Source organism: Scyliorhinus torazame, chromosome 18 (assembly GCF_047496885.1).
Source record: "Scyliorhinus torazame isolate Kashiwa2021f chromosome 18, sScyTor2.1, whole genome shotgun sequence".
Classification (NCBI taxonomy): Eukaryota; Metazoa; Chordata; class Chondrichthyes; order Carcharhiniformes; family Scyliorhinidae; genus Scyliorhinus; species Scyliorhinus torazame.
In genome coordinates, this window is record NC_092724.1 from 13123998 (window position 1) to 13259934 (window position 135937).

Here is a 135937-nt window from a genome sequence, read left to right on the forward strand (position 1 = left end):
ATAATGTTCCCATGAAGTGCCTTGGGATGTTTCATTACGCTAAGGATGCTATATAACTTGTTGCACTGAGTTTTGGGACATCCTGATGCCATGAGAGAAACGTCTTCAATGATCGTTCTGATGTAAGGTCATCTCGACCTGGAAAGTTAACTCTGTTTCTCTCCACAGATGCTGCCTGACTTGCTAATAGCATTGCCAGGCTTGGCCTGGGGTCTCCAGCAATTGAAGTTCAATCTCCAGGACGCACACGTGTGCAGCCAAGGAGAAAATTCATAGGGACATGAAAAAAGATGGTCCTTAAAAAGAAAAAATTGTTTGTACATTTCTCTTTATCACATTTAAAAATAAAACATGGTGGGTTATGAGTCTCTTTCCTTATCAATTGTCGCAGGAAGGCAGTCCGCCACAAGGATGGATGTGTTCATTGACTAATGGATGGTGGTGGAGGGGGACAATTCATTTGATGGAATCTTCAGGAATACATTTAATCACAGTTGGCAACCTTACCTGCCGAGTATTTCCAGCATTTTTGTTTCTTTATCTCCCATTTCCAGCAACCCATTTATATTTCAATGCAAGTTTCTTTTCCACCTTTACATAAATACAAAGCCCTGCCTGATTTTAAATATTGACAGAAACAGAAAATCCTGGATAAACTCAGCAAGTCTTGCAGCATCTGCGAAGAGAAAAACATAGTTAATACATTCATTACGTTAAGGGTGCTATATAAATATAACTTGTTGCACTGCGTTTTGGGTTAAAAACATAGGGGCTAATTTAGCACAGTGGACTAAATAGCTGGCTTGTCATGCTGAACAAGCAGCAGCGCAGGTTCAATTCCTGTGCTGGCCTCCCTGAACAGGTGCCGAAATGTGGCGACGAGGGGCTTTTCACAGTAACTTCATTGAAGCCTACTTGTGACAATAAGCTATTATTATTAACGTTTTGAGTTCGCCTGGCTCTTCTTCAGAACTGAAGTGGGGGTAGAAATGAAAGTCGGAGTAGGAATTCTTCAGTTCTGTCGAAGAGTCATACTGGACTCAGAATGTTAACCCCCGTTTCTCTCTCCACGGATGCTGCTGGACCTGCTGAGTTTTTCCAAAACATTTTCTTTTCTTATTTCAGATTTTCTGCAGTATTTTGCTTTGATTTATCGGCCTGGATTTCCAACGCCTCTGCTCAAATCTTGCCTTAACCTGCTCTGCTGTCTGGAGAATCCAGCTAGCTCCCATCTCCCCAATAAGAACTTGGAAGTCCCTCATCCCCAGAGGCGAGCCAGGCTACTTTGATGAGTTGGGCATGGAGAGATGGGCAATGTGGACTACAATTCCCGGCGTGCCGGGCGCCCCCTCCCCCGCGTCTGCGCACTGCCGCTTCCCGTCCCCGCCAGCCCCCGGGGTTCTGGGTGGCTTTTTTTTCTGCGCTAGCAAAAATGAATGCGTGAGGGCAGCGTCAGAAACTGCAGGTAAAAATAAATTGCAATTCTCTCCCTTCCATTTCACACTTTCTTCCTCATCTTTGCACGTTGTTGAATGCACCGAGACCATTCGACTGGTGAAAACAAAAATTGCAAACCTCTTAAGGTTGAGAAAAAAAAACATTTGAGGGGGGGGGGGGGGGTTGTGTGTGTGTGTGTGTGTGTGTGTGTGTGAGTGAAAGATGTTAACTTCCAAAATGTCTGGCCTTTGTGGCTGCTTCCTTCATGTCAATGTTCCGCCCCCCCCCCTCTCTCGCTCCTCCGAGCTTCATGTTGTTGAGAGGGGGGGGGACACAAAAATATGAAGATTTTTCATGAAAATAAAAGGGATTGTCGCAAATCCTGAGGAGGAGAACGTCGGGGAAACATTGTTGCTCTTTTCGGTAACAATTTTAGTTCGTGTTCGAAATGGTGAATGGAAAAGAAACATTGTGTCGGATTGTGACTAGTTTCTCCTTGGCTTCCCTCTTTCCCCCCCCCCCCCCCAGATACAGTTGCTATCTGGTGCCAGCGTGTATTTGCGGACGCCTCTTGGTGCAGTGCTCTCTCTCCTTTTTTTTCCCTTTCACGTGATTTTCTTGCGTCTGGCCTTCTTTTCTGTGTCTTTAACTAAAAATAAGTGTTATAAATGTGTCCCGTCCCTTCACCCTGTAAAAGGCGGCCTTATTGTTTGAGGAAATGCGTCGTGTAATGGAAGTCGGGCCAAACCCACGTCTCTGTCTGTGGGCCAGTCCCCCTGACTCATGTTCACAAAAGCCACAATTGCTGCTGATGGAATGCCATGTGTGTCCTCCCTCCCCATTCACTTGGGGCCTCTGTGTCTCAGTATTGTTGTGAAGGTGGGGAGGGGACAATGCAATATGTGTGGACTTGGTCAGGAGTGTTGCTCCTTTTTTAAAATAAATGGATGGGCTGAATGCAGTTGCATCATGGAGATAGGCCTGTTTTTGTAGCTGCACAGTGGCTTTTGTTACAAGGCGGAGACTCCTGCAACGCACGGTGGGGGAAGGAAAAAACAGCTAAAGTTGGTGCTTCTTTTGCAAGAGGGCGTCTTGTGCAGAATTTTCCAATCGTGCATGTGTGTCCTTGCCCCCTTTTATTGGGGGATGTGTGGGGGAGGGAGGGGTGCATTCGTTACAGTCTGTACCCTGTAATGCTGCTTTTCCACTGGCGTCGTTGGGGTTGGAAAAAGTAATCTCTGGCGGAATCCTTGGCTCCCTTCACCATGGTGACGGTGACGCTGAGTGGACGCATTTCAAATGGATTATTAGCACCAGTTTCACACTTTGCAGGTCTGCACTGTATTTGATCACCCATTCCTCCCCCCCCCCCCCCCCCCCCGTCATTACTTTCTATGTCAAACATTAGGATTGGGGAATAATATAAAGGCATAAAAGTTTTTAAAAAATTTTTGGAGTACCCAATTAAACGTCATTTAGTGTGGCCAATCCATCCATCTTTTGGTTAGAATCATAGAATTTACAGTGCAGAAGGAGGCCATTCGGCCCATCGAGTCTGCACCTGCTCTTGGAAAGAGCACCCTACCCAAGGTCAACACCTCCACCCTATCCCCATAACCCAGTAACCCCACCCAACATTAAGGGCAATTTTGGACACTAAGGGCAATTTATCATGGCCAATCCACCTAACCTGCACATCTTTGGACTGTGGGAGGAAAGCGGAGCACCCGGAGGAAACCCACGCACCACACGGGGAGGATATGCAGACTCCGCACAGACAGTGACCCAAGCCAGAATCAAACCTGGGACCCTGGAGCTGTGAAGCAGTTGTGCTATCCACAATGCTACCGTGCAGGCCACGTGGGGGTGAGACCCAAGCAGGCACAGGTAGAATGTGCAAACTCGACACGGACAGTGGCCCTGGGCCGGGATCAAACCCGGGTCCTCGGTGCCATGAGGCATCAGTGCTAACCACTGTGCCGCTCTTTATAAAGGCATAAAGCTAAACTGTTGCACCGTAGTCCAAAGCGAATGGGAGTATTGGAGGTAGCACGGTATCATAGTGGTTAGCACAGTTGCTTCACATCTCCAGGGTCCCAGGTTCGATTCCCGGCTTGGGTCAGTGTCTGTGTGGCGCCTGCACGGTCTCCCCGTGTGTGCGTGGGTTTCCTCCGGGTGCTCTGGTTTCCTCCCACAGTCCAAAGATGTGTGTGTTAGGTGGTTTGGTCATGCTAAATTGCCCTTAAATGAAATGAAATGAAAATCGCATATTGTCACGAGTAGGCTTCAAATGAAGTTACTGTGAAAAGCCGCTAGTCGCCACATTCCGGCGCCTGTTCGGGGAGGCTGTTACGGGAATTGAACCGTGCTGCTGGCCTGCCTTGGTCTGCTTTCAAAGCCAGCGATTTATCCCTGTGCTAAACAGCCTTGCCAAAAAGGTTAATTGGGGTTACTGGGTTAAGGTGATGGGGGTGGAGGAGGTGTGTGCTTGAGCAGGATGCTCTTTCCAAGGGTCGGTGCAGACTTGATGAGCCGAATGGCCTCCGTCTGCACTGTAAATTCTATGATTCTATTTTTGTTTCCATCGTTATTTTGTATGTCCGGTGCAGTATTGGAAGTTTAAAAAAAATAAATTTAGAGTACCCAATTCATTTTTTCCAATTAGGGGCAATATAGCATGTTCAATCCACCTGCCTTGCACATCTTTGGGTTGTGGGGGCGAAACCCACACAAACACGAGGAGAATGTGCAAACTCCACACGGACAGTGACCCAAAGCCGGGATCGCACCTGGGACCTCGGTGCCGTGAGACTGCAGTGCTAACCACTGAGCCACCGTGCTGCCCTGCAGCATTGGAAGTTAATCATATATTAGAGTTATTGCTAGAGGTGCAGCTATGCACTGCAGGATAAATGATTCAGTGGTGTAAATAATACTGGGAATGGGGAATCATAGAATCAGTACAACACAGAAGGAGGTTATTTGGCCCATCCAGTCTGCAACGACCCTCCGAAAGAGCACACTACTGTCGTGTTGGGTGTTCTGATACGCAAATGAACCAACACGGTTGTAGATGGTACAACTCTGTTTTATTGTCTTGTACAATAATAACTAATAACTGCTGGCTGAGGTTTGTGCTTCACCAGCTAACCTGTGGACTCAGCCCTTTCACTATCTTGGTGAGGCACTCGGCACATGGTGTCTGTCTGAGTGGCGCGCTGTGAGCTCTGTGCTCTGAGCTATCTCCTGGTAGAATGAGCGGGAACTGTGGTGTTCCCTGTTTTATAGTGCGTGTGCTCTCACTGGTGATTGGCTGCGATGTTTGTGTGTTGGTTGGTCCAACTACCTGATATGCTAATATGGATATCATGACAACTACCTAGGCCCATGCCCCATTCTATCCCAGTAACCCCACCTGGCCTTTTGGACACCAAGCGGCAATTTAGCGTGGCCAATCCAACTAACCTGCACATCTTTGGATTGTGGGAGGTAACCCACCGAGACATAGGGAAAACGTGGAATCTCCGCAAGTCACCCAAGGTTGGAATTGAACCTGGGGCCCTGGCATGGTGAGGCAGCAGTGCTAGGCACCATGCTGCGCCAAACTTAAAAAATATATATGGGGCAGCACGGTAGCACAGTGGTTAGCATTGTTGCTTCACAGCTCCAGGCTCCCAGGTTTTATTCCCGGCTTGGGTCACTGTGTCTATGTGGAGTCTGCACGTTCTCCGTGGGTTTCCTCTGTGTGGTGAAACCACTGTGTTGTATTGTGCTGCCACAGCATTACGTGTTGTACAGTATTGCCACTATATTACATGTACGGTTTTGGCTCGCCCCGTGGCTCCTCCCCCTCGGGCCTGGGTATATAAGCTGCCAACCTCTCTCACTGCCTCATCCTGGGGCATGCTGCCAGCTCTGTTGTAAGTCAATGAAAGCCATAGTTTAATTCACTCTGTGTTCTCCGTCTTAATTGATGGCATATCAATTTAATTGACTTACATTAAATTAAAGAGCTGTTTAACATGGATCAGGGCCTCAAACCGGACCTCCTGCAGATAGACCCCCAATCAGCCGACGCCGATGTCATCTTCGCACACTGGCTACGCTGTCTAGAATCTTTCATCAATTCTGTCTCCGTCACCGAGGAGCACAAGCTGCGAGTCCTCATCTCCCGAGTGAGTCCGCAAATTTTTCTCATCTTCCGGGATGCGGCCTCGTTTGATGAAACCATTAACCTCTTGAAAGGACGGTATGTGAAACGGGTTAATGGACTGTTTGCCAGGCACCTCCTCGCCACGCGGTGTCAGCGCCCTGGAGAGTCGCGGGCAGAATTTCTGCCTGTTTTCCGGGTGCTCGGCGGGGCCTGCAACTGCGAGGCCGTGTCGGCTACTAAGCACACCGAACTTCTGATCCGGGGCACCTATGTTGCTGGCATTGACTCACTGCGTTCGCCAGCACCTGCTAGAGAGGGTGACACTCAACCTCCGGGAAACGGTGCAGCTTGCTGAATCGCTGGAGCTGGCCTTCCGTAACATGGGTGCCTATGCCTCTGACCATGCAGCACCTTCGTGGGCATCATCTTCAACGCCATTTTTGAAGTCCGCCGCCGCATCTCCAACGCCATTTTTGAAGTCCGCCGCCGCATCTCCGACGCCATTTTTGGAGTCCACCGCCGCATCTCCAGCGCCATTTTTGGAGTCCACCGCCGCATCTCCAGCGCCATTTTTGAAGTCCACCACCGCATCTCCGCCATTTTTTGAAGTCCACCGCTGCATCTCCGACGCCATTTTCGAAGTCCACCTGGACCACCTCCTGGATCCCCGGCTCGCCTTTCCGTCAGCTGGCCTCTGCTACTCTCGACCGGCCCTCTCGCTGCCCGAAGTCAGCCCGCTGCCCCATGGCCGCCTCAATCACCCTAGACCAGTCTCGGACTCATCACCTCGCAAAATCTATGATGGCGGTCTGGATCAACGGCCGCGAGACGGCCTGCCTTTTTGACTCCTGGAGCACAGACATCTTCATACACCCAGACACGGTACGGCGCTACTCCCTTCCCGTTTTACCCGCAGCCCAGAGAATCTGCCTGGCATCTGGGTCGCATACCTTGCAAATCCGTGGGTACTGTGTCGTGACTCTCACGACACGGGGCGTAGATTTCAAAAATTTTAGGCTCGACGTCCTCCCACACCTCTGCGCGGAAGTTCTTCTGGGTCTCGACTTCCAGTGCAACCTCCAGAGTATCACCCTGAAGTTCGATGGACCCCTGCCCCACTCACCGTCTGTAGCCTCTTTAGCCTCTCAACCCTTAAGGTCGCCCCTCCCTCGCTCTTCGCCAACCTCACCCCAGACTGTAAGCCCGTCGCCACTAAGAGCAGACGATACACGGTGTTCGGGACATGACCTTCATCAGGTCGGAGGTTCAGTGGCTCCTGCGGGAAGGGATCATAGAGGCCAGTAACGGCCCCTGGAGAGCTCAAGTGGTGGTCGTCAAGACTTGGGAGAAGCATCGGATGGTCATCGACTACAGTCAGACGATCAACCGGCACACGCAGCACGATGCGTACCTCCTCCCACGCATATCTGACATGGTCAATCAGATTGCGCAGTACTGGGTCTTCTCCACCGTGGACCTGGAGTCCGCATACCACCACTCCCACTTCGAGGCAGCTGGCCGCCTCTACCACTTTCCCCGGGTTCCCTTCGGCGTCACCAATGGGGTCTCGGTCTTCCAGTGAGCGATGTGAAAAAATTGAGTTCTTTCTGTCCAGTATGGTCTCAATCAAAAGCTGAGTTCGGATTTAGAAATTCCTTTAGTTTATTTCAAATATCTTGCAAGCTTACACTCCCTCTGATGAAGGCAGGAGACCCATGTCTCTTGAAGCTCCCTAAGCGAGTGAGGCAAAGGGAGGCAACACATGTGGCCTCATATACATTCATGCAGTATCAAGTTCCAGATACACTAATACAAGATTTCAATAGGCCCTTTCCTTGACCTGGTCATATAATCTAACTGCCACTGATTCTGATAGGCTCATTGCACATTCCTTTCCTTCCTCTGGGCCTCTGCCTCCCAGCATTCTTTGTAGCATCCTTTGTGCAAAGAGCCAGTCCTGATAGCCACCCCTCCCCCTCTCGCCATGCTTTGCCCATCTCTTTGTTCATTCCTTGCAACCCGAATTAATGTCCACAATGCACTATTCTAACTGGTCATCCCAGTCTAATGCTCTTTCCTTTAGTTCAATTCCTCAGATGGACCGAATGGTTGACCAGTACGGGCTGCGGGCCACGCTCCCGTATCTAGATAATGTCACCATCTGCAGCCGTAATCAGCAGGACCACGACGCTAAACTCAAGAAATTCCTCCAAGCTGCCCAGCTCCTTAATCTGACATACAATAAGGAGAAATGCGTTTTCCGCACAACCCGACTAGCCATTCTTGGCTACGTCGTGGAAAACGGCGTCCAAGGGCCTGACCCCGACCACATGCTCCCCCCCACTGCCCCAAGGTCCTGAATAGATGCCTGGGGTTCTTTTCGTACTATGCCCAGTGGGTCCCCAATTATGCGGACAAGGCCCGCCCACTCATCAAATCCACCGTTTTTCCCCTAACGGCTGAGGCTCGCCTGGCCTACGACTGCATCAAGGCGAATATTGCCACGGCCACGATGCACGCTGTGGATGAATCCATCCCGTTCCAGGTAGAATGCGATGTGTCTGACTTTGCCCTGGCCGCTACCCTCAACCAGGCAGGAAGGCTTGTGGCTTTCTTCTCCCGTACCCTCCAGGCTTCAGAAATTCGGCACTCCTCCGTCGAAAAGGAAGCCCAAGCCATTGTCGAAGCTGTGGGATATTGGAGGCATTACCTGTCCGGCAGGCGATTTACTCTCCTCACTGACCAACGGTCAGTTGCCTTCATGTTCGGTGACACTCAGCAGGGCAAGATCAAGAACGATAAGATATTGAGGTGGAGGATCAAACTCTCCACCTACAACTATGATATCCAGTATCGTCCTGGGAAGCTTAATGAGCCCCCAGATGCCATTTCCCGCGGTGCTTGTGCTAGCGCACAAGTAGACCAACTGTGGGCCCTCCACAATGACCTCTGTCACCCGGGGGTCACCCGGCTTTTCCATTATATCAAGGTCCGCAACCTGCCTTACTCCATCGAGGAGGTCAGGACCATGACCAGGGACTGCCAGGTCTGAGCGGAGTGCAAACCACACTTGTATCGGTTAGACAGAGCACGCCTGGTAAAGGCCTCACGCCCCTTTGAACGCCTCAGCATTGATTTCAAAGGGCACCTCCCCTCCACTGACCGTAACGTGTACTTCCTCAACATCCTTGACGAGTAATCACGTTTCCCTTTCGCCATCCCATTCCCAGACATGACCTCTGCCACAGTCATCAAGGCCCTGAGCAGTGTCTTCACCTTGTTAGGTTTCCCCACTTACGTCCACGGTGATCGGGGTTCCTCCTTCATGAGTGATGAGCTGCGTCAGTTCCTGCTTAGCAAGGGCATCGCCTCAAGCAGGACTACCAGCTACAATCCCCGGGGGAACGGACAGGTGGAGAGGGAGAACCCGACGGTCTGGAAGGCCGTCCTTCTTGCCCTACGGTCTAGAGGTCTCCCGCTGGCAGGAGGTCCTTCCCAGTGTGCTCCAATCCATCCGGTCGCTTCTCTGCACCGCTACTAATGTGACCCCCCACGAGAGGATGTTTGCCTTCCCCAGAAGGTCTACCTCAGGGGTCTTGCTCCCGACCTGGCTGACGTTTCCAGGGCCCGTCCTCCTCCGACGACATGTGAAGACTCATAAGTCGGGTCCTCTGGTAGAGAGGGTCCTTCTCCATGCTAATCCCCAGTACGCCTACGTGGCTCACCATGACTGGCGTGAGGACGCAGATTCCCTTCGGGATTTGGCACCCGCAGGTTCCCCAGCGACTGTCACCGGCACTCCCAACTCTATTCCTCCTCCTCTACTACTACTCGACCCGACCCTATACCTCCTTCCCCCATTGCTGCCCACCCGCCTGAGAACACAGAAGCTGTCTTGCTCCCGGACACGCAGGCCTCAACGCTTCAGCCGACTACGATACCCACACCACAGCCGGAACTGAGGCGGTCACGGCGGACAATCAAAGCCCCCGTCAGACTCAATCTCTGATGCAACTTGTTCACTTTACCCCCGCCGGACTTTATTTTTTAAACAGGGGGTGAATGTGGTGAAACCACTGTGTTGTATTGTGCTGCCACAGTATTACGTGTTGTACAGTATTGCCACTATATTACATGTTGTACGGTTTTGGCTCTGCCCGTAGCTCCTCCCCCTAGGGCCTGGGTATATAAGCTGCCGACCTCTCACGCTGCCTCATTCTGGGGCACGCTGCCAGCTCTGTTGTAAGTCAGTTAAAGCCATAGTTAACTCTCTCTGCGTTCTCCGTTTTAATTGATGGCATATCACTCTGGGTGCTCCGGTTTCTTCCCACAGTCCAAATGTGCAGGTTAGGTGGATTAGCTATGCTAAATTGCCCTTAGTGTCCCCCAAAAAAAGGTTAGGTGGGGTTACGGGTATAGGGTAGAGGTGTGGGGATAGGGTGGAGGTGTGGGCTTAGGTAGCGTGTTCTTTCCAAGAACCGGGGCAAACTCGATGGGCCAAATGGCCTCCTACTGCACTGTAAATGCTGTGAATACTATGAATTAGTTTTTTAAAAACATTTTATACAAAATATTTGAAATATAAATCAAAACAACAAACACTGTATCAACACCCTCAACAGACTCCAACTGGCCAAAAACAGACCCCCCCTCCCCCAACCCTTACAACATTCCCACCTCAATAGATCTCCCCCCCCCAAACTAACAGTGAGCAGATCCTTAAAATGCAACATAAACGGATACCATCTCCAATATAACTCCTCAGTTGCTCCTCTCACTGTGAACTTAACCCTCACCGAGATACAGGAGTGCCATTAAATCACCTAGCCATGTCGCGGCACTGGGCGATGTCGACTGTCCCCAAACCAGCAGAAGCCATCGCCAAGCCAGCAATGAAGCAAAAGCCATCACCCCAGTCCTCAGTTCCAGCTGGTCTGACGCCCCAAACATCGCTACCATTGGGCAGGACTCCAAATCCACATTTAGAATTGCCGAGATGGTGTTTTTAAAAAGAAAAAGGCCCCCAAATCCCGCCAACTTGGGGCTGGACCTGAACGTGTACGTATGGTTTGCAGGCCCCCTCGAGTACCTCTTCTCAACCCCCTCCCAAAAAAAAGACTAATTCTGACCTTGGTGAGATGCGCTCTGAGCACCACTTTGAGTTGCACCAACCTTAACCTTGCGTCGGGTGATGTCGCATTCACTCTCCGGAGAGACTCACTCCACACCGCCTCCTGCGAAATGGGCCGCCCCAAGCGTGATGCTTGAATTATTAGTTTGACCAACTTTTGAATTCAGAGGACACAAGGTACAGAGCGGGCAAGGAAACTAAATTCCAGTTCAACAGTAACCGTAAAACCAAATCATTCTTTTTCATGAACTATTTACACAAAGACAAGTGTTTCAGTGTACCATTTAGCCCCTCGAGGCTGATCTGTCATTTCAGTGAGATTGTTTTTTTAAATTAAGGGGCAATTTAGCGTGGCTAGTCCACCTACCAGGCACATCTTTGGGTTGTGGGCAGACACGGGGAGAATGTGCAAACTCCACAAGGACAGTGGGTCGGGATCGAACCCGGGTCCTTGCCGCTGTCGGGCAGTAGTGTAACCACTGCACCACCCTGCTGCCATGTTTCAGTGAAAGTTTGGCTAATCTATCACCAAATTCCACATACCTTCTTTTGTCCATATCCCTTAATACCTCTAGTTAACAAAACCTACATGTCTCAAATCTAAATTTATAACCATAATCTTTATTAGCGTCTCAAGTAGGCTTACATTAACACTGCAATGGAGTTACTGTGAAAATCCCCTGGTCGCCACACTCTGGCGCCTGTTCGGGTACACTGAGGGAGAATTTAGAATGTCCAATTCACCAAACAAGCACGTCTTTCGGGACTTGTGGGAGGAAACCGGAGCACCCGGAGGAAACCTACGCAGACATGGGAAGAACTTGCAGACTCCAAATGGTGGCAAATGGAGTTTAATGTAGAGAAGTGTGAGGTGATTCACTTTGGAAGGAAAAACAGGAATGTGGAATATTTGGCTAATGGAAAAGTTATTGAAAGTGTGGATGAGCAGAAGGATCTAGGTGTCCATGTACATAGATCCCTGAAAGTTGCCACCCAGGTTGATAGGGTGGTGAAGAAGGCCTATGGAGTGTTGGCCTTTATTGGGAGAGGGATTGAGTTCCGGAGTCAGGAGGTCATGTTGCAGCTGTACAGAACTCTGGTACGGCCGCATTTGGAGTATTGCGTACAGTTCTGGTCACCGCATTATAGGAAGGACGTGGAGGCTTTGGAACGGGTGCAGAGGAGATTTACCAGGATGTTGCCTGGTATGGAGGGAAAATCTTATGAGGAAAGGCTGATGGACTTGAGGTTGTTTTCGTTAGAGAGAAGAAGGTTAAGAGGAGACTTAATAGAGGCATACAAAATGATCAGAGGGTTAGATAGGGTGGACAGTGAGAGCCTTCTCCCGCGGATGGAAATGGCTAGCACGAGGGGACATAGCCTTAAACTGAGGGGTAATAGATATAGGACAGAGGTCAGGGGTAGGTTCTTTACGCAAAGAGTAGTGAGGTCGTGGAATGCCCTACCTGCTACAGTGGTGAACTCGCCAACATTGAGGGCATTTAAAAGTTTATTGGATAAACATATGGATGATAATGGTATAGTGTAGGTTAGATGGCTTTTGTTTCGGTGCAACATCGTGGGCCGAAGGGCCTGTACTGCGCTGTATTGTTCTATGTTCTATGTTCCACACAGACAGTGACCCAAGCCGGGAATCGAACCCAGGTCCCTAGGGCTGTGAAGCAACAGTGCTGCCCATGGCATGGCAGTATCCGTATCTAGTACAATTGCTGTTCGTGAAAGAGTTCCAAACTTCTATCAGCCTTTACGTGTTTCACTCCGAAAAGGTCTGGCTCTAATTTTTAGACTCTGACCCTTTGACTTCTCAACCGGCAGAAATAGTTTCTTTCTTATCTACCCTGTTTGTTCCCCTTAATGTCTTGAAGACTTCAATCAAGAAATTGGTTCTTCTTAACCTTAACCTTCTAAATTCCTGGCAATTTTAGGATTAAAGGCATTTGCACCAGTATGCGGTTTGAGTAAAATGTGCATTCTTTACCTTTTGAAGTTGAGAACATGTATCTTGTGGAGTTTAATGCTGGTATTTCAGTGGGGTTTTTAAACCACCTTTCTTTCCTGTCTACTTGAAGAAGAACAGGGCAATTGTCTCTGTATCATGGCCAATATATCCCTCAACCAACAAAATTTAAACAGCTTGTCTGGTCATTTATCCCATTGCTGTCTATCCTGTGTGAAATGTGGCTTCCTGAAATTGCAACTTTTTGACTGCACTTCAAAAGAAAATTATTAATTGAGTCACTTTGGATGTCTCGTGCTTTATTTCTGGGATGTTTAGTACTTCACCAAACTGATTGGTTTTCATCCTCTCACTTGCCTTTTAAAAAAATAAATTTAGAGTACCCAATTCTTTTTGTTTTCCAATTAAGGGGCAATTTGGCGTAGCCAATCCACCTACCCTGCACATCTTTTTGGGAAGTGTGGGGCGAGACCCACGCAGACAGGGGGAGAATGGAAATTCAAGTGGACAGGGGCCGGGATCGAGCCAGGGCCTCGGCGCCGTGAGGCAGCAGTGCTAACCACTGTGCCACCGTGATGTCCTCATCTCACATTCCTACTGTTGTCAAGATGCTAATTGCTGCTGGGATTTAGTTTCACCGGTCCTGGCGACTCTTGGATACTGTGCAGCGGAGTTGTACCTCGTAAGCACTGGCAATGGGGTACAGCAGGCATAATCGTGGCCTCAGTTGATGTGTGCATGCATCTTCTTGTAGCTGTCAGGATGGAAATGCTTTCTTATCCCCCCTCCCACCCCAAGCCGTTCCCTTACCCACCTCCAGGCACAAGCGTCGAGTTCAATATACCGACTCATTTATTGTCTTGTCTGATGTTTTTTGTTTGTCGCTCGAGGCGAGGATGACCATGCTCATCATCTTGGATGTTTGGTAGGGTTCCAATGGTATGAAGGGATTGCTAAGGCTGATTTGCACCTTGAAGGTTTTGCTACAAATGGGACAGAATGCTGCAGGCTTTTGAGTTTTGGTTGAGTTGCTGGATGGGGATTCTCTCTCCTTGCATTTTCTCTTTGCCTTGCTTTCGAAGGAGGTCACGCTGTATTTTATATTTTTTTATTAATTTAGAGTACCCAATTCCTTTTTTCCAATTAAGGGGCAATTTAGCGTGGCCAATCCACCTACCCTGTACATCTTTGGATTGTGGGGGCGAAACCCACGCAAACACGGGGAGAATGTGCAAACTCCACACGGGCAGTAATCCAGAGCCGGGGCCGAACCTGGGACCTCAGCGCCGTGAGGCAGCAGTGCTAACCACTGTGCCACCGTGCCCGCACTGAATTTTATTTTGACATGTCGGGTGTCGTGGTCCTGGGCGAGCTACTGCCAGGACACTCAAATGAACATCAAAGAACCCAAGTAAAACCTTCAGGATGCCCTCGTAGCATTTCCATTGACTGCCTTGACACTGCACCTCAGACTCAAGTCCTCCGTAGAAGATTCGCTTTGGTAAGTGAGTGTCAGGCATCACGTGACCAGCCCAACTCAGTTGCAATGGTTTCAGTGCGGGGTGAGCACTTGCCATATCAGCTCGGGTGAGCACCTCACTGTCTGTATATCGTCCTGACGTCTGATCTTCAGAAGTTGCCAAAGGCAGCACAAGCTAAAGTGGTTGAGCATCTTGGCATGGTACAAGTGCACACAGTATTGCATGTGTTGAGCAAAGTGGGCAAGTGGGCGCCATAGATTTTCAGTTTGGTATGCAGACTGGCGTGTGTTCATGTTTCCTGGTTGAAACAAGTTCACAAGAGTCCCATCACGTGATGTATTGTGACATCATCAGCCATTTGCGCGGGTTAACGGGCAGCTTATTCTAACAGCCTGTGCAGCAAACACCTTTCCACTAAAGCTCTTGTTTCTTTGTACCATCGTGGTCGACAAACCTACCTGAAAAAATACCAGAAAGAAAACTGGCGGCGAGTTGGTCGTAGCCACGCTGGTACAAACCTGGAGAAGTAAACCAAAATATTGATAAAAACGTCACTGCACCAAGGCTGGCAGCAGAGGGGGGCCAAATATTGGTAGCAGACATCGGATGAACCAAAATTTAAATGTAGATTTTGGAGGATACAACATCAGCCATGTGCTCTGCCCAGAATGATCTGGGACAGTACAGGGAGCACTGTGATTAGCAAAGAGCCTGCAACAATAGTTTAGAGCTGGGGGTGTTTCAAAACGCAGAAGGCAACAGGCTGAACTCGGGTGGGTGGGGGGGGTACTATGTTTGAAAAAATAAGCAAGGTGGTGCTGGAAGAGTTCATGGTGCATCGTGCTTATGCAAGCCCTTTCCACAGTAAAAGTGGTGGGAACGTTTGATGCTGTGGAACTGTATGATGAGCACGCTGAGCAGTGGAGGTCATAGACTGAAAGATTTGATTATTTTGTCCAAGCAAATAAAATTGTGGCAGATATTGTTGTCCCCGCTTTCCTGAATACATTGTGGCAGCACGGTAGCACAGTTGAGGGCTGCACAGTAGCACAGTGGAGGGCGGCACAGTGGTTAGCACAGTTGCTTCACAGCTCCAGGGTCCCAGATTCGATTACCGGCTTGGGTCACTTTCTGTATGGAGTCTACACGTTCTCCCCGTGTCTGCGTGGGTTTTCCCCGGGTGCTCTGGTTGCCTCCCACAGTAGGTGGATTGGCCATGCTAAATTGTCCTTGGTGTCCAAAAAGGTTAGGTGGGGTTACGGGGATGGGTGGAGGTGTGGGCGTAGGCGTGTTCTTCCCAAGGGCCTTTGCAGACTCGATAGGCAACTTGGCCTCCTTCTGCACTGTAAATTCTATGATTGTGTGAGGTGGTGGGAGAATTCAACCTCTTGCAAAGTCTGGTGCAGACAGTCTAAACAGGTTCAAAAATTGATGATGAGATTGTGACGATATTGCTGTGCCACTTCTCACCTAACTTGTTGGTCATCGCTGAGAGGTTCCAATTCCATAAATGTAACCAACAAGAAGGTGAATCAGCCACACAGTTTGTAGCTACTTTGAAGAAATTAGCTGAATACTGTGAATTTGGAGATGTCTTGAACGACACCATTAGAGACCGACTAGTATTCGGGTTAAGAAGCGAAGCTATCCAAAAAATGCTGTCAACAGAAAGTAGCTTAAACCTAAAGAAAGCCTTAGAAATCCTGATCGCCAAGGAATTACCAATTAAGGAAGCCCAATAATTAAGTTCGAGCACGCGAATCCATAAAATGTCGGCTGAGTTTGGAATAAGTTTGGAATTTGCCATCGATGTGCAAAAGCAACTGATGCAAAGATGTAAAAGGCAGGAATTGAGGCAACTATCATTTGCACATCTATCATTACGAAGTGCTTCGAGAGGTTGTTCATGAGATACATCAACTCCAAACTTTCAGATTGCCTTGATTCCACTGCAATTCGCATACCGCCACAACCGGTCCACAGCAGATGCCATCTCCCTGGCCCTACACCCATCCCTGGAGCATCTCGCCACAAGGACTCCTACGTCATACTCATTCATTGACTACAGCTCCGCCTTCAACACCCGAATCCCAGCCAAGCTCATATCAAAACTCCAAAACATAGTTCTTGGCTCCTCCTGGTCCACCCACGTCGACACTACAACCAAGAAAGCACAACAGCGCCTATATTCTTTGGCATGCTCACATTGACTCTTACCAATTTTTATAATTGCATAGAAACTATCACAGCCTGGTATGGCAATGCACAAGACCGTGAGAAACTATAGAGAGTCATTAACATAGCCCAGTCCATCACTCAAACCCGCCTTCCATTCATTGACTGTCTACACCTCCCGCTGCCTTGGGAAAGCAGGCAACATAATCAAAGACCCCTCCTACCCGGGTTATTTTCTCTTCCATTGGGCAGGAGATGCAAAAATCTGCGAACACGCACCAACAGGTTCAAAAACAGCTTCTTCCCCGCTGTTACCAGACTCTTGAATGACCGACCCTCTTATGGGCTGAACTGATCTCTCCACGCATGTTTGCGACTGAGTAGTACTGCATTCTGTAGCTCACCCGATACCTGTGTCTGTGTATTTACATGGCGTATTTATGTACATCCTATGTTTTTTTCCATGAATGGAACGCTCTGTATGGACTGTACGCAGAACAATACTTTTCACTGTACCTTGGGACACGTGACAATATATCAAATCAATCAATAAATCGTGGTCATCAGGAGCACATCAAACATGCGTGTTGGGGAGAGAAACAACAAGTTCCAAACGAAAAGTATAAAGAGCAAGAACCAAATGTATCAAATGGAAAACTGAACGGAGGAAAGAGGATCGACGTGATGCAAAAAGGGCATGAGAAAGGACCAGAGTCACATGAACTGTCATTGAACCCACTGGCCATGGCAGGCACAGCCAACCATTACTGGCTCACTCCTTTACTGGACAAAGAACTGGTGAAAATGGAAGTGGACACTGGAGCAGCAGTTTAGTTGATACCAGAAACTATTTACCAAGAGAAGTTGTATACGACGTATCACCGTAAAACCCTCAAAAGGTAACACTAAACATCCTACGCGTGGTTCCGATAATGGGCCGTGTCGATGTAAATGTGCAGCTAAAGCGTACAGACTGCAGGCTTGTGTTTATAACAAAAAAAAATTCCAAATAAGGTGCAATTTAGCGTGGCCAATCCACCTACCCTGCATATCTTATGGGCGGCACGTGGCACAGTGGTTAGCACTGCTGCCTATGGCGTTGAGGACCCGGGTTCAAATCCCGGCCCTGGGTCACTGTCCGTGTGGTGGTATGCTAATTGCAGTGGATCAAGGCAGTGTGGAAGCTTGGATTGCTATGTCACATTCTCCTGGTGTCTGCGTGGGTTTCGGCCCCACAACCCAAAGGTGTGCAGGTTGGGTGGATTGGCCACGCTACATTGCCCCCTAAATTGGGGAAAAAAATAATAATTGGGTGCTCTAAATTAAAAAAAAAAAAAATACTCTGCACATCTGATGAGATGCATGCAAACACGGGGAGAATATGCAAACTCTACATGGACAATGACCAGGGGCTGGGATCGAACCCGGGTCCTCGCCGCCGTGAGGCAGCAGCGCCACTTGCTGCCCCGTCCCTGCACATTGTTTTTAAAATAAATTTAGAGTACCCAATTCATTTTTTCCAATTAAGGGGCCATTTTAGCATGTTCAATCCACCTACCTGCACATCTTTGGGTTGTGGGGGCGAAACCCACGCAAACACGGGGAGAATGTGCAAACTCCACACGGACAATGACCCGGAGCCGGGATAGAACCTGGGACCACGGTGCCGTGAGACTGCAGTGCTACCACTGCGCCACCGTGCTGCCCAATCCCTGCACATTGTTAATGGTAACCATCCATCCCTAATGGGGAGAACGTGGCTGAGGAGATTAAAGCTAAACCGGGTCGAGGGGAATCTCCTGTCGAAGTTCGAAGCTCGTTTACCAAATTGTTTAAAGAAACATGCCATGGTCTTTAATGGAGAGCTAGGAAGCATGGCAAAGATCTCCAATGAAGTCTGGAAGAGATCTCCAATCAAGCTAAAGATTAAGGACGAAAGCCAAACAAGACGCTTAAAGGCAAAATCAATGCCATATGCCATCAGTCCTAGGGTCAAGACAGAATTGGAGAGGCTGGTCAAGACGGTGGTCCTCAAATCCATTAATGTAAGTGATATAAGAGGAAGGAGATGGGAAAATAGAGGAGAAGGCAGGCATGTGTTCAGCTTGTGCAAAGGTCCTCAATTGTCATTATAACCATTGGAATGGTCAGAAGGACCAATGCAAAGAGTTTGTATGGATTATGCCGGACCATTCGAAGGACAAATGTTTTTCATTGTGGTAGATGTGCATTCGAATGGCCTGAAGTCGCCATTATAATGATGAGCCTACTTGTGAAACTTTATTATTATTATTGCATCCTCTGAGAATAGTAAAAAGACTGGGTGAGATTTTTGCAAGATTCGGTTACTCTGAACGACTTGTTAGCGACAATGGGCCATAGTTAATTTTGCAAGAATTTACCAATTACCGAAAGGAGAGCGAAATCCAACACGTCCAAGCCACTCCTTATCATCCTGCGTCAAATGGGTTGGCTGGAACGTTTGTTCAGACAATGAAGCATTCATTTGAAAGTAACTTGTGAGCGAGGATCATTGTCTTCAATGAGAAAGCTAATTTCTTTGTAAAATTTAAAAAAAATGAATAAATCTAGAGTGCCCAATATCTTTTTTTTTGCCAATTAAGGGGCGACGTAGCGTGGCCAATCCACCTACCCTGCACATTCTTTTTTGGATTGTGGGGTTGAGACCCACGCAGACATGGGGAGAATGTGCAAACTCCACACGGCCTGCGGCCCGGGGACGAGTTATCGACGCCGTGAGGTAGTAGTACCTAACCACTGCGCCGCCATGCTGTCCCTGACAAAGCTAACTCCTGAAGACATACAGGAATACAACACATTTGGCAACAGAAAGTTCTGCTGGCGTTACTCGTGGTAAAATGTCAGTTGCGCTGAAACCCTCCAAGATAAGAGAAATAGTTGAGAGGAAATATCAAAGTGAGGTTTTTGTGAGAACAGGGCTAAACGCCCTGTTTCCCCCCCTACCACCAGTGATACCTGCCACTGTCTCAGCACAGACGGGACTGATCTTCTAGACTTCAAACTCGGGGCAATGGCAAGTAGAGGAGGCACACTTCGATCAACTTTCAGCAACTAGAACTAGTTTGCCAGAGGCACTGTCAACCAAGGGTCCGCAACGAACTGAACCAAGTGACGACCTAGACATTCCTGAGAACCTGACAATACCGGAAACAACCGTGGAAGACGGTGCCGCAGTTGAGGACACTTCAACGGCGAGTCAACCTCCGAACACTGCGATGACCGCGGTTGAGACAACGTCCAAATTAAACCAAAAATGCCAGAGGTTGTGTAGTCAACACGAAAAAGCCGACAACCACAGAGCAATCAGCTCCTCTGAAACGCCCACTTCTTGATTGTTAATTGTTGATGTTTTATTGTTTCATTACAGGAACCTTGAATGTAAAGGGGAGGAATGTGTTGTGTATTTATGTTTGTACCTCGCTGGAACAAGGTCACTTTAAGTTCAATCACATGATGTATTGACATCATCGACCAATAGTGCGGGCAAATGGACTTGTAAACACCTTTGCAATTGCGGGCCTATTCTTAAAAATACCACTCCTACTGGTGGTATTTTGTACCACTACTCTTCTTTCACAAGAGTGATGCCTGAAGTCTGTCAAAGGTTACACTTCTTTTGGCAATTCTTGCCTATGTCTCATCTGTCAATGCAAACAGCTCGCGAGAGGGAGAGAGAGAGAATGCTGCTGAGATAAGGGAACTTCTCCACTGCTGACACATCCTGGTCGCGGACTGAAACCTTGGGCTCGAGACGGGGCTTTCCTGGAGAGGGATGGTATGGTACATCAGTTTAGCTCATGCTGATTGTAAGACTGAAGTTATCGCATGCGTCGGAGAACAGACCATGCCACATTGCACGGTCATCAGCAAACAGGAAATTGCGAAGTGTATCACTGCAGACCTTGGTCTTTACCTGGAGACGTGTCAGATAGAGCAGCTTGTCTGATCAGTTGCCTGATATCAGTTTGCGGAACACAGGCAGTTGAACAGAGAATATTTTTTAAAAATAATACATTTAAAGTACCCAATTAAGTTTTCTCCAATTAAGGGGCAATTTAGCGTGGCCAATCCTCCTAACCTGCACATCTTTGGGTTGTGGGGGTGAAACCCACGCAGACATGGGGAGAATATGCAAACTCCACGCGGACAGTGACCCAGGGCTGGGATTCAAACCCGGGTCCTCAGCGCTGCAGTCCCAGTGCTAGCCACTGTGCCACATGCCGCCCTGAACAAAGAATATTGACGTACATTTACACAGCGCCTTCATTGTTGCAAACATCCCAATGTGCTTCACAGGAGTGTTATCTGGTGTATTAGACAAAGAGCTGCAAGAGATATTAGGCCGTGACCAAAAGGGGTAGGTTTTCAGGAGAGCATTGAATAAGAATTAGGGAAAGAATTTCAGGGTTTGGGAGCTGAAGGCTTGGTTGCCAGTTATGGAGCGATGGAAGTCAGGGTTGTGCAAGAGGCTAGAATTGGAGCACTGCAGAGATCTTGTAAAGTTGGAGGAGACTATCGCAGCAAAAAATGAGGCAGTGGGGAAATTTGAAAACAAGAATTCCAATTTTGACAGCAGTTTGCTGGACTGGAAACCGGTGCAAACTCCGTAGAGGTGATGGATGAATGGGAGTTGACATGAGCAAGGATTCAGGCAGCAGCATTTTAGCTGTACCTGGGACCTCAATAATATTGGCTGGTGCTTTTTCCAAGTGTTAAGGTGGTAATGTTCCCACAGGTTTCAAGATGGTTAGTAACAAGAGCTGTTTAAACATGTCATAGGCCAGTCCTGTCACTGTCTAAGATTTGGATATTAATGATTTCTACCCGGGGTCACGAGGCATTTGTTTTGAATTTTCACTGTGTGCATTGAATTTACTCTTGCTTGCAGAGGACATTTTTTAAGTACTTGCACAAATTGCACATCAGCATTCAGCTTCCTGCTTCACAAATTAAAGTTGAGAATGAACTTCCATAAATAATTGTGAAAGCAGCAATTGGACAATTAAGCGGGCCAGGCACTAATCAAAAAAGAGCAAAGGAGTTAGTGATGTTCGGCCCAACATGATCTGGTCATCGACCTCATCTTCTTCTTAAAGTGGAAGCCATGCTGTCTTACATTGCTGCATGACTGGATGCTCTAAGGATGTGAAAAAGGCGATTCATTGATAGAAGGGGTGGAGCAAGCTTGCAACAGAATTTTAGAACTGAAAATAATAACAAGGTCAAGCACTTCAATTTTTGTAACTCCCCAGTGGCTTATCAGGCAAATAGACCACCCATACAGGATCCCAGGTTACCTTACAGTTCACTGTATCACTCCTGGACTAGAGGGATTAGATTGGTTTATTGTAACGTGACGAGGTACAGTGAAAAGTATTTTTCTGCGAGCAGCTCAACAGATCATTAAGTACATGAGAAGTAAAGGGAATAAAAGAAAATACATAATAGGGCAACACAACATATACAATGTAACTACATAAGCACCGGCATCGGATGAAGCATACAGGGTGTAGTGTTAACGAGGTCAGTCCATAAGAGGGTCATTTAGGAGTCTGGTAACAGCGGGGAAGAAGCTGTTTTTTGAGTCTGTTCCTGCATGTTCTCAGAGTTCTGTATCTCCTGCCCGATGGAAGAAGTTGGAAGAGTGAGTAAGCCGGGTGGGAGGGATCTTTGATTATGCTGCCCGCTTTCCCCAGGCAGCGGGAGGTGTAGATCGAGTCAATGGATGGGAGGCAGGTTTGTGTGATGGACTGGGCGGTGTTCACGACCCTCTGAAGATTCTTGCGGTCCTGGGCCGAGCAGTTGCCATACCAGGCTGTGATGCAGCCCAATAGGATGCTTTCTATGGTTCATCTGTAAAAGTTGGCAAGGGTTATGTGGACATGCCAAATTTCCTTAGTTTCCTGCGGAAGTATAGGTGCTGTTGTGCTTTCTTGGTGGTAGTGGGTGGACTAGGACAGATTTTTGGAGATGTGCACCCCTAGGAATTTGAAACTGCTAACCATCTCCACCTCGGCCCCGTTGATGCTGACGGGTGTGTACAGTACTTTGCTTCCTGAAGTCAATTACCAGCTCTTTAGTTTTGCTGGCATTGAGGGCGAGATTGTTGTCGCTGCACCATTCCACTAGATTCTCTATCTCACTCCTGTATTCGGACTCGTTGTTATTCAAGATCTGGCCCACTATCGTCGTATCGTCAACAAACTTGTAGATGGAGTTGGAACCAAGTTTTGCCACGCAGTCGTGTGTGTACAGGGAGTAGAGTAGGGGGCTAAGTACGCAGCCTTGCGGGGCGCCGGTGTTGAGGACTATTGTGGAGGAGGTGTTGTTGTTCATTCTTACTGATTGTGGTCTGTTGGTCAGAAAATCGAGGATCCAGTTGCAGAGTGGGGAGCCAAGTCCTAGGTTTTGGAGCTTTGATATGAGCTTGGCTGGGATTATGGTGTTGAAGGCGGAGCTGTAGTCAATAAATAGGAGTCTGATGTAGGCGTCCTTGTTTTCGAGATGCTCTAGGGAAGAGTGTAGGGCCAGGGAAATGGTGTCTGATGTGGACCGGTTGCAGCGGTATGCGAATTGCAGTGGATCAAGGCATTCTGGGAGCATGGAGGTGATGCGCTTCATGATCAACCTCTCGAAGCACTTCATTATGACTGGAGTCAGGGCCACTGGTGGGTAGTCATTGAGGCACGTTGCCTGGTTCTTCGTTGGTACCGGTATGATGGTGGTCTTCTTGAAGCAGGTGGGGACCTCGGAGTGGAGTAGGGATAGGTTAAAGATGTCCGCGAATACCTCTGCCAGCTGGTGCGCGCAGGCTCTGAGTGCACGACCAGGGATCCCGTCCAGGCCCGTCGCCTTCCGAGGGTCCACTTTCAGGAAGGCCAATCTGACTTCGGAAGCTGTGATGGTGGGTATGGGTGAATTATGGGCTGCTGGGGCACTCGACAGTGGATTGTTGGTTACCTGCTCGAACCGAGCATGGAATGCATTGAGTTCATCGGGGAGGGGTGCGCTGCTGCCAGAGATACTGTTCGGCTTTGCTTTGTAGCCCGTTATGTTATTTAGTCCTTGCCACAACCGCCGAGAGTCTGTCTGTGACTCTAGCTTGGTTTGATATTCTCTCTTGGCAGCTCTGATGGCTTTGAACCGTGCTGCTGGCCTGCCTTGGTCTGCTTTCAAAGCCAGCGATTTAGCCCTGTGCTAAGTAAAGAGATCAGATCAGTCCATAAGAGGGTCGTTTTGGAGTCTGGTAACAGCGGGGAAGAAGCTGTTTTTGAATCTTTTAGTGCGTGTTCACGGACTTTTGTATCTCCTGTCTGATGGAAGAAGTTGGAAGAGTGAGTAAGCCGGGTGGGAGGGGTCTTTGATTATGCTGCCCGCTTTCCCAAGGTAGCGGGAGGGGTAGACAGAGTCAATGGATGGGAGGCGGGTTCGTGTGATGGACTGGGTTGTGTTCACGACTCTCTGTAGTTTCTTGCGGTCTTGGGCCGAGCAGCTGCCATACCAGGCTGTGTTGCAGCCAGCTAGGATGCTTTCTATGGTGCACTAGTAAAAGTTGGTAAAATTGGTGATGGGGTTAGATTCTCCGACCCACCGTGCTGGAATTGCGCCCAGCGCGGGGCCGGAGAATAGCCGTTCACGACGGAAATCCGGCGCTTCCGCGATTCTCCGTTGACCCGCCAGTCCCGCACGCAGTCGACGCGGCGCCGATCGGAGACCGTTGGAACAGGCCCCCACGGCTATTCTCTGCGGTCGACCAGCCGAACTTCCGCCGGCGTGGTTTACTCGTGGTACCACCCGGCGGGAGCTGGGACCCGCGGTCGCGGTGGCTGTCCTGGTGGGGTGGCGGGGGTATCTGACTCCGGGGGGACCTCAGTGGTGGCCAGGCCCGCGATCGGGGGCCATTGATTGGTGGGCCATCGTGATCTGGGAGGGACCTACCTTCCTCCGCACGGGCTCTGCCATGGCAGCGCCCGCGCCGAGGTGGGCCGCCGCCGCACGCATGCGTGGACCAGCTTGCGGCCGCCATGCGCATGAGCGCATCTGGCGCGGTCTGGCGAGCAGGGCCCCGCCGGCAGCCAGAACTGCGGGATGCATGCTGGGGCTCTGCTAGCCCCCTGGAAAACGGAGAATCACCCCAGACCTTCAAGGAAGAAGTCTGGAGTGATCCTCGCCAGTTTTCCGGCCCACGGTGCTCAGTGCGAGGGATAATACTTACTGGGGAATGGGCGACTTGCTTTTTGCCTCCAACCCAATCACAAACTGCACTGGTGGGATGGGCTAGTGTAAATTGAGATGACTAGAAGACTTGAGGAATGTTTGATTCTAAGTATTGGGCAATTTATGGGTTAAAAGCAGGGCCTGGATGCTTTTAACAGCCAGAAGGTGCAATTGACAACGGAATGTGTTTTTCAGTCTGGGCTAATGGACTGTTGTTTGACTGGGTTAGTCCCTGGGGAGTTGATGTGCTTTGCAACCTGCAGAGATAATTTGTTTTTTTAGCTTGGAGAGGTGAGATCATTGCAGACATTCTGACGAGACTCTTGGCCATGGCCGACTAAGCGATGCCTTGGACACCTTCATACGTGACGCCGTGCACCAAGCTCTCCACTGCAATCGCCACCCTAGCAGTGTTGGCCTCGGTGCCACTCATTGCCGGCACCATCTCCTGCGCTTATAGCCTGTGGGACTCCTCCAATCGGCTATGGATCTGCTGGAGTGATGCTGATATCTCCCTCTGAATGTTCCGGCCGCCCCCTATTGTTATGGGCCAGGGTTTAGAGAACCCCAAAATGTAGCATGGAGTTCACCTGACCCACAACTTTTGATAGATTGTGGTATGGGGAGCACACGGCCCACTCTGCAGGTGTGGTAGAGCAGAAATGGAAAAGTATTTTTTAAAGCAGAACAATGTTTATTCTATGAACTCAAGTTAACCTTTTTGAAACATACAGTGAACATCTTAGCAACCATCAATTCAAATACAACCCCCAAAGAACACAACACTAAGTAATCCTTATTAACTTCCCAAACAACATCCAGAAGAAACATCTTTTAACAGAAGCACATCAGGTTTGCATTCACTACTGAAAACACTTATAATTCTGAGTTCACCAAATGTTCAAGAGATAGCCTTTTGGACTTCCGGTGGCGGCTATGAGGGAGTAAGTCGCACATTTGGTGGCTCTCGCTCTGGTCGGACTTTTGGACCTTATTCCCCGACTTTTTTGTACTTTTGAGCGCTGGATTTGAAGACATAGGCACTCAGGCACTGACTTCAGTTATAGGTGTATGGAATTAAGAAGCAGAAAGAATCGTAAACATTTGAAGAAGTGGGCAAACAAGGGCAGTGTAGAAGCTGCGGAGGAGGACAATATGGCCGATGTCCGGACCCCGGTGCAGACAGCCCAGCCAACGATGGAGCGTCTGCTGAAGGTCATCCAAGAGGCCTTCACCGCGCTGAAACGGGACAGTTTAGACCTGATCCAGAAATCAATCGAGCGCCTGGAGGACAGGTTGGATGCCCAGGATCGGACGATCCAGACGCTGGAGGAGCAGGAGGATCACCAAACGGTGGTGGAGGTGGAGATGGGGAGGCTGAAAGACCAACAAGAAAGGCTTCTGGAAAAGGTGGAAGACCTGGAAAATAGGTCCCGTCGGCAGAATTTAAGAATTGTTGGTCTCCCGGAGGGAACTGAGGGAGAGGATGCCGCCGCGTATGTGGCAGGCATGTTCCAGAAGCTGTTGGGGAATGATGTCTTCCCTCGCCGGCGGGAGGTGGGCCAAGCTCCTGGCTGCTAGGATTGCCACAGTGTGCTGGTGAGGCAGCCGCGAACCCCCCCCCCCCCCCCCCCCCCCGAGCGGTGGTGGTCAGGTTCCTGGACAAGGAGCGGGTGCTACAGTGGGCCAAGTGCACATGGAGCTGCAATTGGAGCAATAGTGTCTTGCTCATCTACCAGGACCTGAGCGTGGAGGTGGCCAGAAGGAGGGCAGGCTACAGGCAAGTCAAAGAGATTTTGTTTAAGAAGCAGGTGAAGTTTGGGCTGCTGTACCCGGCGAGCCTTTGGGTCACGCATGAGGGACAGCACCATTATTTTGAGGAGCTCAAGGATGCGATGGACTTCGCCAAGAGAGAAGAGCTGGTGCCGAACTGAGGACTTTTGGACTTCAGTTAAAAAGTTACTAAGCGATGTTTACATGTTTTTCTTGTTTCTTGTTTTTTTCTTCTGTATTCGAGTTTTCATTGGAAAAGAGGGAAGTTAAGGTATTTGGTGCTGGGAGCTTTTTGTGTTCTGATCGGGGTGGTTGGAAGTGTCTATTACTTATTTTGTATTACTTGATTTGCACTAGCATCGGGGTTTTCTTTGTTCCTGTTTTTTTTTTTCAGAGCAATTGCTCGAGGATGGCTGGTTTGGGGAAGAGGTGTCGATGGGCGGGCGGGGGGGGGGGAGGAATGGGTCAGAGGGAACAATAGGTGGGAGACTTGTTAGCGCCGGAGTCGAGAGTCACCAGGCTAGCTGGGTGAGCTGGTCTACGGAAGCCAGGTGGGGAGTGTGTATATAGCTAGTTTATGGCGGGGGTTAGGTTACAGGGTGTTGTTAGGGGGGGGAAGGGGGTTCGTTGATCTGCTGACGAGGGAGGGACTTGGGTTTGGTAACATGGAGGAGGTCGGAGGTGGGGGCTGCCAGGAGGAGGGCCGGGGAAGCACGACACGGGGCTGGGGCGGCCCCAAGAAAGGAAATGGCTGATCAGCGAGGGGGGGAGGGCACCGTGCTCCTAAAACCAGGGGGGGGTCGCGATTTGGGTTAACAAACGGGTGCAATTCGAGGTGGGTAGCACAATCTCGGATGGGGGAGGCAGATTTGTCATGGTGAGTGGCAAGCTCGAGGGGATGAGGGTAGTTCTGGTCAATGTATATGCCCAAATTGGGATGATACAAAGAAAGAACAAAGAAATGTACAGCACAGGAACAGGCCCTTCGGCCCTCCAAGCCCGTGCTGACCATGCTGCCCGACTAAATTACAATCTTCTACACTTCCTGGGTCCGTATCCCTCTATTCCCATCCTATTCATGTATTTGTCAAGATGCCCCTTAAATGTCACTATCGTCCCTGCTTCCACCACCTCCTCCGGTAGCGAGTTCCAGGCACCCACTACCCTCTGCGTAAAAAAAACTTGCCTCGTACATCTACTCTAAACCTTGCCCCTCTCACCTTAAACCTATGCCCCCTAGTAATTGACCCCTCTACCCTGGGGAAAAGCCTCTGACTATCCACTCTGTCTATGCCCCTCATAATTTTGTATACCTCTATCAGGTCTCCCCTCAACCTCCTTCGTTCCAGTGAGAACAAACCGAGTTTATTCAACCGCTCCTCATAGCTAATGCCCTCCATACCAGGCAACATTCTGGTAAATCTCTTCTGCACCCTCTCTAAAGCCTCCACATCCTTCTGGTAGTGTGGCGACCAGAATTGAACACGATACTCCAAGTGTGGCCTAACTAAGGTTCTATACAGCTGCAACATGACTTGCCAATTCTTATACTCAATGCCCCGGCCAATGAAGGCAAGCATGCCGTATGCCTTCTTGACTACCTTCTCCACCTGTGTTGCCCCTTTCAATGACCTGTGGACCTGTACTCCTAGATCTCTTTGACTTTCAATACTCTTGAGGGTTCTACCATTCACTGTATATTCCCTACCTGCATTAGACCTTCCAAAATGCATTACCTCACATTTGTCCGGATTAAACTCCATCTGCCATCTCTCCGCCCAAGTCTCCAAACAATCTAAATCCTGCTGTATCCTCCGACAGTCCTCATCGCTATCCGCGATTCCACCAACCTTTGTGTCGTCTGCAAACTTACTAATCAGACCAGGTCTGATGTGGATTTTATTAAGAGACTGCTGGGGAAGATACCTGGCCTGGACTCGCACAGACTGATTATTGGAGGTGATTTTAACACAGTCCTTGACCCCGGCCTGGACGGTCGTGTTCAAAAACGGGTAGGGTGCAGGCAATGGCAAAGGAATGAGGGGGTTCATGGAGCAAATGGGGGGAGCTGACCGAGGGCTAGTCGGCTGACGGGGAAGGAGTTTTTGTTCTATTCACATGTTCATAAGGTGTATTCCCGAATTGATTTTTTTATCATGAGCAGGGATTTGCTGGCGGGGGTGACGGACGTAGAATATTCGGCGATTGTGTGTGAGAGGGTGAGGAAATGTATGCAAAACTAACTGCAGGTCAATGACACACGGGAAGTCTCAGCTGCAGTGCTCTGGGAGGCGCTGAAGGCAGTGGTGAGAGGGGAGCTGATCTCGATTCGAGCACATAGGGACAGGACGAACAGGGCAGAAACGGACCGACTGGTGAAGGAGATTTTACAGATAGACAGGAGATATGCGGAGACCCCGAGGGCAGAGCTTTTAAGGGAACGACGAAGGCTACAGACGGAGTTTGGGGAGTTGTCCACAGGTAAGGCAGTCGAGCAGCTTAGGAAGGCAAGGGGCGCGATCTACGAGCATGGGGAGAAAGTCAGTAGAATGCTGGCACAGCAATTGAGGAAGAGGGGAGGTGGCTTGGGAAATAGGGAAGGTAGTCGACGGGGGGGGGGGGCACTTGGTAGGAGATCCGGCAGGGCTGAACAAGGTGTTCAGGGACTTCTACGGTAAGCTTTATACCTCAGATCCCCCCGCGGGGCCGGAGGGGATGTGGATTGACCTCCTCAAAAGTGGGTAGAGGGTTGGTAGACTGGCGGGGACCCCGATTAGGAGCGAAGAAATCGTGGTGGGCTTGAGGACCATGCAATCGGGTAAAGCCCCGGGGCCGGATGGGTATCTGGTGGATTTCTATAAAAAGTTCTCTGAGATAGGGGGGCCGGTGCTGGTTAGGGTTTTTAATGAGGCAAGAGATGGGGGGTTTTACCCCCGACGATGTCACAGACCACCATCTCCCTGATATTGAAACGGGGCAAAGACCCGGAGGCATGTGGATCCTATAGACCAATCTCTCTGCTCAATGTAGATGAAAAATTACTGGCCAAGTGCCTGGCTGCTAGGATTGAGGACTGTGTGCCGGACGTTATTATGGAAGATCAAACCGGGTTCGTCAAGGGCAGGGAGTTGGTGGCCAACCTAAGAAGGCTGCTGAATGTGATCATGATGTCCCCGGGGAGTAGGGAGGCAGAGGTAGTTGTGCAATGGATGCCGAGAAGGCTTTCGACCGGGTTGAGTGGGACAACTTATGGGAGGTGCTGGGACGATTTGGGTTCAGGGAGGGCTTTATCGACTGGGTTAGGCTGCTGTACCAGGCTCCGGAGGCTAGTGTAAGGACGAATCGGGCGACGTCTGACTATTTTAGACTATACCGAGGGACAAGGCAGGGGTGCCCCCTCTCCCCACTGTGTTTACGCTAGCAAAAGAACCACTGGCAATTGCCCTGAGAGCTTCTAGGGGTTGGAGGGGGCTGGTACGGCGGGGCGGGGGGTGGGGTGGAACATAGAGTTTCGTTATACGCCGACGATCTGCTCTTATACATCACGGATCCAGTGGCTGGGATGAATAAAATGATGGGAATCCTGAGGGAATTCAGCCGGTTCTCAGGGTATAAACTGAACATGGCAAAAAGTGAGTTGTTTGTAGTCCAGGCGAGGGGCCAGGAGGGTCAGATGAGGGGGCTGCAGTTCAAGCTAGTAGGGGACAGTTTTAGATACTTAGGGATACAGGTGGCGTGGGACTGGGGCCGGTTACACAAGTTGAACTTATCTCGGTTGGTGGAGCAAATGAGGGTCGAGTTCCGGAGGTGGGATGCACTCCCATTGACACTAGCGGGGAGAGTGCAAACGGTTAAAATGACGATCCTCCCGAGATTCCTGTTCGTATTCCAGTGTCTCCCCATTTTCATTCCACGGTCCTTTTTTAAGAAGGTCAATAAAATTATTATGGGATTTGTGTGGGCGGGAAAGTCCCCGCGGGTGAGGAAATTGATGCTCGAGAGGAACCGAGGGGAAGGGGGGCTGGCGCTGCCAAACTTTCCTAATTACTACTGGGCGGCCAACATAGCTATGATAAGGAAGTAGATGGTGGGTGCGGGGTCGGTTTGGGGGTGAATGGAGGCCGCTTCGTGCAGGGGCACCAGTTTGGCAGCCCTTGTTCCGGCGCCCCTGCCGCTCCCGCGGCACGGTACTCCACCAGCCCTCTACTGGTGGCAACCTTGCGGAGCTGGGGCCAATGGAGAAAGCATGTGGGGGAAGTGAGAGCATCAGTTTGGTCCCCAATTTGCGACAATTACCGGTTCGGAGAATGGACATGTGGTCAGTGAGAGGGATGGGTCAGTCAGTAAGGCAATAATAACTCGCGTTTAGCACGTCCTCCAGGTGGAGCCTGGTGGCTCCTCAGCTCTGTGACATCAGCCAGCGATTACGTGGGTGGCTGCCCAGTCCTCAGCCACCCCCCGGTCTCTCTCCCGCCGATTATGGGAGAGCTTTTCCTCAGGGGAGACAGAGAGCATTGTTAGCCACACATGTGGTTCGCCGGGTTGGGGGAAGTGGGGGCGTTGGTGTCTACTCACTCGTGCTGCCCGGTGTAGGTCATTTACCTTCTTACGGCACTGGAGGCCAGTCCTCCTGGTCACACTCCCCCGAGCTGACAGCTGCCGCCACCTCATCCCAGGTAGCCTTGTGGCTGCCTTGTGGCTCACTCTCTCCCGGAACCCCCCGGGGAACAGGACATCCTTCCTGGTCTCCACCATGTCCAGGAGCCTCCCCAGGTCAGCATCCCTGAATCTTGGGGCCGGTCTCCTGGGCGCCATTCTTGCGAGCTGGCTGGGGTTGGCCCAGCAAGTGCAGCTTAAGTGCTCCTCAACCTTGTTAGTGGGGGGCTGGCGAGCGCGGTGTTGGTGAGCCGTTACTTGGGGCGAGAAGCCCGTGAGGCCTCGTTAAGTGGACCAATCAACGTTGAATAGCATTGCCGGCCTCGCTGGGCCGAGTATCGGGAAACTCGCGGCAATTCCTGCTCGCTAGCGCACAAGTTTTTCTGGAAAATCGCGCCAATGAATTTGAGTGAGAGGAGAGGGAGGTTTGCAGGCTAGAATGTGGGAATGAGCCACATTGGAGAGTAGTGCGTAGGCTGGACTAAATTGTGGGGAGGGAAATGTGTGGGTTGAGTAAACCATGGGCTGGAATTTAAAAAAAACCTTCATCCTCTGCTTGCGGATATCACTGGCAAGGCTAACAATTATTGCCCATCCCTAGTAACTCTTGAGAAGATTTTGGGGAGCTGTCTTCTTGAACTGTTGCAGTCCGCTTCAAAGTTTTTTCCACTGTAAATAGCAATGTTCTTTGCAGTATTTTGATGCGATTGATGATTGATGGGTTTGCTAGGCCACGAAGAGTTCCAGTTGAAGGTCAACAATGCTGTTCTGGGACTAAAATAAAACTTCAAAAAAACTCTCTCATGGAACGTGGATACCACTGGCAAGGCAAGCATCTGTTGCACAATTCTAATTGTCTTTGCAAAGATGGTGAGATGCCGCCTTGAACCACTGAGCCCCTCTGGTATCCGTAGCAATTTGGTCCAACTACGTGGCTTGCTAGGCCATTTCAGAGGACTGATGAGCGTCAAACTATTTGCTGTGGGTTTGGAGTCACCTAGAGGCCAGACCAGGTAAGGATGGCAGATTTCCTTCCCTAAGAGGCGTTAGTGAGCCGGATGGGTTTTTACAGCTAGCAGATAGTTTCATGGCAACATTACAGAGACTAGCTTTCAATTCCAGATTTAGTATTTAAATAAATTTAAGAGACTAGCTGACGGTGGGATTTGAACCTGTGTCCTCGAGCATTAGCCTGGGCCCCTGGCTTACTAGTCCTGTGACCGTGCCACTACACAACCCTCTCCCCATTTACAGTAAATGCTTTTGCAGTCTCAGAGCGTCCTAAAGCTCTTTACGGTCAACAACGTATTTTAGAAATGCCCTTCTTGTGATGTGGCAGACTACTTGTACAGAGCAAAACCAATACACAGCAGTGAGTTGATGACCCAATATATTTGGACAATCATACCCATTCACGAATGACCGCCCAAGAAGATAGCGATATTAGTTGAAGGGGAAATGTTGGCTTGTACCCTCACAGCTGCAATGAAGTGTCAGCTTGGGTTATGTACACCAGAATCTGGATTCGGATGCGAATAGGATAGGTTTTGTGACAATACAGAAGTGGGTAAGAACCTTTTTTTTTAATGGTACCCAATTATTATTTTTCCAATTAAGGGGCAATTTAGCGTGGCCAATCCACTTACTCCGCACATGGTGGGGTGAGACCCACGCAGACACGGGGAGAATCTGCAAACTCCACGTGGACAGTGATCCGGGGCCGGGATCAAACCCAGGTCCTCAGCGCCATGGGGCAGCAGTGCTAACCACTGCGCCACCATGCCACCCCATGGGTATAACCTTAAGGCCATCAGTAAACCAGTTGGATATTTATGACAATCCGCCACTTTCACTATGTAAGATTTTTATTTAAACCAAATTCATATTCTCAAACAATGCTGGTGGAATTCAAACTCATATTTTTTTGGTTATCCTTCCTGACCTTTGGTTTTTGGAAACCTTTGGTTTCCAAAAACCTCTGCCATTGTACCCCATAAATGACAGGACAGGGTGACGATAATCGGAAAACATGAGCTGCAGGATTGAAGCGTTATTGCCTCATCAATCCAATCTGCTGTCTATCAGTGTGTATTCTTCACACCATGGGGCAATTTCAGTTCAATTTTCTGTGCATTGTATATATGGAGTTGGCTGGAAAGGTGTCTCCAGGGTGAAACTAAATGATTTGAATGGACTGCCGTAGTTCTGACATTCTGTTGTTGTGCTTTACAAAGGAAGTGCATTGATTTTTGTTTATATACTTTACTGATATCAGTACAGTTCCGTTTCCCGCTAATTTTCTTTCCTCGTTGACTCTTGACTGAAGTCCAGTTCCATTAAATACCAGTCACCATCCGATCCTCTCCTGGGTGTTGCTGTTTTATTATTGGTCAAGAGGTAGAAACTACCGGCACCCAAATGTATATTTACCCCCCCCCCCCCCCCACCACCACCACCACCACACACGCAAACAGTCACCTACTTATGTGTTGTAAATAATTTTTGCCAGTTGTACAAAGTTGCTGCTGTTGAGCTGGTGCACAATACCCTACCAGTTATTCTATTTTATTTTTTATTATTACATTTTTTTTTGGTATGTTTGGGTATGCCCTTCTCTATATATGTATGTGTATATATATATATATATATATATATATATTTCTTATTCTGTGTACATAACAGTAAATATACTTTGTTCAAAAACCCAATAAAAACATTTATTTAAAAAAAAGAGGTAGAAACTAATTATGAGAATGTAAAGCCCAAGATGCCACATTTCACTGTCGCGCTGCAGTCATGTGCTAGATAACAATGTATTAGTCCAGAAACCACATGGGGAACTATGAGATCTGAGGCCCCATCGCTGCCAACACCAAATGTGAAGCATTAAAATGAGGTCACAGCGGGAAAAGGAGTGAGATTATTTCATACTTATGGAAGCAAGAAGACACAGCAGTCGGTGTTTCATGAGCGACTGCGGACAAGGGTGTCTTAGTTGGTTATTTGGCTGGGTGGGGCATCCCTGCCAAGTCCAATTCTTTCATCTGCCCACCCTGACCTCTGGTGAGGATAACAAGTTTATGACCAGGTTTGTGATCAGGAGTCAGTTTACCAGCCTACCGGAGGTATTGGGGGGGCGGGGGCGGGATAATTTGGGACACACGGGACATTGAATCTGGGAACTTCGGGGTCTGCATGACTTGGCTGCATGCTGCTTTAGCTTTGTTTGGCCTCCCTGAAATGTAGACTAATCATGGGGACTGTGTGCTCTATGCTCAGTGACCATAACCTTTCAGTTTACCAAATGTAAGATCCGTGTACAATGACTATTCGTAACAAATCTGGGGTGAAGGAAGAAGTTGCATTTGTCTAGTGTCTTTCACAACCTCGGGATATCTCAGAAAGTACTCCAGAACCAGTGAAGCATTTCTGAATTGTAGGAACAATGAAACCACTCAAACAGCAATGTGATACTGACCAGATGGTCCGTGGCAATGTTGGCTGTGAGATAAATGTTGCCGGGGCCACTGGAGGAACCTAATTTACTTTCCATAACAGCATGACAGCAACTGTAAAAATCATAGATTTAGAATCCAAAGTTTAAAGTGCAGACATGGGTGAGTCGAAAGCTGATAACAGCATAGCACTAGGGCAACAGGAAATTATAATCTTTCCAAACACAGACATTTTTCTACATTTTTCTTTGATAGCACATCATTTTACCTCTTCTGTAAGAATGCTTTTCACCAAATAACCTTATGTTTTACATAAATACAGCGACAAAAAGCCCCGACGCATTTTTGGGAGAATGATAAAATGCGTATTTTTTGAACCAACTGTAATTATAAATCTTTCTGCAGTCTATAGGCACCGCGCCTCGAGGAGAACATGTAGTGTGTAGCTATACATAAACAGACTCAGTAAACCACATCCTTCAGAAAGGTCATTGTACTGTAATAATAAGCCATTCTTCACAAGGCCAACTGCAGTAGGAATGGAGAATATTTCACTGCTCACCAGCGCTTATCTTCTATTTGAAAACAAATTAAAGTGCACATCTTGTGAGCAAGAAGCTTTTAACGAATTTTAGTTCACTGATTTGATAAAGAGCAGAAGATGTTCGAGTGCCGGAATTGTAGTGAGATGATACTGATGCATGTGCAGCCACATTCTGGGTGATTGTTTCCCCTGCTTAGATATTATCAATGCCTCGAGGTGCTTCATAGTTAGATGCAACAGGCAAGGAAGGAGGGAGTGACTAGAAGAGGTGCCTCCAGCAGTTTGGGTTTTGGGTAGGCTTTTCAAGGGATGACTGGAAGGACAGTGTTCCTGAGAATTGGACGGAACAGCTGAAGAACGGACGATCACGTCAGTATGGGCAGGGGGATGAAGGGCGAAGGACAAGTCCCTCTGTCACTGTGACAATAGTGTCAACATAAATTTGGCAATCCGGTTTAGTAATAAAGTGGAGCAGTAAACGTTTATGTGCCAATACACAGGACGATCACATCTTCACTGCACCAATCCAAAGGGTCAGTACATGTCTACAAGTGGCCATTAGGAAGAATAGTATATATCCAAAGAAGTCCATAATTTCGGCAAAGGAAGGAGGTTAAATCCTTCCAAATCGAGCCATATCATTCTAGGTGATGGGATATTGGTATAACTCCCAACTTATTGGTCTGACAAGTTCCACGCCACGTTAGTGTCTCATCTCGCACCCCCACCCCTTCCTTTTAGGCATAAACCTTGCCGAGGTGCCAGTTTGCTTGGGCAGCAGAACAGCCTGGATGCTGGGCAGGACACCGCCCTGGGCTATGGTGACTACTCCAGGCAGCTTGTTGAGTTCATTGTCATTGCGGGTGGCGAGCTGCAGATGGCAGGGGATGATGCCACAGTCTTGTTGTCCCGGACTGTGTTGCCGGCCAGGGCGGCAGACTGGTGGGTGGGATGCCAACAAGTTTGGCATATTGTCCCTTGCGCAGCAGAAGGTCGACAGGGAGCAGAAGACCCGCTGTGGAGGAGCGGAATTGACCTTGGCGCACCCTTGGATCCAGTTTTACTGCAACCGGATATGTTGCTGTTGAAAACCTTCACTGACCTTCAATAAAAAACACTCGGTTAGTATCAGCGTCAGGATTGGGATTTGAACGCATAGCACCAGGATAATGGTGCTTTCTATTGAGCTACAGTTGACCCTGTAAGTAAACAAACACAGCAGGATGTGAATTAAACAACTTTTCCACATAGTTGAACAGGTTTCGATGACATTTCTGCGAGAGAGGTTACGATACAGAGACTTTTTGGGTGTATAGCAAATGCAATACCCACTATACTACAGAAACAACTGGTTAAATAGTGAAGAATTCCTTCCTGGGTGTTCTTGAATGACCAACCTTTGGGTTAATAGCCAAAGGCGCTGACCAATTGTACCATAGAGACTGAAACACTCTATAGCTTGAGTACAGTTACGCATTACCACCCTGTATCGAGGCTGACTGGCCTACTTTTGTTAGGTTTTCAAGTTGTCAAGTGTGATCGAAAACTACTCAACAAATTAATGGTAAATGGGTGCAAAGGTGATAATTGAATCATGTATGGCTAGACTTGCTGGGAAGGAAATTGACGCTTAGATTACCATGACAGTCAGTTAAAAGATGTGCAAGTTCATGACTGCATCAAGAAGATGAAGAACAGAACATTGGCTGGCTTATAGAACATAGAACATACAGTGCAGAAGGAGGCCATTTGGCCCATCGAGTCTGCACTGACCCACTTAAGCCCTCACTTCCACCCTATCCCTGTAACCGACCCACTTAAGCCCTCACTTCCACCGTAACCCAATAACCCCTCCCCTTTTTGGTCACTAAGGGCAATTTATCATGGCCAATCCACCTAACCTACACGTCTTACGGGGAGAACGTGCAGACTCCTCACAGACAGTGACCCAGCAGGGAATCGAACCTGGGGCCCTGGCCCTGGCGCTGCCACAGTGCTAGACACACATGCTACCGTGCTGCCCAATCTTAAACTAGTTATCTTAAACTATGAAATGTTACATCCACCTCAGGAAGGGCTTCGGTTTAAAAGATCCCATGGCCCTAATCGAGGAAGAGTAAGCAAATTCTTGCATTGTGCCAGCATCAACTTGACTCAGTTGGTGACGTTCTAGTCTCCGAATAAAAAGCTGTTGGTTCAGAGAAGGATTACGGAATTGGAGGCTGTTCAGCCCATTGTCTCCATGCTGCAGAAATTCTGTTTCCATACCTCTTCCCCCGTAGCTCAGCAACTTATTTTCTTCTCTAGTGCTTGTTCAATCCACTTTTGAAAGCCACGATTGCTCCTGCCTCCACCGCATTCTCAGGAAGAGCATTCTTGACCTTAACCCCATGCCGCACAATCTTTTTCCCACATGCTTCAAATCCTAATGCAGGACTTGCGACTTGAGGCTGATTGCCAAATGTAATGCTGAGAGAATGCTACCTGGTTAGAGGGGGTTATCCTTTGGCTACAATAGTGACTAGATTGAATCCTTGTCTCTTCCTGTAATGTAGGTGGACATTCAAAAGAATCCATGGTGTTGGAGAAAATTGGGGGAGTTCTCCGTTCTCTTGGTGGCCTGACCAAATATTCCTCCCTCGGGCAACAAATTAATTGGACATGTCCCCAACTGCTCGTCTTTGAGATTGCATTATGCTCAAATTGACTCGTGTTTGTTTACATAACAGCAGTAACTGCACTTGGAAGGTGATTCATTGTAGTTAGCACATTGGGTTCTTCTTTCAGAATTTGATACAGGTCTCTATAAATGCAAGTCTTTTTCAATTGCTCCCAAAATGTCACCATGATGACCTTAATCCACCTCTTGTCAGTACTTGTGAAGCGGTGGTGTAAAATCATTTCACGTTAACCTTTTTAAAGGATTGTTTTCTCCTAATTAATTCCAACAAAATCTGCAATTGTCCTAGCCAAATCAAAGGACACAAAGCTAGGATGCTAGATGGACCAATGCCAGTCCCCAGAAAAGTCTGTCTCTGTTCTCTTTACACCGTCCATCCGTCTCTCTCTCTCTCTCTCTCTCTCTCTCTCTCTCATTTCCAACTCTATTGAATCACAATGCTGCTGGGATATAAATGTGCCAACATAAATCATCTTACCATCTTTTTTAAATAAAACCTTAAAGATTGGCCTCCAAGTATTTTAATTTTGGCTTGTGCCAAGTGCATTTGAGTGGCATGTTGCCAACCTGTGCTGTATTATTTAATATAATAGAAGAGAAAATAAAGACTTGCTTTTATATACCACTTTTCACGTCTTCAGGGCACTCCAGCTAATGATAGATTTGTGATGCATAATCGCTGTTTTGATGGTTTGGGGGGAAAAAAAGCAACTGCTTGGGGCATTCCGCGCCAACCGTTTATCGCGGAAAATAAAAGTTTATGGTGCTGGGGTGACATATATCCTGGATAGAAGATTGGTTGGCTAACATTAAATGAAGAATATGCTTAAATGGGTGGCCAGTGGAATCCTGTCGGGGTCTAAACCAAATGCAGGGTTTAGTTGTATGGAAAATTAGAAAATCAAAGTTAAAGGAGAAGGTGAGAGGGCAGGTTAATGATGAGGACTTTAAACAAGTTAAAGGGGCCGGGAGCTCAGGAGATGTTAGTAAAGCTTCCAGAACACGTAATAGTGCAGAGAGTATAGAATCATAGAATTTACAGTGCAGAAGGAGACCATTCGGCCTATTGTTACTAACTTTTGGTTGGCTCTTAAATGTTGCCCGTTGTATCTTTGCTCAATTTGCTCTGTTTCTATAACCTTTGCTCTAGAGTCGCCAGGTATCTTTATGATACTGCCACGAGGTTCAAGTTCAAGTACTGATCAATAACTCAATACACCAGTTAGTAAGTTTCAAATCAAAACACATTTATTATACACAGTCAATCACTACACATGCATAAAACTCTACTTACTAGACTATCTCTAACACTATAGGCCTATACTTAGCTTTGGACTGGCCCACCAGGTCAGGGGAACAAATGGCCTTTCGTTTGGGTTCTGAATCTGCAGGCTTCAAAGCTGGTACGGACTAGTAGCTAGGAGCGCCTATCTCGTAGCGTGCTTTGGCTGGAGACTTACTTGGTTGGTGCAGCAACTTAGGCAGTTCACTGTCAAGGGTTGGTTCGATCTGCTGAGTGACCCTGCCAAGAAGGACGAATTGAACTTGGGGACTCTACTTTATAGTCCCCAGGGGCTTTGCTCTGTTCGGGGTGGACCCTGAATCTGGTTCCAAGTGATTGGACTGCGTTCCGATCACTTGGATCGATTTCTCCAATACTGGAGCCGTTCCCTGATCGCTGGGCGGTCCCTAGGTGTCCGTTGGCCTTCCTTTGTCTTGGCTCCTGCTGGCGCCGAGGAGTCTGGCTTGGCCTTATTCACCTTAAATGTTTCAATTGTTCCCAGGGATCGCTCATTAATATGCAGATGGCTGCTGGTTTCAGTGCTGATTGGGTTTCTGCAAGTTCTAATACGCAGGAGACATTGCACTTGCTAGTTTTTCCTGGTTTGGCTGAATTTCCCTGTAGTCTTTGCGGATCTCCATTTTAAGTCGGGAAGCGGCCAACCCAGGTGGCTGCACCATCGAGTCTACGCCAGCCCTTGGAAAGAGCACAGGAAAGCGACTAAAAAGTGGCAGGAATCTAACTTCAGGCAGAGCAAAATCAACGCAGGACTGAAGGTGTTGCGTGTAGTGTACGAATCCAGGTAAATGAGCTTGTTGTGTACATTTAAATTGGCGGATACGATGTGGGCATCACAGAGACGTGGCTGCAAGGGGATCAGGGCTGGGATCTTAGTATTCAAGTATATGTGAAAGGATGGGCAGAGGGAGCAGGGTTGCATTGCTCATAAGAAATATAAGAAATTAACTTAAGTCGATAGCAAGAAGCGACATAGGGTCGGAAGGCATAGAATCTGCGTGGGTCGAGTTGAGGAATCGCAAAGGAAAAAAATACCCTGATGGGAGCTATGTACAGACCCCCTAGCAACTGTCAGGATGTGGGGCATAAAATAAATCAGGAGATAGAAAAGGCATGTAAAAAAGGCAATATTACAATAATCATGGGGGGCTTCAATATGCAGGTGGACTGGGAAAATCAGGTTGGTAGCGAATCCCATGAAAAGGAATTTGTGGAATGTCGATGAGGTGTTTTCTTTGGAGCAGCTTGCGGTAGAGCCCACTAGGAACAGGCAATTCTGGATTTGGTGATGTGTAATTAGGCAGATTTGATTAAGGAACTTGAGGTGAGGGAACCCTGAGGGAGCAGTGACCACAATATGATGGAATTCACCCTGCAGTTTGAGAGGGAGAAGCTGGAATCAGATGTAACGGTATTACAATTAAATAAGGGTAACACGAGGGAGGAGCTGGCCAGAAGTAATTGGACGGGGAGCCCAGCAGGGAAAACAGTGGAATAGCAGTGGCAGGGTTTTTTGGGGGGTTATTTGGGAGGCACAACAGAAATTAATCCCAAGGAGGAGGGAACATGCTAAGAGGAAGACAAGACAAGCATGGTTGACAAGGGAAGTCAAGGGAGCATAAAAGCAAAGGGAAAAGCATGCCAAGTGGTGAGGATTAGTGGGAAGACAGAAGATTGGAAAGCCTTCAAAAGCAAGCAGAGGACAACTAAAAAAGCAATTGGGTGGGAGAAGATGGATGTGTAAGATTGCTAGTAATATAAAAGAAGATGGCAGGAATTTTTTTTTTGATATATAAAAGGTAAGAGAGAGGCAAGAATGTACATTGGAGCACTGGAAAATGAGGCTGGGGAAGTAGTAATGGGGAACAAAGAAATGGCAGAAGAACTGAATAGGTACTTTGCATCAGACTTCACAGTGGAAGACAACAATGGCATGCCAGAAGAGTCAGGGGTCAGAGGTGAGGGTAATGGCCATCACTAAGGAGAAGGTGTGGGGGAAACTGAAAGGTCTGAGGGTGGATAAATCATCCAGACCGGATGGACTACACCCCAGGATTCTGAAGGACATAGCTGAGGAGAATGTGGAGGCATTGATGGTGATCTTTCAGGAATCACTGAAGGCAGGAGGGTCCCAGAGGATTGAGAATGGCTAATGTAACACCGCTGTTTAAGAAGGAAGGGGGGCAGAAGACAGGAAATTATAGGCCAGTCAGTCTAACTTTGGTTGTTGGTAAGATTTTAAAGTCTATTATTAAGGATGAGATCGCGGAGTACTCTGAAAGTGCACGGTAAAATAGGACCGCGTCAGCACGGATTCATCAAGGGGAGGTCATGCTTGACAAATTTGTTAGAATTCTATGAGGAGATAACGAGGAAATTAGACAAAGAAGAACCAGTGGACGTGATCTATTTGAATTTCCAGAAGGCCTTTGACAAGGTGGCAAACAGGAGGCTGCTGAATAAAATAAGAGGCAAGGGGGCAAGGTACTGGCATGGAGAGAGTATTGGCTGACTGGCAGAAGTCAGAGGGTGGGGATAAAGGGGTCCTTTTCAGGGTGGCAGCCGGTGACTAGTAGTGTTCCGACAGGGGTCAGCTATTCACGATATACATTAACGATCTGGAAGAAGGAACTGAGGGCATTGTTGCTAAGTTTGCAGATGGTACAAAGATTGTAGAGGGACAGGTTGTGTTGAGGAAGCAGAGAGGCTACAGAAGGACCTGGACAGGCTAGGAGAGTGGGTAAAGAAGTGGCAGATGGAATACAATGTGGAAAAGTGTGAGGTTATGCACTTTGGTAGGAAGAATAATAGACTATTTTCTAAATGGGAAAAGGCTTCGGAAATCGGAAGCACAAAGGGACTTAGGAGCCCTCGTTCAGGATTCTCTTAATGTTAACATGCGGGTTCAGTGGCAGTTAGGAAGGCAAATGCAATGTTAGCATTCATGTTGAGAGGGCTAGAATACAAGGGCAGGGATGTAGAGTTGAGGCTGTATAAGGCTCTGGTCACACCACATTTGGAGTATTGTGAGTAGTTTTGGCTCCCGTATCTAGGGTAGGATGTGCTGGCTATGGAGAGAGTCCAGAGGAGGCTCACAAGAATGATCCCCGGAATGAAGAGCTTGTCATACGAGGAGCAGTTGAGGGATCCAGGTCTGTACTCGACGGAGTTTGGAAGGTTGAGCGGGGATCTCATTGAAACTTGCAGAATACTGAGGGGCTGAGATAGAGTGAACTTAGAGAGGATGGGCTGGATTCTCCGTCCCGCAGCACCAGAGTTCTGGTTCAGCACGCCGGCGGGATGCTCAGTTTCGCCGGCTGGTCAATGAGGTTTCCCATTGTGGGCCAGCCCCACACCGTCGGGAAACCCCCGGGCTGCCGGCAAAATGGAGCACCCCGACGGCGGAGAATCCAGCCAATGTTTCCACTAGTAGGAGATACGTGAACCCAAGGGCACAGCCTCAGATTGAAGGGACGGCCCTTTAAAACAGAGATGAGGAGGGATTTCTTCAGCCAGAGGGTGGTGAAGCTGTGGAACTCTTTGCTGCAGAGGCCAAATCAACGAGTGTGTTTAAGACAGAGATAGATATATTCTTGATTAATTAGGGGATCAGAGGTTGTGAGGAGAAGACAGGAGAATGGGGTTGAGAAACATATCAGCCATGATTGAATGGCGGAGCAGACTAGATGGGCTGAATGGCCTAATTCTGCTCCTAAGTCTTATGGTCTGTGCTGGGGCCTCAACATTTTACTATTTATATCGATGACTTTGATGAAGGTTGCGAAGGCTTGGTAACTGAATTTGTCAATGTCACAAAAATAAGTGGGGGAGTAGGTTGTAAAGAAGACATAAGGATATAGATTGAGTGGACAAAACGTCTGGCAGATGGCGTGTAATGTGGGAATGTGCGAAGTTGTTCACTTTGGCAGGAAGAATAAAATGGCAGAGTATTACCTAAATGGAGAATGCTGTAGAATTGCAGGTTGCAAAGGGAGCTTGGTGTTCTAGAAGTTAGTGTGTGATTAAGGTGGATAATGGAATACTATCCTTTATCCTGAGAGGAATTAAACATGAATGTTGTACAGGGGATTGGTGAGATCACATGTCTTTTTATTCGCTATGGGGATGTGGCCTCACTGGCTGGGCCAGCATTTATTGTCCATCGCTAGCTGCCCTCCATGTGCAGCACGGTAGCACAAGTGGATGGCACTGTGGCTTCACAGCGCCAGGGTCCCAGGTTCGATTCCCCGCTGAGCCACTGTCTGTGTGGAGTCTGCACGTTCTCCCATGTCTGCGTGGGTTTCCTCCGGATGCTCCGGTTTCCTCCCAAAGTCCAAAGATGTGCAGGTTAGGTGGATTGGCCATGATAAAATTGCCCCTAGTGACCAAAAACGTTAGGAGGGTTTATTGGGTTATGGGGGTAGGGTGGAAGTGAGGGCTTAAGTGGGTCGGTGCAGACTCGATGGGCTGAATCCTTCTGCATTATATGTTCTATTTCAAAGGGTGTTTGAGAGTCAACCGCATTGCTGTGGGTCTGGAGTCACATGTCGGCCAGACCAGGTAAGGATGGCAGATTTCCTACCCTAAAGGACATTAGTGAACAGATGGTTTTTTGCGACAATGGACAATGGTTTCATGGTCATCCATCTGCCATGGTGGGATTTGAACTTGGGTCCCTGGATCTTGCCCTGGGTCCCTGGATTACGAGTCAGGTGACAATACCACCATGCCACTGCCATCTCAAAGAAGGTGGTGGAGGCGGGATCATTGAATATTTTTAAGGCAGATAGGCAAGGGAATCGAGGGTTATTGGAGATAGATGGTGTTATGGTCCAGGGTTTAGAGAACCCCAAAGTGTATCATGGAGTTCACCTGACCCACAACTTTGAATAGATTGTCGTTATGGGGACCACACGGGCCCACTCTGCAAGTGTGATACACCAGAAACTACAGTACTTTTAAATTAAAACAATGTTTATTTATGAAACCAGTTAACACTTTATAAACCCACAGTAAACATCTTAACAACTATCAACACCAATCTTCCCCTCAGATACAATATTCTATAAGTAAACCTTAATCTTTCCTTATTAACATCCATAAGACAAAAAAGACCCTTTTTAACACAGATCAGGTTTAAATTCTCTACTGAGAGCAGTTATCACTGTTAAATTAGCAAGTGATCTGAAGACATTCCTTTCATACAGAAATAAATCAGAATCACACCTTGTCTTGCTGGGGGCAGCTCCAAGCCTAAAACGAAACCACTCACACCCTGTAGCAAACAGCCTAAAACGAAAGTAAAGCAGACAGACAGCCACACTCTAACATCACTGATAAACACCCATTTCTTAAAGGTACATCCACTACAGATATTTTTATAAACACCCATTTCTTAAAGGTACTCTCACATGACAACGGGTATGTGGATTTCGAAACCCAAGCAGATCAACCATGATCTTACTGAATGGCAGAGTAGGCTCGAAGGGCCGAATGGCCTACCTCTGCTCCTATTTCGTATGTTCGTACATGATGGTGATCCAGACAATTTTTTTAAGAAATAAATATTAGCCCGGCTGACGAGGGGACCACCCCTGTTCTCCCTCCAATAGTGTCATGTGACCTTTTTGAACGGTCAGATGCGAGCCTTAGTTTGACGTCTTATCCAAAAGAAAGCATCTCCGATAGTGCCGCACTCCTTCGGTAGTGCACGCGAGTGTCTTTGTGGATTATGGGGCTCAGGTCTCTGGAGTGGGGGGGACGGGGGGGCACGTTCAATTTTTAAAAAGAGGTGTGTACATTAAGATTCGACTTAGATTATGTCTGTATGAAAATGGAGTGAAGAATGCAGGTCGGTTGCGGGTGAAAACAGGTTTGAGAGATGTGGCACACATGAGCTGTGCTGACACAACACGGAGTCCGACTGGCTTGAATACACCACTGAGTTTAATACATTTGGTATCAATACAGCCAGTGAGAACGATGAGGAATGCAGTAAGTTTCTTTTTTTCCATTTCCTTTCCATTGGCAGTCAACAATCTGGCCAAAGGCTGAGATATGTATTAGTTCAAAGTAAGCCAGAAAAATAATGACCGAGGATAAATACATTTTGAAAAGTGAATTTAAAACAGAATTCAGGAAAAACTAATTCCCTTACTCAGAAAAAAGGCGATAATCTGCCAAACAGGGGCCGTAGAGACAGGAGTCCCAATTTTAACCTCACTGCCTTCAAAGGAGTGATAAATAAGGTGCAGTGTGAAATGGCCATCCAACACAACCCACCCAATTCCCATTGGGGAAAAATGAAAATCATAATTAAAAACTTTGGGGAGTCTGTAAATATTGTTGGATGATCAGTGGGGTTACTTAATGGCTCAAATACACTTTCTAAGGCATGCATGTCCTTGGGCTTTGTGCTTTCTAAGGTATTTTGTGTATGTACGTACTTTGGTGGGGGGGGGGGGCAGTGGTGCAGATTCAGGGGTCGTAGATACTGAAGGTATTATCTGCTTTATCAGCTTTATACAGATTTTAATTCTGGAAATAAAAATTGCGGAGTTGGATTCAGACTTAACCTCATTAGTGAGAATACACAGGATGCCCCGGTTCAGCTGGGGTGATGCACTCAAGATACATTGTCATTCGGGACAACCTTGTTTGACTAGTCATTATACCATCACGAGTCTGAGGACCTATTTTTCCGTCAGTGGAACGTTAGTTGCATATGAATGACATAGTTCTGTTCTTTTGTATAAACGGGAGTGAGCAATCAGCCAAGATAACGATAATAGGATTCAAGCCTGGAAACCCGAGAGAATCTTTGTTTGTGAGGCTGGGCGGAACTTAGAGAGAGAGGAACAAATGCTGTTTTGAACTGTTCCAGGAGAAGGCTGTCGAAACCGACTAGAGAGATCGTGAAATTTGCCACCGAGGAAGGTTTTGGAAAAAGTTTCTGAACAAATGCCCCAGACAAAAGAAAAATGCTTTCTAAATGCAAGCATTGCCTTCGACTGCCTGTGAAAGTGGCACAAGAGATGCATGTTCTGTTGCAGTATTGTCTAATGGGAAGTAGGATGTTAAGGTTAAGAAACTGCATGTAATCTGTTAGTGTTAGAGCTAAAGTAAAAGTTTAAATATTGTTTTCTTTTTTTTTTAAAGTTTGTTTATAAAACAACCAAGCCCTATTTCTTATATTGTCATTCTTGGAACAAATCGATCTTTCTGCACCATATTAAGGCTGAAACTGGTTTTGGTATCTGGTCCTGTCTCTTAGCCACTGTTGAAAGTTGACGAGGAATCCGTATCAAATTCATTCAGTGCTTTGTGCCCAACAGTCGGTATTAACATTGTTCCCCGTGAAAGACGAAACTAGAAAGAAAATTCCGTGTTCATATGGGTAGGGATCCTAACATAGTAAAATGAAACTTTCCTTAATGCCATCGTAATAAAAGCATAATACTGCAGATACTGATATCTGAAACAAAAACAGAACGTGCTGGAAAAACTCAGCAGGTTTGGCAGAATCTGTGGAGTGAGAAAATAGAAGAGTAAAAATAACGTTTAAGAATAACATTTATGTCTAAAAATAACATTTCGAGTTTGTAAGCTCTTCAGATCTTAATATTGCTGTCTGACAAATATTGGCTGCACGGTAGCACAGTGGTTAGCACTGTTGCTTCACAGATCCAGGGTCCCAATTTCGATTCCCGGATGGGTCACTGTGCTGAGTCTGCACGTTTTCGCTGTGTGTGCGTGAGTTTCCTCCGGGTGCTCCGGTTTCCTCCCACAGTCCAAAGATGTGCAGGTGAGGTGGATTGGCCGTGATAAATTGCCCTTAGTGTCCCAAAAGATTGGATGGGGTGACTGGGTTATGGGGATAGGGTGGAAGTGTGGGTTTAGGTAGGGTGCTCTTTCCAAGGGTTCAATGACCTACTTCTGCACTGTAAATTCTATGATTCTAAGATTTAACAAAATAGAACCTTGCTGCGACATCCCAATTCCAAAGTCACACCTGTGGCATGTTGCATTGTGATTCTTATGCACCTCGTATCCAAGAAGCAGAAAGGCTAATGCAACCCAGCCCCACCTGAGCTAACTGAACACAGACAGAAGTTCAAACTCAGAATCTTTCTTTTTTATGTCTTCGTTCCATATTGTTCCATATTGTGCATTCATACGATTGGAACTAAGGTAATTGGAACTCGGGCAGTCTACAGGAACGTCCAAGGGATCAGTGAGTTTAGCCGCTTTCTGTATTTCTTGCTTTACTGGTATACATGCTGCATTTGAATAAAGCATTTATTTTTCAATGCTAACAGTTTACGTTTGGGTGGGTAACACTCGTTGGATTTGGGAAAGGGCAGCCTTCAACATCGCAGGGTTGCTTGTGTCGGTGTTTGTGGCGGGTCATGGCGCAAACTTTGAAGAAGGATCAGGACATAGCATTCAACAGCAACTGATGTCTGGGGTAGGCCTTTCACAAGCTGTGCTAAATGCCACTCCTTGTGACACTGCCAGCTTGATACCTCAAATTTGGTGCTGTAAACTCAATGCTCGGACATTAGTTGAAATGACTTCAATTTAGCTGGAGTTCCTGCCTGAGTCGGAGAGAAGAGATTCTGGTCAATATGTCTTGGTTGGGTTCCAACCTGGTGTCCTTTACAATTACCCATCTTGACAACTTTTCTGAGATTTCTTTGTTTTACAAAGATTTGCTGTTAATTGTACTATTGATTTGTCTCCTTGAACATTTACAATCGATGTGCCCGGTTTGGTCGATGGAATTGAATGCAAGGAGTCATTGAGCCATGTAACTGTGAGGTAACAGGATTGAAATCAACAGGTGGCATATGCATGTTGGAACTCAAGTGGCAGGAAGGTAGTTTCCTCCAAGGGGCTTGGTCTGTATCAAGGCTGCCACTCCCCACGGTGCCAGTGAATTGTCACTCGCTCAGAAAAATCAGGCTCAATGCCAGCAGTCCGTGTGCATAAACCCTTACCTTTCTGAAGAGCTGAGGGGTTTGCAGACCAAGTTCTGGGCACCTGATAACCTCTCCGGCCTAAGTGGGCGTCACCAGTGACAGCTCAGTTTCTGTTTCTGTTTTTAAAAAAAATGTATATTTATTCAAATTTGTCAACTTTTCAACAACCCCCCCCCCCCCCCCCCCCCAACAAAAAGTAAGAAACAAGAACACAACAAGCAAAAATTATACATTGGATTTCCCCCATTTACAATAACCCCCCATATACCAGTAAAAAGCACAAATAGGGAAAAAACCTATTTCACCCAATTTAAAACCTATTTAAAACCTATTTAACCTTAACCCAAACGCCACCCCAAAAGAAACCCCCCCGCCCCCGGGCTTCTGCTGACCTCCTAACACTCCGCGATAGAGTCGAGGAACGATTGCCACCGCCTGAGGAACCCCTGCACATTCCCTCGCAAGGCAAACTTTATCCTCTCCAGCTTGATGAACCCTGCCATGTCATTGATCCAATCTTCCACACAAGGGGGCTTCGCATCTTTCCATAGTAGCAAAATCCTCCTTGCCAGGGACGCAAAGGCCAAAATACCGTCCTCTTTCGCCTCCTGCACCCCCAGCTCGTCCGATACCCCAAATAATGCTAATCCCCAGCTCGGCTTGACCCGGGCGTTCACTACCTTGGACATAGTCCTCGCAAAATTGGATCATGTCATTGATCCAATCTTCCACACAAGGGGGCTTCGCATCTTTCCATAGTAGCAAAATCCTCCTTGCCAGGGACGCAAAGGCCAAAATACCGTCCTCTTTCGCCTCCTGCACCCCCAGCTCATCCGATACCCCAAATAATGCTAATCCCCAGCTCGGCTTGACCCGGGCGTTCACTACCTTGGACATAGTCCTCGCAAAACCCCTCCAAAACCCATCCAGCGCCGGGCACGACCAGAACATATGGACGTGATTTTCTGGGCTACCCGAGCACTTCCCACATCTGTCCTCCACCCCAAAGAACCTACTCAACCTCGCCCCTGTCATATGCGCTCTGTGAGTAACTTTAAACTGTATTAGGCTGAGCCTGGCGCAGAGGAGAAAGAATTAACCCTACTCAGGGCATCAGCCCACAGACCCTCATCTATCTCCTCCCCAAGCTCCTCCCCCCACTTGCCCTTTAACTCCTCCACCGAGGCCGCCTCCTCTTCCTTCAGCTCCTGGTAAATCCCCGAAACCTTGCCTTCTCCAACCCATACACCCGAAATCACCCTGTCCTGAATCCCACGTGCCGGAAGCAGCGGGAATTCCCTCACCTGCCGCCTCACAAACGCCCTCCCTTGCATGTACCTGAAAGCGTTTCCCGGGGATAGCCCAAACTTCTCCAATGCCCCTAGGCTCGCAAACGTTCCATCGATGAACAGGTCCCCCATTCTTCTAATCCCTGCCCGATGCCAGCTCCGAAACCCCCCATCCATCCTTCCCGAGACAAACCGATGGTTCTCCCGAATCGGGGACCAAACCGAGGCCCCCACCTCACCCCTGTGTCGCCTCCACTGCCCCCAGATCTTCAGCGTCGCCGCCAACATCGGACTCATGGTGTACCTTGTCGGCGAGAGCGGCAGCGGTGCCGTCACCAGCGCCCTCAGGCTCGTGCCCGCACAGGGCGCCACCTCTGGCCTCTTTCACGCCGCCCCCTCTCCCTCCATTATCCACTTACGGATCATCGCCACATTGGCTGCCCAATAATCGCCACACGCATTTGGCAGCGCCAGCCCCCCCCCCCCCCCTGTCCCTGCTACGCTCCAGAAACACCCTCTTCACCCTCGGGGTCTTATTCGCCCACACAAATCCCATGATGCTCCCATTTGAAAAAGGCCTTGGGGATCAAAATGGGAAGGCACTGGAACACAAAGAGAAACCTCGGAAGGACCGTCATTTTGACCGACTGCACCCTACCCGCTAGTGAGAGTGGCAGCATATCCCATCTTTTAAAATCCTCCATCTGCTCCACCAACCGCGTCAAATTGAGTCTGTGCAGGGCCCCCCAACTCCTAGCTACTTGGATCCCCAGGTACCGAAAGCTCCTTTCCACCCTCTTCAGCGGTAGCTCGTCTATCCCCCTTCCCTGGTCCCCTGAATGCACCACAAAGAGCTCATTCTTCCCCACGTTGAGTTTATACCCTGAAAAGTCCCCAAACTCCCTCAGGATCCACATGACCTCCGCCATCCCCTCCATTGGATCCACAACATACAACAACAGGTCATCAGCATACAACAACACCCGGTGTTCCTCCCCCCTCCCCCCCCGAACCAATCCCTTCCATTTCCTGATCCCCTCAGTGCCATGGCCAGCGGCTCAATTGCCAGTGCAAACAACAAGGGACAGATCTGCCTCGTCCCCCGGCACAGCCGAAAGTACTCCGACCTCCGCCGGTTCGTAGCCACACTCGCAACCCAAACCTCCGCAACACTTCCCAGAGATACTCCCACTCCACCCGATCAAAGGACTTCTCCGCGTCCATAGCTGCCACTACCTCTGCTTCCCCCTCCACCGAGGGCATCATAATCACATTGAGGAGCCTCCGCACATTTATATTTAGCTGCCTACCCGTCACAAATCCCGTCTGGTCCTCATGAATCACCCCCGGGACAAAATCCTCAATTCTCGTAGCCAGCACCTTCGCCAGCAACTTAGCGTCAACATTGAGGAGCGAGATCGGTCTGTACGACCCATATTGCAATGGATCCTTGTCCCGCTTCAAGATCAAAGAAATCAGCGCCCTGGACATTGTCGGGGGCAAGGTCCCCTCCTCCTCGCCTTATTAAGAGTCCTCACTAGCAACGGGCCCAGCAGGTCCACTTGTTTCCTGTAGAATTCAACCGGGAACCCATCCGGCCCCGGGGCCTTCCCCGCCTGCATGCTCCCCAATCCTTTAACCAGCTCCTCCAGCCCAATCGGTGCCCCCAAACCAGCCACCTGCTCCTCCTACACCCTCGAGAACCTCAGCTGATCTAGGAATCGTCGCATCCCCTCCTCCCCCGCTGGGGGCTCAGACCTGTACAGATCCCCACAGAAGTCCCTAAATACCTCGTTTATTCTCACCGCACTCCGCACCGTATTCCCCCCTCTATCCTTAACTCCACCAATCTCCCTCGCTGCCTCCCTCTTGCGAAGCTGATGTGCCAGCATCCGACTCGCCTTCTCCCCATACTCGTACGCCGCCCCTTGCGCTTTCCTCCACTGTGCCTCTGCTTTCCCCGTGGTCAACAGGTCGAATTCCGTCTGGAGGTTCCGTCGCTCCCTAAGTAGCCCCTCCTCAGGGGGTTTCTGCATACCTCCTGTCCACCCTTAAAATCTCCACCACCAACCTCTCCTTCTCCCTCCCCTCTCTCTTCTCCCTGTGGGCCCTAATGGAGATTAGCTCTCCCCTGACCACCGCCTTCAACGCCTCCCAGACTACCCCCACCTGCACCTGGCTCTCTGGTCATGGGAAAAGAAGGAAAATTCCCTGGCCTGCAGCCTGGCAAACCTCCATGGATCCACTCCCCCCATCTGGTCCATAAACCCCCTGAGCTCCTTGGCCGCAGCCGGCCTCTTACCCGTCCTGGACCTAGAACGGTCCAGTGCTGGGTCCAGCACCGTGTGACGTCCCCCCACCATTATCAAGCTTCCTACCTCCAGATCCGGAATCCGAACCAGCATGCGTTTCATAAATCCGGCATCATCTCAACTCGGGGCATATACGTTCACCAGTACCACCCGCACCCCCTGCAACCTACCACTCACCATCACATATCGACCTCCATTATCCACTACAATATTCAGTGCCTCGAACGACATCTGCTTCCCCACCAGTATTGCAACCCCTCTGTTCTTCGCATCCAGCCCTGAATGAAAGATCTGCCCTACCCATCCCTTTCTCAGCTTAATGTGATCTGCCACCTTCAGATGTGTCTCGTGGAGCATAACCATGTCTGCCTTCAGTCCCTTTAAGTGCGCGAACACCCGGGCCCGCTTGACGGGCCCGTTCAGGCCCCTCACATTCCAAGTTATCAGCCGGATCAGGGGGCTACACGCGCGCGCGCACCCCCCCCCCCCCCCCGGCCACTAGCCATCTCCTTTTCTAGGCCAGCCACGTGCCCGCGCCTCCCGCACCCTCCAGTCCCCCAGGCGGTGGACCCCCACTCCGACTACCTCTTCTACTTCCAGCTCCCCTTTGGCCAATACAGCAGCAACCCAGTTCCCTCCCCTTCCCCCGCTAGATCCTCATCTAACCATTTTGCTCCCCCATGACACTCCCGTAAGTCAGCTGACTCCTGCTGACCCCGGCCTCTCCTGCCATTCCATCGGCCCCCCAGTGTGAGAATCCCCCCCCCACCTCTTGGCAGTCAGTGCGCGCTCCTCTCCAGCACCGCCCCCATCCTTCCCTAACGCGGGAAAAAGCCCGCGCATTCCTGAGCCGGCCCCACCCCCTCTGGTGTGGCTCCTTTTTGCCGCCTTACCCCAACTCCCCATCCCTGGGCCTCCAACCCCCCTCTTCCTCCGCGGGCCTTCCCCTCCAACACCGACACCCACACTCTCCCACAGCCCCCACATCAAATCCATTCACCCACCCCCCACCCAGCACCAAAACAAAAAGAACATTCCCCAAACGCAGTAAACACAGTAAACATCCTCCCACGACAAACCCTCAGTTTGAGTCCAACTTTTCAGTCTGTTTAAAGTTCCATGCCTCATGCGTTTCAAAATAGTGGTGCCGATCTTGGAACGTGACCCACAATCGTGCTGGCTGCAGCATCCTGAACCTCACCCCCTTCCAATGGAGAACCGCCTTAGCCCGGTTAAAACCAGCCCTCTTCTTAGCCACCTCCGCACTCCAGTCCTGGTAAATTCGGATCTCTGTGTTCTCCCACCTGCTGCTCTGCTCTTTTCTGGCCCATCTCAGGACACACTCTCTGTCCATAAAACGGTGGAACCTCACCACTACAGCCCTTGGCGGCTCGTTGGCTTTGGGTCTCCTTGCCAGGACCCGATGAGCCCCATCTAGCTCCAGGGGGCTCGGGAAAGCTCCCGCGCCCATCAGCGAATTGAGCATCGTGCTCATATATGCCCCGGCATCGGGCCCCTCCACTCCTTCAAGGAGACCCAGAATCCGAAGATTCTTCCTCCTCGACCTATTCTCCAGGTCAAAGAACAAAGAAATGTACAGCACAGGAACAGGCCCTTCGGCCCTCCAAGCCCGTGCCGACCATGCTGCCCGACTAAACTACAATCTTCTCCACTTCCTTGGTCCGTATCCCTCTATTCCCATCCTATTCATGTATTTGTCAAGATGCCCCTTAAATGTCACTATCGTCCCTGCTTCCACCACCTTATGGTAGCGAGTTCCAGGCACCCACTACCCTCTGCGTAAAAAAAACTTGCCTCGTACACCTACTGTAAATCTTGCCCCTCTCACCTTAAACCTATGCCCCCTAGTAATTGAACCCTCTACCCTGGGGAAAAGCCTCTGACTATCCACTCTGTCTATGCCCCTCATAATTTTGTAGACCTCTATCAGGTCGCCCCTCAACCTCCGTCGTTCCCGTGAGGACAAACCGAGTTTATTCAACCGCTCCTCATAGCTAATGTCCCCCATACCAGGCAACATTCTGGTAAATCTCTTCTGCACCCTCTCTAAAGCCTCCACATCCTTCTGGTAGTGTGGCGACCAGAATTGAACACTATACTCCAAGTGTGGCCTAACTAAGGTTCTATGCAGCTGCAACATGACTTGCCAATTCTTATACTCAATACCCCGCCCAATGAAGGCAAGCATGCCGTATGCCTTCTTGACTACCTTCTCCACCTGTGTTGCCCCTTTCAGTGACCTGTTGACCTGTACACCTAGATCTCTCTGACTTTCAATACTCTTGAGGGTTCTACCATTCACTGTATATTCCCTACCTGCATTAGACCTTCCAAAATGCATTACCTCACATTTGTCCGGATTAAACTCCATCTGCCATCTCTCCGCCCAAGTCTCCAAACAATCTAAATCCTGCTGTATCCTCTGACAGTCCTCATCGCTTCCGCAATTCCACTAACCTTTGTGTCATTTGCAAATTTACTAATCAGACCAGTTACATTTTCCTCCAAATCATTTATATATACTACAAAGAGCAAAGGTCCCAGCACTGATCCCTGCGGAACACCACTGGTCACAGCCCTCCAATTAGAAAAGCATCCTTCCATTGCTACTCTCTGCCTTCTATTACCTAGCTAGTTCTGTATCCACCTTGCCAGCTCACCCCTGATCCCGTGTGAGTTCACCTTTTGTACTAGTCGACCATGAGGGACCTTGTCAAAGGTCCACAAATTTTTCCTGCTACTTCTTATGCAGCGCCTCGTGCGGCTCCACCTTCACCGCCAGGCCCAAGATCTTGTCCTCGTTCTCCGAGGCTTTTTACCGCACCTCCCGGATCGCTGCCCCTTGGGCCTTCTCAATCGCCGCCTCCATTGGCGCCAGCATTTCTGTCTTCAGCTCCGCAGAGCAGCGTTCAAGGAACTCCTGCTGCTCCTGCGACCACTGCGCCCACGCTGCTTGGTCTCCACCCGCCGCCATCTTGCTTTTCCTCCCTAGCACTTTCCGCTGCACCAGGATCACTTTTTAACCGCTCCACTCCTTGTCCAATCCATATAGTGTCGGGGGAACCTTGCTGTCACCTTACCACACTGGGAGCCGTCGAACAATTGCTGTTGGGGCCCCTCTGAAGAGCCCAATAGTCCGTTCCCGGCGGGAGCTGCCGAACATGCGACCTACCTAGGCATAGCCACAACCGGAAGTCCAATTTCTGTTTATGTTGCACGTCAGGTGTGACTGCTGGCTCTGGGGATGGTTACTGGAGCCACCTGGATCTGTACCAGTCTGATTATTACACTCCCTCTAGTGTCTCTTGTGTCGGCCGCAGAGCAAGTTGACTGAAGTTGTCAGTAAACAGATTCTGGAGCTTTGGAAATGACTACAACCTTTCCATCCCGAATGGTTATGATGGGAATCGCTTTTTTGAAAGCATCCAGTCATTTTTCTGCCTTCAGTTGTATGTAACGCTTTGATATCCAAGGACTTTGACCTTAATCATGAGGTGCAGTTGACCTTCCAGAAGTGGGTTTTGATGGGAATTGTGACAAATATAATGCAATGTTACTTGGGATGCAAGTACACGGTCTGTCAGGTTATTTGCAAGAAAGAATTTGGAGAGTGTCGTCCATGACTTCAGGATGCCACAAAGCTCTTTCTGGAGTACAGGGCATTTTGCCAGTAATTGGCTCACACCAGTCAAACCAATGATACCTGTTTTAATCTGCCTGATATTGGTTGAGATCAATATTGGCCAAGAGATCTAGAGACAGCAGAATGGGCCTCAGTTCAATGGATCCGAATGACAGCACCTCCGACAATGCGGCGCTCCCGCAGTACAACTCTGGAGTTTCAGCCTAGAATTTAGTGTTCCAGTCTCTGGGGTGGGGCCTGAACCCAAACCTTCTGCCTCCAAGGCCAGAATGCTACCTATTGAGCCACGGCAGACACTTGGATTTGGGGGTGGTGGTGGGATTCTAAGCTTCTGCTCATATGAGTTCACCACTTCAATTTGTACAGTCTGCCTGGTGGACAGATCGGCGAGGTGCCTTCTAACTCACAACTGCCAGCAGTTTTCCATTGCCTCGAGCACCAGCCCAAATCTGACACATGTTTCCCACAAAAGCACCTCCTGATGGTCCTCAGCACTGGGTTGCATCACCTGGAGGAGCTGGTGAGACCATAGGAGATAGAGGACTGCGGAGGAAGGCCATTTCGCCCATTGTTCCCAGAATTCTGTAAATCTCCCCTCTTCAACTATCTGTTCAGTTCCCCTTTTGAAAGTTCTTTAAAAAAATGTAATGTACCCAATTCATTTTTTCCAGTTAAGGGGCAATTTAGCGTGACCAATCCATCGACCCTGCACATCTTTGGGTTGTGGGGGCGAAACCCACGCAAACATGGAGAATGTGCAAACTCCACACGGACAGTGACCCAGAGCCGGGATCGAACCTGGGATCTCGGCGCCGTGAGGCAGCAATGCTAACCACTGTGCCACCGTGCTGCCCACCCTTTTGAAGGTTGTGACGTTCATCATCAATATGAGCAATTCAATGTTTTGGATGTACCACGCGCATTTCATTGAAAAAGAAAAGACCGCTGCTGCAGGAAACCTGAAATAAAAACGCACCATGTGGAGATGCTTTATCTGTTGCTCTGCAACAAGAGTTTGAATCAAAGGCCAAGCACCTGAAACCTTAACTCTGCTTTTCTCTCTCCACAGATTCTGCCGGAACTGTTTAGTGTTTCTGGCATTTTCGGTTTTGATTTTGTGTTGTTTGTTAGTTGATGTTATTTCGGTTTTGCCTTGGTCCTGTGTTCGCTGTGGATGGATGGTTAAAGGGCTTTCTGGGCTGCCACGTATTGCTTGTTTTCTAACTCCTTGCAGATGACGGTGACAGGTTTTGTGGGCCTCCCCCATTTGACACTTTGTTGAAATAGAAAAACAAATTAGTTGTAAAATTAGCCCTTGCCGAAGAGATTGGCTGTCGCAGAGGACCGAACAAATCATCCAGGCGCAGACACCATCCAGTCGACTGCTTTGTCTTTATAAAGTGTGTGTGTATTTATATGTTTAATCACAAGTTTGCACAACTCTTTTGGAGAGAAATCCAGTTAGTCTCTCACTTTCTGCATATCTCTGCAATTTGTCCTCCTTCGAAGTATTTATCCAGTTCCCTTTTGAACGCCAGTATTGAACCTGAGTATCCGCCACTCTGTCAGTAGTGTCCACAGATTGTTAGGGTCGATGGGGAGAAATTATATCCACTAGCAGGAGGGTCGGCAACTACACGACACGGATTTAAGATAATTGGCAAAAATGCACTGTTGAAGAATTGCGGTGTTCATTTGTAACACACTGATTAGGTATGATCCACAATGCATTGCCTGACAGGGTGATGGAGTTAGGTGAAATAATGATTTTAAAAATGGAATTTGACACCGATTTACTGAAGAAAAATTTGCAAGGCTTGCATTACAGCGGGGGCGGGCACATGAGACTAATTGAATAGCTCTTTCAAACAGCTGACACAGGAACGATGGGCTGAATGGCTACCTGTGCTGTCTGATTCCATTACTCTGGTATCATTATGGTTTAGCTCAGGTAGTTGGTCAGCTGGTTTGTGATTCAGAAAAAGGCCATCTGCGCGGGTTCAATTCCCGCACCGGCTGAGGCTATTCACGAAGGCCCCGCCTTCTCAACCTTGCCCCTCGCCCGAGGTGTGGTGATCCTCAGGTTAAACCACCACCAGTCAGCTCTCCCCCTCAAAGGGGAAAGCAGCCTATGGTCACCTGGGACTATGGCGACTTTACCTTCACCGTTACCCTGTGCCCTGCGTAGTCATGGCCTTGTTCTTGGGTCTGTGAGCCTGCTGTCAGACGCCTCTTCTCTCTGGATCCAGTGCACCTTGTGGGTGACTGCTGGCAGATGTTTACAATGGCTGAGGGCTGGAGGAAAATTGTTTCTCCTTGCTCAGCAGGGGCCTGCTTTGTGCTGTGCCACGATGCAAATGTTCCTTCAGTTGACCAGGCAAGCCTGTGTATGTTGTGTTCTGGTTAGTGAATAACAAGCTAGGCAACAAGCCCTCCACAGCGGTCTTGGTGTTCCTATTCTGATGCCTGTTACTGTACATTGTGGCATTCTTTGTTTTCAATTAAGTATTCAGTGCTCTATTCAATTCCCTGCCTCTTGGCCATTATCCTAGATCTATCTTCCATAATATTCTAGCTTTTATGTGGGGTGGGGGGGGGGGGTTCATTCACTCAGTTGGCTAGATGGCTAGAGTGTGATGCAAAATGCCGACAATCGGCTTCAATCCTTGTACTGGCTGTGGTATTTCATTGAGGCCTACCTCTTCGCCTTGCCCCATGCTTGCACACTGGCGTCCCTCAAACTGTGTAATCAATTCTCTTTCTCCCTCTAATGGGAAGAGATGCCTACGGTCCTTTGTGGACTCCGTGGCTAATTACCTAAATATTCTAGCGCTATCCTTCATGCTTGGTTACTTTCTGGTTATATTCCCACAGTCTCCCTCCCATTGTCCTCATTCCATTGTTGTGGATTTATGCCCTAGCATCTTACTTCCTTTTTAAATATTTGCCATTTGGCTTAGCTGGTCCACACAAAGCGTTTATACTGTGCATGGGCCTCTCACCCCCCCCCTTAATCTAACCCGATTACCATGTGCCCTTGTCCTTATGGATTTGTTTAATGCATCTTTGCTATTTGATTCGAACGCGACCAGTGCGAGTGAGTTCCATATTCGCACACACATTTCTTCTGAATTCCTGATTGCATTTATTCGCAACTTTCTTATATTTATGACCTCCATTTCTGGGCTTCTCCAGAAGCGAAGACACCTTCTCTCTTTCTATTGTGCTGGAAACTTACTGAATTTTAAAGACCTCTATTAGATCGCCCTTCTCTCTGTTTCGGGAGCAAAACGCTGCCGCTTTTTTGGTGTCTCCTGATTGGTATAAACCCCTCAGCTTTGAAATCATTTTTGTCAATTTATATTTGCATCGTCTCCAGTGCACCTGGAAAGCACCCTTGCCATCACATCCAAGCACACGAGCCCCAAGCAGAGGAAATAAAAATTTATAGCTTTTGCTTGTGGCATGATCTGCTGTTTTGGCGGTGATCTGGTGATTTGGTGGTGAAGGAGCAGCACGGTAGCCTTGTGGATAGCACAATTGCTTCACAGCTCCAGGGTCCCAGGTTCGATTCCGGCTTGGGTCACTGTCTGTGCGGACTCTGCACATCCTCCCCGTGTGTGCGTGGGTTTCCTCCGGGTGCTCCGCTTTCCTCCCACAGTCCAAAGATGTGCAGGTTAGGTGGATTGGCCATGATAAATTGCCCTTAGTGTCCAAAATAGCCCTTAGTGTTGGGTGGGGTTACTGGGTTATGGGGATAGGGTGGAGGTGTTGACCTTGGGTGGGGTGCTCTTTCCAAGAGCCGGTGCAGGCTCGATGGGCCGAATGGCCTCCTTCTGCACTGTAAATTCTATGAATCTGGTGGTTTGGCGGTGATCTGGTGATTTGGCGGTGATCTGGTGATTTGGCGGTGATCTGGTGATTTGGCGGTGATCTGATGATTTGGCTGTGATCTGGTGATTTGGTGGTGGTCTGGTGATGTGGCGGTGGTCTGCTGATTTGGAGGTGATCTTATTTGGCGGTGAGGTGCTGATTTGGCGGCGAATTGCTGATTTGGCGGTGATCTGCTGGTTTAGCAGTGGAGCTACAGCATTCTCTGTTTTCCTTCTAAGGTGCTGGGAGCCAGGTCACTGTGTTTGTAACATATCGCACTGGCACAGTTTCTGTGTCCAGGTTCAGTGCTTTGACTGAAGAATTGTCACTTAAGGGGCAGCACGGTGGCGCAGTGGTAGCAGTGCAGTCTCAGGGCGCCGAGGTCCCAGGTTCGATCCCAACACTGGGTCACTGTCCGTGTGGAGTCTGCACATTCTCCCCATGTTTGCGTGGGTTTCGCCCCCACAACCCAAAGATGTGCAAGGTAGGTGGATTGAACACGCTAAATTGCCCCTTAATTGGAAAAAAAATGAATTGGGTACTCTAAAATTTAAAAAAATAGAATAGAATTTTAAAAAAATATCAGCATTGCCTCTAGCCTACTGGATGTCCACTGATGGCAGGTCCAGAAAATTAAGACTGATCTTATATGCTTGTCAAATTGGCCATTAATAGGCCTCCAGAAGAGGGGAGAGGAAGGCTAATATAAATCTGCGACAGTAGTACCTAGAGGCCAGTTTGACATTGTGCACTGACGAGCAGAATACAATGTAAAGAAGCTTTGCATCCTGCTACACTGTTATTTGAGTGAGGTTTCAGAATCTCTTCAGTAAGCATAAGAAAATGCTGGGAACAGTTAGCAGGTCAGGCAGCCTCTGTAGAGCAAGAAGCAGAATTACATTTTGGCCCGATGGACTTTCGTCAGAACTGCAAGCTGCTTGACCTGCTGAGTGTTCCTGTATTTTGCTGTTTTTTATTACAGGCCCGCAGTGTTTTCCAACGTTGTGCCTTTGTTCAGACTCTCTTTCCCAGGCCCCCAGTCCCTCCCCTTGCTTTCACAGACACTGAAGTCGTTTTCATAGAATCATAGAATACCTACAGTGCAGAAGGAGGCCATTCGGTCCATCGAGTCTGCAACGACTCTCTGGAAGAGCACCCTGTCGTGTTAAGTAATTTGGAATAACACAAGCTGCCACTCAATGCAGTTTTGAGTAAAAGATGCTCCAGACTTTGAAATGAGTTCAATGTGTTTTATTGAACTATTAGCACAGTTCTCAATGAGTTCGACTCTCTGCTAATCTAAATGTAGTAACTCGGTCTAACTGAACCAGCCTTGCTCTAAGCCACGTGCTGGGGTGTGATGCTGAGGATACACCCTGTCTCAATCTGTAGATGTTGGTCTGTGGAAAGAGGCGGGGTGTGAGTGCCTCATCCCTTTTATAGTGAGTTACCACCCCTGAGTGTCCTGACTGCTCATTGGTCGTGTCCTATTCTATGTGTTCATTAGCTGCATGTTTGCATATCATGACACACCCCTGCTAGGCCACTCCCCCTGTAACCCCACCTAACCTTTGGACACAAAGGGGCAATTTAGCATGGCCACTCAACCTAACCTGTATATCTTTGGCCATTGAGAAAATGCTGGAAAATTTCAGCAGGTCTGGCAGCACCTGTAGGGAGAGAAAAGAGATAACGTTTCGAGTCCAGATGACCCTTTGTCAAAGCATATATTTGGACTTTGGGAGGAAACCGGAGCACCCGGAGGAAACCCATGGAGACTCTGGGAGAAAGTGCAATCTACGCATAGACAGTCACCCAAGGCCAGAATGCAAACCCGGGTCTCTGACGCTGTGAGGCAGCAGTGCTAACCACTGTGCCACCGTGCCGTCCTCTCTAGGAATAGATGGAGTTGGAGCGAATTTTGCCACATAGTCGTTTGTGTATAGGGAGTATAGTAGCGGGGCGAAGTAAGGATGGGAGCATCGCAGCTCTCTGCCGAGCTTCAAATTATGTTCGAATGAGCACCTCGGATTAACATCTTATCTGAAAGTTAGATTAAATACCTAAAAAATTTGGTGTAGGGCATGGGCCCACAGGTTGTGTGTCCTTGATAGGGTTAACATCTGCAGCTTGTTAATGTGAATGGTGAGAACATAGTGTGTGGGAGAACATTTCACAAAAGTGCAGGAAATGGTATGTAAACTACAGCTACATTTAGAGAGATCAGGGCACAGATGTTACAGTTAAATTGTATCACAGGCGTTGTTGCCATTCGAGAAGAGATGTGGGGCCTGATGTCCCCCTGAGAAGGCGTAACTGTTGTTGTAGTAGTTGGAATACCTGATTTATTCTAAAATATCATGTTCTGCTCATTGGTGGAAAATGTGCAAATTTGCCCATTCTAGTAACCGCAAGCTGGGCTTCCTGTACTCTACTGGCCAAGTTCCTTATCCCAAAGGAACAGGAATGGTATTTCCTCAGATACTGAAGCAGCCTGTGCCCATAAGAAGCAAGACCTGGACAACACTGGAGGCTTGAGCTTATAAGTGGCAAGTAACAGTCATTGTCTGGCAAGAATATCTCCAGCAAGGGAGAATCTAACCTACTCCTCTTGACATTCAATGTTATTACCATCGCTGAGTCCCCCACAATCAACATTCGAAGGGTTAACATTGACCAGAGATGGAATTGGACCAGCCGTATAAGTACCGTGGATTTGGATTTGTTTATTGTCACATGTACAGAGGTACAGTGAAGAGTATTGTTCTGCGTACAGTCCTGACCGATCATTCCATACTTGAAAAAAAAACATAGGACACAGATAAATACACATAGTAAATACAGAGACACAGACATCGGGTGAAGCCTACGGAGTGCAGGAGTACTCAACAGAGAAGATGTGTGAAGAGATCAGTTCAGTCCATAAGAGAGTCATTCAGGAGTCTGGTGACAGGGGGGAAGAAGCTGTTTTTGAACCTGTTAGTGCGTGTTCTCAGACTTTTGTATCTCCTGCCCAATGGAAGAAGTTGGAAGAGTGAATAACCCGGGTGGGAGGGATCTTTGACTATGCTGCCCGCTTTCCCCAGGCAACGGGAGGTGTACACAGAGTCAATGGATGGGAGGCGTGTTCGCATGATGGACTGGGCGGTGTTCACGACTCACTGTAGTTTCTTACAGCCTTGGGCCCAGCAGTCGCCACACCAGGCTGTGATGCAGTCATATAGGATGCTTTCTATGGCGCATCTGTAAAAATTGGTAAGAGTCGATGTGGCCTTGACAAATTCACTTAGTTTCCTGAGGAGGTATAGGCACTGTTGTGCTTTCTTGGTCATAGCATCATTGTGGGTGGACCAGGACAGATTGTTGGTGATGCACACACCCAGGAATTTGAAGCTGGCAACCATCTTCAGCTCGGCACCATTGATACAGACAGGGGTGTGTACAATACTTTGCTTCCTGAAGGAATGACCAGCTCATTAGTTTTGTTGACATTGAGGGACAGATTGTTGTCGCTACACCACTCCACTAGGTTCTTTATCTCCCTCCTTTACTTTGACTCATCATTGTTTGAGATCCAACCCTCTACAGTCGTGTCATCAGCAAACCGGTAGATGGAGTTCGAGCCAAATTTTGCCACACAGTTATGTGTGTATAGGGAGTGCAGTAGGGGCTAAATACGCAACCTTGCGGGGCCCCGATATTGAGGACTATCGTGTTGTTTATCCTCACAAATTTGTGGTCTATGGGTCAGGAAGTTGAGGATCCAGTTGCAGAGTGAGGAGCCAAGTCCTAGGTTTTGGAACTTTGATATGAGTTTGGCTGTAGTCAATGAATAGGAGTCCTGACGTGGGAGTCCTTGTTGTCGAGATGCTCCAGGGATGAGTGTAGGGCCAGGGTGATAGTGTCTGCTGTGGACCGATTGGCGGTATGCGAATTGCAGTCCATCTAGGAATTCTGGGAGTATGGAGCTGACGTGTCTCATGACCAACCTCTTGAAGCACTTCATAATCAATGTCAAGGCCACCGGAAGGTAGTCGTTGAGGCACGTCGCCTGGTTCTTCTTTGGCACCGGTATGATGGTGGTCTTTTGAAGCAGGTGGGAACCTCGGAATGGAGTAGGGAGAGGTTGAAGGTGTCTGCGAACACATCTGCCAGCTGGTCCGCGCAGGATCTGAGTGCACGACCAGGGACCCCATCAGGACCCATCGCTTTCCGAGGGTTCACTTTCAAGAAGGCAGATCTGACTTCGGAAGCTGCGACGGTAGGTGTGGTTATGTCCAAGGCTGGTGGGGCAGTTGACAACAGTTTGATGGTTTCCTGCTCGAACCAAACATAGAATGCATTGAGTTCATCGAGGAGGGGTGCGCTGCTGACGGAGATTCTACTCGACTTTGCTTTGCAGCTTATGTTGTTTATGCCTTGCCACAACTGACGAGTCCGTGATGTTAGTCTGTGACACTAGCTTAATCTGGTATTGTCTCTTGGCATCCTTGATGATTTTGCGGAGGTGGTACCTGGATTTCTTGTATAGGTCGGGGTCGCATGTCTTGAATACCTCAGACCTGGCCTTCAGTGGGGAGTGAATCTACCAATTTAACCATGGTTTCTGGTTGGGGAACGTATGTCACAGGTTCGATCCCCGGCTTAGGTCACTGTCTGTGCGGAGTCTGCACGTTCTCCTTGTGCCTGCGTGGGTTTTCTCCGGGTGCTCCGGTTTCCTCCCACAAGTCCCGAAAGACGTGCTGTTGGGTGAATTGGACATTCTGAATTCTCCCTCCGTGTACCCGAACAGGCACAGGAATGGGGCGACTAGGGGCTTTTCACAGTAACCTCATTGCAATGTTAATATAAGCCTACTTGTGACAATAAAGATTATTATTAAGATACTTTAATTGTGTGATGTGAAAGATATTTTAATACTGTTAGAAATTAAGTTTGTTTTACTATACCATATCCTTCCCCCTTCGTGCAATCACTCCTGGAGTGAGGGTTCCGCACAGTGTTACAAAATTAAAATAAAATATTGGGATTTCTGTCCAGTTTCCTAGACACTGTTGTGGGCTGTTCAAAGATCATAATAATTGGAATAAATAAAGAGAACCTGTGACGACTGATTGGAGGGTTGGCAATCAGAGAACACAGATTGGAGATAATTAGCAAAATAACCAGAAGGGTGATGAGAATTATTATTTTTTTTACAGTAGTTGTTATGATCTAAAATTCACTGCTTGGAAGGGTGGCATATTCAACGGTAGAATTAATATGAAAATTGCATATGAATATGAAAGGCACAGGATTGTAGAGCTCTGGGGATGAAGCTGGGTCAGGGGCTAATTAGGTGGATTTTCTAAAGAGCTAGCACAGGCTCAATGGGTTGAATGGCCTTGCGTGCTGTCCAGACATCCACACATGCGCGTTTTGAGCAGCAGGTGCTGTACAAGTACTAACTTGTTTCTATTCCCAGCCTCCTCTTACCCCCCCACCTCTCCAAATTGCATATGTCTTTCTGCCAGTTCTTATCGGTATTGGTGACCATGACAACTATCATAAATTGTTGCAAAAAAATCTCTGGTTTATTGCCCTTTGGGAAGGAAGCCTGTCATCCTTACCTACTGTGATTAATGTAAGAATTAGGTATATATATATAGTATGTTATACCAGTTGCAGTAATGTTATTAAAAGCCTGAGATAAGGTGTATATATTCATTGCAAAATTAAAAAAATAAATCCAGTTTTAACATACAGGCAGGTGATGTGTCTCCTAGGGCTGTAATTAAAGTATTGTAAAGTGAGATCATCATTAATTCAAATCATATACTTACTTATCTATATGGGGGTTAATGGGATATTGTGTATTTTGGATGGGTCTCCGTTCATTTGTTCTCTTTTGCTCTTTCCCACCCCCCTCTCTTATGCTCTCCCCCCCCCCTCCTCTCATTCGTTCTCCCCCCTCCTCTCATTCGTTCTCCCCCCTCCTCTCATTCGTTCTCCCCCCTCCTCTCATTCGTTCTCCCCCCATCTCTCATTCGTTCTCCCCCTCTCTCACTCTACCCCCCTCACCCTCCCTCTCTCTCGCTCTATCTCCCCCTCCTCTCTTGCTCTCCCCCACACACTCTCGCTCTCCCCAATCTCTCTCGCTCTCCCCTGCTCTTTCTTGCTCTCCCCGATCTTTCTCGCTCTCTCCCCCCTCTTTCTCGCTCTCCCCCCTCTTTCTCGCTCTCCCCCCCTCTCACTCTCTCTCGCTCTCCCCCCTCTCTCTTGTTCTCCCCCTGCTCTCTCGCTCTCCCCCTTCTCTCTCGCTCTTCCCCCCTCTCTCGCTCTCTCCCCCCCCTCGCTCTTCCCCCTCTCTCGCTCTTCCCCCTCTCTCGCTCTTCCCCCTCTCTCGCTCTTCCCCCCTCTCGCTCTTCCCCCTCTCGCTCTTCCCCCCTCTCTCGCTCTTCCCCCCCTCTCGCTCTTCCCCCCCTCTCGCTCTTCCCCCCCTCTCGCTCTTCCCCCCTCTCGCTCTTCCCCCCTCTCGCTCTTCCCCCCTCTCGCTCTTCCCCCCTCTCGCTCTTCCCCCCTCTCGCTCTTCCCCCCTCTCGCTCTTCCCCCCCTCTCGCTCTTCCCCCCCTCGCTCTTCCCCCCCCTCGCTCTTCCCCCCTCTCGCTCTTCCCCCCCCTCTCGCTCTTCCCCCCCTCGCTCTTCCCCCCCCTCTCGCTCTTCCCCCCCCTCGCTCTTCCCCCCCCTCGCTCTTCCCCCCCCTCTCGCTCTTCCCCCCCTCACTCTTCCCCCCCTCTCGCTCTTCCCCCCCCTCACACTCTTCCTCTCTCACTCGCTCTCCCCCTCTCTCGCTCCCGCCTCTCTCTTGCTCTCCCTCTCTCTCTCACTCTCCCCCCCTCTCTCGCTCTCCCCCTCTCCCCTCTCTCTCACTCCACCCATCTCTCTCGCTCTCCCTCTCTCTCTTGCTCTCCCCCTCTCTCTCTCCCTCTCCCCTTCTGTCTCGCTCTCCCCCTCTTTCGCTCCCCCTTTCTCTCTCGCTCTCCCCTTCTCTCTCGCTGCCCCCCCCTCGCTCTTCGCCCCCTCTCTCTCTCGCTCTTCGCCCCCTCTCTTGCTCTTCGCCCCCTCTCGCTTTCTTCCCCTCTCACTCGCTCTCCCCCTCTCTCGCTCCCCCCTCTCTTTCTCGCACTCCCATCTTTCTCGCTCTCCCCCATCTCTCTCACTCTCCTCTCTCGCTCTCCCCCCCTCTCGCTCTCCCCCTTCTCTCTCGCTGTCCCCCCCTCTCTCTCGCTCGCCCCCTCTCTCGCTCTTCGCCCCCTCTCTCGCTCTTCGCCCCCTCTCTCGCTCTTCGCCCCCTCTCTCGCTCTTCGCCCCCTCTCTCGCTCTTCGCCCCCTCTCTCGCTCTTCGCCCCCTCTCTCGCTCTTCGCCCCCTCTCTCGCTCTTCGCCCCCTCTCTCGCTCTTCGCCCCCTCTCTCGCTCTTCGCCCCCTCTCTCGCTCTTCGCCCCCTCTCTCGCTCTTCGCCCCCTCTCTCGCTCTTCGCCCCCTCTCTCGCTCTTCGCCCCCTCTCTCGCTCTTCGCCCCCTCTCTCGCTCTTCGCCCCCTCTCTCGCTCTTCGCCCCCTCTCGCTCTCTTCCCCTCTCGCTCGCTCTCCCCCTCTCTCGCTCCCCCCTCTCTTTCTCGCACTCCCCTTTTTCTCGCTCTCCCCCTTCTCTCACTCTCCTCTCTCGCTCTCCCCCTCTCTCTCGCTCTCCCCCTCTCGCTCTCCCCCTCTCTCTCGCTCTCCCCCCTCTCTCGCTCTCCCCCCTCTCTCTCGCTCTCCCCCGCTCGCTCTCGCTCTCTCCCGCTCGCTCTCCCCCCTCTCGCTCTTACCCCCCTCTCGCTCGCTCTCCCCCTCGTCGCTCCCCCCTCTCTCTCGCTCTTCCCCCCTTCTCTCGCTCTCCCCCTCTCTCTCACTCTCCCCCTCTCTCTCGCGCTCTCCCCTCTCTCTCTACCCCTCTCTCTCGCTCTCCCCCTCTCTCTCTTGCTCTCCCCCTCTCTCGCTCTCCCCCTTGCTCGCTTCCCCCTCACTCTCCCCCTCGCTCGCTCCCCCCTCACTCTCGCTCTCCCCCTCTCTCTCTCTCGCGCCCCCCCCACCCCCTTTCTCTCTCGCTCTCCCCCTCTCTCGCTCTCCCCCTCTCACTCGCTTTCCCCCTCCCGCTCTCCCTCTCCCTCCCTCTCCCCCGCTCTTTTGACCTGTAATAGGCTTTGCTAAATTGGAGATAGAGAAGGTATAAGTTAATAGTCAGTGTTTCCTTGTATTTTAAGAATTGTTCAACTGTTAATTGTAAAGCTATTTTCTGTGATGTTAATGTGGCCAATCCTGTGTTAGTAATAAGCTTTGGTTTAATATAACAGATGCCTATTTGCCAGTGGAATCACCCCTGGGGCAAAGTATCCTTTCCTCACAGTTCTACAAATTAAAAAATTGTTGGGGCCTCGTCTGATTTCCTAACATAAGTTGGGGTCTGGCCCGGAACTGTAACACTGGTTACTGGGGCTGGTTTAGCACAGTGGGCTAAACAGCTGGCTTGTAATGCAGAACAAGACAGCAGCGCAGGTTCAATTCCCATACCGGTATTCCTGAACAGGCGCCGGAATGTGGCGACTAGGGGCTTTTCACAGTAACTTCACTGAAGCCTACTTGTGACAATAAGCGATTATAATTATTTTACTGGTCTGGCTTACACATGACTCTCGACCCACAGCAATGTGGTTGGCTCTTAACCGCCTGCTGCAATGGGATGGCCAACAAATATCGGCCTTGCCAAATGGCACCCATGTCCCATGATAGAAAAGAGAGGCAAACTTTGGCATTGCACCAAGATGTGCCAAGTTTTATCATTGAATCTGCCCAGGATCATTACAACACCAATGAATTACTATTCATGAACACTAAGTCTCAAGGTGAATCACAGGGGTGTTATCAAACATAATTTGACACAATGTATTAGTATAGGCAGCTAAAAGATTGATCAATGAGATAGGTTTCAAGGAAAGTTGCCAAGGAGGAGAGCGAGAGAGAGAGCGCAATGGAGAGATTTCGGGAGAATTTGAGACCTTAGTGTCTGGTGTTATGGGCCAGGATTTAGAGAACCCAAAAGTGTATCATGGAGTTCACCTGACCTACAACTTTTACTAGATTGTGGTATGGGGAGCACACGGCCCACTCTACAGGTGTGGTAGAGCAGAAATGGAAAAGTATTTTTTAAAGCAAAACAATGTTTATTCTATGAACTCAAGTTAATCTTTTTAAAACATACAGTGAACATCTTAGCAACCATTAATTCAAATACAACCCCCAAGGAATACAACACTAAGTAATCCTTTAAGCTTTCCTTTTAACATCCATAAGACTTAAAACACCTTTTACTAGAAGCACATCAGGTTAAAGTCACTACTGTTATTAGTTTTAAATCACCAGGATTGATTTACAGTCTTTAGATTACAGGGAGAGACTCTAATACACCTTCTGGCTGTGACTGCAGCTATCCAGCTCTGAAAACGAAACTATAAAACACCCTGCAGCAAACAGCCTAAAACGAAAGTAAAAAGCTGACAGACAGCCCAGCTCCACCCACTCTCTGACATCACTGCAGTAATAAACAACCATGGGGCAGCACGGTAGCATTGTGGATAGCACAATTGCTTCACAGCTCCAGGGTCCCAGGTTCGATTCCGGCTTGGGTCACTGTCTGTGCGGAGTCTGCACATCCTCCCCGTGTGGTGCGTGGGTTTCCTCCGGGTGCTCCGCTTTCCTCCCACAGTCCAAAGATGTGCAGGTTAGGTGGATTGGCCATGATAAATTGCCCTTAGTGTCCAAAATTGCCCTTAGTGTTGGGTGGGGTTACTGGGTTATGGGGATTGGGTGGAGGTGTTGACCTTGGAGGGTGCTCTTTCCAAGAGCCGGTGCAGGCTCGGTGGGCCGAATGGCCTCCTTCTGCACTGTAAATTCTGTGAAAAATAACAAAGCACTAACAACTCTCGTGTTGAATTTCCTCTATGATAAATGTCTTAAAGGCACTCTCACTACAATACTTATATACACACCCTTTTATAAACACCCATTTCTTAAAGATACTCTCACATGACACTGGGCGAATGAAAACATGGCTACCAATGGTGGAGTGGTGGAAAATGGAGCATATCCCGCTTGCGTGTTTATCCTTGCCCCGGAAACAGCATTGACCTAGTTGCCAGCTTAACACAGCCTGGCCCACTGTTTACGTAGAGTTAGTTTGCCATTCTGAATTTGATGAGCTGCACAGCAAAGATTGCAATCAGGAATGTTTGGACTGAGATCGGCTGTAACGTTAAAACTCATAGCAGCTGAGTCAGTGCAGATAGAACAGGTCTCTGCATCTCCACTGAGTTCTTATGGGGAGTTCTTGGTGGAGATGTGGGGGGAGGCAAATTAAAAATGCTTGCTTTATTAATCCCAGCCATTATTTCGAGTCGGAACAGCCTTTTCCATTTGAGGTGTGTTTTTTTGAACTGGAATGTCCGAGCTTACAGCATGAAGACGTCTCCAGTCCATCGTTAATTCTTTCTCGCTCTGTTTCTCCTGTTTGTTGTGGACTCGGTTCAAAGTGTCGAATCCGTGCCCTGCCGGCTCCGCAAAGCGCTACCCAGCTGGTCCCATTCCCCAGCCCTATCTCCGCAGCCCTCTAAATTTCTGGAGTGGGACTTGGCCCCATGACCTTCTGACCCAGAGACTAGAGCGTTACCAACCGAGGCAGGGCAGATACTGAAATGGACACTCCAGTCATTGTCACAGCGCTGTTTGTCTTACACAAGATCGACTGCCATGTTTGCTACATTACAACACTGACTACATTTCAAAGAAATCCCCACTGACTGTACAACATTTTGGGATGTTCAACAGTTGTTGAAAAGGACCAAGTAAATGCCAGTCTGTCTGTCCTTTGCCACGGTGAAACTGCGTGTCACCTGGTGTGTTCCTTTTAAAACACCTCACCTAACTGCTGCACCTTGCTGTGGTCAGTCACTAGCTTGCTGTCTTGAGGCAGATCTTGAGGTCAGAAAGAAGTGGCTGGCTTTTCACTGTCTGAAATATTTTTTGCACGTGTGGTACACGAAAATATGATTGGGCACTCCTTTAAAAAAAATTGTTTTCCATGTTTTGTAACTAGCAAGACTGCCATGCCAAGTTGAGATGCTTTTTGGGAGCCTTGTTTGAGACAATGTGGTTTGTCAGAATGTGCTGTTTGATAGAATAGGTTCATACAACACAGAATGAGGCCATTTGGCCCATTCTGCCTGTGTTGACTCAATAAAAGTGTCATACAATTAGTCCCATTATCCTATTCTTTTCCCATTGCTCTGCAAATCTTTCCATTTCAAGCCATTTTGAAGGTTAGTCATAAGAGTGTTCCAGGGCAAAAATAGACCCACCCTTCGGCTCATTACGTCTCCGCCGGCCATCAAGCACCTATCTATTCTAATCCGATTTTCCAGCACTTGGCCCGTAGCCTAGCCTGCTATTACATTTCAGGTGGTCTTCTAAATGCTTCTTGAAATGCTGTCAGGGCTGGCGCCTGTACCGTCCTTTCGGGCAGTTAGTTCCAGATTCCCACCACCCTGAAAACGTTTCAGGGTGAAAACGTTTTTCCTCAAATCCCCTCTTAAATCTCCTACAACTTAACTTAAATCTATGCCCCCTGGTTATTGATCACTCTACAAAGGGGGAAAAGTACCTTCCAATCTACCCTATCTATGTCCCTCATCATTTTGTACACTTCAGCCATCTTTGCTTTAAGGCATTGACCTCAGACTAACCAGCCTCTCTTTGTAGCTGAAATGCTCCAGCCCAGGCAACATCCTGGTGTATGTCCTCTGCATCCTTCCCAGTGCAATGATCCCTCCTATAGTGTGGAGACCAGAACTGCACATAGTATTCGAGCTGTGACCTAACCAGCGTTTTTTACAGCTCCATCATAATCTCCCAGCTCTTATATTGCTCGGCTAATAAAGGCAGGTATCCCATATGCCTTCTTAGCCACCGATTATACCTGTCCTGTTGAATCTGCTTTTACCACCCTTTTGGGCAGTACATTTTCTAATCACAGCAACTCGCTACTTAATTATTTTTTTTTAAACTGAATTGTTGGCGGAATCTTAGTAGAATTTGGCGAAGTGTCAGGCTCTGACTGAAAACTGAAGTCTACTCTCCAGTCGCACAGACCGATCCGATTTCCTCTCCAAATAGTGAGCATGGCAGAGGAAACATAATGAGTGGGTGTGGTTTATACCGTCACTCTGGCAGGACTGGCAACCGGCTCCACAGAGATCGGGGCACGATCTTTGAAGGGTTCCATGATCATCATTGCAGCCTTCTGGCCCCCTGCCCCCATCATAGAGGCATCGGGGCTCTACCCCCCCCATACCCCGCCACCAACATCGCGGATGTATAACCAACCCCGGTGTCAGCTCCCCCGCCCACCCCGCCGCACATCAACCTCGCCCCCGCCCCCCACCTCAAATGGGGCTCCGACTAGGGCCTGATCCCGGTACTACTGCCGTCACAGTGCAGGGACCCGAGTTCGATTTCGGCCTTGCATCACTGTCTGTGCGGAGGCTGCACTTTCTCCCCGTGTCTGCGTGGGTTTCCTCCGGGTGCTCCGGTTTTCTCCCACAGTCCAAAGATGTGCAGGTTAGGTGGATTGGCCATTATCAGTGCCCGGGGTTTAGGGATAGGGTGGGAAAGTGGGCCCAGGTAGAGTGCTCCTTCGCAGGGTCAGTGCAGACTCTTTGGGCCAAATGGCTGCCTCCTGCACTGATACTATGTGTCGCTGCAGATTCCCTATCTCACAGGACTTTTGGCCTTGCCACTGATCCCGCACACAGCTACAGCGGACTCAAAATCGCTCCCATAGGATATGACAATTGTGGAGAGTTTAAGGAGCAATGGGGCAATTGAACAGTGCAGATTTACTTCAGTCCTCATTTTAAAATTACACTGCATCTGAGCATTTCTATTTTCCCTATTAATATTGGTGGCCATATTTATATTGGGAAATGTGTTTATAAACCTTTCTTCTGTAATTACATAGGATGAGGTGACATTACATCACCTCTACTGGTGGGAGAATACACTGCAGTGCGATATGTTTACACAGACAATTTCTGGTATACGTTTTTTTCAATTTGCAATAATCTTTATTAGTGTCACAAGTAGGCTTACAGTAACACTGCAATGAAGTTACTGTGAAAATCCCCTAGTCGCCACATTCCGGCGCCTATTCGGATACACCGAGGGAGAATTCAGAATGTCCAATTCACCTGACAGCACGTCTTTCGGGACTTGTGGGAGGAAACAGGAGCACCCGGAGGAAACCCACGCAGACACGGGGAGAACATGTAGACTCCGCACAGACAGTGACCCAAGCCGGGAATCGAACCCGGGACCCTGGCGCTGTGGAGCAACTGGAAGTTCCGGGATTTGGACCCAGCGATGATGAGGAACGTCAGACACATGCTCAAGTCAAGGTGACTGTGACTTGGAGGTGGTGGTGTTCCCATGATCTGCTGCCCTTGTACCACTGGGTGGTGGAGGTCATTAGGAGATGTCATCAAAGATGCCGTGGCAAATTGTTGCAGTACCCCCCCACAAATGGTACGCATTGCAGTCAGAGTGTGCCAGTGATGATAAGAAACCTACAAATGTTGGATATCAAAATAAAAGATCAAAACAGGAACAGTAGTGAATGCACAGCTGGCTTGTTTGCACCTGCAGAGTAAAGATAGGTTACCATTTCGACAATATTTAAATCTGTACTGTCAAAAGCTGGAACTAGGAGGGGGGATCTGTGCAGGAGTTCTTCATTGAAGTAATTTATTAGCTTCACTGAAGGTGATGTGTCCAAACTAAGCCATGATATTAATTTTTCCTCATAAAATGAGTACGCCATATGCAGAATTTAAACTTGCCTCTGGTATCCTTGACCAATTCCTAGGCTCATTCAAAAATTTGGTGGGACTCCCATTACCTGCTGATTTGGAGGGACATCCCGTTGCATAATGGGAATTGATGAATCGGATCCTAAATTTTGTTCTTGCCGACTTGATAAAACAACACCATATGCGTAGCAGATGCAAGTCAGTTAGGACACAAATATCATAAATGAGACCAAATCGGTTTTATGCTGTGAGGTCCATTTGATGTCGTAGTTAAACCAGTGGGGGATAGTGGGCTATGTAACAGGATGATGGCTCACACAAGCAAAGGTTTTGGTGGATAACCAGAAGGTGAGTAACTGGAGCACGAAACATGGAAATTCTGCTGTGAGTTCACGCGTACTAATACTATTTTGTTTGGCTCTGGTTTTAAAACAAACTGCGTCTTAAGTTTAACTCATGTTGGACACAAAGTGCAGGCAACCAGCATTGTTTGTTTCTTTTTGGCTGGGAGTGGAGAATTTTGGGGCTGTCTGTATTACATGTAATGCTCCCCGTGAATCATAGTGTTTGTTTTAATACTAAATTTGGAATGGGTCAGGTCTGAGCAATCGGTTCGTAATTTTCCATTGCATGAGTGACAATACAATCATTGAGCTGTTCTAAAATGGTTTAAAAATCCACCACCAGCCACCCAAACCCTGTTACTTTCTCTCTTGCTGCCTTATCTCGCATTTTATTCCACTTCCAAGTGTAGGCCAAGGCTCTGGAGCCTTGGCTCTTAGATGCATCATTGTTGGGAGTTGAAAAGCCAAGCACAAGAGTAATCTCGGCCATCTGAACGAGTAAACACAGCAGTTGCCGCTTGTACTGGCTGCGTGTGCTGTGGAGGATTTAGAATTTATGCTTTGAAGTAATCAAATGTTTTCTTGCCTGATCTCTTGCAGAGTTACTGGAATTCATGTGAACATGTTGAAGAGAAAGAAGCCTCATAGGTAAGTGTGGACCCTGGCAAGAAAATGCCACTCTTGCCTGTTTCATTTGGGGCATTGATTCAACTGATGGGGCAGTTCCAAGTCAAGACCTGGGACCCATTAGAAAGTCTGGTTTCTTGAAGTCACCAGGGCGCCAGTAGACGTCTATTACATTGGGACCTGTGGAATTTTGGGACCGGGGGGACGGAAGTGTGGAACCTATGTCCTGCATACGTGTATGCCAACGGGCATGAGTATGGTGTGGGTCTTCTGGACAACATACTGCTAAAGGAAAGTGCTATTGAAGTTGCAGAATTTTGAACTTTGCAGGCTGTATATTACTTTAACAATAATAATGATTGTTAGTGTCATAAGTAGGCTTACATTAACGCTGCAATGAAGTTACTGTGAAAATCCCCTAGTCGCCACTCTCCGGCGCCTGTTCGGGTACACCGAGGGAGAATTCAGAATGTCCAATTCACCTAACAGCATGTCTTTCGGGACCTGTGGGAGGAAACCGGAGCACCCAGAGGAAACCCACGCAGGCACGGGGAGAATGTGCAGACTCCGCACAGACGGTGACTCAGGACGGAATCTAACCCGGGTCCCTGGCGCTGTGAAGCGACAGTGCTAACCACCATAGTAGGTGCATAATACAGATGTTCATATTGGAAAGTTAGATTAATACATGAGGGAGAAAGGAAAGGATGCTAATGGGGGTGAGAAGAAGTAGGATGGGAAGAGGCTTGTGCGCGACACAAACACTATTATGGTTCAGTTGGGCCAAATGGCCTATTTGTGTGCCGAGTAATGATGTACAGAGTTACCAATTGCCGAACGGCCTCTCCAATGGTTCAATGGGTGAATACATACCGAGCGTGAACCATACTGAGCATAGAAGTCCCAGCATGAACCCTGATGTTGAGCTGAAGCAGACGTGAGAGTGGCGCAATCAATATATATTTCCTTGGGTTTAGAGAGGTCAGCCAAACATCCCACTCTTGATTGTTCTCCATTAGCTCCCAACCCCAATAGCAAATGCATTAGTGTGAGGACAGGCTGCTGCGGTGCCCCTTTAGTCAATTTACAGATTGATTCCCTCCGTCTCGAATCGCGCATGAAGATTGGCCACTTGCACGAGAGGAGGGCAGCCAATTCTCTGCATCTATGCCCAGTTAAGAGTTAGCATGGTAAGGGGGCTGGGGGTGAGAATGGGGCACAAAGAAAAGGGAAAAATTGGGAGATGTACAAAAGAATCTCCAGCTATGGATGCGGCATGGTGTTCTTGTCACTTTGCTCAACACCTGGCTCCAGGAGTTGAAAGTCTGTCTAACACTCCTACGTCATGCCGTGCTTATAAGTAACACATTGCGCTGAACATGAACACAGATGGAGATTAATGACTTCAAAGATGGTTCCACATAGCATAGCCATCGGTGAATTAAAATGTCACGCACGAATGAGTTTAATTTTATTTTTGCCAAAGGCATTGACAGCTCCGAGGATATGCCTCACAGAAATTGACCTTCCCACGTCAATTCCTTCTGTGAAAAGTTAGATTTAGAGTCGTCGGTTTGCAAAATAATTTGATAGCTCGTGTGTGTGTTTTGTTTTGGGAAAAAAGACATTTAATCTTTGTCAGAAGGAAACATTAAAGCATCTGGGTGAGCAAGGAGGCTATTGATGTCATTTTTAAAAGCATCTCCTATCCTGAAGTTGCCGCATCAACCCCTCTTAACCAGGTTAATAAGCCATAGCTGAGCCCAGGGAATGAGTGTTGGCGAACTGTCTTGCCATGAGGGGCATCAAGGGCAAACTCCATCTCTTCGCTAGGGGATCAGGAATTGGGATTTAATTTTCACCCTTTTTTATTTTTATTTTCTCCTCCCTCCTGTCCTGGATGACATCGCAAAGTAAAAGTAAACTTTGGATAAGACCATAAAGACAGAGGAGCAGAATTAGGCCACTCGGCCCATCGAGTCTGCTCCGCCATTCAATCATGGCTGATATTTTTCTCATCCCCCATTCTCCTGCCTTCTCCCCATAACCCCTGATTCCCCTTATTAATCAAGAACCTATCTATCTCTGTCTTAAACACACTCAGTGAATTGGCCTCCACAGCCTTCTGCAGCAAAGAGTTCCACAGATTCACCACCCTCTGGTTAAAGAAACTCCTCTTCATCTCCGTTTTAAAGGATCGTCCCTTTAGTCTGAGATGGTGTCCTCTGGTTCTAGTTTTTCCGAGAAGTGGAAACATCCTCTCCACGTCCACTCTATCCAGGCCTCGCAGTATCTTGTACGTTTCAATAAGATCCCCTCTCATCCTTCTAAACTCCAACGAGTACAGACCCAGAGTCCTCACCGCATCCTCATACAAGTCCTTCATTCCAGGGATCATTCTTGTGAACCTCCTCTGGACCTTTTCCAAGGCCAGCATATCCTTCCTTAGATATGGGGCCCAGAACTGCTCACAGTACTCCAAATGGGGTCTGACCTGAGCCTAATGCAGCCTCAGAAGTACATCCCTGCTCTTGTATTCTAGCCCTCTCGAATGAATACTAACATTGCATTTGCCTTGCTAACTGCCGACTGAACCTGCATGTTAACATACTTGACTCTGATCCACGTTGGTTTAATTCCTTGGACCCTTTGGTGAGCCGAAAATGCAGTTTTGATGTGGGGAAACATGAGTTGTACTGTACAAACTTTAATGGAGATGAGCCTGGTGAATCAGATGTCCTACACTTGCCCCCTCTTCCCTTCGTGGTGTTCATCAAACATTCTCTACGCAGTTGGTTCAAAGCTGGTGACTATTGTAAGTTGTGCACTCCGAATCGGGCAAAGAACAACCTTCAACAACAGGGGTGGGCAATTATTTGGGTTGGAGGGCCACTTAAAGCGTTGGTGAGCTTTTGACAGCTAAGCACATGAGATGCATTGTATTAAAAAGAGCTATTTGGGTATTAATAGAATATTTAGAAGTCTATTTTTTGAATTTACAGTGGTCGATATCCACCTTCTCTTTGAGGTCATTCCTTAATTTGGGTTACGCTTCAAGGACATTTTTATGGCCAGGTCTGACCACACTAAAGTTAGTCCCATTAAAATTAATGAACCCCAGCAAGGCCCAAACAGATACTTACTATCTGATATTCAAATCTTCCCCCAGGATTGAATCTGTGTTATGGACTGAGTTATTGAACAGCCTAAATGCTTGTTTGCCGGATCAGTGAAAATATTTGATGGGCACAGCAACTGTTAAATTTATTAACCTACCTACACCATGCCCACTGACAACGTTGAACCACTTCAGTTAAATCTGCACCAGTTCTCAACGCACAGCCAGCAGAAATCAGAAGACAATCCGCAGGTTATTCTTTTTTTACACAAATTCAGAGTACCCAATTCTGTTTTTTTTTTTTCAATGAAGGGGCAATTTAGCGTGGCCAATCCACCTAGCCTGCACATCTTTGAGTTGTGGGGGTGAGACCCACGTGGACACTGGGAGAATGTGCAAAATCCACATGGACAGTGACCCAGGGCCGGGATCGAATCCCGGGTCCTCAGCGCTATGAGGCAGCAGTGCTAACCACTGCGCCACCGTGCCGCCAAACAACAGGTTATTCTTTGTGCCGCTTGAGTGCTCCTCATTGTGACATTCGCACCGTCCTCCTCTCAAGGTCGCAACTGCACTGTTTCCAATTCACAGAAAAACCTCGCCTCCAGCCTCTGCCCACTTTACCTCCGACCTCTTCCTGTGGCCACTCTGAACACAATGCAGCTCCGAGGCTGAGTGAAAACCTTCAAGAGGAATGGTGTGGCCCACAGGGCTGTAGTCTCTCACCGCTGTTCTTGAATGTTCGTGCACTGAGCCAAATTTGGAATTGCTTCGCAAATTCTGCCGATCATCTGCAGCGTACCACGACTTTGTAAGTTAATGGCGTATGAGAGATTTTAGCTGGTCTAAATATTACAACAGAAGCATGGCAGGGATTGAGCCAGCTCTGTAAACTGGGCTCCTTCACCAAATCTCCATTCAAGGTTTTGATTGGTGAGTCTACTGTCAGGTACTTTAGAGCCTTTGAGTGTCCCCCAGAACTTGTGTGAAGTTGGGAGACCAGCAGAGGTGAACCTAGTATTTTTTTCCTTGTAACCTTTTTTCCAACTGCTAAGGTGTTGAATGCCTCAGTTAGACATTGTGATCACTCCATGATCTTAAAACAAATCAGGATTGAATCTAATGTATTTGTAAAATGTTACATTACAAGTGATAAGGTGGAATGCTTACCAACGATTAAACTGCAAGCAGATGTGGAAACCGTCAATACAGCATTAAAACAACGAACGTGGAAGGGAACCAATTAAAATTCTAAAAATACTTTTGGGCACTATTTTGCTTTGCCAGTTTCTCATGGATGTAGTTGCTAAAATTATTTGTTCTATAACAAATGTGTTCAAGCTCAGCATGAATAAACTTATCCAAACTGTTGTCTTAAGTGCAATTTCAAAACTTTGATGATGGTTGGCAGCCGCGAATCATTAATGGGGCAATGCTTGGACCTCTCGCCTTGGGTTCCCGAGAGCATCTTCGACCCATGTATTGTGGCCGAGGAGTAGCTGACCTGCCTGACTGGGGCCTCGATTCTGCCCGTCCCTGGATGGTAGGAAACAGGTCCCGCGAGGTGTTTTCCCCTGTGTCCAGGGTCAATAGTTATCCCTTACCCAACCATTAGGTTGCTGTTTTTACTATCTGGTCATTATCACATTGCTGTTTTTATGGAATTGGCTGGTCACTGTTTTGCTGCCATGTTTCCGACATCACCATCTTGACCACACTTCAAAAGTGCTTCATTGTCTGTGAAGTATGTTGGGACATCCTGATGTTGTGAAGGACTCATTAAGTGCAAGTCTTTTACCCGTGAGACACTCTAGAGTAAGCCTTTAAGGCTTCCTGTTTAAGGTAAAACCAAGCAATTCCATGGTCCACTGGGAATATCCATTCCAATGAGGAAGATAATTCAGCTTGCACTGCGCGGTGTGAAATGAAAACAGCAATGGCCTTCGCTGCAATCCATTGTCACTTTAACATGTACAGGGCCTTTCAGAGGAAGGATTGCAACATGCGAATGCCCATGTAAAATGGGAGTAGCCTCTGCTGCTTCTGTGACCAAGGGACCTGATTTATCCCTTGCACTCGTACCAGCATTTATAAAGAAGGTCTTCTATTAAAGGGTGACTTGAGGGTTAGCTTTAATAATTTGGTAGCACTTCTGCTTCAGTGTGATTCATGAACTTGCAATGACCTGACTTAAAGACGTGAGATAATCTGAGCCACGCGTTCAAGGCAGTGCTGAGGGACTGCTGCAAAGTGGAAGTTCCACCTTCCTCCTGATGATCCAAGCATGGCGTGAATGTTCAAACTCTTGTTACACTGATTCAAAGTGCAAGTAAATCACCACACTTCAAAGACATATCAGCCGAACCGTTAGGAAGTGTAAAGCATGGAACTGGGCCTTTGTTTGGATCTTGACAGTCCAGCCCATTGAAGCGAGTTCCAGCCTATATGGTTCTTGCAACACATTCTGCTTTAGGATTGCTATTCTTTTATCAACTGCACCATTGGGAGGGGAGGGGATGGTAGTAATTATAACAGCCAAAACTATCATGCCTTGCTAACTGCACCCTAAATAAACCTTAAACACCTGCATTTTGACCATTCTTTTGGTCCTCCCAGCTCCCGCAGTTCCACCCATTGCCTGCTCCGTGGTCATTTTATCCATCTTGAAAAGTGTTCTGAGATGTTCCTCAGTGTGAGGAGTACGGTTCAAATGTTGATTTTTGGGGGATGACCGTATTGAGGTGCAACCATCTTTTTTAAAGAATAGTTTCATTGAACATTTTTAAAATATATAAATACAAAAAATACAAAACTGATAAACAACCCCCCCCCCCCCCCCCCCACAAACACTAGCTTTTGATGGTGACCAGTTCTTTGAATTACATGACAAATGGCTGCCAATTTATGTAAAACCTCCCAATCGAACCTCTCGACGTGTATTTCATAGAATTTACAGTGTAGAAGGAGGCCATTCGGCCCATCGAGTCTGCACCGGCTCTTGGAAAGAGCACCCTACCCAAGGTCCACACCTCCACTCTATCCCCATAACCCAGTAACCCCAGCCAACACTAAGGGCAATTTTGGACACAGAGGGCAATTTAGCATGGCCAATCCACCTAACCCGCACATCTTTGGACTGTGGGAGGAAAGCGGAGCACCCGGAGGAAACCCACGCACCACACGGGGAGGATGTGCAGACTCCGCACAGACAGTGACCCAAGCCGGGAATCGAACCTGGGGCCCTGGAGCTGTGAAGCAATTGTACAAACCACTATGCTACCGTGCTCAAGATAAAAAAAGCTCCATGAGACCCCCCTGCCACTCCGAGGCACTGGGCGGAGAAGCTGACCTCCATTCCAACAGAACCCTCCTGCGAGCGATCAAGGAGGCGAAAGCTACGACATCCCCCGCCCTGTCTGCAGCTCCGGCAGGTCCGACATCCCATAAATGGCTTCTAGGTGACCAGGTTCCAATCCCCTTTGTAAGATCGCCGACATGGTGCTGAAGAAGGAGCCCCCAAAGGTTTGCTAGTTTAGGACATGCCCAGAACATATATACATGATTCACTGGGCCACTCCCACACCAGTCACACCTATCTTCTACCCTCAAACATTCTACACATCCTAGCCCCTGTGAAGGTTCAGCACAGTGGGCTAAACAGCTGGCTTGTAATCAGAACAAGACCAGCAGCGCGGGTTCAATTTCCGTACCGGCCTCCCCGAACAAGTGCCGGAATGTGGCAACTAGGGGCTTTTCACAGTAACTTCATTGAAGACTACTTGTGACAAGCGATTATTATTATTAAGTGCCCATTGCATCGCCTTTAGTTGTATGAGCCTGAGCCTTGCACACAATGAGGTGGCATTCACCCTCCGCACAGCTTCACGCCACACCCCCTCCACCACTTCCCCTGCCTAATTCTTCCTCCCAGTTGGCCTTGCGTCACTGTCTCCGCCACCAGAACATTTGCTTTTTTTCCCAAATTCAATTTGTACCCGGAGAAAGCCCCAAATCGCCTTAACAGCTCCATTATGTCCCCTATCGTGGGAAACGGGTCCGTAATGTACAACAAAAGATCAACGCATAAAGCCCCCATCCCCTTCATTATCCCCCATCCCCTTACCTAACTTCTCAAAGCGATGGCCAACCGCCCAATCGCCGATGTGAATAGGGTGGGGGACAAAGGGCTTTGTTCCATCACCTCTGCCAGTGTCTCTACCATCATGCAGGCGGGCCCACCTGGTCTCCGTCATCTTCTCTGCCAACGCGCCTTTCGCTGTGCTCGACCTTACCTGCGCACTGGCATTCCCATCCTTCCCAGTATTCTTTCCCATGCTGCCAGACATTCCTTGCCAACTTAGTCTCCCCAGTGATGTGTTAGGCAGGTCGGTTCGGTGTGGACTGCACTTGATGCAGTGATGTGAGAAACAGACCTCTAACACTGTAGAAGATCCAACACTCTTTTATTGAATGATAGAACTAACATACATATTTAACTGTGGGTCGACACTATACTGAACTGACTGGAGACCTTGTAGTAGCCTGACCAGACTTACTAGCTACCGCATGGTGTTTGCACTGTGCTAGCTCGTGAACTCCGACTGTCTCAGTGGCTGGGTCCCGAGAGAGCGGGAAACCTAGTGCCCTCTGGCTTTATAGTGGTGGTGTCTTGTCTGGTGATTGGCTGCACTGTGCAGTGTGCTTACTGGTCATCCTGTGTGTCAATCACTGCCTGTCTGCACTTCATTATATACATGCGTGAATATTATGACATTTTCCCCCCCTTTTTTTTCCCTTTTTAAAATAAAGACTAAGATGTGGATGCTTATAAATATATATATGTGTCTGACTATATACAGAAAGATGTCTAAACGAACGTATGTACATAGGAAGGTTGCGATAGTGCAGATACATGGCAAACAAAACAATATTTACAGAGGTCCAATTGGTGAAGTCATAAAAATGTATACAAGCTCAGTCTATAGATTTAGTCTTTGTGGTGGGCGCCAAATTCTTGTTGATTGCCGCAGAGGCGGATGAGGAGCCGCCTGCGCTTGGAGAGGCAGAATGGCTGCCATCGCGGTGGGCGCGTGAACCGGCAGGATTGCTGGTAGATGGGTGGCCTTGTGGTTGGGTACGTCCGGAGGAGGCATCATACACGGCGAGGCACACCGGTTAGGTAGTGGACGCGGAACTCTTCGCAGTGCCCGTCTGTTGCGCCGTAGCAGGGAGCCATCAGCCATGCGGACAAGGAATGATCTTGGGGCCACTTGTTTGAGCACAACAGCTGTGGCTGACCAGCCGCCCTCAGGCAACTGTACGCGAACATCATCAGTTGGGGCCAGCTCGGGCAGATCCGTGGCATGAGCATCGCACGTGGCTTTCTGTTTGGGCCCGTGACTGCTGCATTTTCTGTAGGACAGTGAGGTGGTCAAGGTCGGAAACGTGGATGGCGGGAACTGTGGTCCTCAGAGTGCGATTCATGAGCATCTGGGCTGGAGACAATCCAGTGGACAGTGGGGTCGCCCTGTATGCCAGCAGCGCCAGGTTAAAATCGGAGCCTGAATCTGCAGCTTTGCACAGCAGCCGCTTTACAATGTGGACCCCTTTTCGGCCTTCCCGTTTGACTGCGGGTCTTGGGGACTGGAGGTAACGTGACGGAAGTTGTAGGACTGTGCAAAGTCAGACCATTCCTGGCTGTAAAAGCAAGGACCGTTGTCGCTCATTACCGTGAGCAGTATCCCATGCCTGGCGAACGTTTCTTTGCAGGCTTTGATTACCGCCTTCGACGCGAGGTCGGACAGTTTCACTACTTCAGGGTAACTGGAGATGTAGTCGACCAGGAGCACGTAGTCACGCCCCTTGGCGTGGAAAAGGTCTACACCAACTTTGAACCACGGAGAGGTCACAATCCCGTGCTGCTGCAACGTTTCTTTGGGTTGAGCTGGCTGAAACGTCTGACAGGTAGGGCAATTGAGGACTATCGGCAATGTCCTGGCTGATGCCCGGCCAATTGACCGCCTCCCAAGTTCTGCGTCGGCATTTCTAGACCCCAAGGTGACCCTCATGGAGTTGGCCCGGCACCATAGCACGCATACTCTGAGGAATTACGATCCTGTCGAGTTTCAGAAGGATTCCCTCCACCACCATCAGGTCGCCTTTTACGTTATAGAGCTGGGGACATTGTCCCTTCTGCCAGCCATTGGTAAGGTGCTGCATCACACGCTGCAGCAGAGGATCCTTGGCCGTCTCCTCACGAATTTGGACCACCCGTTCGTCGGAGGCCGGAAGGTTTGAGGCACACAACTGCACTTGAGCTTCTATGTGGCAGATGAAGTCACTTTGTTCATGCGGTGTGGTAATGGACCTGGACAGGGCATCTGCAACGATCAGCTCCTTACCTGGCGTGTAGACCAGTTCGAAGTCGTAGTGGTGTAGCTTTAGAAGAATACGCTGTAACCGAGATGTCATGTCGCTTAAATCCTTCTGGATTATGTGGACTAGAGGCCTGTGGTCCGTCTCTACCGTGAATTTCGGCAGGCCATAAACATAGTCGTGGAACTTGACTATCCCTGTCAGGAGGCCCAGACACTCCTTCTCAATCTGAGCGTACCGTTGCTCAGTGGGCGTCATGGCCCTGGAGGCATACGCCACTGGAGCCCAGGACGCGGAGTCATCCCGCTGAAGGAGCACCGCCCCAATGCCATCCTGCCTTGCATCAGTTGATAGCTTGGTTTCCTTGGTTGGGTCGAAGAACGCTAGGACTGGGGCTGTCGTGAGTTTTGCTTTCAGCTCGCGCCATTCCTCTTCTTGAGTGGGCAGCCACTGGAATTCCATCGACTTTTTGACGAGATGGCGGAGGGCCGTGGTGTGGGATGCCATATTGGGAATGAATTTCCCGAGGAAGTTGACCATTCCGAGAAAGCGGAGGATCGCCTTTTTGTCCTCCGGGGTCTTCATGGCGTTGATCGCCGAGACCGTCTGGCCGTACGCCCTGCTGCGAGATTGGTCACCTAGGAATTTGATCTCCGATTGACCAAATGAGCACTTGGCCCTGTTGCGCTGAAGACCATGTTCATGAATTCTCTGGAATACCTTCTTGAGGCGAACGATGTGTTCCTGGGGCATTGTGGACCAGATAATGACATCGTCAACGTACACTTGCACCCCCGCGATGCCCTCCATCATCTGTTCCATGATGCGATGAAATACTTCGGAGGCAGATGTGATGCCAAAAGGCATCCAGTTGTAGCAGTAATGACCAAACGGGGCGTTGAACGTGCACAACTTGCGACTGGACGCGTCCAGTTGTATTTGCCAAAAACCCTTGGAGGCATCGAGCTTAGTGAAGAATTTGGCATGAGCTATCTCACTGGTCAACTCTTCTCGTTTTGGTATCGGGTAATGCTCCTTCATGATGTTTCGGTTCAGATCCTTAGGGTTAATGCAAATGCGAAGCTCCCCTGACGGCTTCATGACACAGATCATGGAGCTGACTCAGTCTGTGGGCTCTGTAACCTTTGATATGATGCCATGGTCTTGGAGGTCCTGTAATTGCTTCTTCAGACGATCCTTGAGGGGCACCGGCACCCGGCGAGGTGCATGAATTACAGGGGTGGCATTCGGCTTGAGCAGGATTTTGTATCGGTATGGAAGCGTGCCCATTCCGTCGAACACGCTGTGGTACTGCATGATGCTGTGATCAATGGCGGCTTGCAAGTTTCCATCGGGCGAGGCCGTCGCCGGTGATGATGACATGGTGTGGACGCGTTGAACAAGGTTCAAGAGCTTGCAGGCACGAGCACCGAGCAGAGATGCTCTGTCATGCCGGACGATTTCAAACCGCAGCATCGCCTTGATCGCCTTATTGGATACCCCCAGTTGACAAGAGCCACTGGCAGCGATGGTGTTGTCATTGTAGTCAAGGAGCTGGCAGGCCGGTGGAAGAATGCTTGGTCTGGCGCAGATGGTGTCGCGGTCGGATTTCGAGATGAGGTTCGCCGATGCGCTGGTGTCCAGTCTGAACTGGATGTGAGCCTTGTTCACTGTGAGGACAGCAGACCACTCGTCATCGGGATCCACACTGAGGATCGAGAGGCGTTGCGTAGGTGTGGTGGAAGGCAGTACATGTATAGTTATGATGCCCACCTGGTATGGGGACTTAAGGCACTCAGCATCAGGGTCCATTGGGCTGTCAGGATCGTAATCTGGCATGCCTTGTTGTATTGAGCGGACACTTCTGCGCTGCAGCTGGGATCGCTGGCTGCTGAGCGGTAGAGCAGATCTGCAAAGGGCTGCGTAGTGGCCAAGCTTGCCACACTGTAGGCACTGGCGTCCTTTTGCCGGACATTGCCGCTTTAAGTGGGAGGAGCCACAATTCGGACATGTCATGACGCCGACGTCAGCGCGCTCCGTGCGCCCATGCGCAGTGCGGTCGGTGGACGTACGCACCTGCGCAGTCAGGTTGTCGGGCTCGTCGTCCACTCGGTCATGGCGCACATGCGCAGGGACCCGGGAAAAGTGCACGAAACGGCCACTCTCCTCGATGCTCAGGCCCTGCATTTGTGCAATGGCCTGCACCCATTCCGCCTCATGGGAGGCCAGCTTCGCAGTTTCTGCCACCCTGATGTGAGAGTAATGATTCTTGGCATGCTCATGGACAACGCAAGTCTCGATAGCGACAGAGAGGGTCAACTTTCAGGAGCTGCTGCCGAAGGGAGTCCGAGTGGACTCCGAAAACGATCTGATCCCGGATCATGGAATCAGCCGTCGAGTCATAGTTACGTGACTGCGCTAGGATGCGGAGATGGGTGACGAAGGACTGGAAAGGTTCATTCTTACCCTGAAGCCTCTGCTGGAAAAAGTACCGTTCAAAGCTTTCATTCACCTCAATGTCGCAGTGGCTGTCAAACTTCAGCAGGACTGTTTTGAATTTTGTTTTTTCTTCGTCGTCAACGAACATGAGGGAGTTGTAGATGTGGATGGCGTGGTCCCCCGCGGTGGAGAGAAATAGCGCAATCTTCCTGGCATCCGATGCTGCTTTGAGATTGGAGGCCTCGATGTACCAGAGGAATGTTTGCTTGAAGAGCTCACAATTTGCGCCGAGGTTGCCGGAGATGCGGAGCTGCGGAGGAGGCTGGATGTTTTCCATGTCACCGGATGGCTGCTTGCTGGTCAATGCTGATTCACTCGAGCTAGGTCCGTCAATTTTCAGTATCACTCCGTGGTACCATGATGTGTTAGGCAGGTTGGTTCGGTGTGGACTGCACTTGATGCAGCGAAGCGAGGAACAGACCTCTAACACTGTAGAAGATCCAACATCATTTTATTGAACGATAGAACTAATATACATATTCAGCTGTGGGTCGACACTATACTGAATTGACTGGAGACCTTGTACTAGCCTGACCAGACTTACTAGCTACCGCATGGTGTTTGCACTGTGCTAGCTCGTGGACTCTGACTGTCTCAGTGGCTGGGTCCCGAGAGAGCGGGAGACCTAGTGCCCTCTGACTTTATAGTGGCGGTGTCCTGTCTGGTGATTGGCTGCACTGTGCTGTGTGCTTACTGGTCATCCTGTGTGTCAATCCCTGCCTGTCTGCACTTCATTATATACATGCGTGAATATTATGACACCCAGGCACAAATATTCTGAAGATTTTCCCACCAAAAACCGGTGGAGAGGACCAAAATCCCAGAACGCTTGCGGGAGCTAGAATGTGCGACCTCCTCCCACATGTCGCCACCAGAGGGTGGAGGTGCAATCATCTGAAGCATCCCTTGGGGTTTTTTTTCCAAGGCTGTCTTGATTTGCTTTTATACCAAAAGCAAAATCCCCCAGATTCTGAATTTAAACCCATAAAATGCTGGAAATACTCAGCAGCTCAGTCAGCACCTGTGGAGACCCAAACACTGTTACACTTCAGGTTGACGAACCTTCCTCAGAGCAGCAGAACCTCATTAGGCATTTTCTAGCCTTCCAAAACCAGCACTCAGTTCATCAAATTCACATCATAATCATTCTCCCATTTCTTCCAGCCAATAGCAGCTGGTAATGATTCTACAGTTAGTTGGAGCTAGACTCATTTTGTTTCCTTATTTGCCTCATTACTGTCGTGTTATGCTGCTTCGGATAACACAGGCTGCTACTTGATGCAGTCTTAACTAAAGGATGCTCCAGACTCTGAAATGAGTTCAACGTGTTTATTGAACGATTAACACAGTTCTCAAAGAGTTCGACTCTCTGCTTATCTAACTGTAGTAACTCAGTCTAATTGTACCAGCTTGCTCGAAGCCACGTGCTGGGGTGTGAACCCTGTCTAACTCTCTAGATGTCTGTCTGTGGTAAGAGGCAGGGTGTGAGTGCCTCATCCCTTTTATAGTGTTTATATTTTGCCCCCTTGTGGTGATGCCACCTCTGAGTGTCCTGACTGCCCATTGGTTGTGTCCTATTCTGAGTATTCATTGGTTGCATGTTTGCATATCATGACAATTACCTTCCCATTTTGCCTTCCGCCATCATTGGGGCAGTATGATAGCACAGTGGCTAGCACAGTTGCTTCATAGCACCAGGGTCCCAGATTCGATTCCCGGCTTGGGTCACTGTCTGTGCAGAGTCTACACTTTCTCCCCGTGTGTGCGTGGGTTTCCTCCGGGTGCTCCGGTTTCCTCCCACAGCCCAAAGATGTGCAGGTTAGGTGAATTGGCCACGTTAAATTGACCCTTAGTGTCCAAAAGAGGTTAGTTGGGGTTACTGGGTTAGGGGAAAGGGTGGAGGTGTGGGCTTAGGCAGGATGCCCTTCCAAGGGCCGGGGCCGACTCGATGGGCCGAATGGCTTCTTCTGCACTGTAAATTCTACCATTCGATGAGCCCATTTGTCATTTAACCTCTCCTGCCTTCTACCATTTCACAAGCACTCCCCTTTTCTTTTCTTCACCCGTCTCCTTTTTCCCTGCCTCTGTACTTGCTAAAATACCTTTACTCGTTCCAATGACGGACCATCGACCTGAACCGTTAACTCTGTTCCTTTCTCGGCGGTTGCTGCCTGACCCGAGTACCTTCGCCATTTTTATTGCTTACGAGATATTCATTTTTGACATCTTTCAATTCTCATGTTGTGCTTTGTGCAAACGGCCATGACAATTGGCGATATAATAAATCTCCTCACATCACAGTAAGTCATTGTGTGCGAAGCACTTGAGACTTGCAATATGATAGGTTCTACATAAATACAACCCTTTAATTTGTAACAGAAGTGGAAAACTGGGTCTCTAGTTTCAAAATTTGGGCATCTGGTATCTTTTAAGGAAAAAACAGACGTGCCTTTTGCAACCCCCCAGCAAACCAGTAAAGTTTATTTACATCGTAAGCACCGTAAAAAGCACAGCAGCCAATTTCCCCGCAGTGTAGTCCCACACTGAGATAATGATCAGATTCTGTTCTATTGATGTCGGCTGAGGGGTGGTGGCAAATATTGTCCAGGGAGAGCACCGCTGCTTTGAAGTGGTTTCATGGGATCTTCTGCATCCAGCTGAGTGGGCTGACAGGTCCTCCGCTTGACACCTCATCCAAAAGGTAGCATTCCCCGTGGTGCATCTCCCTCTCGAAGTAAGATTTGGAACCCGCCTATTTACCACTCGAAGCCCAAGTTATCACTGAGCCAAGGCTGCTTTATATTCCGGATATCCGGCTTCTGAGGTATTTTACCCAGGGCTTTCTGGGTTACGCACTGAAAAAAAAAATCACACTGCTTTGGTTACAAGCGGGCAGCTAACAACCCTGACAGCAGTGGGACGAGCTGGAAAAGGAACTGGTGTAGTAAGCCATTAATTATAAGAATAATCTTTATTACTATCACAAGTAGGCTTACATTAACACTGCAATGAAGTTACTGTGAAAATCCCCTAGTCGCCACATTTTTCAGAATTCCGAATGCCCAATTCACTTAACAAGCACATCCTTCGGGACTTTTGGGAGGAAACAGGAGCACCCGGAGGAAACCCGCGCAGGCACGGGGAGAACGTGCAGACTCCACACAGACAGTGACTCAAGCCGGGAATTGAACCTGGGACCCTGGCGCTGTGAAGCAACAGTGCTAACCACCATTAGAATAGAACTTGTAGTTTTCGGTGAGGGAGGGGTTGTGTGGGCGATACAAAAGCAAGCCTTTAATTCACATTATAGGTGTGGCTTGCTTTCTCACTTGCCCCGGGGCAAGCCTGCAAGCGGGATTTCTTTCCCAGCTCCGCCTTAGTGACACTTTGGTTGTTTTGCTTTGCATTCCAGTCATTTCACAGCTCTCTCGCAGGGAGGATCTGAGCAGAGACTTTGCACTAAAACGGTTCCCAACCTTTTCCTTTATGCAGACCATAGGTCGTCAGCAAAAGCTTTTGCGGACCACAAAGTACGCAGGCCGTTTTAAACATTATTTTTTTCCGTAGCCGACGGCTGGCGGGATATATCGACGGGTATTAAAAACGCAGCTGTTGCAGTGGTTACCACTGGGACTGCGGCGCTGAGGACCCGGGTTCGAATCCCGGCCCTGGGTCACTGTTCCGTGTTGAGTTTGCACATTCTCCCCGTGTCTGCGTGGGTTTCACCCCCCACAACCCAAAGATGTGCAGGGTAGGTGGATTGGCCACGCTAAATTGCACCTTAATTGGAGAAACATAATTGGGTACTCTAAATTTATTTTAAAAAGTAAAAGGAAAAAAAAACGCAGCTGTTTCTAATAGTTTATGATGCACACTCACAAATACATTGCACGTTATATTAGACAAGGATGTTTGTGAAGCAAATTACATTGTGAGTCGTAATGTAATGTTGATTATGATACATCTGAGTGTTACAACAAATTGTATTCCCCCTGTATTTCTTTTCCCCGTGAATCACCTGCAGTACTGGCACGAGCCACCAGTGGTCCGCAGACCACAGGTTGGGAGTCACTGCACTAAATCCTGCCAACTCCAGCAGCCCAATTTTCTTGTTTGATTACCCTAATGTCTTGTCAGTTAAAATCTGCATCCCATCCCATCCTCCTCCTCCACGATGCCCCTCGCTTCCAAATTTGATTCTTTTGCTTGTCCTGGCAAAATGCAACAACACCAACTTGCATTTATATGGTAGTCAAACGTCCCAAGGCACTGCACAAGGATGAGACCGGATTTTAAAAATTGATGATCGACCAGGTTTAATTGTGCTGCGATATAATTACACCGGTGCATGTAACACGGCTGTTGAGATTCATTGAGGTTAAATGGCATGGTGCTGCAATAATCATTTAACGTCATTCGGGAAGTCCCAGGTTTAATCCTTGGGTTTTGCTTAATTGTCGGGTTTCAGCCATGTGACGTGTGGACACTATAGCTGATTATGGGTTCCCCAGAGGAAAATGTCATGCTGGTTTCCTGCTGCTGCTGATTATTCCAGTGACCACCTATTGAAATGTATTTGCACGTTGGATGAGGACCGTTTCAGACTGGAGAACTCCCCTTGGTTCTTTCCCTTCTGTCCCTGCCCAACCTAGCTATTTTAAGCATCTTTTCTCCTGCCAGCCGTAATGGCAGTGGGAGAATAGACGGCGGAATGATCCATGGTTTTAGCTCCTCTGGCATTCTGAATTTCCGACTCCTATTAATTTCGCACTGGCTTAAAACTGCAGCTGTTGTGCTGTCCGGAGCAGTTGCTCTGAGACTGCCGTCTGGAAGTTTATATTTCCACCCTGCTGATGTTTTCCACCTCCTGTATTTAATTTCAGACTCTGTTGCTTGTCATGCTGAAGTGAAATGAAATGAATTCCTGGGGGGGGGGGGTGGTTTGTGGTCCAGCTTCATAATGCTAGGAATCTGCAGCCGACATTTGGTACAGCTGGGTTTTTAAGAAGATAGTTTAATTGTAAAAGGCGCACTGTTTTTTTTTTGGGGGGGGGGGGGGGGGCTCTACAGGCTTTGAATGCACCTGTGTGCAATTTGACGCTGGGCTGTTACTCCAGCACAAATTTGGCTCACTGCAGAGATGTGTTGTCAACCACTGGTCATCCTTCATCCTGCCTGGTGTAGAAGCGTGACTCGATAAACCCGCACTCGACAGCAACTTGGCCTTTGTGTAGAGCCTTCGCCATATTACGAAGCCCCAATACGCGTCACAGGAGCGGCTGTCAAATAACATTTTGACCCTGTGCCAAATGGGGAGAAAGCCAGGACAGACGGCCTCCAGCTTGGTCAAACAAGTATTGAGGAGCATCTTGAAATGAGAGAGGTGGTGTGATGATGGAGAATTTGAGGAATATGGGATTCCAAGTATTGGTGCAATTTCAGGGTTAAAAGCCTGGGGTTATAGTGTGTGTTTGACTGCAGCGGTCATGTTTCTAAAAATGATTAAGTTCTGTGAAGGCCTGGGAGCTTTTAGGAGCCAGAGGTGAAATTGACCAGACAAACTTGTTTTTCAGTCTGGGCTAATGCACTGTGGTTTGACTGGGGGGAAAGTCCCTGGGGAATTAATGTCCTTTTAGTCTGGAAAGTTAATTTGTCTTTCAGCTTGGGGTAGGGGGGGGGGGGGGGGGATGTCATTGCTAGGTGAAGCGAAGAGATTCAGAGACATTTTGACAAAGTTTGGAAAAGAGTTGAAGTCTGATCTGCCTGACACTGAGTCTACACTTTCTCTCCCAATAGGATAGTGATAAAAAGAGCAGGATAGTTATAGTTGGGGTAGTTATTAAAGCAGAGCAGTCTTGTCTGAGGACAAGGAAGAAGCTGCAACATGTCAGGTGAAGCAGCCTTTTGGTGACATCTCGCCAGAGTCCGCAGGGGTTCTAATCTGTTCTGTGAAGCAAGTATTATTCTATACCATGCTGGTTTTAAGATGGATTGAGAGCTGTATGTTTTTTTTTCTTGTTGTTCAATGGGGAGTTGAATAGTGGTGTTTAAGGGGTAAATGTAAGCAGTTCTTTTGAGGTATGTGGTTAAAGAGTTTTACTCATAAGAAAGTTTTGTTTTAAAACTACGAAGCCTTATTTCTTTGTGCAGTCACTCCTGGAGCGAATCGCACAGTCTTATAAAATTAACTAATAATAATTTTTATTTTTAGATCATAGAATTTACAGTGCAGAAGGAGTCCATTCGGCCCATCGAGTCTGCACCGGCCCTTGGAAAGAGCATCCTACCCAAGCCCATACCTACACCTTATCCCCATAACCCAGTAACTCCACCCAACCTTTATTGGACATTAAGGGCAATTTATCACGGCCAATCCACCTATCCTGCACATCTTTGGACTGTGGGAGGAAACCGGAGCACCCGGAGGAAACCCACACAGACACGGGGAGAACGTGCAGGCTCCACACAGACAGTGTCTGGGCGGGTAGGCTTACATTAACATTGCAATGAAGTTACTGTGAAAATCCCCTCGTCGCCACGCTCGGGCGCCTGTTCGGGTACACGGAAGAGAATTCAAAATTCAAACCGTCTTTTGGGATTTGTGGGAGGAAACCGGAGGACCCGGAGGAAACCCACGCAGATACAGGGAGAACGTGCAGACTCCACACAGACAGTGACCCAAGCCGGGAATCGAACCTGGGACCCTGGCACTGTGGAGCAACAGTGCTAACCACTGTGCTACCATGCTTGGGGGTTCGGTCCTGTATTCTAGCCACTGTTGGGCTCTGATCTGGGATCATAATAGTGGAAAGATTTATGAAGAAAATTCCAGTGTTTTCAGGCCTCAGGAGCTGAAGGCACAGCTGCCAATGGTGGAATGAAAAATATTATCGTTGCTTAGGAGGCTCCCAAGTTAAAAAGTTACTTCTCCTGTGGGGGAGCGCTGATCTTGTACATTTACATTTTGGAACTTTTGCACACCAGAGTCTCCAGCATGATTAACCCAAAAGCAAAATGCTGAAAATTTGAAATAGAAATGGAAAACATTGGAAATGTTATTCTTATATTCATTTACGGGCTGTGGGCGTCGCTGGTTAAGCTGGCATTTATTAACCATCCCGAGTTGCCGTTCAGAAGGTGGTGGTGAGTTGCCTTCTTGAACCACTGCAAATCCTGAGGTGTAGGTACACACACTGTGCTGTTAGGGAGGGAGTTCCAGGATGTTGCCCCAGTGACAGTGAAGGAGCGGCGATATATTCCCAAGTCAAGGTGCTGAGTGACTTCGAGGAAACCTCCAGGTGGTGGGGTTCCCAGGTATCTGCTGCTCTTGTCCTTCTAGATGGTAGTGGCCGTGGGTTGGGAAGGTGCTGTCTGAGGAACGTTGGTGAGTTACTGCAGTGCATCTTGTAGATGGTGCACACGGCTGCCTCTGTTCGTCAGTGGTGGAGGGTTTGAATGTTTGTGGAAGGAGGAGCAATCAAGTGGCTTACTTTGTCTGGTTACTGGATTGTGTCGAGCTTCTTGAGTGTTGGTGGAGCTGCACTCATCCAGGCAAGTGGAGAGTATTCCATTACACTCCTGACTTGTGCCTTGTAGATGGTTGACACGCTTTGAGGGGGGTCAGGAGTTGAGTTACTCACCGAAGGATACCTAGCCTTTGACCTTCCCTGGTAACCACAGTATTAATATGGCTAGTCCAGTTCACTTTCTGATCAATGGTAACCCCCAGGATGTTGATTGTGGGGAATTCAGCGATGGTAATGCCATTGAACGTCAAGGGACGATGATTAGAGCCTCTCTTGTAGGAGACGGCAATGGCAGTACCTTTAAACTGAGAAGCTGAGTTAACATTTCAGATTGATGACCGTTTACCAGAACTGTCATTGGCCTGAAACGATAACTCTGTTTCTCTCTCTCTCTTTACAGATGCTGTCTGACCTGCTGAGTATTTCCAACATTTTCTGTTTTTATTCCAGTATGAATAACCTCAGTGCAAAAGGTCAGGGATGAGTGCCCAATGCTCTTTTGGAACAGGAAGAAAAAAAGACTTGTAAGTCCAAAGCACCGAAACTAAGAAAAGCTGGAAATTATAGCGAGAGAGAGGGAGGGGGTAGGGTGATGAGGAAGTCATAGAGTTTTACAGCACAATAAGAGGCCCCTCGGCACATTGTATTTGCATGGCCATCAAGCACCTATTCTGTTCCCATTTTCAAGCACTTGATCCGTAGCCCTGTATGCTGTGGGGTTACAAGTGTTTCTTAAATGTTGCAAGGGTTCTCGCCTCTGCCACCCTTTCAGGCAGCGAGTTCCAGATTCCCACCCCCCTCTGGGTGAAAAGGCTTTTCCTCAAATCCCCTCTAAATATCCTGCCCCTTATTGTAAATCTATGCCCCCTGGTTATTGGCCTCTCTACTAAGGGGGGAAAGCTCCTTCCTTTCCAACCTATCTATGTCCTTCATAATTTTGTACATCCTGATCAGGGTCCTGCTCAGTCTTCTCTGCCCTAAGGAAAACAACCCCGGCCTAACCGGCCTCTCTTCATAGTTGAATCGCTCCAGCCCAGGCAACATCCCGGTGTATCTCCTCTGCTCCCTTTCTAATGCATTCCTCTAATAATTCCTGTAGTGCGACGACCAGAACTGCACACAGTACTCTAGTTGTGGCCTAATGAGTGTTTTATATGGTGGTGATGGGGGAACGAACTCTCCTGCTCTCTAAAATGGTACCGCAGATACCTTTAACAGCCCCCCAAGTGGGCAGAGGTTTCATTTTTGTGATGAACGGTTACTGCCTTATCATCATGTAAGGTGACGTCCCCTTTAAGACCGGGCTTGGAACCCTGGGGACTCCGCCTCTGGCTCCGCCCATCTGGGAGCCATACATAAAGGGCTGCCTCATGATCTGTGTAACAGTCAGCTCTCGTCTCTAGCTCTAGCATAGTTATTAGTCTAATAAAGCCTTCTTTACAGTTTAATCTCTAAGCGTCATTATTGCGGGTACCTCAATTTTCAAATGATAATGCCCCTGACAGTGCACACTCCATCAGTGCTGCAGTGGGGGCATCAGCTGGATTATTTAATGTTCAGGTCTCTGTTGTGGGTCTTGACTGCACAGCCTGCTGACTCAAAATGATGAGAGTGCCAACCACTGAGTCTTGGACATGGTGACAACTTGAAGCAATCCCTAGCCCAAGGGAAACTTTGCATAATATGAAATCAAATTGTAATTAGGAGATGGGAGTCCCATGGTAACATCCTTTGGTATTGCATCCAGTGACTTAAGCCCTGGCAACCCTGCTACTATGGATACAGTTGCTAAGTACTGACAGAAGCCAGTTCCCAAGACTGGTCTGCGTTTTGTTTTCTGTGGTGTTAGCTGCTTGTTGGCTGAGGCCCAGTAATGAGTTCCGTGAACTCAAGGATCTCCTTTTATTTTCCTGTGGTTGCTACACCCAAAAAATGTTTCCATTTTAAAGCAATGTAAAAAAAAAAAACACGCTGTCGTGTATTTAACTTTTGGTTTGACAAATATGTTAGCGTCTTGGTTTGTGGCTAGAAAACACTTTCCCTTCTCGCGTTCCTAATATTGGCTGTGCCATTATGGGAAGCTTGCGCAGCGTCGGGTTCAAGGTCAGGCACTTGAATTGGCAGGCGATTCAAAACTGCGCCTGGCCATAGCACAGTGGCTAGCACAGTGGCTTCACAGTGCCAGGGTCCCAGGTTCGATTCCCCGCTGGGTCACTGTCTGTGCAGAGTCTGCACGTTCTCTCCATGTCTGCGTGGGTTTCCTCCGGGTGCTCCGGTTTTCTCCCACAGTCCAAAGACATGCAGGTTAGGTGAATTGGCCTTGATAAATTGCCCTTAGTGTCCAAAAAAGTAAGGTGGGGTTATTGGGTTATGGGGATAGGGTGGAAGTGAGGGCTTAGGTGGGTACCCGGTGCAGAGTCGATGGCCCGAATGCCTCCTTCCGCACTGTATGTTCAATGTTCATCTTCAGTCAAATGGCATACTGGCTCTTGAGCCAGGCTTTTTGTCGTTTTTAAATTTGACATGCCTTTCAACTCGTTTACTAAGATGTCCAGCTTCAATTGTGTGGAACCGTGGTTAGACAGCACTTGGGAGTATGGTGTGTAGTTATGGCCCCCTGGCCTAATTGAGGATATACTTGCCATAGAGTGAGAGCAGCGGAAATTCGGCCGGCTAGTTCGTTCGATCCATGAGGATAGATTGAGGAGAGTGGGCCTGTGGTCTCTCAAGATTAGAAGAATGATGGGCGATCTTCATTGGAATAAGCAAACTTCTTAAAGGGCTTGACACAGTAGATTCAGAAAGAATGTTTCCCCTGGCTGAGGGATCTAGAGCAAGGGGATACTGTCTCAAATTGGGGGCAGGCCATTTAGGACGGATAAGTGTTTGGGTGTGTTCCAAGATGGAAATCGATAGATTTCTAGATACGAACGACATCAAGGGATAGGGAGATAACGTGGGAAAGTTGCATTAAGGTAGATGACCTGTCATGATCGAGTAGAACATCGGAGCAGACTCGAGGGGCTTAATGGCTTACTTTGCTCCTATGTCCCTTCCTAAATTACAGAACTCTAGAACCAAGCATGGAGTTGTCTGTATGATTCCAGGTCTTCAGCATTGCAACTTTTGAGGTCACGGCTCTGTCTACTGATTTAGTTCCTCATTTACCTCCTTGGCTGTGTCTTACCCCCAGACTACTTCATTGCTATTGAGGACTGGGCTTCACTTATTTTGAAATTGCAGCCAGAAATCCAACATTACCCCCCCCCCCCCCCCCCTTACCTTTGCCACCCCCCCCCCCCCCCCACACACACACACGCGTGCGCGCACACACACAAGCAGTTCTCTTTCGCCAAAATAGCCTTTGGTTGCGGATCTTCAACATTCGGTGAGTCCCATCATAGTATTTACACGATGCCCGCGCACCCAATTATTTGACTGCACGCAGTCTGAGAGCAATGGAATAGTCTTGACAAAGTAAAGACGCATAGTGGTCACCCTCCAGCAGATGGAGTAAATGGGCTTGGATCAGTAGTATCTGCTTTGAACAGACACGGGGGATCTTGAGCTAGTCTACATGCCGGGAAAGGAGATAGTTGTAGCTGATGCACTATCGTGTGCAACTGATGGTCCATGGATGACAGACATCGTACAGATCATTGAAGCTCAAGCAACCCTTATTGAAGAAAACCTACCTGTCTCTGAAGATAGATCGAAGCTCATCAAAGAAGAAACATGCAAAGATGAAACTACCCAACGAGATACATGCTGAAGTATTCAGGATTGCAAAGTGGTGCTGAAGCACCTAATGTGTCGATATAAACATTGGTTTTGGACATTCCATTTACGTCTATTCGAGCAAGTGAAACAGGAGCAGAAGGAGGCAATTCGGCCCCTCGAGCCTGCTCCACCATTCATTAAGATCATGGCTGATCTGTTTCTGTTTCGAATTCCACATTCCCACCTATCCCCGATGACCTTTGATTCCCTTGACTATCTACCTCGTACCTCGGCATCAAAAATATTCAATGACCCCGCCTCCACTGCTTTCTGAGGCAAAGTGTTCCAAAGTTGGGAGAGAAAGAAATTCTCCTCGTCTCTGTCCTAAGAACGCAACCCCTAATTTTAAATTGGTGCCCCCTAGTTCTGGACTCGCCCACAAGAGGAAACATCCTTTCCACGTCCACCTTGTCAAGATGTTCAGGAGCTTGCATATTTCAATCAAATCACCCCCTCACTCTTTTATGTCAATCAAGTTGTCCCTCACTAATCTAAACTCTAGTGGAAACAAGCCCAGTTTGTTCAACCGTCCCTCATAAGCTCATTCCAGGTATCAATCTAGTAAACCTCCTCTGAACCGCCTTCAACACATTTACATCCTGCCTTAAATAAGGAGACCAAAACGGCGCACACTATTCGATCTGCGGTCTCACCAATATCCCGTATAAGTTAAGCATAACATCCTTACTTTTATTTTCAATTCCTCTCATAATAAAGGATAGAATTGCATTAGCTGCCATAATTACTTGCAGTATCTGCATACTAACTTTCTGCATTTCATGCACTAGAGCGCCCAGATCCCTCTGTAACTTACAATTTTACAGCCATTCCCCGTAAGCAATACTCTGCTTTTTTTCCCCTTCCTGCCAAAGTGAACAACTTCACATTTTGCAGCATTATACTCCAGATTATTGCCATTCACTCAATCCATCTGATGTGTTACGTACTCTGGGATAACACAGGCTGCAACTCGATGCAGCTTTGACCAAAAGATACTCCAGACTTTGAAGTAAGTTCAATGTGATTTATTGAACCATTAGCAAAGTTCTCTATGAGTTTGACACTCCTGCTAATCTTGCTATAGTAACTCAGTCTAACTAACCAGTCTGCTCCAAGCCATGTGGTGGGTGTGATGCTTCTCCCTCTAGTGTTTACTTAGTTGTAGTGTATTTACATAGCCCATGTGTATATACAGTGATGCATATCGCCACACTATCCATATCCATTTAGCTGGTTTATGATGCAGAGCAAGGCCAGCAGCATGGGTTCAATTCATGAAGGCCCCACCTTCAACCTTGTCCCTTGCCCGAGGTGTGGTGGCCCTCAGGTTAAATCGCCACCAGTTAGCTCTCCCACTGAAAGGGGAAAGCAGCCTATGGTCATCTGGGATTATGTGAACTTTACCGTACCAAAACCGCCTGTAGCTTCCTTATGACCTCTTCACAACATACTTTCCGACCTATCTTTGCATCATCTGCAAATTTAGTTGCCATAGCTTTGCTCCCCTCATCTAAGTCATTAATATATATTGTAAAAGGTTGAGCACAAATCACATCCTGCCAGTCAGAAAATGTGGTGATCCTTGGGCTAAATCACCACCAGTCAGCTCTTCCCCTCAAAAGGGGAAAGCAGCCTATAGTCAGTGGGTAGATCTCTCCCCTCTTTGTCAGATGCTGGAGGTTCAAGTCCCACTCCTGCGATTTGAGCATGAAAATCAGGACAACAAATCCAGTGTGGTACTGAGCTGCACTCTTGGAGGTGCCTTCTTTTGGCTGGGATGTGCACATTAAAGATCAGCACACGTAGGATCTTAAAAGCATAGAAACATTGAATGGTTACAGCACATAAGAGGCCTTTCAGCCTGTCATACTTGTGCTGGTCCTCCACAGAAGCAATTCACCGAGTGTTACCCAGTCTTTCCACTGTGGATACCTCCAAAATGAGAGGCCTTAAACATAGGATAGTCACTAATAGGTCCAGTAAGGAATTAAGGCAAAACGTCTTCGCTCAAGGGAATAGTTAGAAACGCAAGGAGTAGTTGTGATGAATGGCAAGATGAGCACATGGGAGAGAAAGAATAATATAACAGCGTAAGGTGGAGGAGGCTCTTGTTGAGCAGAGGTGGCCAATTTCTATGGTGCAAATTCTATGTAAGATGCAAGACTCCTAAAACCAGTAGGGTTGGTAATGAAGTTGGGTCCTGTTATTGTTAAGGGCCAGGGTTTAGAAAACTCCAAACTATATCATGGAGTTCACCTGACCCACAACTTTTAATAGATTTTGGTTACGGGGAGCACAAGGGCCCACTTTACAGATGTGATGCAACAGAGATCTAAAAGTATTTTTAAACAAAAACAATGTTTATTCTATGAATTCAGTTAACACTTTATAAACATACAGTAAACATCTTATCAACTACAAACACTGATACTTTCCCAAATACAGTATTCTGTAGGTAACCCTTAGTAACTTTCCTAACAACATCCATCAGCCAAAACATTTTTTAACAAAGACAGTAGGTTTGAATTCTCTACAGAAACAGGTATTACTTTGAAATCATCAAATGAGCTGAAGACAGCTCATAGAGAGCTTGTAGAGAGATGTCAGTATACATCTGCTTGCTTTGACTGCAGCTCTCCAACTCAAAGCGGAATTAAACAGAGCCACAAAGTAGCTTTTCAGCACAAAACAAAAGTAAAAGCAGAGCCCAACTCCACCCACACACTGACATCACTGCAGCTATTTGATAAACACCCATTTCTTAAAGGCACTCTCACATGCCATTATCTATACAGTGAAAGTGCTTCAAGTAGCTTTACATGATTGTTCAATTGTGCTCGGTCTGAGAAATTGCTAAGGAAGGTGCACTGAAATGGAACCAATCAAAATTAATATTGTTCTTGTGTTTTAACTTCAAGGAAGCGTACCAAAGCAGATTCAAGTGACCCAGTTGCCTATAAACAGCGCAGTATTATTGGCAGTAAAGTGCAGCATGGATGGAGGGAGAAGACTGGAGTGGTTACGCAGTGGAAGGGGACAGTGCTGGACCAGCTGCCAGTTAACCCCTCACTCTTCTTGGTCAAGTACGATGAATTTGACTGCGTGTACGGGATCGAACTTTTCAAAGATGAAAGAGTTTCGGGTCTTGAAATTCTGCCCGATAAAAGTGGTAAGTCATTCATCGCTGGCCTCCTGTTTTCTGTACTTGTGCTGTGTGCGTGCATTTGCAATTAAACCCAAACAGCTTCGAGAACTCTCTCCCCATATAGGTTCAAAAGATTTGTAAAGTTAAATAAAATTCCTCAAAGTCCACAACAACAACATCAACCTGCTTTTATAGAGCTCCTTCAATGTGGGACAATATCCTGAGGTGTTTTACAGGAGCATTAGCAAACGAACCTTGACACCGAGTCAGATGGAACAATATTAGGACAAGTGACCAAAAGCTTAAAGAGAATCTTAGAATCATAGAATTTACAGTGCAGAAGGAGGCTATTCGGCCCATCGAGTCTGCAACGACCCTTGGAAAGAGCACCCTATTTAAGCCCAGGCTTCCACGCTATCCCCGTATCCCAGGAACCCCATCTAACTAAGGGGCAATTTTAGGATGGCCAATCCACCTAACCTGCACATCTTTGGACTGTGGGAGGAAACCGGAGCACCCGGAGGAAACCCACGCAGACACGGGGAGAAAGTGCAAACTCCACGTAGAATGCCACCCGAAGCCGGAATTGAACCTGGGACCCTGGAGCTGTGAGGCAGCAGTGCTAACCACTGTGCCACCGTGCTGCCCCTTAGAGGAGAGCGGTAGAGGTAGTACCAGAGAGCTGTGCTCCAAACCCCAAAGTGAGTTTGCACAGGTTTCTTTCAATGTTCACCATTGTTGGAAAGTCCCTGTTGACATTTTGAATACATCAGAAAGCTTGGTGATCTCCATTAGCAGATTAAAACATCCTTCAAATCCTCACTGCTTTGCTTTTAAGATTCGCATTAATGTGGTGTAAAGCCATGCTGTACGATCTGAACTGAAATTTACAAGTCCCATCTGTATATACTGTGGCAGTTGATTTAATTTAAGATCTCGTTTACATATCTGATGCTGTGCCTTACTGTGATCCTGGAGAAGGATGGGGAGTGCAATGACAAATCACCATCGAGTGAGTCACGGTTGACACTTTTAAACAGTCGCTATGTTTCATTCCCTGTTAAAATAGGATTGAATTACCTGTTGGTCTCTTCCATTTCGTGCTTTCCGTGATTGCAGAGCTTATGTGAGTCATGACAGCCTTGAGTACTGTTGCAGAGACTGGAACTAAATAAGAGTTTATCTATGGTGATGGGGTGTTCAGTCACTGACATTTAGTTTTTTAGTTTGTTTTACCTCCTGACGATTTATCCCCCCCCCCCCCCCCCCCCAATTGTGCCGCTTCCCCTCTCCTCTGAGGGCCATTGTTCAGGTCCAGGTGTGACATTGAGAGATCAGAATTCCTCCATTATCCTGCTCAAAAGGCTGGTGAGCATATGCAGTGGACATCAACTGCATTGGAGGGGTGGGGGCTGGTTTAGCACACTGGGCTAAATCGCTGGCTTTTAAAGCAGGCCAGCAACACGGTTCAATTCCTGTACCAGCCTCCCCGAACAGGCGCTGGAATGTGGCGACTAGGGGCTTTTCACAGTAACTTCATTGAAGCCTACTTGTGACAATAAGCGATTTTCATTTTCATTTCATTTCATGTGATCTACAGCACAGGCGCAGGCCATTTGGTCACTTTATCTGTGCTGGCGACCGAGGCTTATACTGTCTACGACATCCATGTAAGTGCACTTTCTAGCAGCAGAACACTGCATAATCGTCGGAACTGGTACACGGAATAAAGCCAAAGGCACCACAGTTGACCTGACGAAGAATAGCTAACTTGCTAAACAGTGGGGGGGGGGGGGTACATTTTACGACCATCTTGGTAATGCAATCCAAATAGAAATCACCTTTTCTTTAGATGGATATCACTGCTGCAAATATTGATGCGTCCCTAGGGACACCTTTTATGATTTAAGAACTCTGAAGAAACCTTATTTATCTGTCCTCTGTATTAAGTACAAGATGATGATAGTTTCCACCTGCCAGCTTGCATTTCTAGTGTCATAATGGATGACGGTTAGCAAGCCGGGTTACGTAATAAATCCATTATGTCGCTGATGGAAATATGAGATGCTTCATCTCCTCTAGTTCCCTGTGATAGATGGACAAATAACACGTAGCAGGCCATTTGGTTCAACATGCAAGCTGAAAACGCAGCAGAATTTACTGGAGTTCAGAAGCTATTGTCCTTATTTACAAAAACAATAATGTTTCAAAATCTTTCCTGCTTTCTGCAATGATACTTCACATTGCAGACGCTGGAGCAAGTAAAATTTATGGCTGAAATAGCATTCCTGCTCTTCCCTGCTTGCCCTTGACTTGGCAAGTCAGCAATCTACAAAACTCGCTGAGACGTGAGCAATAAGTTATACCCATTCTCTGCTTCATATAAGACAAAAGAACTTCAAAAGAATGTTTTTCGCGATTAAGTTGGGTTCAAAAACAGCAAGTCAGTTTCTCAGAAAACGGGCATGACTCAAATAAGGACACGGCGGTGCCCAGCTGTGATGGTCCACGTGCAAAATAGCCTCTTGACGTTTGGTGTCCTGGCTTCCACAAGGCCACTTGTGCCTGCTTCCAGTGGGTTCCAATACAGCAGCTGCCCAAAAAAGCCAACTTCTGGAATTGAAATTGTTTGGCAAAACCCACATTATTAACCTGAGTAGCACATTAATTGGAAACCATTTCCAATGTCGGAAGAGTCGATGGCCAGAGAACACAGATTTAAGGTGATTTGGCCACCGAACGAGAGATGACATGACCTTTCTTTACACAACCAGTGGTTAGGAATGGAAAATTGCTGCCTGACGAGCTGACAGATTCAATAGCAGCCTTCGAAAGGGCATTGGGTACACACTTGAAGGAGGGAAATGAGTTGCAAGGTTATGGAGAAAGGGCGGAGGAGCGGGGATGACTGGACTGCTCTTCAGATGACCACACGCAAACTCTGCAGCTCCGAAGGTCTCCTGTGCTGCACGATTCCATAACTGGATTGATTTGTGGTTCCGTTTTTCCCAACAGGTCGAACAAAAATAATGGACGGTGATCTGGCAGAGCTGATCGTGGGGAAAGCGGTCGAACACATGTTTGAAAAGGATGACGGATCGAAGAACGAATGGCGAGGGATGGTATTGGCACGTGCGCCCGTTATGACGACTTGGTATTATATCACGTATGAAAAGGACCCTGTTCTGTATATGTATCAGCTGCTGGAGGATTACAAAGAGGGCGATCTCCGTATCCTGCCAGATTCAGGTACATAATGCTCAGGATTAGTTGTAACATTGTACACTCAAAGCAGGCAAATGATTGCCTAGGGCACCCCAGTTTTGGCTCCAGTGCAAATTAAAATGCTGGTAATAATAACTCCCCAGGTCAGATCGTATCTGTGGAGAGAGAAACTGAGTTTTTAAAAAATAAATTTAAAATACCCAATTATCTTTCCCAATTACGATGGATTGAACGTGGCCAATCCATCTACCCTGCACATCTTTGGGTGGTGGGGGTGAGACCCCCACACACACAGGTAGAATGCGAGAGAGGAACAGAGTTAATGTTTCAGGTCGCTGACCTCTAGTTTCAACCCCAACAATTATGAACACAGCTCTCAGCCGTTGAAGAACTGGGTCCTGTACACTGCAAATTGTGCTAGTGGAACTCACTCCTGTGTCAGGGGATCTCCCATGGGGCGAGGACGGGGTGTGGGGGGGGGGCTCTTCTGCCGTGTCACCGAGTGGGGCCGAAAGCCCTCTGCTGAAAGCCCACCTCTGTACAGGCACACAAATTTGGTTTGAGAGCTTCCGGGATGCTGGGGGTGATGTGTTGGGTGTTCTGGATCACATACAGGCCACCAACACTTGAAGTAGTGCAACATTATTTTATTAAAAGATTAACTATTTAAACATACTTGAACTGTGGGTAAATACGATACTAGCTTTAACTAAAGACCTTTGCCTTGTCCTAACCAGTCGATTCACTCAGCACATGGTGAATGCCTGTGTTGCAGGCTGTGAGCTCTGCTCCTAGCCAGCTGCTACTCGAATGAACGGGAACTCTGATGCCCCCTGTCTTTATAGTGCGTGTGCTCTCACTGGTGGTTGGCTGCGGTGTTGTGTATGTTGATTGGTCCCACTGTGTGTCCATCAGTGTGTGTCTGCACCATGATATACTGGTGTATATTATGACATCCCTCCTTTTATATTAAAAAATGTGCCTGCGTGACAAATAGTGTGTGGTGAATGTTCCTGACTACGTGTGTGCAAAATATTTACAGGACTATGTACATAAAACTAAGCTATTTACATGGGAAGGTGCCTGGTACAGAAAAAACAGTGTGTCACACAACATTTATCAGAATGTTGCCTGGTATGGAGGGAAGATCTTATGAGGAAAGGCTGAGGGACTTGAGGCTGTTTTCGTTAGAAGAAGGTTAAGAGGTGACTTAATTGAGGCATACAAGATGATCAGAGGATTGGATAGGGTGGACAGTGAGAGCCTTTTTCCTCGGATGGTGATGTCTAGCACGAGGGGACATAGCTTTAAATTGAGGGTAGATAGATATAGGACAGATGTCAGAGGTAGGTTCTTTACTCAGAGAGTAGTAAGGACGTGGAATGCCCTGCCTGCAACAGTAGTGGACTCGCCAACACTAAGGGCATTCAAATGGTCATTGGATAGACATATGGATAATAAGGGAATAGTGTAGATGGGCTTTAGAGTGGTTTCACAGGTCGGCGCAACATCGAGGGCCGAAGGGCCTGTACTGCGCTGTAATGTTCTATGTTCTAAATAGGATCACGTAGCGTGCGCAGAACGAGACATGGGCACGTCGATTACTGCGCCGAATGGAACCATCCGGTAGATGAACTAGGAACGAGCGGGGAGCCACCTGCCGAAGAACCACAGCAGCTGCAGACCAGCCACCATCCTGAAGATGGATGCGGACGTTGTCATCTGGAGCCAGAGCAGTGAGATCAGCTGCACGGGAGTCATGAGCCGCCTTGTGCTGTGCACGAGACAGTTGCATTCGTTGAAGGACTGGAACGTGGTCTGGGACGTGAATGGACGGCACCGTTGTCCTCAGTGTGCGACCCATGAGCAGCTGGGCTGGCGACAGGCCAGTGGACAGTGGGGCCGAGCGATAGGCCAGCAGGGAGAGGTAGAAGTCGGATCCCGCATTGGCAGCCTTGCAGAGGAGCCGTTTGACTGTGTGGACGCCCTTCTCCGCTTTGCCATTGGATTGGGGGTACAGGGGACTGGATGTCACATGCACAAAGTTGTACCTCCTGGCAAAGTTGGACCATTCCATGCTTGAGAAGCAGGGGCCATTGTCCGACATCACAGTGAGTGGGATGCTGTGACGAGCAAGGTGTCCTGACAGGCACGGATGACTGCAGACGATGTGATGTCGTGCAAACGTACCATCTCCGGGTAGTTTGAAAGATAGTCTACAATCAGAACATAGTCCCTGCCCAGCGCGTGGAACAGGTCGATGCCGACCTTGGACCAAGGGGACGTGACTAACTCATGGGGCTGTAGGGTCTACGTGGTTGGGCCGGCTGGAACCGCTGACAGGTGGGGCAGTTGAGCACTTGTGTTGGCGATGTCGTCATTGATGCTGGGCCAGTACACTGCCTCTCGGTCCCGTCGGCGGCACTTCTCCACACCAACATGGCCCTCGTGTAGCTGTTCCAAGACAAGCTGGCCACGAAGGCCACATGGGCGTCAACGTGGCAGGCAAATCCCGCTGGGTCACACGGGGTGTTGACTGCCCTGGACAGAGCGTCGGCTATCATCAGGTCTTTGCTCGGGTTGTATACGAGCTGGAAGTCGTATCGCCGGAGTTTGAGCAGAATGCACTGGAAGCGAGGCGTCATGTCGTTCAAGTCTTTTTGTATTATACTGACCAGCGGGCGATGGTCGGTCTCGACGGTGAATTGGGGAAGGCCGTACACATAATCATGAAACTTGATGACACCGGTCAAAAGGCCCAGGCACTCCTTTTCTATCTGCGCGTAGCGCTGTTCCGTGGGGGTCATGGCGCGTGACGCATATGCAACGGGGGCCCATGATGAGGCCTCATCGCGTTGCAGGAGCACTGGCCCAATGCCAGATTGGCTGGCATCGGTCGAAATTTTTGTCTCTTTCGTTTGATCAAAAAAGGCCAATCTGGGTCGTGGTAAGTTTGGTTCTAAGTTCTCTCCATTTGTGCTCGTGGGCAGGAAGCCATTGGAAGTCTGTCGTCTTCCTGATCAGGTTCCTGAGAGCTGTGGTATGAGAGGCGAAGTTAGGGATGAACTTCCCTTGGAAGTTGACCACGCCCAGAAATCGGAGGACCGCCTTCTTGTCCTCTGGCTTTTTCATGGCTGTGATGGCAGCCACCTTGTCCGCATCCGGCCGCACACCCAACTGGGAGATGTGGTCCCCTAGGAACTTGAGTTCCATCTGGCCGAAGGAGCATTTGGCTCTGTTGAGGCGTAGGCCCTACTCCCGTATGCGTTTGAACACGCGCTGGAGGCGACTGATATGCTCCTGCGGGGTGGTGGACCAAATTATTATGTCGTCGACATAGATGCGAACACCTTCAATGCCTTCCATCATTTGTTCCATGATCCTGTGGAACACTTCTGACGCCGATATGATCCCAAACGGCATCCTGTTGTAACAATATCTGCCAAAAGGGGTGTTAAAGGTACACAGTTTCCTGCTGGATCTGTCTAGTTGAATTTGCCAGAATCCTTTCGAGGCGTCCAGTTTGGTGAAGAGCTTGGCGCGAGCCATCTCGCATGTGATCTCTTCGCGCTTGGGGATTGGGTAATGCTCCCCCATTATGTTGCGATTCAGATCCTTTGGATCAATGCAGATTCTGAGCTCGCCGGAAGGCTTCTTTACGCACACCATGGAACTGACCCAGTCGATTGGTTCCGTAACTCTGGAGATCACTCCTTGGTCTTGGAGGTCCTGCAGCTGCTGATTGAGGCGGTCCTTGAGGGGTGCTGGGACTCTGCGAGGTGCATGCACCACAGGCGTGGCGTTCTGTTTGAGTAGGATCTTGTAAGTGTATGGGAGCGTGCCCATGCCTTCGAAGACGTCGCGGTGCTGGTCGATGATGGCGTTGAGTTGCACCCTGAAGTCAGCATCCTGGAAGGCAGACGTGTCATCAGGAGAGAGAGAGTGAACTCTTTGAACGAGGTTTAGCAGCTTGCACGCCTGTGCGCCAAGCAGAGAGTCCTTCGAGGAGCCCACGATCTCGAAAGGAAGGATGGCTTTTCGTGACTTGTGCGTCACTTCAAGTTGGCTTGAGCTGGTAGCAGGAATGATGTTGCCATTGTAGTCCAATAGCTGGCAGGCCGATGGAAGAATGGTTGGTTTGACACGAAGACTTTGGAAAGCAGATCACGCCATGAGATTGGCGGAGGCACCAGTGTCCAGGCGGAATCGTATTTGGGAACGGTTGACGTCAGGGTGGCACACCACTCATCGTCTGGATCGATGCTGTATACCAACAGCGGCTGGTGTCTTTGCTCCGGGGACGGCCTGTTTTTTGTTACGACGCCGACTCGAAAAGGTGCCTTTGGGCCCTCGGTGTCACTGCTGTGTGGGAGGTCCGCATCGGACTCGGTGACCGTGGGTTGAATTGCCCGAACATTCCTGCGAGGCTGGCTGAAGCGATATGAATTGGCAGGCTGAGCTGCTCGACAGCAGGCAGCATAGTGGCCAAGTCTTCCACATCGTAGGCATTGTCGAGATTTTGCGGGGCATTGCCGCTTTAAATGGGCAGAGCCACAGTTGCCGCACGTCGTGATGTCAGCACGTTTGCTGCGCCACCGCGCATGCGAGGTGCGGTCTTGCGTGGTGCGCGCCTGCGCATTACGTTCCTCCACGTTGCCGTCCCCTCGTTTGGTGCGTACAAGCGCGGGAGTCTGCGAAAAGCGTGCAAAATGGCCGCCCTCATCCAGGCTGAGGCCCTGGAGGTGCTCAATCACTTGGACCCGTTCCGCCTCGTGGGGACCTTGCCGCGCTGTTTCAGTCGCTTGTATACGGGAATACCGACTCGTGGCGTTTTCATGTAGGACACCGGTCTCGACAGCAGTCACTGGGGTGAGTTGCTTTACTTTGAGGAGCTGCTGACGTAGGGGGTCCGACTGAAAACCGAAAACGATCTGGTCGCCTATCATGGAGTCGGAGGTGGGCCCGTAACTGCAAGATTGCGCAAGGATGCGGAGGTGCGTTAGAAAGGATTGGAAAGGTTTGTCCTTACCCTGCAAACGCTGCTGGAACAGGTAGCGTTCGAAACTTTCATTCACCTCTACGCTGCAGTGAGTGTCAAACCTGAGGAGAACCGTCTTGAACTTGGTCTTGTCTACGTCATCTGCAAAGGTGAGAGAGTTGAAAATGTGGATGGCATGGTCCCCGGCCGTGGAGAGAGAAGAGCAATCTTTCTGGTGTCCGAGGCACCCTCCCTGTCCGTGGCTTCGAGGAAGAGCTGGAAGCGCTTTTTGAAAATCTTCCAGTTGGCCCCGAGGTTGCCGGCGATGCGGAGCGGCGGCGGTGGGCTGATGTTGTCCATGTTGCAGAATGACGGAATGCTGGCGGAACGCAGATCACTTGCAGGTAGGTCTAAGAAGTGCTAGTATGCAACCACTCCTGGTATAATGATATGTTGGGTGTTCTGGATCACATACAGGTCACCAACACTTGAAGTAGTGCAACACTATTTTATTAAAAGGTTTACTATTTAAACATACTTGAACTGTGGGTAAGTACGATACTAGCTTTAGCTAAAGACCTTTGCCTTGTCCTAACCAGTTGATGCACTCAGCACATGGTGAATGTCTGTGTTGCAGGCTGTGAGCTCTGTGCTCCTAGCTAGCTGCTACTCGAATGAGCGGGAACTCTGATGCCCCCTGTCTTTATAGTGCGTGTGCTCTCACTGGTAATTGGCTGCGGTGTTGTGTATGTTGATTGGTCCCACTGTGTGTCCATCAGTGTGTGTCTGCACCATGATATACTGGTGTATATTATGACAGGGGGAACCAGTTTGTGCCGCTCATGCTGCTGCCCAAATGCCTGCCACTCTGGTGATGGAGATAGACTGAGCCGCCCGGTGTGCCAGTTAGGGCTAGCACAGTTGATGCAGAAGCTTTCGAGTTGATCCGATCATCCTGTTGGCAAGAAGCCTGTAGAACTCATACTTGCAGTGGCTGTTCAGCACAGGGCTAAATCGCTGGCTTTGAAAGCAGACCAAGGCAGGCCGGCAGCACGGTTCGATTCCCGTAACAGCCTCCCCGAACAGGTGCCGGAATGTGGCGACTAGGGGCGACAGTAACTTCATTTGAAGCCTACTTGTGACAATAAGCGATTTTCATTTCATTTCATTTCATATCATTTTTTGCTGCGCCCTCTACTGCCATAGTCCGGTTATGCAGAGCTGGTGGGAATGAAAGTTGCCGTAGCCCCAGAGGACCACATGCTGCTCTCACTTAGAGAGAGAGATAGCGCTGACAGGTTGCGATTTAACTTGAAGGTCACCACACCTCAGCCGAGGGGCAAGGTTGAGGGGCAAGCATGAATAACCTCAGCCGTTACGGGAACTCAACCCACGCTGTTGGCCTCGCTCTGCAGCCCGACCAGCCGTCCAGTCGACTGAGCTAACCGACCTCCTGTAACTCATGGCTCGACATCACATCCAGCGTGAGACCCAGAAGAGAATCTTTCACATTAATGAGCACCCCCTTCTTTTTTTTTAAATTAAAAAGCCTACAAATGTAAATAGTTCTAAGGTGGAAGGCATGTTAAAGCTGGTCCATCGATGTTTCTCTGAGCTACAGACATCTGAAAAACCCCCAAGCCTCATCCACTGTCTGCTTTTGCTGATCGATCTTTGGTTCGGGCAGGATAAAGCCTGTGACAATTCTACTCGGTTGCTGTTTAGTGATCCATATGCCCATTTTGGAGTGACTCTGGGGGAAACACGGTTACAATCCCAAGTTGCATGGTGCCTGGGCCCATGCATGAATATTGGACCCTTGAGCAGCACCCCAGTGAGGGAGACAATAAATTGAAGAAAGTAGTTGCCGCAAAATGTACATTTCAGTCTTCCCATATATATTTGCATGCGAGTAAGATTGCCGAGATACATGCTGAGGTGTTGACTGTGGGTCCCCTGAAGCTACTGGACAGGAATCTATTAAAGCAGGATACACAAGAGGCCAGAGATGGAGGAGGAACACCCCACTTTCTGAAGTTTGCAGGACTGTGCAAGAAGTGTGTGTGTGTGTTGGCTGATTGATTCTGATTCTACACCTGTAGGGACCATGAGCTGATGTAGCGTGGAGAGCACATGGGCGCAGGCAAGTAAGACTGGATGTGGGGTTGCATACCAGCAGTAGAATTTTGGATGAGCGCATGTTTATTGACGTTGGACGATGGAAGGCTGGCAAGGAGAGCATTGGAACAGATGCGTCCGGCGGGGACGAGAGGAAGAAATTAGGGCTTCAGCAGCCATTGAGCTGAAGTGGAGATGGGAGATGTTATGGAGCTCTTGATGGTGCAAATGTGCTCATATGTGCTCATAATAATTGGCCCCACTTAAAACAATGCATGCAGTATCCACACCGTATACCAACCATAGCATAGCTCTCCTCCACAAACGGCCATCTTCATGTGGAACCTGGTTTCAAATTGTTTTTCCATTTTCAATCTCCTGCAGACATCACGGGCACCAAGACAACTCTGATGGAGACTGGTTTTCCTGAGCAGGATTGTATGTGGTGGCTTCAACTGTGGTGCTATTCGCTTTTATTTCACTAAATGTTGCACAAAATAATGTGTCTGTATCTACCACTTATTTGTATTTACCAGTTCAGGAACTGCATAAAAATATGCAGATCGAATAGTACAGAAATTATTAACCCAGAGCATTAAGTTATAGTATAATTCAGGCAAGTAGGACAAGATGATGGCGATACAAATGGAAATGAGTGAAAAGTTAACTTAAAACAATGTTTTAAAAAGAATGACAAATGTTTGGAACTATGTAGGTTATTGAAGCCACAATACTTTCAAAATACATTTCAGATCTCAAATTGGGGTTAACACTAGAGGACTGGCTTGATGGAGAAATGGGTCTTTATTATCGTTTAATGTATTTAACTTGAACATGCTGTACGTAAAGACAGTAGCCAGCCAATAATATAAATATGTCATTATTTGTTGATTGCAATAGACATAAGTCAGCACATTGCTTTGGATTAAGTTTTGATTGGTACGTTTTCTTACAACAGAGAACAAGCAAGTTTTGCCAACTGAGCCCGGTGAAGTGATCGAAAGTCTTGTGGGGAAACAGGTGGAGTATGTGACAGAGGACAGCACAAAGAGAACGGGATTGGTGATTCACCAAGTGCAGGCCAAACCATCCGTCTATTTCATCAAGTTTGATGACGATTTTCACATTTATGTCTATGACTTGGTCAAAACGTCCTAGCTGCATGCAACGCTTGCCATTGCCTTCACTAAGAGATTTTTACTGTGAACTGTGAGCAGATCACTGAAGAGACTTGTGTTCTTTATGTTAGCCCCTCCATGTGTTTATTTTTGAAACTTCGAAAGGTGAAATTTTATCCGTCTCCCTTTTGATATCCCCAGCAATTGGTGCACATGGTGTTTGTCGTGCCTGCCATAGTGATCATTGCAGCTTCCATGGTTGTAACGCTGACTGTGAGGCCACAGGAAAGGTCTTTCACTGTAGAAGTTCTGTGGTCCCAGCACCAATGGACACCTTGTTATGGATTGTCGGTTTCCGGTGACACCTTTTTAGCTGGGAGCCCCCAGCGATGGAGAATCTTGCCCCAAAAAGTGGGCAAATATGACTACGGCCACTTTGGGCTGCAACAAGCATGTTCCCAGTGGCTATGGAAGCACCCTTTCTGAAAATAGTGCAAACCTTTAATATGATGGCGGTATGGTGAGGTGGGGGGCGGGGCGGGGGGCCATGTCGTGGGCCGTGGTTTTGGTTCTTGAAGAAGATTGGATAGGATTCTGCCCAATTTAGTCAAAGTTGGTTGAGAAGATCCTGAATTATTGAAAGGATTCACGTTTGGTTTTAATGTGCAGGGTTTCCTTAAGCTAGAAACTGTTTTCTAAATTATGGCAAAGTAGCAAATTTAACAAAACCGTAAGAAATAACTTGGGAAAGGAATTATGTGAAGGTACCCTTTTTTTAAAAAAAAAAACCAACACATTTCATGGTAACTGTTTTGTGATATCTTCTGATTTGCCATGACCGCTGGCACAGGTAGGGGGGGTGCATTTGAGACCAGGAAGAGATCAACTATGATCCGATTGAATAGCGGAGCAGGCTCGAAGGGCTGAATTGCCGACTTCTGCTTCTAATTCCTCTGTTCCTTTGATCCACATGGTCAGTGGCCCCCTTACAATACAGAAGATCATGTAAAGCATCCATTTGTTATGACGCACTTTTTCTATGGCTCCCATAGGCCGCACATAAGGAAGGTCTACTGTCTGTTCGTGTGTATATGTGTTTATATGTATGTGTGTGTGTGTGCATGTCATATCTACCATACACAGGCTAACAGAAAGAATATTGGCTCTTTGTTGTGCAACTTTTGCAAAACTCATCAGATAACAAATCCGTCTTTTATTGTGTCTTCTGCTTTGTTTTACAAAAGTAAAGGCAAATAACTGAGTAGAATTTTGGACTTGATGGCCTTATTCCTTTCAGAGCAAAACTGGTCCATTTTTCAGTCCCAGCTGTGTGCTTCATTGTAGGAGTTGGGCGTTCCCATGTTTTACTGATTCTGTCTTAAGTGTATCAAATTTGTAAAGGGAGGAAGGTCCAGCATAGGGTTTCTCATGGAGAACTGAAAGGGGTCTCCACATGTCCTTGCCCATTACAACCTAGTGGAGTTATAATAACTTTACTGATGGTACTGCCAGCAACCTAGATACCCTGCCATCACCCCCACCCCCCACCCCCACACATCCTGATTCCATCGCTGCCCCTGGCAGTCTCATTTGGATTTCACTGAAATGTAATCGCAGAAACGTGAGATATTTCCATACCCCATGTCCTCTTGGAACTGTGAAAAATGGCGTAATGGTGACGTTCTTTGTTGTCCTTTGTGTTGTATCTGAATTGAGGGGCAAGTGCTGATGTTTACAGATTCTGTCAGTCGCAGTTGCAATGCTGCAAGGAATTTGAGGTGATGAATTAAGACCATTGCACAAGGCGGATTATTAAAGTAATGTTGGCTTAGGTATGATTTTTTTCATCTTGTTAACATATTGTACAATCCTAACAATAACATTGCTTGAGGAGTGGGAAAAATCTCCACCCTCGTCGAAAATAGTTCACTCTATGTTCATTTTTACATTGTTTCCATTTCCGTGTTCATTTATGACCGTATATTTTTATAAAGCCCGTCATCGTAGTTCTTACTCCGCTTTAGGGTTGTTCCCCCAAAGTACACATTCATAGAGCCAGGACACCCGTAGATTCCTTCCAGAAGATGTTATGTTTCTAATTCCTGATGCACTTACGGAAGATAGCCAGTTTGCATAGGTGTACAGTATGTTATCAGTTAGAGTGAGCGGGTTAGACGGAAATACAATGGCATTTGGCATTCATAGACTTTGGAATAGGTCAGATACTGCTTTCCCAGGTTAAATCACCTGACTGGAGAGGGGAAGGGTTAGAGCTCACAGGAGATCTTGGCAGTGCAAGTCATTTGGGGTACAGAGGCCCACGGTTTTCTGACCAGTATTTAAATGGGAACACCAGAGTGAAGAAAAGGTGGAAATCCATTGAGGAAACAGGGATGTGACCTCCTCCTTACCTGCGGGAAAGTCACCACTCTACTGTCAGATCACTACCCAACTCCAAAGCTTCGTCACCCCTTCCAAATTCTTGTTTACTAGCTATGGTGGTGAATTGAGAGTTAAACAGTACCAGCGGCGAGCCTGTGACACGTGATATCAAGCATACCTTCTGGGGCTGCTATTTAAACTCTGCAGCTTTGTCGGGTTGTATGCTGCTAGCATAGATGCCAAGATGCTTTCAAAATATGTGTACATAGTTATAAAATATACTACGCGTAGAGGATAAATATACTGGTTATTGGTTTGTGTATGTAAACCATGTTTAGTTTGCTCTTTGCTCTTGGAGCTGGGAAGGCGCATTACTTATGCGCTGCGTCCATCACTCCACATGTGATTGCGCTCTGTATAAATAACTTAGCAACCTTCTGCATGCTTTTTTTACCTAATTCAGCTAATTCTACACTACTCGGTCTTAATTATTTTTTGCTGATATCTTGAGAAGAGAGAGTAATTATGTTCACTGTACCTACACTCTGGTTAGATGTGTGGCAGTCAGAATAGTAGTAGAGCCGGTCCAACCTCTGTTAACTTCTCTGTTACACACGCAGTAGCTGTTATGAACACCACATTTTGGCCACCCGATTATTTGGCTTCCTGGCCCAAGCTTTCTTAGCTGAATTTTTTTTACACCTACCAATGTAAGAACATTATATTAAAATAGGAAAGACGCCTACAATCTACAGTAACACCTTTTCCATCAAGCCGATTCACTTAAATGTTTTGTAGCATATTCCCCGTAGCATATTGCATTGTTATGAATAGGATAAGTTGTTTGGTGCAATGTGGCATAACATCATTTGAATTTGTCGACTTAACCCTGTTTGTTCCGGAGGGGGAATAAATTTGCAGGAAATGCAGGTCTGCCTGTATTGGTGGAGGGAGAAACACAGTTTTTAAAAATAAATTTAGAGTGTCCAATGCATTTTTTTCCAATTAAGGGGCAATTTAGCGTGGCCAATACACCTACCCTGCACATCTTTGGGTCGTGGAGGCGAAACCCACACAAACAGGGGGAGAATGTGCAAACTCCACACGGACAGTGACCCAGAGCCGGGATCGAACCTGGGACGTGCCGTGAGGCAGCAGTGCTGTCCTGGGAGAAACAGAGTTAAGGTTTCAGGTCTGCGACCTCTCATCAAACAGATTTCCCCGGGGTCAGGCTTTGAGTCTGAAATTGAATGGGTTTTCCCTCTGGAAAGCTGTCGGAAGAGCAGGCAGGATTGGAGCCGTTATGTTTGCCCATTTGGTTGCAGTCAAATACCTGCAGGATAGTTTAGGAACTGGAGCATTCATGGTGTCCTGAAGTGTAGAGTTGGAAAATAATGTATTTTCATCAGAATTTTTATTTTCTCTGTCCAACCCTGGAGAAGCTTTGGGCAAAAGATCTCATCATCATTCTCTGAATTTGGGCCTCGCTGGCAAGGCCAGCATTTATTATCCATACCTCGTTCCCCGTGACAAAGTAGTTGTGGGCTGCCACCTTGAATGGAGAAGTTGCTTCCACAGTGCCATTGGGTAGCGGCATTCCAGAATTTTGACCGAGTGACACTAAAGGTATGCTATATCCAAGTCGGGGTATTGTGTGACTTGATGCTGATGGTATTCGTACCTGATGACCCTGATGGTGACCCTGTCCTTCTGAGCCATGGAGGCAGTGGATTCACTAGATGCCGCTGAAGAAATTGTGTTAAATTCCTGCAGTGCATCTTAACGATGGTGCCCATTACAGCCAAGGACCACCAATGGTTGGTGGGTGAGGTGCTGGATGGTGCCGAGCTTAATTAATGAGTATTGTTGCTTTTTCAGCCGTGCAGACAAACGTAGAGTATTCAAACACACTCCTGTCTGGTGTCAGGATAGGTGATGGGAGAAGGTTTGTGGAATTAGAAAGTTCGTTTCTCACTTGATTTTGAAAACTCACCACTATTCTTAGAAGTCCCCCGATACCAAAAAGGGCCGACATTCTAAATGGTGATCAGAGTTCTCACTCCCCGACTCCGATACAGGCTTCAGTGGGTGCTATTCAGGTCAAACTTATGTTTTCAAGTTATCCCCTGGTATAACCCATACCTTCACTGAAGATTTCATCTACTTACCACTTAGTAGCATCAATCCTGGGTCCTGCATTGCTAAGTAAGTAAAGTAGACTTTGGAATAACCATTATTTCAGGTTAAATTAAGTTATTTTATTATTATATTTTTTCTTTTAAAAGCTGCAATTACTGTCTTTACAGAAAAGTAAAAAGATCTTGCTTCTGGATCCTTCTGGTTGGTTGAAGGGACCTTCAGGCCTACCTTGACAATCAATCTTCTTTAAAGTCTGGTCTTCTTTAGATGTATTCGCTGGTTAGCTCGATTGCTGTGTCCTATCTTTCCCATGTACAGAGCTGTGAGAGCTGACTCTGCTGACTGTCTCTGAGCTGACTCTACCTACTTTTTAAATTCTAGTCTTCCTTAGATGTATTAGCTATTTTAGCTCAGCTGCTTTGCACTGTCTCTTTCCCATGACCGAGCTGACTGTAATCTGACTCTGAACTGCTTCTCCCCTCTCTCTCTCCCTCTGGTTCTGGTTCTGGTTCCCTTTCTTCGGGTTTATATATTTTTCTAACAGTTCTCTAGTTTTTATGACTTTATTGTAAAGTAAAATTTTTCACTTTGATTGTAAAAAGTATCTGATCTAAACATTCTAATCCAACTAAGTACTCATTTTGACTTGACTTCGCCTCATAGATCAGATTACATTGTTTCCTTTGTGATGTTCAAAATGCTTTGACTTCAAGAGGTGTGAATTTTAGTTTGGTTCCTGTCATTTCTATAGTTGTATTTTCCAATTGTGTCCTCGGCTCATAATTTTGACTTTGATTTTGGCTTTGAATTATGTTTCTCATAGACTGATAGTCTCCAGTTTTCTTTAATTTACCTGGTATTAGCAAAATTTCACACCTAGAATTATCACCAAATTCAACTGAACCTCATCCTTCCTTTTCCAGATGCTTACTAAGATAGTTACTTTCAATGAAGGTGTGAGCCATTGTTTTTGGCTTCATTCAAAATCCTGTTTGCCTTGTTTGCTAAGCTTGATGAACAAGGATATCTGCATTTTACAGTCCTCTCCTGGCAGCTGCTGTTAACCCTTTGTGGGATATTTCCCTGTATCCTCTCATGTTTCTCTCAGACCAGATATTGCCAGACGTCCAAGTTCCAAATGACACATCTTTCCATATTTTCAATAACACACTGCAGAATGCCCTGATCTGTAGTGGAACCGTAGAACGGTTACCGTGCAGAAAGAGGCCATTCACCCAGCTGAAAAGAGAAAGGAAAGTAGATGCTCGTTTTCATCCCACTTTCCAGCCCTGGTCTGTCTCCTCGCAGGTTACAACACTTCAGGTACAGGGTCCAGGCACCTTTCAAATGAGTTGAGCATTTCTCCCTCAACTACCAATTTGGACAATGAATTTCAGAGGCCCACTACCCTCTGAGTGAAGTTGTGTTTCCTCATTTGCCCTCTGGCCATTCATAGAACATACAGTGCAGAAGGAGGCCATTTGGCCCATCGAGTCTGCACCGACCCACTTAAGCCCTCGCTTCTACCCTATCCCCGTAACCCAATAATCCCTCCTAACCTTTTTTTTTGAACACTAAGGGCAATTTAGCATGGCCAATCCACCTAACCTGCACGTCTTTGGACTGTGGGAGGAAACCGGAGCATCCGGAAGAAACCCACGGGAGAACGTGCAGACTCCGCACAGACAGTGACCCAAGCCGGGAATCGAACCTGGGACCCTGGCGCTGTGAAGCCACTGTGCTGACCTTAGTCCTTCTACCAATCACCTTCAAACTATACCCCCTGGTAATTGACCCCTCAGCTAGGGAAAACAAGTCTTTCCTGTCTAGGCTCCTCAGAATTTTGTACACCTCAATTCGGTCAACCAGTGGCCTCCTCCGTTCTAAGGTAAATAACCCCAGCCTGTTCAATCTAATGTGGTGACCAGAACTGTACACAACTCCAGCTGTGGCCTAACCAGCATTACAACCCTGCTTTTATATTCAATACCTCACTGTGTTTTCTTACCACCGTATCCGCTTGTCCTGCCACATGCACGGAACTGTGGACGTGCACTCCCAAAGCGTATCACTTCCTCTACCACTCTTAATATCCTCCCATTTATTGTGTATTCCTTTGCTTTGTTTGCCCTCCCAAGTGCATTCCCTCACACTTGTTTTTCCGGTTCAAATTCCATTTGCCACTTCTCTGCCCAGTTAACCGAGCCATTAATATCATTTGTGAGGACAACAGGTATCCTCTTCACTGTTTTTAAACTTAAAACTTACCTGAATACATTCAGGAGATTAATGAAGATCACCTGTGACAATTGTTTGCACTGTGGTTATTATGGGGTGGTGGGGGGGGGGAAAGAAAATATTTCATCCAAACTTTTTTTTATTGGATTTAAAGCAGAGTGCTGTAAAAGCACAGCAGGTCTGTCAGTATCTGAGAAAAGATGGGTTAATTTTGAGGACTGTGAACCACTGAGGCAAGTTTAAGAAGCATCTTTAGGTTGGACAAATTCCTCTTGTTTCAAGGGCAACTCCTTAGCTCCCAAACATTCATCCCAACTTGACACTGAACTACATCAGCAAATACTAAGGGTGGAAGACAAGTTTGGTAAAAGTGGTAGGTTTTGAAGAGGTTGCCGGGGGGGGCACGGTAGCATTGTGGATAGCACAATTGCTTCACAGCTCCAGGGTCCCAGGTTCGATTCCGGCTTGGGTCACTGTCTGTGCGGAGTCTGCACATCCTCCCCGTGTGTGCGAGGGTTTCCTCCGGGTGCTCCGGTTTCCTCCCATAGTCCAAAGATGTGCAGGTTAGGTGGATTGGCCATGATAAATTGCCCTTAGTGTTGGGTGGGGTTACTGGGTTATGGGGATAGGGTGGAGGTGTTGACTTTGGGTAGGGTGCTCTTTTCACGAGCCGGTGCAGACTCGATGGGCCGAATGGCCTCCTTCTGCACTGTAAATTCTATGATAATATATGAGTTGTGTAGGGGGGGAATTCCAGAGCTTTAGGACTGTTTGCAATTGTAGGCTCGGTCACTGATGGTGGAGCAAAGGAAGTTGGGAATGTATAAGAGTCCAGAATTGGAGGAGCGCAGAGATCTCCAAGATTCATTGGGCTTTGGAGGTTACAGAGAATGTCTTGTGAGCAGTTATCGAATATAGTGGGTTTCCAAGAACCCTTACAGTGCAGAAGTAGACCATTCGGCCCATCGAGCCTGCATCGACTGTCTGAAAGAGAACCCTATCTAGATCTTATCCCCGTAACCCCGTAAAGACCTTTTGGTCTTTAGGGGCAGTTTATTATGACCAATGTACCTAACCCACACATCTCTGGACTGTAGGACGAAACCGGAGAACCCAGAGGAAACACACGCAAACACGGGGAGAATGTGCAAACTCCACATAGTCACCCGAGGTTGGAATCGAACCCGGGTCCTCGGCACTGAGAGTGCTAACCACTGTGCCACTGTGTTTTGTTTCCCACTATTCAAAATAAACTCAAGTTTCATATGGCAATGAATATCAATTGAATTATAAACTTTTGATGTGCCTAACTAACTGTGCAGTTACTGGCTACAGAGGTTTGTGTTCCTGTTTTGTTTGGCAGCTTGACTACTTTGCCAAAGTACCTCACTAAAAGAGCAGCAACATGCACCTTTCTCTCAACTAATTAGGTGATGGTGAAATTATTTCTAGGAACTTGTTTAGATTGCAAAAAGTAAGCAGCAGCTCGTTAGTTTATTGGATATGTGACCCAATCCAGTACAGGTAAAGTGCCTCAAAGCCGGCACCCTCGGGACCGAGGCCACGTCGAGTTTTAGACCTGGTTGGATTTCGGGTCAGTGGTTCAGGCCATGGGCGATTCTGGTCAAACCAGGTCAGGTAGGGGGTCAGGGTTCACTTGGAGAACGGGAATAAACAGGCACGCAAGTCGCAAAGGAGATGCAAACTGCGCCAATGCAACGCCTAACATGTCCAGGTAAGTTTTTTAAAATTCTACTCTGTTAAAATTGATGCATGGCACATTCTTGAAAACATCCGGTTTTCGGAATGCCGGATTTGAGACACTGTACTGTAGTCGTTTGTATTGATTCGCTATTTCGATTCGACTACCTGGTAAACTGCTACATCAACAGACCAAAGTCTCAAGCTCAAGTCCTTAAAGGTAGCGCCCTTCTCTCAGTTGTTGGACCAGGTTTACACCGAATTATCTGAGGAAATATGACCATTTGGTCCAACCAGTCAAAGTCTGTGCTAATGCTCCACTTGAACCTCCCTCCTATCTTTCCTCACCTAACTCTCATCCAAGTTACCTTTTATTCCCTTCCCCTCAGATTCTTATTCAACCTCTCCTTAAATGCATCTATATAATTCACCTCAACTACTCCCTGTCATTTCTGGATTCTCACCACACTCCAGTTAAAGATGACTCTTCTGAATTCCCTATTTGATTTCTTAGAGACTGTTTTATGTTGATGGGCTCCGGTTTTGCTCTTCCCCACAAGTGGAAACACTCTGTTTGAGGGCCGACTTGTAGTAATAATAATGATCTTTATTAGTGTCACCAGTAGGCCTATATCAACACTGCGGTGAAGTTACTGCGAAAATCCCCCAGAAAAATCTGTTGCCAACCTGGGAAAATTAGACTATTTGGAAGGATGCAAACCCGAAAAATGATTGTGAATCCAATGAACAGGGAGGGGGAAGAACGGACGGCATTTCACTCCACAGTCTTCACTGTAGCGTGACCAACAGGGGATAGAGTTTGGGGGAGGCTTGTTCATTTCCAAGTATCATCCTGAGCCTGATTAATGCAGTGTACTGGTATGGTGGCCACGGTGTGAAGACATTGGTCCATGGTTTCCTCCGGTGGGAGACAGCGCTCATCCACAATGCGGATAAAGGGCAGGAAGACACAAGCTGACATGGGCCTTGGGCCTGCTGCGGACCAGAACCATGCAACGCCTACTCTGAGCTGGAGACTGTAGAAAAATAACCAAATTAGGAAGGTTAAAAGTCTATGTCAATTTCACCAAATTGTGTAAATGTTTTTTTAGTTTTGAGTGCAAGAAGGTTTGTTTGACTTTAGATTTTAAAAGTATTAAACAGATCCCATGCAGAATGGGCCATTGCTGCGGTCACATGGCATTGCTGAATTAAATGTAAACAATAGTGAAACCAGAAATTCAGACTCTATCTTAGGCTTAATTTAGTTACACTTTGAGGATATTGCTATTACTAGATTTCGGATCGCAACTCCCAACTGAAAGAATTTGTGGCCAACTGACATTTCTTTAAAACTGTAAAGCTAACACCTCTGTTAAGGGTCAGTTGACACCCGGTCCCCCTTCCCTCCCCACCCCAGCACACGTGCATCCGACCATTTTCTTTCCACCATCGTCAGTTCTGAGAATAAAGGAAAATTGAAACCTTGCTTACAGTGGCGGAGAGTTGTACCACACATGAGCTTAAAATGGCTGTGTGCTTTAAGGCCACGGCAAGGGTTAAGCATGGTCTATGCAATCGGTTTGCCGCATCAACAATAAAGTTGGGGTCTTTGTTAAAAGTGCTGAACTGCCACCAATTCCCTACCATGTGAATGGGAAAAGGAATGCAGGCCTGGAACTAACCAGCCTCTGGCTGTGCCGTGACAATTAAAGGGTTAAATCGTTCAAAAATATATATATATTTAAAGGCAAGTGTCTGGGAACAAGTGTAAATGTTGCAATGATTAATAGTTGTTGGTGGATTGCTAAAGGCATTGTAAATGTTATAGTTTTATTACTCTGAATATTATTTGCAATGTATATGTTCTCATTGTTAGGAATGTTCCCTTATCCACATTGTTGGGGAAGACTTGAACTCCTCCCGGAAAGATTTAGTTACTTCTATCTTATGGAACCATTTGACAAACCCTCTGTGCTGTTGGTTACTCACCATTGTCTGTCATCATTTTGTTTTGGTTATGGGGAGCAGATCTGGATGTTTCGATTTGAAATTACGTTTTTTAAAATATTTACAAAAAGGTTTCGGAGGAAGATGGATGGAATCACAAAACACCAGTAACAATCCCAAGTAATAAAAATGTAAACCTTTGCCACATACCTGTTATGATTTTTGCTCACACTTCTGGTGAAGACCGTTGGAGGTACCATTCTAATCGGTTAGACTGTGAGTTCCTTCAGGAAACGGGTCTTGGTGACACTGCAGTGCAAGCCGTAGCTGCTAAGTGACCTTGTAGTTCCCCTGTCTTCTGTGTCACTGACCCATGTGCAACATCCATAGGATCTATTTCAAATCTTTGCTTTCAAGGTGTCACCCAGTTTGTTATTGAGTAAAGGACTCCAGGTTCAATTTCTAGGTCGGGTGTTAACTGGACGTCGGTGCCCCACCGATAGTCTCCACACCCCTCTAGGCTAGGGAGAGGGGAGGACGGATGAAAGTATTCGGGATTTCCCACTGCTGCTCACCGGCTGGTTGGAAAATATGGATGTCAGGTGAGGAAAGGAGTGAGTCCGATCCCGAGCAACTTGTCAAGCGCTTGGTTCACACTGCTGCCTCACGGCGCCAGGAACCCAGGTTCGAATCTGACTTTGGGTGACTGTGTGGAGTTTGCACTTTCTCCCAGTGTCTGCTTGTGGTTCCTCCGGGTGTGCCCGTTTCCTCCCACATTCCAAAGATGCGCAGATTAGGTGGATTGGCCCTGCTAAATCGCTGTTTAGTGTCCAAAAGTTAGGTGGGGTTACGGGGATAAAGCCGGTGGGGGGGTCTGGATCAGGTGCTCTTTTGGAGGGTCGGGGCAGACTCCGGCGGAATGGCCTTCTGCACCGTAAGGATTCTATGATTGAGTGTCCAGGTGCACAAGTGAAAAATGGCTGTTTTAAGATGGGAATGCCAGTGGAACTGAACCCCAGCAAGAATCATTAATGTTTAGTTTGCACATTCTCCCCGTGTTTGCGTGGGTTTCGCCCCCACAACACAAAAGATGTGCAGGGTAGGTGGATTGAACATGCTAAATTGCCCCTTAATTGGAAAAAATGAATTGGGTACACTAAATTTTTTTAATTAAAGAAGAATGATTAATGTTTTTCGGGGTGGGGGAGGGTTCATGAAAGACTTAAATGGATCATAAAAAGGTTGGGAAGAAGTTCAAGTCTTCAGCCACATCGGAACAGGAGAACATTTCACTCTATCTGCCCACAAGTGTTGCCTTTGTGGAAAGACCCCCGTTCTGTAAATAATTGCTATGTTTAACATTTAACTATTCAGTGTTAGAACTGACTTGTTTCTCAGCAGGCAGAATCGCGACAGCTTTCAGAGCAACTACATCATCAAAACCTGCACTAACAACTGCTTTGAAGCAGCAGCATTTTAAAATGGGGTTTGGGTCGGGGGGGGGGGGGGGGGGGGGGGGGGAGGGCAGGAGGGGTGGTACTGGGCGGGGGGGTGGGGGGAGAGAAGAAAATGCTGCTTATTAAACAACAACAAATGTCTGGTATTTTTTCTAGTTGTGATGTGCTGCAGTCATTTCACGGAGAAACACAAAAAAAAATAAAAATCCATATTATTGAGGTTGCAGAGTGAAATGTATTCATTCTTCCCCAACTGTTTATCTTCCATTTCTCTCCTTCGATCCCCGTTCATGTCACTTCTTCCTGCTCTGAGCCCATCACCATTGGGACAGCTGGGGGAAGCTATGGCACAGGAGTTTAACTGCCAATCTCCGTGACTACACCCAGCCGATTTAAAGGTAAACGTGTCCGCGTTCGCGCCTCTGAGTCACGAGAGTCCAAGTCCCATTCAACACAACAATCGAAGCTGACACTCGGTGGGGTGCTGCACTGTCAGAGGTGCCGTCTTCCCACGGGGACATTAAACCGAGGGCCCACCTGTCCCCTCAAATGAACCTAAAAGATCTCCCAGCACGATTCAAAGAAGCCATGATGTGCAGGTGCTGGCGTTGGACTGGGGTGAGCACAGTAAGAAGTCTTCCGACACAAGGTTAAAGTCCAACAGGTTTGTTTTGAATCACTAGCTTTCGGAGCACTGCTCCTTCCTCAGGTGAATCTTCCTCGCCTGAGGAAGGAGCAGTGCTCCGAAAGCTAGTGATTCGAAACAAACCTGTTCGACTTTAACCTGGTGTTGTAAGACTTCTTACTGTATTCAAAGAAAAGCAGGGACATTCCCCCCTCAGTGTCCAGACCAATATCAACCGACATCTGAAAAGGCTGATTATCTGGTTATTATCGTATTGCTGCTTTTGGGAGCTTGCTGTGCACAAAGTGGCTGCTGTGTTTCCTACATTATAATGGTGACTAAACTTCAAAAATGCTTGATTGGCTGCAATGTCGCGTCCTACTGCATAACTTCAGGCCTTTCTGTCCAATAATACTCTATCCATTGACAAATCAAGGAAGCCAACTAAACTCAATAACCAGTGCTGATCTGACCAGCAAAATGCCAAGTTTAACTCTGAACAGTTTGCTGATTTCAGGACAGTGTAAGGACATAACACTTGGCAACTGTGCTCCAGGGTGAAGGATGAGACAAAGTTCCCCCTCCTCAGTATCCAGTGGTTATTGGTGGAAAGTATGCATAAACCTGGGTGTGAATGTTGAGCAAAGAGCATATGCCATTCAGCTCACCCACCCTGATAGGAGACAGTTCCGCCCTTCGCACAGTTGATCTGTAGCTTAACTTCAATCATCGGCCTACGCTCCCTTACCCTTAATCTTTTTGTGACACAGGGGTATTATCAATCTCCGTTTTGAAATTTTCATTGATATCAGCAGCTTTGATGGAGAGTTGTAGATTCCTTAGCTTTCCGTGAAGAGGTGTTTCCTGCTTCATCCCGAATAGCCGATGTCTAATTTGAAGATTATGTCCCCTTTATTCTGGACACTTCCCCCTCCCCCACTTCACGAGATCAAATATTTTTTCTCTCTCTACCCCATCAGATCCTTCAATCATTCCATAAAGGCCTCATTTAGATTGTCCCTTGATCTTCGATAATCAAAGGAATGCCAGTTTTGTCTGTGTAGTTTGACCTCATAATTTAACCCTTTTATCCGGGTATCATTCTGGTAAATCTGCTCTGCACTCCCTCCACGACTCTTGAGATACTCCAGGTGGCGTAAATCAGTGTTTTATGTAATTTTAATATAATCTTTTCCCCTTTGTATTCTAGACATCTGGAGATAAACACCTTTATTCCATTGGTCTTAATTTATTTCCTGTACCTGTCCATTATCTTGTAATAATGATTCGTGAACCCCTGAATCTACTCTCCAACAATTCCTCATTGCTCACTGTTTACAAATTACTCCAATCTATCTATCTCGAGTGCAAAGTGGATGACCTCAACACTTGTTCCTCATTGAACTCCATCTGCCAGAGTTTTTTCCCCACTCGCCCCTTTATAAATTTCTACCCCCGTTTACACTATTTAAAGTGCTAGACAACTTGATTTCATCAGCAAGTTATGAATATATGGCTGCACCGAGGACCCAGGTTCGATCCCAGCCCCGGGTCACTGTCTGTGTGGAGTTTGCACATTCTCCTCATCTCTGTGTGGGTCTCACCCCCACAACCCAAAGATGTGCAGGGTAGGTGGATTGGCCACGCTAAATTGCCCCTTAATTTGATTTTTTACCTATGGCTCTTCAAGTTTTTTAAAAGATTGTTTTTATTAAGGCATTTATATATATAAAATATATGTATACATTAAACACAACCAAAAAGCGAACAAACCGGAAATCTAACCCATAAATAACCAACACCACTGTGCCCCATCCTCTCTGCCGTGTCCCCCACCCACTCTGCCTCCTTTTTAAAAAATAAATTTAAGTACCCAATTCATTTTGTCCAATTAAGGGGCAATTTAGCGTGGCCAATCCACCTACCCTGCACATTTTTGGGTTGTGGGGGCGAAACCCACGCAAACACGGGGAGAATGTGCAAACTCCACACGGACAGTGACCCAGAGCCGGGTTCGAACCTGGGACCTCGGCACCGTAAGGCAGCAGGGCTAACCCACTGCGCCACCGTGCTGCCCTCTCTGCCTCCCCAAAGTACCACCCCCCCCCCCCCCCCCCCCATTCCCCGCTGACTTAACTGTCCTGGAAGAAGTCGATAAATGGCTTCCGTCTCTGGGCAATCTCCTCCAACGACTGAACTTGATTTATTCCAGCCTAAGGAATTCCAGCTCACGCACACCCCCCAGTTTTGGTGGCTCCGGGTCCCTCCATCCTGACAGGATCCGTGTCCGGGTTACCAGAAAGCCAAAGGCCAAAACGCGGCCTCTCGCACCCCCTGGACTCCCGGGTCTTCCGACACTCCATAAATTGCCCATTCTGGACTCAGGACCATCTTCATCCTCAGCATCACATCAGCGCCCCCCACCCTGCCAAAATCCCTCCAGCTTCGGACAGGCCCAGAACATGCGCCCACACCTATCCTCCCTTAATGAAAGGTATTTATATATGTGGTGAAATCTCAGGGCCCAGTGTAGATCCCTGGCCTTCATTTTTACATGGTGTGCATTTCCGAACATAGAGTTTGACCCGAGCGGTGTTTTGGGTGTCCTGAAGTTCTGAATGGCACGTCACAGAATCAAGTTTGATCTTTTCTTCACACCTGAAATATGACTGTGCGTGAGGCTGAATAGCAACTGGAACCATTGAAACCCATTCTCCAGCAGGACTTAGTGCTGGCAGAGGTGAACTTTTAAACACCTTGGACAAGCACAGAATTACTGCAGCCGCAGGTCAGACTTCCGTCTGCACAGTTAATAGAACCATAGAAATGTTACAGCACAGAGGGAGGACATTCAGCCCATCTTGTCCATGCCAGCCCCAGGGCACTCAAGTGCCGTTTCTTTATTTAAAAATGCTTTTATTGTGTTTTTCAAGTGTCGCTTCTAATCCCACCTTCCTCATCAGGTCCATAGTCCTGTACCTTACAGCACTTAAGATGCAGATCCTTTTTTAAAAACGAGTTCTGGTTCTCTGTCTCCACCACCATCTCGGGCAGTGAATTGATGTCCCGTGGTTCTAGAATTCTCCACCAAGGGAAACAATTTTATCCTGTCCATCCTATCTCTTCCCTTCAATTTTGTACACCTCAATCAAGTCACCCCTCAACCTTCTTTGTTCCAAGGAAAATATTGCCAACCTATCCAATCTCTCCTCATCGCTACACTTTTCTAGCCCTGCCAACATTCTTGTAAACCTCCTCTGCACTCTTTCCAGAGCAATTGCATCCTTCCTGTAATGTGACCAGAACTGCACACACTATTCCAGTTGTGGCTTATCAGTGTTTTATACAATTCAAACATTATATCCTTAGTTGTATATTCTATACCTCTGCCAGTGAAGGAGAACATTCCATATGCTTTCTTTACAACTTTGTCTACTTGAACTGTTGCCTCTAAAGGCCAGTCTACTTGTACACCAAGATCTCTCACTTCATCTACCCCTCTTGGTATATTCCCATTTATTGTGTACTCCCTGTAACTGTTTGAGATCTATAAATGCATAACCTCACACTTCTGTGTTAAAATCCATCTGCTACTTTATCGCCCACTCCACCAATCCAATCTATATCATTTTAGAGATGATTGCTATCCGACACTGTCCACTACTCGGCAAATCTTTGTGTCGTCTGCAAATTTCCCAATCACGTCCCCACTTTCACATCCAAATTGTTAATATATAACACAAAGAACAAAGAAATGCACAGCACAGGAACAGGCCCTTCGGCCCTCCAAGCCCGTGCCGACCATGCTGCCCGACTAAACTACAATCTTCTACACTTCCTGGGTCCGTATCCCTCTATTCCCATCCTATTCACGTATTTGTCAAGATGCCCCTTAAATGTCACTATCGTCCCTGCTTCCACCACCTCCTCCGGCAGCGAGTTCCAGGCACCCACTACCCTCTGCGTAAAAAAAACTTGCCTCGTACATCTACTCTAAACTTTGCCCCTCTCACCTTAAACCTGTGCCCCCTAGTAATTGACCCCTCTACCCTGGTGAAAAGCCTCTGACTATCCACTCTGTCTATGCCCCTCATAATTTTGTAGACCTCTATCAGGTCGCCCTTCAACCTCCGTCGTTCCAGTGAGAACAAACCAAGTTTATTCAACCGTTCCTCATAGCTAATGCCCTCCATACCAGGCAACATCCTGGTAAATCTCTTCTGCACCCTCTCTAAAGCCTCCACATCCTTCTGGTAGTGTGGCGACCAGAATTGAACACTATACTCCAAGTGTGGCCTAACTAAGGTTCTATACAGCTGCAACATGACTTGCCAATTCTTATACGCAATACCCCGGCCAATGAAGGCAAGCATGCCGTATGCCTTCTTGACTACCTTCTCCACCTGTGTTGCCCCTTTCAGTGTCCTGTGGACCTGTACACCAAGATCTCTCTGACTTTCAATACTCTTGAGGGTTCTACCATTCACTGTATATTCCCCACCTGCATTAGACCTTCCAAAATGCATTAGTAAGGGTCCCAACACCGAGCCCTGTGGAACACCACTTGAAACAACCTTCCATTTACAAGGGCATCCATTGACCATTACCCTTTGTTTCCTGTTACTAAGCCACCTTTATATCCAGTTTGCACATTACCCTGTATTCCATGGACTTGTACTTTTTTGACCAATGTGGGACCTTATCAAACGCCTTGCCAAAATCCATGTACACAACATTCATTACACTACCTTCATCAATCCTTCTTGTCACTTCCTCAAAGGATTCAATCAAATTTGTGAGGCAGAGCATTCCTTTAACAAATCCATGCTGACCATCTCTGACCAGTTCATGCCTTTCTACGTGACAGTTAATCCTATCTCTCAGGATTGATTCTACTAATTTGCCCAACACAGACGTAAGACTAATTGGCCCATATTTGTTTGGCATTTCTTTTGATCTCTTTGTAAGCAATGGAACCACGTTTGCATTTCTCCAGTCCTCCGGTACCTTCCTTGTATTTAGTGAGGATTGAAAAATCATCCTCAGAACATCTGTTATCTCCTCCCTGACCTCCTTCAGCAGCCTCAGAAACAACCTGACCCTGGCGACTTATCAACTTTCGAGGATTCCAGCCGTTCAAGAACTTCCTCTCTCTGATTATCGTGTTCAATATCTGTGTTCCTCCTGGACTACTATATTTGCATCATCCCTTTTCTTTGTAAACAGGAGACAAAATATTCATTTTAAACCCTTCCCATAGCTTCTGCATTTACACACAAGCTCCCTCCTTCATTGACAATAAGCGATTTTTGTTTCATTTCTGATAGGTCCCACATTTTCCTTAACTAACCTTTTACCATTAGTGAATCGGTAAAACATCTTTGGATTTCTTTTAACTTCACTTGTTATTTACTAACTATATTTACTGACTAAATATTTTACATCCACCTGAGAGAACAAGCAGGACGTCTATTTAAAGTTTAGTTTAAAAGACTGCTATTGCAACCATGCAGCATTCTCTCAGCAATGCACCAGGTGCTTGTGACACTGGGAGTGGGGCTGGAATCCACAACTTTTCTGACTGAATTGAGAGCGTGGAGCCACGCTGTCAGATTGTGAATAACTATGCGAGAGACCGTCTGTTAATCTTGTTGATGCAGCATAGTGCATTTTAAAGAAACAAGCTTGCTATTCAAACCGCGTCAGAGGTGAGAAATGTGCGGCTCATTTCTGGAAAGCTAGTTCTAAACCCTGTATTTCTATCCAAATGTATATTGGATTTCTGCGTAAAGGAAAGCTCCATGCAGCCCCTGTTCAACTCCGAGTGTTTTGCTAGCATCTAGTACCCCAGTACTAAATCTGTTACACAGTGAGGGTGGGGGAGAGAAACAATCAGCGTCCACTATTGACCGTCTGTTCTTTGGACCCTTAACTCGGACATAATCTAGGACAAAGGTTCGGCACAACATTGTGGGCCGAAGGACCTGTTCTGTGCTGTATTTTTCCATGTTCTATGTTCTATTCCCTCACTAAATCTTTCTGCCTTTCTACCTACTACTCTCCAATGCCAAGACAATTTTTATAACCTACTCTTTCACCTTTCCTCACGTCTCCCCCTTTGGACTGGTGCTCAGTTTGTCCCTGATTACACACCTGTGAAGGGTCTCGGCTATTTTACTGTGTTGAAGATACTATATAAATGTTACTTGGTAAATGCAGTGCCAATTCTGGAAGACAGCCAGAATTCCACTGGGTAGCAGTCCCAGCATATCGGGGTACTGAGGGGGAGATCAACTTGGGTTCCTCCTGTTCCTTGCTTGCTACCTGATGACACCACCTCTCTCCAGCAACCACTCTCCCCGCACCCCCCAAACTGATAAGTATGGACATCAAGTAAAATTAGGAGATTGGGCTGTGATCCCATTTCAACCCCACCTGGTCGATGCCTTAAATGGTCAAAGATGCTCACCATTATGCAAAAGGCATAAAACATTATTTTAGTCTCACCATAGTGCATCAGACTTGGCTCCTCCCTCTGCAACTGGATCCTCAACTTCCTGACCCATAGACCACAATAAGTAAGGATAAACAACAAAATCTCCTTCACAATAGTCCTCGATACAGCCCCCCCCCCCCCCCCCCTCCCAAGGCTGCGTGCTTAGCCCCCTAGTATGCTCCACATACAAAACTGTGGCAACCTTTAGCTCCAACTCCATCTACAAGTTTGCTGATGACACGACCGTATTAAGTCAGAGTACAAGAAGGAGACCGAGAACCTAGTGGCGTGGTGTCATGACAACAATCCCTCAACATCTGCAAAACTAAGGAGCTGGCCATTGGCTTCAGGAAGTGAAGTATTGTACACCCCTGTCTGCATCAATGGTGCCGAGGTGGAGATGGTTGACAGCTTCACATTCCTAGGTGTGCACATTACCAACAATCTGTCCTGGTCCACCCACGTCGATGCCATGTCCAAGAAAGAACAACAGCGCCTAAACTTCCTCAGGAAACTAACAAAATTTGGCATGTCCACCCTGACTCTTACCAATTTTTGCAGATGCACCATAGAAGGCATCCTATCTGGCTGCATCACAGCCTGGTATGGCAACTGCTCGGCCCAAGATCGTAGCACACTGCAGAGAGTCGTGAACACAGCCCAGTCTATCACACAAACTTCTCCCATCTGTCTACACCTCTCACTGACTTTGGGAAAGCGGGCAACATAATCAAAGATCCCTCCCACCCAGGTTACTCTTCCAACTTCTTCCATCGGGCAGGGGTTATGAAAGTCTGAGACCACGTACTAACAGATTCAAAACATTTTTTTTTCATTTCATTTCATTTAATTCAAATCAGCTTCTTCCCCTCTGTTACCAGACTCCTGAATGACCCTCTTATGGACTGAATTAACCTCTCCACGCATCTTCTCTACTGAGTGGTACTACACTCTATCCTTCACACAATGTCTGTCTATGCATTTACATTGTGTATCTATTGTATGTCCTGTTTTTTTTTCATGTATCGAATGATCTGTATGGACTGTATGCAGCACAATACCTTTCACTGTACCTGGGTACCCATGACAATAAACCCAAATCCAATCAGACTTTGACTGCACCAGAGGGTTATGATGACATACTTATCAAACACCTTTAATATGAAATGTCTCAAGGCAATTCATGGGAACATTATTAAACAAAATATGGCCTTATTGGTCATTCAGATCCCCAAACTACATCGCACAATATCGAGAAAGGCAGGGAGTTCTCTATCTCGGTCAAATTTTGTGGCATAATGTTGTTCTGCGTTGCATTGGGACTTTTCACTGTATTAAAGGTGCTGTATAAATGCAAGTTGTTTTTGGCTGATGTTCCTTTGTCAACGATCACCAAGATAGAGGAAAGAGAATATGTGGATGTCAGAAATCGGAAATACAAATGGAAGATGTTGCAAAGTGGCAATGGCTGGGGAATGAGCTGGGCTGAGTGAAGGAGGGCACTTGGGGAAGTGATCATTTTATTAGTGTATTAGTATGTAGAAGACCAAGGAACAATCTGGGCGGCACAGTGGCATTGTGGGTAGCACTGTTGCTTCACGGCTCCAGGGTGTCAGGTTTGATTCCCGGCTTGTGTCACTGTCTGTGCGGAGTCTGCACATTCTCTCCCCCCGCCCCCGTGTCTGTGTCGGTTTCCTCCGGGTGCTCCGGTTTCCTCCCACAAGACGAGCTGTTCGGCAAATTGGATATTCTGAATTCTCCCTCAATATACCCGAACAGACGCCGGAATGTGGCGACGAGGGGCTTTTCACAGTAACTTCATTGCACTGTTAATGAATGAAATGAAATGAAAATTGCTTATTGTCACAAGTAGGCTTCAAATGAAGTTACATTGAAAAGCCCCTAGTCGCCACATTCCGGCGCCTGTTTGGGGAGGCTGGTATGGGAATTGAACTGTGCTGCTGGCTGCCTTGGTCTGCTTTCAAAGCCAGCGATTTAGCCCTGTGCTAAACCAGCCCCAGTAATGTAAGCTACTTGTGACAATAAAGATATAGATTATTAAAGGAAAACCTCTAAACTGGAAGAGGACTAAGTTCAGTAGGATGAAAGCAGATCAGGTGAGGGCAAAGGAGAACCAAATTTGACAGGAAAAACTATTGGAAGAATGGGTGATCTTTAAGAAATAAATGTTTCAGGTACAGGCTAGCTGGCACCTCCAACAGTGCAGCACTTCCTCAGTACTATCCTGCCCTATCAACCTTGATTTTTCTGCTCACGTTCTGGGGTAGAACAACTTTCTGACTCTGAGGTTTGAGTGTTACCCACTGAGCCACAACTGACACATCAAAAAAAATTAAAACTTGAGAATTTTTATTTTTAAATTCCCAGTTTGTTTTGAAGGGTTTTGAATCAGTAAAACAGAATGCAACACTTCAGCACCCACTAAAAACCCTTGATAAAATAGCCCTCAATTTGTTTATGCAATAGATATACTGCACGTAGTGGTTACAATAAGTTGTAACACATTTTGTGAATGTTTATTTTACCGTCAATTGTTTCAGTCAAGACTTTGGAAACACCTTTGTATCATTGTGATTTGCTACGTTAAATGCAGTCAAATGCAATCTATCCCTCAATGCCAGCAAAACTAAAGAGCTGGTCATTGACTTCAGGAAGCAAAGTACTGTACACACCCCTGGCTGCATCAACGGAGCCAAAGTGGAGATGGATAACAGCTTCAAATTCCTAGAAGTGCACATCACCAAAAATCTGTCCTGGTCCACCCACGTGACGCTACCACCAAACACAACAGCGCCTATACTTCCTCAGGAAACAAAGAAATTCGGCAGGTCCACACTGACTCTTACCAGCTTTTACAGGTGCACCATAGAAAGCATCCTATCTGGCTGCATCTCAGCCTGGTATGACAACTGCTCGGCCCAAGACCGCAAGAAACTTCAGAGAGTCGTGAACACAGCCCAGTCCATCACATGAACCTGCCTCCCATCCATTGACTCCATCTACACCTCCCACTGCCTGGGGAAAGTGGGCAGCATAATCAAAAGCCCCTCCCACCCGGCTGACTCACTCTTCAACTTCTTCCATCGGGCAGGAGATACAAGTCTGAGAATACACACAGATTCAAAAACAGCTTCTTCCCAGACTCCGAAACGATCCTCTTATGGACTGATCTGATTAATACACCTGTATGCTTCACCTGATGCCAACATATATAGAACATATAGTGCAGAAGGAGGCCATTCGTCCGCACCAACCCACTTAAGCCCCCATTTCCACCCTATCCCGCAACCCAATAGCCACCCCCCCCCCCCCCACCCCCAGCCTTTTTTTTTTGGTCACTAAGGGCAACTTATCATGGCCAATCCACCAAACCTGCACGTCTTTGGACTGTGGAAGGAAACCAGAGCACCCGGAGGAAACCCACGCAGACATGGGGAGAATGTGCAAACTCCGCACAGTGATCCAGCGGGGAAACAAACCTGGGACCCTGTTGCTGTGAAGCCACAGTGCTACCGTGCTGCCCTAGTATACATATTTACATTGTGGACCTTGTGTTGCCCTTTTATGTATTTTCTTTTTATTTTATTTTCATGTACTAAATGATCTATTTGAGCAGCTCGCAGAAAAATACTTTTCACTGTACCTCAGTACACGTGACAACAAACAACTCTAATCAACACAGTCCACTCATAAAATGTCAAGCTTGTGGAGAGCTGAATCACTCAACAGGATCTTGTGATTAAGACTTGGAGTTGCTGTGACCGACCTATTAAGTAATTGGTCATAGTTTAGCTGCATCTTGTTCGGGTCTGCCTGGTTTTCATGCCGTTCAATAATGTTCAAAATAAATGTGGATTTCCATCAACTCACCCTGACGTTTTGACAACTCTTCCCATTTTATCCTGGTATTTTTTGTTGCTGAAGGCAAAATCTGATAGCGCAGGCATACTTAGCGTGAGTTACCCCTAAAATCCTGCTCATCCTTTTCTTTCCCTCTCTGAAGGCATTCACTCCGTGCTGGAGTACAGATAAAAGATCGCACATCCGCCCCAACATACACCCAACCAGTCCCCCACACTCCTGTGGTTATCACAGTGAGTCTATTTAAATCCGCACTACCACCCCACACAAAGCATTACAATTTCAGAGGCACTGAGGCCAATTGAGAAGATCTTACCAGTAACAGCTAAGCACAGACTAGCTCCATTCTATACAGATCTGGTCAATCTCCTCTGCACCCATTTCAAGGTCTTCATTGACTATTCCAATGTGTTCCTGACTACCCTTTGTATAATCTGCTGCCCCAGTCTTAACATGATGTGGAGATGCTGGTGTTGGACTGGGGTGAGCACAGTAAGAGGTTTTACAACACCAGGTTAAAGTCCAACAAGTTGGTTTCAAATCACTAGCTTTCGGAGCACTGCTCCTTCCTCAGGTGAAGTCTTAACAGGTGCCAAACCCTGCTTCCCCCATCACCTGTGCTGACTGACCTGTACAGGGCAGCACGGTGGCACAGTGGTTAACACTGCTGCTTCACAGCGCCAGGGACCCAGGTTCAATTCCAACCTTGGATGACTGGAGTTTGCACATTCCCTCTGTGTCTGTGTGTTTCCTCCCATAGTCCAAAGATGTGCACGTTAGATGGATTGGCTGTGCTAAATTCCCCCTTGGTGTCCAAAAGGTTAGGTTGGGTTACAGGGATAGGGTGGGGCGTGGGCCTAGATAGGGTACTCTTACAAAGGGTCATCGCAAACTCAATGGGCCGAAGGACCTCCTTCTGCACTGTAGTGATTCTAAATTGACTCCCGGTCAAGCAACAACTTTGCTTTCAAATCCCTTCCTGTTTGCTTCAGAATCTTCAAATTCTGGCCTCTTGTGCATTTCCAATTTTAATTGTGCCAAGACTGGTGGGTATGCCTTGATCCCAAGCTCTGGAAATCCCTCCCTACCTCACTTTCCTCTTTAAGATATGCCTTGAAACTTCCCTCTTTGGCAAAGTT

General features: G+C 47.8%; 1 protein-coding gene across 2 annotated transcripts; it reads left to right on the plus strand.

Annotated features, from left to right (window-relative positions):
* Positions 1 to 1383: 1383 nt before the first annotated feature.
* On the plus strand, positions 1384 to 113761 carry LOC140394952 (spindlin-1-like). Of its 2 annotated transcripts, none has more exons than XM_072482171.1 (5): positions 1384 to 1465; positions 74020 to 74067; positions 100263 to 100513; positions 103505 to 103738; positions 111769 to 113761. In XM_072482171.1, exons 1-5 carry the CDS (start codon positions 1437 to 1439, stop codon positions 111966 to 111968), a joined length of 762 nt encoding a protein of 253 aa, XP_072338272.1. In that variant the 5' UTR covers positions 1384 to 1436; the 3' UTR covers positions 111969 to 113761. The 2 variants fall into 2 exon arrangements, with proteins under 2 accessions (XP_072338272.1, XP_072338273.1); XM_072482172.1 differs by lacking the exon at positions 1384 to 1465 and adding an exon at positions 94015 to 94088 and having other exon boundaries at positions 74025 to 74067.
* The last annotated feature ends 22176 nt before the right edge of the window (positions 113762 to 135937 follow it).

Excerpts from the sequence above, each read along its gene's own strand:
- LOC140394952 (XM_072482171.1), top strand. The coding sequence starts at position 1,437 with ATGCGTGAGGGCAGCGTCAGAAACTGCAG. Across the intron at positions 1,466-74,019 it reads GGCAGCGTCAGAAACTGCAG|AGTTACTGGAATTCATGTGA; the intron begins GTAAAAATAAAT and ends GATCTCTTGCAG. Across the intron at positions 103,739-111,768 it reads CCGTATCCTGCCAGATTCAG|AGAACAAGCAAGTTTTGCCA; the intron begins GTACATAATGCT and ends TTCTTACAACAG.